Source organism: Lolium rigidum, chromosome 3 (genome assembly GCF_022539505.1).
Source record: "Lolium rigidum isolate FL_2022 chromosome 3, APGP_CSIRO_Lrig_0.1, whole genome shotgun sequence".
NCBI lineage: Eukaryota > Viridiplantae > Streptophyta > Magnoliopsida > Poales > Poaceae > Lolium > Lolium rigidum.
The window spans coordinates 170,706,510-170,821,276 of record NC_061510.1 but is presented as its reverse complement, the minus strand read 5'-3'; the positions used below and the strand labels follow the sequence as shown (position 1 = coordinate 170,821,276).

The 114,767-nt window shown below is 43.4% G+C and overlaps 1 long non-coding RNA gene across 1 annotated transcript; it reads left to right on the top strand.

The window, feature by feature from the left end:
* The first annotated feature begins 16,967 nt into the window (after positions 1–16,967).
* LOC124702695 lies at positions 16,968–86,853 on the top strand. The gene is made up of 3 exons (XR_007002596.1): positions 16,968–17,004; positions 86,585–86,639; positions 86,744–86,853. It is a non-coding gene; the product is annotated as an uncharacterized LOC124702695 (long non-coding RNA).
* The last annotated feature ends 27,914 nt before the right edge of the window (positions 86,854–114,767 follow it).

Here is a 114,767-nt window from a genome sequence, read left to right as displayed (position 1 = left end):
GGCGGTGCTTCCGGGCTCGCTTGTATCCTGCCTCCGGGTCGTTCTTGAGGTCGTTGACCCACTTGCAGTTGCGGTTGGTGTGTGTAGACTTCCCTGTAGCCGGATCCAAGTGGGCCAGGCAGGGCATGTCTCTGTACTCTTCATAGGTTTGCGGGGCGCGGGATCCGCCAGCAGTGACCTCAGTGCCATGCTGCTGACCCCTGCCGGCTCCGCCTCCGCGGCCGCGTCCTCTTCCGCCTCCTGAGCCTCCGCGTTGGAACGCCATGGCGACCATGTCGGATCCGCCGCTCTTCTGGTCATCAGGATTTTTGCGTTTGTGGCCGCTGTTGTTACCGTTATCGCGGTTTTTCTTTTGTTGGTGTAGGGGGATTGCTGTAGCTGCGAGATCACCGCCTGCGTCGTCATCGGCGGCAGTGTGATCACTGGCAATGGAGATCATTTCGTCCAAAGTCAGATTATTGGCGTTAGCTAAACATGTGAGCTTATGCCTCAGCAATCCTCCTCTCTGCAGTCCACCAATGAAGGCGTACATGGCAGTGGTGTGGTCGACGTTTTCGCACTCGTTCCTGCATGCCAACCATCGTGTGAGGAAGTTTCTTGAAGATTCTCCCTTCTTCTGGATACAAGCTTGTAAGTCGCTTGCCGTGGCAGGTCTTTTGTAGGTGCCCCTGAAGTGTTTCTCAAAAGCGGTCTTCAGGTCAAACCAGCAAAAGATGGAGTTTTTCTCGAGGTCACTGAGCCAGATCCGGGCTGGACCTACAAGGTACAACTGGAGCATGCGGCAGGCGATATTAGGGGTTCCTCCGGCAAAGGTTACTGCATTGTAGTAATCCTCAATCCAGGTATCCGGCCTTTCGGTGCCATCGTAATGCTTCAGGTTTCCTGGTAGCTTGAGGGAGCTCCTTGGCTTTGGTTCCTCTCGAATCATCCTGCCAAAGCACTTCGGTCCGATGTAGTCGGTTCTGTATTCGTTGAGGCGTTCCCGCGCATCGCGCGAACCGTGACGGGGGGACTGAGAGCGAGAGCGAGATCTCCGGCCACCGCCTCCGCCTCCACCTCCACCGCCACCGCTAGGTGGTGGTGAGGGAGACCTGCGAGGGGGCCGATCCGACCTCTTGCTTCCGCCCCCGGATTCTCCCCTGTGCTGGCTCCGGCTCCTGTGGCTGCCTTCGCCGTGGCGCTGGCTGCCCTGGTCGTTCCGGCTCCGGCGAGGTTCCGGGTCGCGCTCCTCATTCCGGCTCCTCCTGGGCTCGGGCTCATGATCGTTGTTCTGATTCCGGCGAGGTTCCGGCGTGCGCTCCCTGTTCCGGTTTCCGGAGGGCAGCACGTTGTCGCGGATAACGATTCCACCATGCCCTTGAGGCCTGGTGTTTCCGGCTGGACTACGGCGGCGAGGGGGACGCGGGTAACCATTAGGCGGAGGGGAGGGGTTGCGGTACTTGTCTCGTCCAGAGTACATTGGGTCCTTTCCCTTTCTCGGATCTGACGGTGGTGTCTTTGATGGCACGGGGATTGGATTTGGATGTTCCCTGGTTTTCCTTCTGCGTTCCGAGGATCCGGTTCGCGATTCGTCATCTCGATGGCGGTTCTCGCGGGCGTCCTTCTGCGCAGTGGAGACGCAATGCTCCGGGTTAGATTCCAACCTGCGCGAAGTGTCTGCCTTGCTTTGCTGTTGAACCGCTGAAGCGACGAGCGTGCGTAAGTAGTTGATGTCGATTTCCTCGTCTCGTTTCTTCAGGAGTTCTGCAGCTTTTGTCATATTGTCTTTTGGGGTTGCAAGCGGCTGTTGCTCTGTTGGAGTTGCGAAAGTGATCTTGCGGGGAGCTATCATCTCACGCCGGATCTTTTCGACCTCCCTGTTAGCTTCAACGACCTTGTCTTCCCAATGCTTTCGGAGTTCTTTGACTTGTGCCAATCCTGCGTCCACCTCCCGCTCACGCTGGATGAAGTCTTCCACAAAACTGCGGCGTGCTTCCTTTCCTCCAGCATGGCGGCTGCGGTGTCCTTAAACTTTTTGGCTGTGGCCAGCAGTTCCACTCTTTTAGCTTCTAAAGCTTCGACGTCTTCGGGAGTGATGGGTTTGTTAAGAATTTCCGAGCGATAAACCGCATCCATGCCCGCTTGCGCGACCATCTCTTCAGGCGACAGGAGGCTCTCCGAGGAAGAATCCTTACGGGGCCGTTCCCGCGACATCGGAGATCCGTGGTGGGATGGCCGGGGGTCGGATTGGGTGCCTGCGTCTTCGATCCGTTCTCTCCCAGCGCTGCTACAGTTGCAAGTACCTGCTTTGGCTGGATGGAATCGACTTCAGACTCTTCACCGTATCCGAGCTCCTTCACCTTGCGATCGAACTCTTCAGTGTTCATGGATTGAGTGTCTCCTGATATTGGGCTTAGATTTCCCAAAATCGACTCTTCGGCCGGAATTTTGCTTTCTCCGACAGACCTCCTGCTGATCCGGAGCAGCGTTGTTTTCCGGGGCTCCGACCTGCTCGGGACCAGCTCCGACTTCATGAGGGGCGGTTCCGGCGGTATGGGCCAAGAAGTGTACGAAGTGACACCTTTGCTTCTCTAACACCTGGGAGACCCAGGCGGATCTGCATTGGTCTTCCACCGATACTTCCTGCTCAGGGGCGGATTGGGTGGGTTTTGATTTTTTCAGATCTAAGGCGGAATCTTCGCTAGGAAATTCCTGCGTCTCAGATCGGATCTTCGCGACTGCGTCCAGCTCGGCGGCGGTCGCGTCAGCGTTACTTACCAGTGGGTTTCCGTCGGAGTCGACGGTTTCCCCGATGAAGATGTGTATGCCGCCAAGCGGGACGATGGAGAGCTTGACGGGGTCGGTTTTAGCCGGAATCCAACACTCATCCGGAGGGACGATTGGCGGACTTCCGGCGTAAAGGACACGCCCCACCGCGATGGTGTCGTCGTAGCTTCCCATGGCGGAACCCTCCCGGTTCCGGCCTCCGGACGCCGCAGGCCCCACGGTGGGCGCCAACTGTCGTTGCCTAATCGACGGTACCTCGGAGGAGGGATCCTCACGAGGGGGAGAAGAAGTAGGGGCCATAGGGCGGAGTGCACACGGGACGGTGGTACGCGAGTTACCCAGCTTCGGAACTCCTGCACGATGACAGGGCCTACCGCCGCTTGTCCGGAATTATCCGGGCGCTTTCGCGTTGTTACAATGAGTTGTGGTTGTGCCTCTAGGGCTCCCGAGATCCGGCTTATAAAGGCGCACGGATCTAGGGTTTACATGGAGAGTCCTAGCCGGATTACAGATAGCCTAACTACGGTACAATATCTTGCCGTGCACGTCACGGATCCGCCTTCCATATACGTCGTACTGGATCCGGGTCCCTCATGGGCCTCCATGGATCCGGGTTACTCCTATGTCGGTACGGATCCGGCTTACTGATCCTGGGCTGGACTTCTTCCTTCATGATCAACAGCAACTGGGCCGCCCGATGGGCCACATGCCTCATCACCGTCTGTGGGCCACCCGGGCTTGCCGGATCTAGGCACTGTCGATGGTACACCCATGAAGTATACCCACAACAGCCTCTATCCTCTTCCCCTCTTCTTGGTGCATATAGTGCCTGGCTGGTCGGACGCTTTTGATTGCTGGCCTACGGTTTGAGGTAAAAGTGTTTTGGGCAGATCGCAAATGGAAGAATCACAGTGCACATAAAACTAAGGGCACTATCATGTTTTGAGGTACAAGATTTCGTGATTTTTCTTCACATTTGATCTTTAATCTCTTTTATTCATTTTCGTAATATAAGATTGATTATATGAGATATTGCTGCATGCTTATATGCTTAAAAAAAGGTTCTTGAGGGGCTCTCCTGTGCATTATATGATTGTACCTCACTCTCCTTGTGTGCTCAATGAAGATGAAGATACCCTTTATTTCCTACAGTGGCTTGGGAAGGGGAGTAATACCGTTACTTGCTGGGTAAAAGGCTAGAGAAACGTTGTTGCGTGTGTAGAGGTCTTCCATGGCGGTGCAGGGCCAAGGTCCTCCATTTGGTGGTGGCAGTGGTGTTAGCATTTGGAGGTGCACCTATATTAGATTTATGTTTTCGATGCGTTGTGGCCTCTAAAGATCGAACTGCAACGAGATTATTTAGATGTTATAACTTTTGTACCTTCTATTATTGTCAAAAGGAAATACAGAATGTTAGTTATTGTAGTATATTTAGCTATTTTCTTGATTGTGTATAAACATTTCTGTTCTTTTCCAAATTTGTGTGTTTAGTTATAATATCACTCTATTAATTTTGTTTTCTAAATCCTCTAAAATGCATTTCTATTTAAATGTGGATCTGTTCAAACTTCACGGGATCGTGCGCCAAGGCGCACATTTAAATCTAGTAGTCCTTTAATAAGATAAGGATGCCCCGGGCTCGAGCCCACCCGAAACCAAACACATTGCCAACCTAGCCCTCCGAAGCTGGAGTAATAAGCGTGCGCCACCACGCCCGGCTGATGCTTCGGAGGAATGCTGCACATATATGCCGCTCCGTGCACTGCTCAGCTACCGGTATGGTACTATTAATCCTTTTTCTGAATAAGTGTGGCATGGAGCGAAAATGGTGAATGGAACCTGGGTTCGCGCGCACCCATTTACGAAAAGTTTTAAAAAATGCTATTTAAAAGTTTTTAAAAAATGTGAAGTAAATTTTTGCATGTAGATATTATGTTGATACTTACTCGTGTGTGTTTTCACGGAAAAATACCATTGTGTGTGACCTACACAAAAATGACAAAATGCAAATTCCTATTCCTGTGAATAGTACAAATTCCTGTTCACTATTATCATTTGGACATTTTATCATTTTTATGCAGGCCACACACAATGATATTTTTTCGTGAAAACTCACACGAGTAAGTATCAACATAATATGTACATGCAAAATTTTACTTCACATTTTTTGAAACTTTTAAATAGCATTTTTTTAAACTTTTCGTAAATGGGTGCGCGCGCACCCTGAAAGTGTGGCATGGAGTCGATACTATATATGAGTTACCTTTGCAGTCGCGGGCCGTCCCATTTTCAGGGGGGCTTACTGGGCTTAATGAGCCTCAGAAACTTTCAGGGTGTCTCGATTACCACAAGGCGGCCGTCAATTAACCCCGTAGAACAAGATACGGAAACACTCTTAATCTCTTTTTTCATAAAGGAAATATATTAATATCAATACATACCAATTACATCCAGCCTCTGCAACAAACATAGTACCCTAATGGTAATACGGATGCACACAGCTAAAAAAGAAAAAAGAAAACTAAGAAATAAAAGTTCCGATACGGTACTCTAATCATAGCCACAACAGTACAACCCCCACCAAGGCAACACCTGAGATCCAATCTCCCCACAAGCGACGCCTCCAAGGGAATAGTGCACAAGCGTCGTCGTCGCCCGATCAAAAGATCTTAGGTTTTCACCCTGGAGATAGTCCTCGCTCTTAAAACAATGCCTTCAACAAGACCATTGCCAGACACAACCAATTAAGGCCAGACCTTGGATTTTCACCCTAAAAGGTAAGACTCTGAAATTCACATGTGCTGCTGCCCCCACTTGCATATTGCTGTTATGAGACGCAAAATACCAAGCAAATCCCTCAACAACACCATGACTCGATCCTCCGCTGCTAGTTCTCCAATCCGACCTTCAAGAACTTCTCCGTCTCTGATACGCCATGGACTAGAATGTCATCTGCTGGCAACACAGGACAGAGTTTCGCGTCGCTCCCTCCAAAACCAAACGGTCGGAATAAAAGCATGTGCGCATACGACCGAATACCTCCCAAACCAGCAAACTCCAGGAACAAGCACAGTTACATTTGCTAGCGGAGCCTTCCGGAACATAACATCTAGCCAAATCCAGACAGACATACATAGGTAGATCTTCGTCTTGGCGCGAGAGAGATCCTAGGACCACCACCTTATTCATGCCGCGCGAGCAGCCCCCATGCCACCCGCCGGAAACCTGCGGCCGCCGCACCAAATCCTACCAGCAGCCCGGAGGGCAAGGCCGGCAGGGGGAGGGAGACGACAACGCAGGGTCGATCCCCACCGGAACCAGCCCAACACACAGCGGAGATCGAGCACGGGGGACGGTCTGGGAGACACCCAGATCGAGATCTAAGGTATCCTCAACCACCAACCACCGGCCATGCACCTTCACTGCAGCCATGGCGCTGCTGGGAGAAGACCTCCGCCACCACCCCGACCAGGGTCGCCGCCCTGGGCGCTGCATGAAGAAAGTCTGGCCAAAACCGCCCTAGCAGCCATGGCCAGCATTCCCGGCGACCTCCACCCCAACCTCCTTCGGCGGCTGGGTCCACCGCCACCGCGGCAAGGGTCGGCGGCAGCGGCGGCGGGAGAGGCAGGCGGAGCGGAAGTCCTTGCGACGGCGCGATCGGATCGCCCCCGGTGTCGCCCTAGGGAGCGACACACGGGGGAACGGTGTAGTCAATAGTCCCTTCAAATGCTTGAATCACACTCTTAATCTCTTATCTTATTTTTTTACAAATTCTTTTGAATGCACGTGTTTTGCTAAACAATTTAAGTGGTTGTACGTTAAAAATGGATTCGGTATGACAAAGATATGCTCCTCTTTAGTGAACACCGTGCAAAACAGATTTTGAACAGGAAACATGATTAGGTCTAGTCTAGTCGAAACCAACTCTTCCTCTTTATTACAATATATAATTCTCAATCAAACAAAATATGTCTTTAAGCAATGTTCTAGCTAATAATAATTGAGACAGATTGCTCTAATCCGATTGTGGCCGTACGTTGACCCGGCACAAGATCGTTCCTCGTTTCTGCATACTATTATTTCTGAAATTAAAGACTTGGTTAAGCAAGGTAGAATTATCTCCTTTGTAAAAGTAGATCGTCGGGAAGTTAGGCCAGGTCATGTCTTGCAAATTTTGCAAGAACAGAGCAACAATCTCTTGTACGGTTTGATTCGTGTCCTTAGTGTCTCATGCAGGACCTTGAAATTGAACTGAATGTAGCTCCAACTGGTTAATAAAGATCTAGTTTTACCCGCAAAAAAATGTTCTATCCCAAAGAAGATTATATTTTTTGCCTTTTTAGGCCCAATTTTTCTCCTCACTCTTCAGTGTTTTGGGCTAAACTGGGCAGACCATGGTCAAGTTTTGTTTCAACATAGGTCCGCCACAGCTTGAGGGTACTTTTATCACCTTATGGGTGTGGCTGAAACCACCTCTAGATATGCATGGATTATTTTTGTGGCTCTACTTTGGCTTTATATACTTTATTGATTTAAAATTATAGTTATATTAGTTTAATCAATGTTTTTGGTTAAGGATGTGAGTAAATGTTTGCTCAATTAGAGAATTGCTGAGAGTCCATGTTGGAATCTAAAGGTATAATTGATGCCACTCCATGGGGCTCTCAGGTAAATCAAATTTGACTAGCCATTGAATTTTACCTCAACCAATCTGAGCCGTTCGTTTTTTTACCACGGTGGTATAAAAAGGAAATCCCACCCAGAAAACCCTAGCCGCACTCATCTTTCTCATCTTCCTCGCGTGGTGCTCGCGAGAGGCGGATGGCGCCGCTCCGCCTTCCTGGCCGGCCGGCCGCACTTTTCCCCTCCTCCTCAGCTAGAAAAAGAAAAGGGATTGGAGAAGAGGAAAAAGGGGCAGCGACCAGCCTAACCCTCCTCTGGCCTTCTCCTCCCGTCCCCTTGCGTCTCCCTCACCCGGCGCCGCCGGTTCCTTCTCCGGCTCGTCATCTGCGCCGGCGACGGGCGTCCTTTTCTTCCCCATCGCGTCCACCTCAGCAGCAGCCGCAGCCGGCGGACAGTGTGGGGATGGCCGCCATCGCTGATAGGAGCGGCAAGTGGCCGCTGCTTCTCGGCTGCGCTCCGTCTCCTCCACCATTCTCTGCTGGTCCCTCTCCTCCCCATCAGCAAGCACGCATTGGGTATGATTTTCTCATCCTTACCTTAGCATCCCATACCCTTCCATGAACATCATCTATTTTGCTCTCATATTTTGAGGTTGCAAGTGTACACAAGGTGTTTGTGGAAATGCCTGAGTGGAATGATCGCTTCGGAAGATGACGATGTACGTGCATCCTCTTTTTGTTTGAAAGGGCATGCCTTTTACTATGGATCTTGCAATAGTGTGGTACTTCACACATTAGATATAGAGCAGTTACATAAATATTAGGTGCTTGAACCATTCTAATCCTATTTTCATGAACAAATGCATGTTGTGGTAAGCCGTATGTGTTCATTTTACTCCTATTTTTAGGCATTGCTTAATTAGATATTGTATGTCGTGTTCTACAGGAACTTGATTGGGTTAAACCCATGTGCCTCCAATTTGGTCTATTTTGTCATCGATCCAAATAGGCCTTTCTCTTTGCATTTTGGTTGCACATTTAATATGATCCCATTTTTTTGTTGCAGGTGTGTTCTAAAGGAAGACTATTGAAGTAGAAGAATAGACGTATATCTTGCTTTTTAAGTAGGTAATGGTTGGGACTGACTTTTGAACCATAACATTGTTTATTTTATCTCAATTAGATATGGTGTGTCATGTTTTATAGGAATTTGATGGGGTCAAAATCATGCGCCTCCCACTTTTGTATGTCATGAGACCAATTAGACACTTTTAAGAAGTCAGCGTCATTCTGTTCGCATCAATTATATATTGCATTCCTGCTTTTTGTTGCACATTTGATTTACCCTATGTTTTTTTCTGTTGTCGGTGTATTCTAAAGGAAGATGATGAAGTTTAATAGAAGAATGGGCCCATATCTTACTATTCCAGCGGGTAATTGTTGAACTTTTTGAATTTTGAACCGTAGTGCAAGTTGGGGATATTTTTGTTTTTCATGGAAAACTATTATTTCCGCTATATCCTCCCATGTTTCGTTGTTTTCATGCATCGCAGATTCATCAAGTACTAAAAACTTCTATTATGCAAAGCATGATTTGGTTATTCATTTAGAGGAAGCACACATTTAATTTGTCTCTGATTTAATTAACATGATATGTAAATGTAGGTTCATGGAGAGCATCTAATGGATTTGCTTGCACGAGCACGACCGGGGCGCTGGCCTTGGGCGTGAGCCCCGCATACGGTACGAGAGCAGCCGCCAGCCCTGCTTATGGTGAAGGAAGAAGAGCAAGAGGAGGGTTGCCGCCGCCATGGAGGCTCTCTGGTGTGCACACTGAGGAGAGGTCACCATTAATGAGCGGGATGAAGAGGCGCGCACATGGTGGAGAGGTTGTCATCAACGAGCGGGTGGTGGCGCAGAGCAGCGACGGAGGCGTGCGAATCAGGGGAGAAGAAGGCCCGAGCGTCCTCATCAAGAGAAGTTGTAGACCTCCCCGCTGAAGAGCTGATGGTGGCTAGCTCCACCTGCCTCATCGTGGCGACCCCGGAGTTTTGGCGGCTCATCACCGGACCTCGCCGTGGGCAGAGGCCTCTGCTGCAGCTCACGCCCTCCTCATTCATCTTGGACCAAGGTTTGTTGCTTCCAGATAACAGAGCCAGCCCCGTACTGACCCCTCGCTGCACCCTTCTGCTCCTCCTCTAGCATTCCTTGAAATTGAGGCATCCACATCACAACAGGTGGTGGGGTGAGCAACCTATTTCCTCAGCGACGGTGGAGGCTACGACCAAGTGACGTTCCTGGGACCTTGTTTTGCTTTGGACCTACCTGCACAATATGTCTGGTGAAATGGTAGCAGGTTCCAGGTACAAATATTCTGAATTATGCAGGTTGTATATTTTTGCTTGTTGGTATGGTGTTTGACAAAATGCGAAAACTAACGACCATTTTCTTCTTCATGGTAGGAAGGGTATGAAGCAGAAAAATTGACACATATTCTTTACATTTTTTATAGCCTCTGGTACATGTTTGTGGTATTCGACAAATTATGATGTGAACCAATTGATGGTTCACTTTGCCTTCTCTTTTTGAACAATAAATATACTAGCAGCTGATGTATTATCTACATTTTATTTGCAGATTCATTTGTCTCATCTGATACACAAACAGTTGTACATGGACATCTTCATTGGCAGCTGATTTATCTCCTGGCCATCTTCTTCGGTAGCAGCCCGCTCATCTCCACCGTTGCAGTGTCTCTTTGGTTGGATGGGAGATTTTTGGACAAGCAGATATAAATTTGCAGGAAACATCAGATAAGATGTCGTAGTAGTGGTACTCGTCATACAGTTAGTGTTCTTATGCAAAATAAGCTTATTGATGGTCGAAAACCTAGAGCCAGGGTTGAGGTTAGGATTTTAATTTTGTTTGTCAATTGAAAAATATATTGGCATGTGATTTTGTTGCTAGAGTTAATAATTTACCCTCTGCACCTTTTACAGATCACTGGGATATACAGGGCCATGAGTATCAGAACTGAACCAAGCTAGAGGTAGTGAAGTTAATACTCAAGGTAGAGGCGTTAAATCATGCTACGATATTGCCAACAATCTCCTTCTTCAAACAGACATACAAATCTAGGCTTGATATTGAGGACTCTATGGATACTGCCAGCGTCAGAAAGTCTTCTGAAGGCCACTTTGTCAGAGTTAAGGTCTGTTTCAATCTCCTCCTACCTCTTGGATGAGACTTTGTTGGAAATATTTTAAAATTATTTTCTTTTGTGATTGCAGATTGAGAAGTTAAAATAATAATTTATAATGTTGCCTGACATCTATGATAGTTTGACAATAACATTGGCTCTGAACATCTTGGAATTGTGTGTGCTAATATGGCCCTCCTCTGCCATGTATTTTCAAGCAATATATTTAGCTTTCACCTAAGAGGATCATCTCATAAGCTAATAGCTTAACAATAGCGTATAGATTTTTGGTGGCAATGCTTTGAGGCTTCCTTCTGGATGCTAACTTCAGAGGTGACATTGATTAAATCTCAGCTTCTCCAGTACAGACATAAACTATCTCCTCGTGGTATTTACACAAGCGGAAGAGGCAGTTCAACCGTTGGCCTCACCGATTATGTTGCTGCATCCGGTTGCTCGGCGAGGTGTGAGCGGCGGCCGCTGCATTTTCGACAGATTGGTCTTGAGGGAATGAGTAGAAAAAAAATCATTTGGTGAGTCATTGGATTGCCTCAGTTTATTTGAGAAGGCCGAAAATAACTCAATAAAATACATCTATTTGGTTATGGGAATATCCATTTGCGTTTTCTTGATGTAGTACTGATGTCCAGACAGTTTCCTTTACTTTTTCTACAAAGGTAATTGCCTTTGTCTATATTTTGTCTGCTGCTGTTGTCGTTCCTGAGATTGCACATTTCATGGATTTTTTTTGCAATGTGGGCTTAGTTTGCAGTCATAATGTTGAGCTGATTGTTTGAGAGATAATATCTATTATTTTAGTCCTATGAAGCAGCAAGTTGCTTCTCTGGATGTTCTCCACATGAATACTCTTCAGTTCTGCTATGGTTTGTCGTATAAGAAACAAAAGAATATTCTTCAGCCTTTAGTTTGTTCATGTGATTCACAACTGTTATTACCATGCGTGCATGCTATTTAATATGTGGCCTGAAAATATTTTTTTCTTCTGTTTCTAATGAAATTATGGTTCTATTAGCCAACACATGTTCACCCTTAACAAATCAGGGATAATCTAATGGTCTTCTATATGGTTGCCTTAAATACCAAGCCAAAAAGCTTTTCTTTATTCTCTTTCTGATTTCACTGAATTTCTTTCAGAAGTATTATACCATGATGTGCTCCGATGGATGGACATGGCAAAGAAAAAAGATAGCCTATTGTTGGTTGGTTCCTATTTGACCTGATTAATTAATTTGTGAATGATTGTGACCCCACCTCGAGTCTCCAAATGCTTGACATGTCTTTGTTTTGATTCAAGGATCCTGTGCCACCTATCGTCACCGAGCTCCTCTGCATCCACCATGTCCCTCCTCGTCGTGTGTGGTGGCCAGAAGGCCCGCTTTACTGGAAGCGAGACAGACAAAGAGGCCAAGCCGTATGCGCCGTTGTCACCCACGTCGAGCACTGCCATAGAGACAGACGAGGAGGGGCCATCGCCGGCATTCTTTCTCCTCAGTTTCCACAACAGGAGCCCCTCAAACGTCACTGAGCAATGGAAGCAACATCTGTTGAGAAGCTAGAGGACTTTTCACTTGATAGCATCCTTACAGGGAGTATCATACTTCTCATACATTGTAATTTTCATTAGATAGAAAACATTTAGATACGTCTCATACACAACCAATGTTCACGAATTCAACCTCATACTTTCTTAATGGCCATACTGTAGGCAGATATAGCTGAAACTTGATGAGATCCACACGACCGAAAACTGTAGGTGTACCAAAGTTTGCATGAGCATGCTTGATTAGTGGGAATTCCAAGTGGCTTTCTATGTGAAAATTGAGGTCAATTATAGTTTGCATTTGGCTGCCTGTATGTTCTGCTTGCAGCATGGGCAATTTGTCCTGCCTATTTTACTTGCTCTAAAACTCGTGCAACTATTCATGGTCTGAAAGGATTACTGCCATTCTTCTGAACTGTTATGGTAAGTAGAGTGGATCCTCATTAAATCTTGGTATGTGCAGGCTCTTGCATGGGCATGTGCTACGTCCAGTCGGCGACCTCATCGCCGACCACATCGAGACCATAATGGGAACCCATCAGTGCGACTCCAACATTCGATTTGCGTCGTCTATGCATTCTTGGTTAGCGCACTCTGTGACTAGGGATTAACTTATCAATGCCTACAAGTTGTAGGCTAGGGTTTTAGTCGGAAGTAGAGGACAAGTAGATCTCGAAGGTTTCAGCCGAAAAGTACTCGACGATATGAAAACTAGGGTTTGTGAGACAATGATTCGATGATTTCTTTGTCCTTCGACTCCCCTTATATAGGAGGCGGAGCCGAGGGATTCGTAATACACAAGTTACAGAGTCCGGGAGGGTTTTCAACTCATCCCGCAAGATTACAAGTATTGCTTCCAAATACAACTCTAACTTTCCTTAATAATAACTTGGGCTTCCGATTCTTCTTATTCTTCGGGTCATGGGTCTTCAGTAAACCCCGGGTACCATCTTCGGCAGGCCCATTGGGGATGCCTATGTCAGTAGCCCCCGAGATTTTGCTTGAATCGCAGAGTCAGGGAAAATCTCCAACTTTATATTCATTCAATAACTCTGAACTTTATCACATATCTTTGTATGCGAAATTATATATTGTGCAGGGATAATGGTAGTTGGGGCTAGTTCATCTGACGGATCAGGTACTAGTTAACTGCTCTAGTGGCAAGCCGCAAAAACCTACTTCAAGATCACGTCCCTGGACATGATCTCGGGATACTGGTGTAAACTTCGACAGGTGCCGCTTAAGGTCTTACCATTCTGTCGAGTCCCAGTCATATTTTATCGGATACCTAACGCGTCCGTTAGGATTTTTCTTCGTATCTGTTGATACGGAAAAAGTAGCCAACCGACGTCGAGAGACGGCGCCACGCCACACGTAACGGATCTGGGGTCTTACCTTCGCAAAGTTTTGCGGCATTCAGAAATTGTTCGCAACTTCGGCGTTCTGAGAATATATTGTCGAGTGCTTTTTCGGCTGCTGGAATAGCACATTTTATTGAGTCAACGGATGACTTATATTGCCTTCACGATGGGAGTATATGTAGAGTTTTGGCGGCTCATCACCGGACCTCGCCGTGGGCAGAGGCCTCTGCTGCAGCTCACGCCCTCCTCATTCATCTTGGACCAAGGTTTGTTGCTTCCAGATAACAGAGCCAGCCCCGTACTGACCCCTCGCTGCACCCTTCTGCTCCTCCTCTAGCATTCCTTGAAATTGAGGCATCCACATCACAACAGGTGGTGGGGTGAGCAACCTATTTCCTCAGCGACGGTGGACGCTACGACCAAGTGACGTTCCTAGGACCTTGTTTTGCTTTGGACCTACCTGCACAATATGTCTGGTGAAATGGCAGCAGGTTCCAGGTACAAATATTCTGAATTATGCAGGTTGTATATTTTTGCTTGTTGGTATGGTGTTTGACAAAATGCGAAAACTAACGACCATTTTCTTCTTCATGGTAGGAAGGGTATGAAGCAGAAAAATTGACACATATTCTTTACATTTTTTATAGCCTCTGGTACATGTTTGTGGTATTCGACAAATTATGATGTGAACCAATTGATGGTTCACTTTGCCTTCTCTTTTTGAACAATAAATATACTAGCAGCTGATGTATTATCTACATTTTATTTGCGAGATTCATTTGTCTCATCCGATACACAAACAGTTGTACATGGACATCTTCATTGGCAGCTGATTTATCTCCTGGCCATCTTCTTCGGTAGCAGCCCGCTCATCTCCACCGTTGCAGTGTCTCTTTGGTTGGATGGGAGATTTTTGGACAAGCGGATATAAATTTGCAGGAAACATCAGATAAGATGTCGTAGTAGTGGTACTCGTCATACAGTTAGTGTTCTTATGCAAAATAAGCTTATTGATGGTCGAAAACCTAGAGCCAGGGTTGAGGTTAGGATTTTAATTTTGTTTGTCAATTGAAAAATATATTGGCATGTGATTTTGTTGCTAGAGTTAATAATTTACCCTCTGCACCTTTTACGGATCATCTGGGATATACAGGGCCATGAGTATCGGAACTGAACCAAGCTAGAGGTAGTGAAGTTAATACTCAAGGTAGAGGCGTTAAATCATGCTACGATATTGCCAACAATCTCCTTCTTCAAACAGACATACAAATCTAGGCTTGATATTGAGGACTCTATGGATACTGCCAGCGCCAGAAAGTCTTCTGAAGGCCACTTTGTCAGAGTTAAGGTCTGTTTCAATCTCCTCCTACCTCTTGGATGAGACTTTGTTGGAAATATTTTAATATTATTTTCTTTTGTGATTGCAGATTGAGAAGTTAAAATAATAATTTATAATGTTGCCTGACATCTATGATAGTTTGACAATAACATTGGCTCTGAACATCTTGGAATTGTGTGTGCTAATATGGCCCTCCTCTGCCATGTATTTTCAAGCAATATATTTAGCTTTCACCTAAGAGGATCATCTCGTAAGCTAATAGCTTAACAATAGCGTATAGATTTTTGGTGGCAATGCTTTGAGGCTTCCTTCTGGATGCTAACTTCAGAGGTGACATCGATTAAATCTCAGCTTCTCCAGTACAGCATAAACTATCTCCTCGTGGTATTTACACAAGCGGAAGAGGCAGTTCAACCGTTGGCCTCACTGATTATGTTGCTGCATCTGGTTGCAGGCGAGGTGTGAGGGGTGGCCGCTGCATTTTTGACAGATTGGTCTTGAGGGAATGAGTAGAAAAAAATCATTTGGTGAGTCATTGGATTGCCTCAGTTTATTTGAGAAGGCCGAAAATAACTCAATAAAATACATCTATTTGGTTATGGGAATATCCATTTGCGTTTTCTTGATGTGGTACTGATGTCCAGACAGTTTCCTTTACTTTTTCTACAAAGGTAATTGCCTTTGTCTATATTTTGTCTGCTGCTATTGTCGTTCCTGAGATTGCGCATTTCATGGATTTTGTTTGAATGTGGGCTTAGTTTGCAGTCATAATGTTGAGCTGATTGTTTGAGAGATAATATCTATTATTTTAGTCCTATGAAGCAGCAAGTTGCTTCTCTGGATGTTCTCCACATGAATACTCTTCAGTTCTGCTATGGTTTGTCGTATAAGAAACAAAAGAATATTCTTCAGCCTTTAGTTTGTTCACGTGATTCACAACTGTTATTACCATGCGTGCATGCTATTTAATATGTGGTCTGAAAATATTTTTTTCTTCTGTTTCTAATGAAATTATGGTTCTATTAGCCAACACATGTTCACCCTTAACAAATCAGGGATAATCTAATGGTCTTCTATATGGTTGCCTTAAATACCAAGCCAAAAAGCTTTTCTTTATTCTCTTTCTGGTTTCACTGAATTTCTTTCAGAAGTATTATACCATGATGTGCTCTGATGGATGGACATGGCAAAGAAAAAAGATAGCCTACTGTTGGTTGGTTCCTATTTGACCTGATTAATTAATTTGTGAATGCGCAGTTAGGTTGTGAAATATTGTGACCCCACCTCGAGTCTCCAAATGCTTGACATGTCTTTGTTTTGATTCAAGGATCCTGTGCCACCTATCGTCACCGAGCTCCTCTGCATCCACCATGTCCCTCCTCGTCGTGTGTGGTGGCCAGAAGGCCCGCTTTACTGGAAGCGAGACAGACAAAGAGGCCAAGCCGTATGCGCAGTTGTCACTCATGTCGAGCACTGCCATAGAGACAGACGAGGAGGGGCCATCGCCGGCATTCTTTCTCCTCAGTTTCCACAACAGGAGCCCCTCAAACGTCACTGAGCAATGGAAGCAACATCTGTTGAGAAGCTAGAGGACTTTTCACTTGATAGCATCCTTACAGGAGTATCATACTTCTCATACATTGTAATTTTCATTAGATAGAAAACATTTAGATACGTCTCATACACAACCAATGTTCACGAATTCAACCTCATACTTTCTTAATGGCCATACTGTAGGCAGATATAGCTGAAACTTGATGAGATCCACACGACCGAAAACTGTAGGTGTACCAAAGTTTGCATGAGCATGCTTGATTAGTGGGAATTCCAAGTGGCTTTCTATGTGAAAATTGAGGTCAATTATAGTTTGCATTTGGCTGCCTGTATGTTCTGCTTGCAAGCATGGGCAATTTGTCCTGCCTATTTTACTTGCTCTAAAACTCGTGCAACTATTCATGGTCCGAAAGGATTACCGCCATTCTTCTGAACTGTTATGGTAAGTAGAGTGGATCCTCATTAAATCTTGGTATGTGCAGGCTCTTGCATGGGCATGTGCTACGTCCAGTCGGCGACCTCATCGCCGACCACATCGAGACCATAATGGGAACCCATCAGTGCAACTCCAACATTCGATTTGCGTCGTCTATGCATTCTTGGTTAGCGCACTCTGTGACTAGGGATTAACTTATCAATGCCTACAAGTTGTAGGCTAGGGTTTTAGTCGGAAGTAGAGGACAAGTAGATCTCGAAGGTTTCAGCCGAAAAGTACTCGACGATATGAAAACTAGGGTTTGTGAGACAATGATTCGATGATTTCTTTGTCCTTCGACTCCCCCTTATATAGGAGGCGGAGCCGAGGGATTCGTAATACGCAAGTTACAGAGTCCGGGAGGGTTTTCAACTCATCCCGCAAGATTACAAGTATTGCTTCCAAATACAACTCTAACTTTCCTTAATAATAACTTGGGCTTCTGATTCTTCTTACCCTTCGGGTCATGGGTCTTCAGTAAACCCCGGGTACCATCTTCGGCAGGCCCATTGGGGATGCCTATGTCAGTAGCCCCCGAGATTTTGCTTGAATCGCAGAGTCAGGGAAAATCTCCAACTTTATATTCATTCAATAACTTTGAACTTTATCACATATCTTTGTATGCGAAATTATATATTGTGCAGGGATAATGGTAGTTGGGGCTAGTTCATCTGACGGATCAGGTACTAGTTAACTGCTCTAGTGGCAATCCGCAAAAACCTACTTCAAGATCACGTCCCTGGACATGATCTCGGGATACTGGTGTAAACTTCGACAGGTGCCGCTTAAGGTCTTACCATTCTGTCGAGTCCCAGTCATATTTTATCGGATACACTACAAGAAAAGTTGCCATGGCCGACGAAGTTGAAGTCGCGCCGTGGTTGCTGGTGTACCATGGCCAATGATTTTGGGTCCCTCCGTGGTGCATGTCAAAACTTTTTTTTTCTCGTTTTTGAGGCCACCTAGCGCGACGAAAGCGGCCAAAACGTCGCGTATGGTGGCCCGGGACGTGGTGCATCTCGAAATCTCGGGTTCGCCGGCCGAGTCAACGCAAATCCGCACCGCCGAGGGATGTAGGGCCCAGATGGCAGCCTCTCTGGCATTGTTTTTTTTCTCGATCGCGCCATCTCGTTCAACGTTCTCCGATCGAGCCGTTTACGATGCAGGATCATGGGTCCCGCATGTCATTGATGCGTGTAGTTGACACGTCCGTTGGGAACCCCAAGAGGAAGGTGTGATGCGCACAGCGGCAAGTTTCCCTCAGTTAGAAACCAAGGTTTAATCGAACCAGTAGGAGTCAAGAAGCACGTTGAAGGTTGATGGCGGCGGGATGTAGTGCGGCGCAACACCAGAGATTCCGGCGCCAACGTGGAACCTGCACAACACAACCAAAGTACTTTGCCCCAACGAAACAATGAGGTTGTCAATCTCACCGGCTTGCTGTAACAAAGGATTAACCGTATTGTGTGGAAGATTATTGTTTGCAGAGAAAACAGTATAAACAAGTATTGCAGCAGATTTGTATTTCAGTATTAAAAGAATGGACCGGGGTCCACAGTTCACTAGAGGTGTCTCTCCCATAAGATAAAAGCATGTTGGGTGAACAAATTACAGTCGGGCAATTGACAAATAGAGAGGGCATACCAATGCACATACATGACATGATAAGTATAGTGAGATTTAATTGGGCATTACGACAAAGTACATAGACCGCCATCCAACTGCATCTATGCCTAAAAAGTCCACCTTCAGGTTATCATCCGAACCCCTCCAGCATTAAGTTGCAAAGCAACAGTACAATTGCATTAAGTATGGTGCGTAATGTAATCAATAACTACATCCTCGGACATAGCGCCAATGTTTTATCCCTAGTGGCAACAAAGACAACACAACCTTAGAACTTTCGTCACATCGTCCCGAGTGTCAATGCGGGCATGAACCCACTATCGAGCATAAGTACTCCCTCTTGGAGTTAAAAGTAAAAACTTGGCCGAGCCTCTACTAGTAACGGAGAGCATGCAAGATCATAAACAACACATATGTAATAACTTGATAATTAACATGACATGGTATTCTCTATCCATCGGATCCCGACAAACACAACATAGAGTATTACGGATAGATGATCTTGATCATGTTAGGCAGCTCACAAGATCCAACAATGAAGCACAATGAGGAGAAGACAACCATCTAGCTACTGCTATGGACCCATAGTCCAGGGGTGAACTACTCACTCATCACTCCGGAGGCGACCATGGCGGTGTAGAGTCCTCCGGGAGATGAATCCCTCTCCGGCAGGGTGCCGGAGGAGATCTCCGTAATCCCCCGAGATGGGATCGGCGGCGGCGGCGTCTCGCAAGGTTTTCCGTATCGTGGTTTTTCGCATCAGGGGTTTCGCGATGGAGGCTTTAAGTAGGCGGAAGGGCAGAGTCGGGGGCCAGACGAGGGGGCCACACCATAGGGCGGCGCGGGCCCCCCAGGACGCGCCGCCTTGTGGTGTCGCCACCTCGTGGCCCCACTTCGTATGTTCTTCGGTCTTCCGGAAGCTCCGTGGAAAAATAGGCCCCCGGGTCTTCGTTTCGTCCAATTCCGAGAATATTTCGTTACTAGGATTTCGAAACCAAAAACAGCAGAAAACGTGAACCGGCACTTCGGCATCTTGTTAATAGGTTAGTTCCGTAAAATGCACGAATATGACATAAAGTGTGCATAAAACATGTAGGTATCATCAATAATATGGCATAGAACATAAGAAATTATCGATACGTCGGAGACGTATCAGCATCCCCAAGCTTAGTTCTGCTCGTCCCGAAGTGATATGCCATCATAACCTTGATCATACTATTTGTAAACATATGTAGTGAATGCAGCGATCACAACAATGGTAATGACATGAGTAAACAAGTGAATCATAAAGCAAAGACTTTTCATGAATAGTACTTCAAGACAAGCATCAATAAGTCTTGCATAAGAGTTAACTCATAAAGCAATAAATCAAAGTAAAGATATTGAAGAAACACAAAGGAAGATTAAGTTTCAGCGGTTGCTTTCAACTTGTAACAAGTATATCTCATGGATAATTGTCAACATAGAGTAATATAACAAGTACAATATGCAAGTATGTAAGAATCAATGCACAGTTCACACAAGTGTTTGCTTCTTGAGGTGGAGAGAGATAGGTGAACTGACTCAACATAAAAGTAAAAAGAATGGTCCTTCAAAGAGGAAAGCATCGATTGCTATATTTGTGCTAGAGCTTTTATTTTGAAAACATGAAATAATTTTGTCAACGGTAGTAATAAAGCATATGAGTTATGTACATTATATCTTACAAGTTGCAAGTCTCATGCATAGTATACTAATAGTGCCCGCACCTTGTCCTAATTAACTTGGACTACCGGATCTTTGCAATGCACATGTTTTGACCAAGTGTCACAATGGGGCACCTCCATGTCGCCTGTACAAAGGTCTAAGGAGAAAGCTCGCATTTTGGATTTCTTGCTTTTGATTATTCTCAACTTAGACATCCATACCGGGACAACATGGACAACGGATAATGGACTCCTCTTTAATGCATAAGCATGTGGCAACAATTATTATTCTCATATGAGATTGAGGATATATGTCCAAACCGAAACTTCCACCATGAATCATGGCTTTAGTTAGCGGCCCAAAGTTCTTCTCTAACAATATGCATGCTCCAACCATGAAGGTGGTAGATCTCTCTTGCTTCGGACAAGACGGACATGCATAGCAACTCACATGATATCCAACAAAGAATAGTTGATGGCGTCCCCGTAAACATGGTTATCGCTCAACAAGCAACTTAATAAGAGATAAAGTGCATAAGTACATATTCAATACTACAATAGTTTTTAAGCTATTTGTCCCATGAGCTATATATTGCAAAGGTGAATGATGGAATTTTAAAGGTAGCACTCAAGCAATTTACTTTGGAATGGCGGATAAATACCATGTAGTAGGTAGGTATGGTGGACACAAATGGCATAGTGGTTGGCTCAAGTATTTGGGATGCATGAGAAGTATTCCCTCTCGATACAATGTTTAGGCTAGCAAGGTTATTTGAAACAAACACAAGGATGAACGGTACAGCAAAACTCACATAAAAGACATATGGTAAACATTATAAGACTCCATACCGTCTTCCTTGTTGTTCAAAACTCAATACTAGATATTATCTAGACTCTAGAGAAACTAAATATGCAAACCAAATTAACAAGCTCTAAGTGTTTCTTCATTAATGGGTGCAAAGTATATGATGCAAGAGCTTAAACATGAGCACAACAATTGCCAAGTATCAAATTATCCAAGACATTATAGCAATTTACTACATGTATCATTTTCCAATTCCAACCATATAACAATTTAACGAAGAAGAAACTTCGCCATGAATACTATGAGTAGAACCTAAGGACATATTTGTCCATATGCTACAGCGGAGCGTGTCTCTCTCCCATAAAGTGAATGCAAGGATCCATTTTATTCAAACAAAACAAAAACAAAAACAAACCGACGCTCCAAGCAAAGTACATAAGATGTGGCCGAATAAAAATATAGTTTCAGGGGAGGAACCTGATAATGTTGTCGATGAAGAAGGGGATGCCTTGGGCATCCCCAAGCTTAGACGCTTGAGTCTTCTTAATATATGCAGGGGTGAACCACCGGGGCATCCCCAAGCTTAGAGCTTTCACTCTCCTTGATCATATTGCATCATACTCCTCTCTTGATCCTTGAAAACTTCCTCCACACCAAACTCGAAACAACTCATTAGAGGGTTAGTGCATAATAAAAATTCACATGTTCAGAGGTGACACAATCATTCTTAACACTTCTGGACATTGAATAAAGCTACTGGACATTAGTGGATCAAAGAAATTCATCCAACATAGCAAAAGAGGCAATGCGAAATAAAAGACAGAATCTGTCAAAACAGAACAGTCCGTAAAGATGGATTTTATTAGGCCACCAGACCTGCTCAAACGAAAATGCTCAAATTGAATGAAAGTTGCGTACATATCTGAGGATCATGCTCGTAAATTGGCGTAATTTTCTGAACTACCTACAGGGAGATAGACCCAGATTCGTGACAGCAAAGAAATCTGGAACTGTGCAGTAATCCAAATCTAGTACTTACTTTTCTATCAAAGACTTTACTTGGCACAACAAGACATAAAACTAAGATAAGGAGAGGTTGCTACAGTAGTAAACAACTTCCAAGACACAAATATAAAACAAAAATACTGGAGTAAAAACATGGATTGTCTCCCATAAGCGCTTTTCTTTAACGCCTTTCAGCTAGGCGCAGAAAGTGTATCTCAAGTGTTATCAAAGGGGGGTGCACCTACAGGGGGGTTTGGAGTTTTCTCAACCATGCATAGTATATTGGATACATAAGTTTCAGCGTCTCCCTTTTCATTAGTCTTGGGCTTGCTACTCTCATCGAACAAATTTTCAGGAACAAGCCAAGCATAGTTATGTTCTAGTGCATCATTCATAGCTAGGAGTTTACATGGTATTGGTGCTTTGATCTCCCCACCATCATTAGCATTATTAGTGTACCTTATCCTATCCATATCCATTTTTTCAAGGAGGCTAACAAAATTAGTATGAGAACCAAGCATATTAAATTTAGAAAAGACCTTTCTAGCCTCTCTTGCTAGACCACCAAATTCTCTAAGAAGGGTTTCTAAAACAAAATCTTTCTTTTCCCCCTCTTCCAAATCACCAAGTGTAAGAAACATGTGTTGGATTATAGGATTGAGATTAACAAATTTAGTTTCCAACAGGCGAACTAAAGCAGCAAGCAGCAATTTCATAAGTAGGAGCAAGTTCTACCAAGTGTCTATCTTCAAAATCTTCAACGGTACTAACATGGGTGAAAAATTCTTCTATATTGTTCCTCCCAATTATAGACCCTTGTCCTACCGGTATGTTCTTTGTGGTAAAATTAAAAGGAAACATGATGAATCAAGTAAAGTAAATGCAAGTAAACTAATTTTTTTGTGTTTTTGATATAGCAAACAAGATAGCAAATAAAGTAAAGCTAGCAACTAATTTTTTTGTGTTTTGATATAATGCAGCAAACAAAGTAGTAAATAAAATAAAGCAAGACAAAAACAAAGTAAAGAGATTGAGAAGTGGAGACTCCCCTTGCAGGCGTGTCTTGATCTCCCCGCAACGGCGCCAGAAATTTGCTTGATGCGTGTAGTTGACACATCCGTTGGGAACCCCAAGAGGAAGGTGTGATGCGCACAGCGGCAAGTTTCCCTCGCTTAGAAACCAAGGTTTAATCGAACCAGCAGGGAGTCAAGAAGCACGTTGAAGGTTGATGGCGGCGGGATGTAGTGCGGCGCAACACCGGAGATTCCGGCGCCAACGTGGAACCTGCACAACACAACCAAAGTACTTTGCCCCAATGAAACAAGTGAGGTTGTCAATCTCACCGGCTTGCCGTAACAAAGGATTAACCGTATTGTGTGGAAGATGATTGTTTGCAGAGAAAACAAGTATAAACAAGTATTGCAACGAGATTTGTATTTCAGTATTAAAAGAATGGACCGGGATCCACAGTTCACTAGAGGTGTCTCTTCCATAAGATAAAAGCATGTTGGGTGAACAAATTACAGTCGGGCAATTGACAAATAGAGAGGGCATAACAATGCACATACATGACATGATAAGTATAGTGAGATTTAATTGGGCATTACGACAAAGTACATAGACCGCCATCCAACCGCATCTATGCCTAAAAAGTCCACCTTCAGGTTATCATCCGAACCCCTCCAGTATTAAGTTGCAAAGCAACAGACAATTGCATTAAGTATGGTGTGTAATGTAATCAACAACTACATCCTCGGACATAGCGCCAATGTTTTATCCCTAGTGGAAACAGACGACAACACAACCTTAGAACTTTCTCGTCACTCGTCCTGGTGTCAATGCGGCATGAACCCACTATCGAGCATAAGTACTCCCTCTTGGAGTTAAAAGTAAAAACTTGGCCGGAGCCTCTACTAGTAACTGGAGAGCATGCAAGATCATAAACAACACATATGTAATAACTTGATAATTAACATGACATGGTATTCTCTATCCATCGGATCCCGACAAACACAACATAGAGTATTACAGATAGATGATCTTGATCATGTTAGGCAGCTCACAAGATCCAACAATGAAGCACAATGAGGAGAAGACAACCATCTAGCTACCGCTATGGACCCATAGTCCAGGGGTGAACTACTCACTCATCACTCCGGAGGCGACCATGGCGGTGTAGAGTCCTCCGGGAGATGAATCCCCTCTCCGTCGTGGTGCCGGAGGAGATCTCCGGAATCCCCCGAGATGGGATCGGCGGCGGCGGCGTCTCGCAAGGTTTTCCGTATCGTGGTTTTTCGCACCGGGGGTTTCGCGATGGAGGCTTTAAGTAGGCGGAAGGGCAGCAGTCGGGGGCCGGACGAGGGGCCACACCATAGGGCGGCGCGGCCCCCCGGCCGCGCCGCCTTGTGGTGTCGCCACCTCGTGGCCCCACTTCGTGTGTTCTTCGGTCTTCCGGAAGCTCCATGGAAAAATAGGCCCCCGGGTCTTCGTTTCGTCCAATTCCGAGAATATTTCGTTACTAGGATTTCTGAAACCAAAAACAGCGAGAAAATAGGAACCGGCACTTCGGCATCTTGTTAATAGGTTAGTTCCAGAAAATGCACGAATATGACATAAAGTGTGCATAAAACATGTAGGTATCATCAATAATATGGCATAGAACATAAGAAATTATCGATACGTCGGAGACGTATCAGTCATCCTCTATGAACCAAAATTCTTTCTATTCTTGGATTTTTTTTGACCCCCTGATTTCTGGCTACTTCCTTTTTCTTTTGATCCCTTGCCGCCTTGGAAATGTTGAGACCGCTGCTGCTAAATGGGACCCGCATGTCATCCTCTATGTGCAATCAACTTTCTTTTCCTGGAGTTTTTTTTGGCACCTCAAATTTGGTCACTTGCCTTTTTCTTTCGATCCCCTGCCGCCTCTCAAACGGTGATACCGCTGCTGCTAAATGGGACCCGCATGTCATCCTCTATGTACTATATAACTTTCTTTTCTTGGAGTTTTTTTTGGCACCTCAAATTTGGTCACTTACCATTTTCTTTCGATCCCCTGCCGCCTCTCAAACGGTGATACCGCCGCTGCTAAATGGGACCCGCATGTCATCCTCTATGTACTATAAAACTTTCTTTTCTTGGAGTTTTTTTTGGCACCTCAAATTTGGTCACTTGCCTTTTTCTTTCGATCCCCTGCCGCCTCTCAAACGGTGATACCGCTGTCGCTAACCGGGACCCGCATGTCATCCTCTATGTACTATAAAACTTTCTTTTCTTGAATTATTTTTGGCACCTCAAATTTGGTCACTTACCTTTTTCTTTCGATCCCCGCCGCCTCTCAAACGGTGATACCGCCGCCGCTAAATGGGACCCGCATGTCATCCTCTATGTACTATAAAACTTTCTTTTCTTGAATTATTTTTGGCACCTCATATTTGGTCACTTACCTTTTTCTTTCGATCTCATGCCACGTTTGAAACGTTGAGGAACCTGCAGGCTCATGGGACCCGCATGTCATCCTCTATGTACTATAAAAGTTCATTTTCTTGATTTTTTTTCACCCTCTGATTTTTGGAAATTTCTTTTTGCTTTTGATCCCCTGCCGCCTCTCAAACGGTGATACCGCTGCTGCTAAATGGGACCCGCATGTCATCCTCTATGTACTATAAAACTTTCTTTTCTTGAATTATTTTTGGCTGCTCATATTTTTTCACTTGCCTTTTTCTTTCGATCCCCCGCCGCCTCTCAAACGGTGATACCGCCGTCGCTAAATGGGACCCGCATGTCATCCTCTATGTACTATAAAACTTTCTTTTCTTGAATTATTTTTGGCTCCCGATATTTTTTCACTTGCCTTTTTATTTCGATCTCATGCCACGTTTGAAACGTTGAGAGACCTGCCGGCTCATGGGACCCGCATGTCATCCTCTATGTGCTATAAAAGTTTCCTTTGTTGGATTTTTTTTCACCCTCTGATTTTTGGCTTGCCTTTTTCTTTTGATCCCCTGCCCCCTTTGAAACGTTGAGTAAGCTGTTGGCTCAAGGGACCCGCATTTCATCCTCTATGTCCATCAACTTTCTTTTCTTGGATTTTTTTTCACCCCCTAATTACTAGCTACTTTCTTTTTCTTTTGATCTCAAGCCGCATTACAAACATTGAGACCGCTGCTGCAAAATGGGACCCACATGTCATCCTCTATGTACAATAAATCTTGGATTATTTTTGGCTCCCGATATTTGGTCACTTGCCTTTTTCTTTCGATCTCATGCCACCTTTGAAACTTTGAGTAAGCCGCCGGCTCATGGGTCCCGCATGTCATCCTCTACGAACAATAAAAGTTTCCTTTCTTGGAGTTATTTTTGACCCCTAATTTCTAGCTATTTGCCTTTTTCTTTTGATCCCCTGCCCCCTTTGAAACGATGAGGACGCTGTTGGCGGTGTCGGTCCCACATGTCATCCTCTATGAACAATAAAAGTTTCCTTCGGTGGATTTATTTTTGACCCCTAATTAATTTCTCGGCTATTTCCTTTTTTTTCTTTTGATCCCCTCGCCGCCTTGGAATTATTGAGAATGCTGCTGCCTCATTTTTCTTTTGGTCCCGTGCCGCCTTGGAAACGTTGAGACCGTCTGCTACAAAATAGGACCCGCATGTCATCCTCTATGTACAATAAAGTTTCTTTTCTTGGATTATTTTTGGCTCCCGATATTATGTCACTTGGCTTTTTCTTTCGATCTCATGCCGACTTTGAAACGTTGAGGATGCCGCTGCCTCATGGGTCCCGCATGTCATCCTCTCGTAACTATAAATGTTTTCTTTTCTTGTATTTTTTTACCAACTGATTTTTGGATTTTTTTATTTTCGATCCCCTCGCCGCCTTTGAAACGTTGACGACGCTCGCCGGCTCATGCGTCCCCGATGTCGGCCTCCCCGTACAAGAAACATGTGATATTTTATTTTGCGTACAATAAACGTTGTATTTCGCTCCGAGCTATTGCAAACGGATAAATTAAATCTTTATATCTACATAAACAAACTTATATGTTGAATCTCCTTGTTTTTTGTTTTTGCGAAGCATATGACTTTCCCTGTTTTTTTTTGAGAAAAATTCGACCTTTCCTGTTTTGGAGTGGGCTGAAATTGTACGAGTCAAAAGGCCCAAGCAGGATAGTTCAAAGGCCCGTATGTCCGGATACGACCCCAATTGAAATCTTTCTTTTCTTGGATTTTTTTTCACACCCCGATTTCTCGGCTACTTCATTTTTCTTTCGGTCCCGTGCCGCCTTTGAAGCGTTGAGACCGCTGCTATAAAATGGGACCCGCATGTCATCCTCTATGTACAATAAAGTTTCTTTTCTTGGATTATTTTTGGCTCCCGATATTATGTCACTTGCCTTTTTATTTCAATCTCATGCCGACTTTGAAACGTTGAGGAAGCTGCTGGCTCATGGGTCCCGCATGTCATCCTCTATGAACAATAAAAGTTTCCTTTGTTGGATTTATTTTTTTTCCCTAATTTCTGGCTATTTGCCTTTTTCTTTTGATCCCCTGCCCCCTTTCAAACGATGACGACGCAACTGGCAAGTCGGTCCCACATGTCATCCTCTATGAACAATAAAAGTTTCCTTTGATGGATTTATTTTTGACCCTAATTAATTTCTTGCTATTTCCTTTTTTCTTTTGATCCCCCGCCGCCTTGAAATAGTTGAGGATGCCGCCGCCTCATGGGTCCCGCATGTCATCCTCTCGTAAAGGTAAATGTTTCTTTTCTTGAATTTGTTTACCAACTGATTTTTGGCTTATTTTTTCTTTCGATCTCCTCGCCACCTTTAAAACGTTGACGACGCTCGTCGGCTCATGGGTCCCCAATGTCAGCCTCCCCATACCGCAAATCCTCTTTCCGCAAAGGTTGTATTTCTAGATAGATAAGGTGGATTCGAATCCGCCATGGTTCAGGCAGCTCGGTAAGCCTTCTTGCACTCGATTAATGGAAGTAGTGTATAGCAAGGTCAAGACATGTGGCTCGGTGTAATGAATCTATTTGAATCATGTTGTGGGTTCAATCTCGATAGTTCTCTAACAGGTCAGCCAAAATAGAAATTAAGTTTTTTTCTAAAACGGAAATGCAAATTAAGATGAACACAAACATTAGTTATCATAATAGCTGATCATACATACATACTTGCTAAGAGCAAAAGCTTGCCGTAGTTTTACCACCCATACAATTAATTAGCAGCTCGTATAAGATAACCTTATATAAGTATAACTACAAATGCATTTGCTAAGGGCTCATGGGGCAACAGAACTAGACAACCGCGAACTTTATGACCAGCATGTCACAGCGGCATCGAAAGATCTTGACCTTCAACTTTGATCCAATGCGAAGTTTGGCACCGTCAATGAACTTTTTCCACTCGGAAGTAACAGCCAAGCGGCCATCTGTGGGACTGACGGAGTACCGTCCCTCCACGGTGAGACCTTCACTCTCCATGACGAGGGAAATCTTGCCCCTTCGGCCAACATTGAGATCCTTGGCGATACTTTTAGGCAATTTCTGATTCAAAGCAAGAGATACCACCAAAAATTAGTCAATGGAACCAATGCACTGAACCATGTGAGACTTTGAGCAGAGAAGACATCAAGATAAGAGCAGTTATGCTGTCATATACTCACGAACATAGCCTTCAGATGCGTCCTGGTCACCACACGGGTGGCCACAGCAATGAGCCGAGACCTCGGTGATCTGGCCTGCGCAGGTGCAGGAGCCCGGGCTGGTACACGAGCCGGTGCCGATGCAGAGACCGCCGGGCAGGTGGCAGAACGGTGCCTCTAGAGGAACCGGTGCCGATGCAGGAGACCGTTGGGCAGGTGTGCAGAAACGGTGCAGCTAGAGGAACCAGTGGCTGATGCAGGAGCCTCGCCGGGTAGGTGTAGTATATGGGGCCTCTACAGGAACCAATGCCGATGTAGGGGACTCGCCGGGTAGATGCAGTAAATGGAGCTGGTACAGAACCGGTGCCGATGCAGGAGAGTGAGAAGCCGGTGCCGGTGCTCGGTGTGGTTGCCCTTTGTGACATCCGCTCATGTTCCATCGTGGGATCCGCAGCTTTGATCATGTTAAACCCAGCAAGCTAGAACAGAGGGAATGGTTTAGAACAACTCGCCGTAACAGCTTATCAAAAGATATGAGTAGAAAAAAGTTACATATTATATATTTGGAAGTGTCTCCAACTCCGTAAGCGCTACGTATAACCGCCCGTTTGAGTTTCGATCCTCAGCTCGTCGCCCTTCTTCGGACCGTAGTCAAAAGCAAACTTTCTCCAATCATGTCCATACAAATATGTGATGGCCTCGCGTCTTGTAGACATACACCTCATAGACCGTGTAGGTGTTCATCAATTTGCCATTGCCATGCATAGTGAAAGACCCTTCATGCGGACACATCCGGTTAATCATAGGACGAAGTTCACAAGGTACAGATCCGCATGTGAAAATTGATACAAATGTAAGAAGCAGTGAAGACTAAAAACAAGACTTTACTATATGCCAATTCATGCTAAACCACTGAGAATACATACCTGTAACTCTGCGAAGGAGCTACTAGAAAGGTAGATAGAGCCATAGGAGGTGTTATATGCGGGGTATGTACATGGGCCCGCCATATTCCCGCAAGCTCGGCATCGGGATGGTGAAGGAAACATGGGAGGTACTACTAGTGCGTAGCGCTCGAATGTAAGTGGAAGAATTAGGTTGTGTAAAGTGCATAGTTCGGAGCAATGCAAATGTTGACAAGCGAGTGCATAACACTATGTTACAAACCGAACAAGTGAAAAATTAGTGTATGATGAATATAAGCATGCTAATTTGGTGTTTCCGAATTCCAAAAAGCATTAGACAGAGCCGGTGATAATATCGACATAAATCATGGCATGTATATGTGGCTTAAGAAAATATACCCGAACCCTTGGATGGTTACGGCACGGTCGGTCCTTGGACTTGAGCTTATATAAGCATCCGGAAGGTGGGGCCGACAAGAACTTGGTGGCAGCCTCTGCAGATGCCTCATCACAGCTAGCTTGCAATCCATTTGACCAATGAAGGGTTAGCAGCTTCAGCCGCATATGAAAATTGAAGAGCAACAGATATCGAGCAGTGATATATAAAATGAATCTATGAGACACCGATGCATATAGTGCCGGATGTAAGTGTAAGAATAGGTGTGTGTGTTTCGAACTATTGGTAAGCATTAGACAAAGCCGGCAATAAACAGACAAAAATCAAATCATGTATGAGGATTAAGAAAATATACCCGCTATCGAAAAGGGTACCACCCAGCTGGCCCGTGGCCTTGTGCTTGAGGAGGTTTTCGAAGATGGTGGCGGCACCATCGTCTTCACAAGCAGCCTCATCAGGATCATTTTTTATCCATTTGAGTAGAGGCACGTAAGTTTCATCCTCGCATATGAATAGCAACAGAACTCATCATTGATATTTAATAAATCTATGAGATAGACCGATGCAAATAGTGCGGGTGTAAGTGGAAGAATAGGGTTGTGCATAGAGAACAGCTTGACAACAATGCAAATGATTACAAAAGAAGCCAATGGAAATCAACATTTTATATACTCGGATGAGACAGATCGAAAAGTGAAAAATTAGTGCATGATGATTGTAAGCAAACGCAAGTGTTTCGAACTTTTGGTAAGCATTAGACAAAGCCAACAAGAATTAAACAGATAATAATGAAATCATGTATGTGGATTAAGAAAATATACCAGATTCATTAAAAGGTCACCACCCAGCTGGCCCATGGCCTCGTGCTTGTAGAGGTTTTCGAAGATGGTGCCGGCACCATCATCCTCACAAGCAGCCTCATTAGCCTCATTTTGCATCCACTTGAGTAAAGGCGCAGCAGCTTCAGCCTCGCATAAGAATGGGAACAGATCTCAGCGAAGTGATATTGAATGACTCTGAGATAGACTGATGCAAATAGTGCGGGTGTAAGTGGAAGGGTATGGCCGTGTATGGACAACAGTTCACAACAATGCAAGGGTGTGTTCGGTTCTGAAACAACGTGGAATGGAATGGAATGGTTCCATTTCGGAGGAATGGAATGGTTAAATTTTTGTTCGGTTGGGATAAATGGAGAGCATAAGAGATCGAGGTTAAACTAACCATTTGTCTCAAAATTGTAATTAACAATTGCAAATGACATTTTAATCTCAAAGTCGTAATTAACAGCGCCTAATGGTGCTCTTTTAATCTAAAAATCGTAATTAACATCATTTTTTGTTGGGTTAGGGGAACTGAAGTAGATGAACATTACTGTATGATGATTGTAAGCAAACGAATTTGTTGTTTCTAAACTTTTGGCTTCGAGATCTTATGGGTTTCAACTCTAGCCTAACCCAACTTGTTTGGGACTGAAAGGCTTGGTTGTTGTTGTTGTTGTTGTTGTAAACTTTTGGCAAGCATAGAAAAAACCGACAATAAACATAGAAAAATCAAGGCATGTTTTGTGGATTAAGAAAATATACCATATTCATTAAAAGATCACCACCCAGCTGGCGCGTGGCCTTGTGCTTGTAGAGGCATTTAGAAGATGGGGGCGGCATCAACATACTGGCAGCCTGATCAGCCGCAGTTTTGATCTTCCTTTTGAGTAAAGGCCCTAAAGTTTCGGTCTGCATATGAATAGCAAAACAAAAGGCAGACCTCAGTAGTGATATTGAATTACCGTATGAGATAGACCGATGCATATAGTGGATGCTCTTAGCCTTTTGCAGCGTGAACACTAGCTATGGACAGACAAAAAACTAGTTAACTCAGCTTTGTCTAGATATGAATGTACTACCACCATCCAAAAGCTTAAGCCTTATTTATTTTTGAGAAATCAAAACAAGCAAAGTTTAACCAAAATTTTAGAACATTCTATCAACAAATATAATACTGTGTAGATACCGTAGGAAAATATATTTTATTATCTATTTAATGATATTAATTTTGTATTTTGCATGTTACCGATTTTTGGTAAAAGCTTAGTCAAACATGGTATAGTTTGACTTTCTAAAAATAATATAAGCCCAAAGCTTTGGGATGGAGTGCGTAGTATCTAGAGCTAAAACACATCTAGATACATCCGTATCTACAGATAGTTGAGTCAATTAATTTGGATCTGAGGGAGTATCGGATTCGACTACATCATGGTAAGTTGGTTAAAAAAAATTACCTCGGGCGGTCCCCGCCCAGCTCGGCAAGTGGCATTTCGCTTCTTGTACCGCAGATCGGGCCATGCTCCCGCAAGCAGTGGGGCGCTATTCTCGTTCCCCATAGCCTCAAGCACGGAACCTGGAGGTACCAACCTGATACAGAGAATATAGAGCATGGTGTCACAGAGGCTTTACGCACAAACAGCTGAAGACATGTGCTACTTTAAGCATATTCCAGAACAGGAATAGATTGATGATGCAGAGAGACACTTAAAAGGTAAAGAGTGAATAAGTGATACGTCCAAAACGTATCTACTTTCCCGAACACTTTTGCTATTGTTTTGCCTCTAACTTGTGTATTTTGGATGCAACTAACGCGGACTAACGCTGTTTTCAGCAGAACTGTTATGGTGTCTCGTTTTTGTGCAGAAATCCAACTTTCAGGAAAAACCTCGGGATTTTGACGAAAGGGCCTATTTTCCCAGAATACTAACGGAGCCAGAAGGACAATTGAAGTGGAGGCCCGAGGGCCCCACACCACATGACGGCATGGCCCAGGGGGGGCCCGCGCGGCCATGTGGTGTGGCCCCCTCGGCTGGCCTCCGACGCCCCCCTTCGGACTACTTATTCGCCTCGACCTAAAAACGCACAAAGAGAAGTCGAAGTCGCCAGAAACCCTCCAGAACGCCGCCACATCGCGAAACTCCGTCGTGTGAGCCAGAAGTCTCCGTTCTGGCACTCCACCGGGACGGGGAATTGGAGGAGATCATCACCGCCATCACCGCCAACGCCTCTCCATCAACCAGCAATGTTTCCCCATCCATGTGTGAGTAATTCCCCGCTGTAGGCCGAAGGGGATGGTAGGGATTGGATGAGATTGGTCATGTAATAGCATAAGATTGTTAGGGCATAGTGCCTAGTGTCCGTAGATGGTACTTTTATGATATTGTTGCAACTTGTTATGCTTAATGCTTGTCACTAGGACCCGAGTGCCATGATCTCAGATCTGAACATGTTATTGATTCATCATGATATTCATTGTTTATGGTCTTACCTGCAAGTTGTATACACATGTCGCTGTCCGGAACCAATGGCCCCGAAGTGACAGAAATCGGAACAACCGGAGGGAATGGTAGCGATGTGAGGATCACATGTGTTCACGGAGTGTTAATGCTTTGCTCCGGTACTCTATTAAAAGGAGTACCTTAATATCCAGTAGTTTCCCTTGAGGCCCGGCTGCCACCGGCCGGTAGGACAAAAGATGTTGTGCAAGTTTCTCATTGCGAGCACGTACGACTATAATTGGAACACATGCCTATTGATTGATTAGTACTTGGACACCGTTTTATTATTATCCGCAAATGCCCTGCTATGATTGTTACATGAGTTTCTCTCATCCATGCAACGCCCATCATCCGTCCCCGTGCCTACAATATTTTAATCCTGCTGTTTACTAAAATCACTACTGCTGTCTTTGTTACTCGCTGCTGTTATTTCACTATCTATTATCGCTATAAAACTGTTACTATCGATAAACTCTTGCGAGCAAGTCCGTTTCCGTGTGCAGCTGAATTGACAACTCCGCTCGTTAAGGCTTTCAAGTGTTCTTTGTCTCCCCTTGTGTCGAATCAATAAATTGGGTAATACTTCCCTCGAAGACCGTTGCGATCCCCTATACTTGTGGGTCATCAAGACTATTTTCTCGGCGCCGTTGCCGGGGAGCATAGCTTTATTTGGAAGTTCACTTGGATTGATATTGTTCGCTGCAAATTCTCCATCATGGGTAAACCTCGCGATACTAAGGTCGCCATATTACCATCCACTACAAGAAAAGGTACAACTCTGAGTACCTCTGCTGCTCTTGATTCACCATCTGTGATTGATAAACTTGTTTCACCACCACAAGCTTCACGTGCGGGTACTTCTACTGAATCTGAAAACTCTCATAATATTGATGATGCTTCTGCTGTGCTTGATGATAGTGGTTCATTGGGAACTTTTCTAGATGCTACAATTGCTAGATCTAGACAAATTGAAAATACTGAAACTCCTGATGTTACTACACCTGTTAATTCACCTGAATTTGAATACTCTAGTGATGATCTTGATGAAGATTATGTGGAACTTGATGATGATTTTATTGAAAAATGCCATGCTACTACCGATGCAAGAAAAATTAAAAAGTTGCTTGCGGAACATACTCGTTAGATATAAACTGTCTCCTGATCCTAAATTTGCCACATCTCCTATAAACATTAAGGATAAAGATTACGATTTTTCTCTTGATCTATCTCATATAGCTATTGTTGATAAAACACCCTTTTGTGGTACTGAAAAATAAAGTGCTGTTGAACACATGACTGATTTATCTACTCTGAGTAGCTTGTTTTCTGATGATGTTAAGAAGCGTACTTACTTTGTTGCTAAATTCTTTCCATTCTCATTAAAGGATGACGCTAAAACTTGGTATAATAGTTTGCCACCTAGCTCTATTAAAAGTCCAAAAGAATTGCTTGCTGTTTTCTTTCGGAAATACTTTCCTGCTAGTGCTCAACACGCTGCTTTGCAGAGAGTTTATAATTTTGATCAGGGAGATGAAGAGAAATTGCCCGAGGCTTGGGCGAGATTTTGCTCTCTTATTAGAGCTTTGCCCGACCATGATCTAGAAAAGCATGATTTACTTAATATATTTTATAGTGGACTAACCATTGAGTCTAGGGCATACCCGGATAGTTGTGCTGGTTGTGTTTTCGTGAAAAGAACTCCAGATGACGCTGAAGAATTATTGGCTAAAATAGGCCGGAATTATGATGATTGGACTACGCCTGAACCAACTCCAACGCCAATAATGAAGAAGAGGGGTTTAATTAAATGGAATGATGAAGATATGAGGGAAGCCAAGAAGTCTCTCAAGGAGAAAGGTATTAAATCTGAAGATGTGAAGAATCTACCTCCCATAGAAGATATATGTGAGATAATTCCCCCTTCATCCATGATTGAGGTAAATTCCCTTCAGCGCTTTACTAGGGAAGATATTCCATATTCAAAACCTCCCGCGCAATGCTTAGATGAGTTTGATAATTATATTGTTAAGCAAGAAAATTTTAATATGAGAGTAGAGAATCATTTAATGGAAAATTCTCAAGCTATTAGTCAATTGCATGATATTGTGGAGAGAACCTCCAATGATGTTAAGATGCTTGTTAAACATTTTCATATGGTTCAAACTCAAATTGATCAACTCACTAAAGTGCAAAATGACTTGCTAGGAAATAATTCTAAAAAAAAACATGCTTATGAAGTAACAACTAGAGGTGGTGACTCTACCCAGGATCCTCTATATCCTGAAGGGCATCCCAAAAGAATTGAACAAGATTCTCAACGCATTGAACCTAGAGCTCCATCTAAGAAAAAGAAGAAGAAACATAAAAATGTTGTAGAATCCTCTCGAACCTCGCTAATGATCCTAATAGTATTTCTATTTCGGATGCTGAAACTGAAAGTGGTAAGGAACATGATAAAGATAATGATAAGAATGATACTCCTGATAAAGAAGAGGTTGAAGAAGAACCTGAAAAGCATGCTAAAAATAAAAAGTATACTAAAGAAGATTTTATTGCTGAGAAACATGGTAATGAAAGAGAACCGTGGGTGCAAAAGCAAATGCCTTTTCCCGCTAAGAAACTAAAATCAAAGGAAGAAGAACACTACAATAAATTTTGTGATTGGATGAAACCTTTATTCTTGCAAATCCCTTTGACTGATGCTATTAAATTGCCTCCTTATTCAAAGTATATGAAAGATATTGTTACTAACAAAAGGAAAATCCCCAATGAGGAAATTTCCACTATGCTTGCTAATTACTCTTTCAATGGCAGAGTTCCAAAGAAGTTGGGCGACCCAGGTATACCTACTATTCCTTGTTCTATTAAGAATAATTATGTTAAAACTGCTCTATGTGACTTGGGAGCCGGTGTTAGTGTTATGCCTTTTTCTCTTTATAAGAGACTTTACTTAGATAAGTTGATACCTACTGATATATCTTTGCAAATGGATGATAAATCTACTGCTATTCCTGTTGGTATATGTGAGGATGTTCCTGTTCAAGTTACTAATAACTGCTTGATATTAACTGATTTTGTTGTGTTGGAAATGCCTGAAGACGATAATATGTATTATTCTTGGGAGACCTTTTCTTAACACCGCAGGGGCTGTTATTGATTGCAATAAAGGAAAGGTTACTTTCAATGTTGATGATAAGGAACACACCGTCTATTTCCCCAAGAGGATTGAAAAAGCATGCGGAGTTAATACTATTTCTAATGTGAGAACTATCAAAGTGGGAACTATTGATTGTCCTATATATGAGCCTAAAGAAGAATATCAAACTCTTGTGATTGGATCCATATCAATACAATTCAAGAAAATGGAAGGAGGTAGGCACCAACTCAACCAACATGAGTTGGAGGTGCCACAGGTCATGAGAGTTCACCGAGAAGAAGGAGTATATCCCACTTACTATCCGTGTGCGGATTTCATGAGAAGTACAGGGATCTTGCGAGACGTCCGAAATTTAATCTCTCGTGCGGGATTGGATGATTTTGTTGATGGGGAACCATGCCAATATGTGAAACCGACTATGTCGGTAGTGCAAGATTTTAAATTCAATTGGTCACGATCTAACCCCATGGTTCAAGTACAAAATTTATAATAGAACCGTCAACTTGCCATTCGAGTGATTTTTGTGCAGCAATTAGAGTGCCGCAATGGGGATCATGCGAGAAGATAAAGGGATCGCCGCAAGAGCTTTTAGACCTCTTCAAGATGATTTGTCATGGAAGAAGCTTCTCGCAGGATGATGGTAAAATCAATAGTATTCATTTCCCAGCTATTCGTTACTTCGCTTATTTCATTACCAAGTGCGTTCTAGCGAGAAAGAATGGAGGTAAAGTAACTATCCCGGATCTAGCCTTTCTAGCTGCTGCATTACAAGGTAATAGGACTTATAACTTGGGAGCTTTGATAGCCAACAGACTTGCCATTAACCGTGAGAAGGGAGGAATTTGTGGGGGTCTCATCGCCTCTCGTTTATTAGCTATGCATAATGTGAGACCTCGCAGTCTTGATATTCCGCTCCCTATGGAGAAACTTGACATAGCTTCCATGATTAAGCATGAATTTCTTTCTAATTCGTCTAATTTAGGGAACCTGTCTTATAGAATAACATTTTACAAGAAATCTTGGACAAGGACTAAGAAAGTTGAAAAATTAGTAGGATTGCCTGCACCTTCTCTCGTTTAACTTTGATTCCGGGGAGGATTGGTCGAGCCACGGAAAGTGCGATTAACGCATACATCGAGGGAGGAAGCCATCGTGCACGAGACAACACGGATGAGGTTGAGGAACACCTCGACTCGTCATCCGATGCAGCAAGCTCTTCGCATCCACAAGCCTGGGTATGAGGAGCCCCCACGCTTCTCTTCTGCATCGGTACCTTATTATGACTACTCCAGGTATGATCCACCGGCGTGGAACCCAGACCCTCGATGGGGTTGAACTCCACTTAGGCCAAAAGCCTAAGCTTGGGGGGAGGTATACTGTAACCCCAAATCCTGGGTGTTAAAATAGAGGAAACAGATGTGTGCATTGCATTCATGCATAGAAAATCCGGGGAATTTTCGCGCTTTTGTTTAAAACTGTGAAAGGGATCGAGGTTTCTCTTACATCGGTGGAATTGAGTTAGTCTCCGATGTGGGTGCGATAAATTTCGACATGACCTTTCTGAACTCATGTGTTTTGGGGGAAATAATTTGAATTAAAATTCAAATATGGATAATAGAGATTCAAAAATGAATAATAAAAATTCAAATAAGAATTTGAATTTCCCAATAATCATATCACATAAAGTATATGAGATAAAATATAAAGTAAAAAAATTCAAAACAATTAAATGAATTAAATTTTATTACAACCTTTATCATCCAATATTTACAAGTCTATTAAAGAGAAATAAAAGTTTCAAGTTACAAAAAGAAAATTGTATTACAAAAGAATAAAGAAAAAAATTCCTAAACTAAATCTTGATCTTCCCAATGTTCCAATATTTTTCTTTTCCTGCAATAAGAGAAACAAAACAAAGACAAAAGGAAAATAAATTGTGTTATGGTTAAAATGTCGCCATTATCAAGGATGAGGCATTTTGATATTGGAACTCAACTACTAGACATTAGGAACTTGTCCTAATATCTAAATTGTGGATTAGAGGGATCAATTTCAATTTCTAGGCAGCTTTGGGAATCATGTATCATCTCTGGATCATAAGAGGGATCAATGGATCATTTTGTATCATTAGGCAACAATGAGCAAATAGGCACCAGGGACAAGTGACAACATCTGATCCATATCAAATAAGGGACAAGGGCAACAGTATTTGATCCACTTATCTTAGGCAACAAAGGCAACTAATTCATCCCTCTAATCTAGTCAAATTCCTTAAAGAGAAAGCCACTAGTCATTTCTACTGGATCAATTTTGACATGGAAAAGTCAATATGATCCTAATCAAATATTACTAAGCCACTAGTAATTAAGCAAAAGCCTAATTATTATTGAATCACACATTATCAGTTAATACAACTACATCTTAGTTGCTCGGCCATGCTCAGTAAGCAGTCACTAACCAGATCTCAACCATCAGATAAGGCTCACAGGTTTACACACATAGCAGTACCAGAAATAAAGGCTAATACAGGATAAGTACAAGCACCAGCCGTGCCTTGCACTAGGAGGCACAAAATATCTACTAGACCACATGCGATGTACCAGGAGCACACACAGGCAGCACAGTCACCACATGCATAGCATGTGTTGTCACCACCACAAGCACCGATCAGCAGTACTTGAGGAGCACCACAACAGTACTAGCAGTTTCCTAGCACACAAACACCCAGCCGCACAACCACCCTTTGCATACATCTGCCAAAGCCGCAGCTCATCTAGCAATCTTGAACCCAGCAATCCTTTAGAAAAGCATGAACACCTTATGATCCACAAGAACAACACCAGTCACTGTAGCAACCACTTGCACTAGTTTAACCAGCTAGAACACCAAGATGAGCAAGATCACCAGGAAGAATATGAAGAAGCAAGGAGGAGCAGGCTGTCAACCAGAAGGAGGTTTATTTCCAAGTCAAGAGGCCTAGCTACCAGGAGCAACAGGCAAAACAAAGGAGAGAATACAAAGCATCAGATCCATCCACCCTTCAACAAGGTTTTCACCTAGGAGGATTAGAAGGATTTTTCTCTCAGCCTTGCATAGAGGTGCTATGCAAAATCATCCTGGAGAATAAATAAATAAAGAAGGTACAAGTAGTATCTCGTTCCTATCCAAGATTTTTGCCTCAGCCTTTGCATCATAGACAGTGGTCAAGAAAATCAAACATATATCTGTTCTTATCAGTTGAAACTATCAAACAAGGGACAGCCAGATCCACCAACAAAAACCAACCTTGCAAAAACAAATCATCTCTAGTTGCTACTTTGCAACTAGATCATATACTAGAAACTCAAAGCTCACTTTGTGTTTTCCCACAACACTACTGTCCAAGATCATATATGCACATGCTTTAATCATCACCATAAGCAGCCATGATTAATCCACACACTACATTAATTTGCTTAGGGTCCAGGAATCATTCCCAGGCCAACCAAGTAAATTCCTGGAACACCACAACATTGACCAGCCTTAGAAAAGCATCACCAACAACCTGGACAAGCATGTATGTAGCTGTTTTTTTTTATCAAATACCAGCACTAGAACACTTTACCAACATGTAGATCACATAAAGGAGTGTCTAGAGGATCATAAGATCACAGTATATCCATACAAATGCCAAAGCACATCCCCATCAATTAATAATTATAAGCCAAGGCTGAAACTGAAACTGTCAAGGTTCAGTTTCATCGAAGATAATAGCCCAGACAAGCACATTATACTTGGATGAGTAAATCACCCAAACAGGGGCTAACACAGAGCCAACAGAAATAGCACAACTAGCACAACCAGATCAATGAATCATTATAGCTGCAGACTAGCAGTAACCAAATTGTAGTAGCTATGAGCCACAGAGAGAAAAGGAGAGGTTTAGCTCACAGTGCCGTACAGGTAGTAGCGAGGTAGGCAACGCCGGGGTTGCGTCCGCGGCACCGTCCAGCCGGCGTCGAGGATGAAGTAGCCACCAGCACAGCACCATTCCCACCAGACATCACCACCATGCCATTCATACTGCCACAAACCATCACGGATACCCGAGTACAACAATGCAATATCGGCGGGTAGATGACGCTGGGGTTGCAGAGGATGCCGTCCAGCCAGCGTCAAGTAGCAGTAGTAGGCAAGCCAAGAGGGATCGCCAATGGGGAGCAGCAGGAGGCGCGCGGCACCGCGCTGGCAACCAAGCCGATCCCACAGATAGGGTTGGCCGGGGGCGCGTCGATGCGAGTGGCGGCGCCGCAGGAATCCAGGAGGACGCGGCGGTCGGGCCAATGTCGCGTGGTCGCGCGGCGGCGCCAGAGGAGGCCGGCGATGGCCATGGCGGGGGAACCACGCCCTGGGAGTGCTGGACGTGAGCAGGAGCAGCGCGGCGCGCGAGCGTAGGGCGGCGTCGAGGCGGCGGGTGAGGGCGAAGCCTCACCGGACAGCAGCAGCGACAAGAGGCGGCGCGGGAGTTGGCCGGCGACGGCCAAACCGACCAGCGACCGCTAGGGTTTCCAGGTTTGGGGGCGGACGAGGAAGAGCTGGAAAATCAAATCGAGTGGGACAGAGAGGTAGAGGACGTCGAGGAGAGCCAGAAAAACACCTCGCCGGTGTCGGAGGCGGCCGGGCCGGGGCGAATAGCGAGCGGGGCAACGACAGAGACGACGGCACGGGCGCGTCGCGAGGAAGGGGATCGCGAGAGGCCGTGTGGGTGCGTGCTTGGTGCTGGTCTAGTCCACGGCGTGCGTGTGTTGGCTTCGTGCGTGCGTTTGGGTTAGACCCAAATCCGTTAGACTAGTACTACTAGTAAATCGTCTGTGTGCTGATTGTCCAATTAAATCTATCGATCAATTAAACCATTAGCTCTATCCAAATTAACTAGCCTATACAAACTTGTGTAGATTTAATATTTACATATTAAATAAAACTATTCATTAATCTAATTTTGCATAGATAAAATTACTCTAAGGTATTAGACAAACATTTTAAAAATACAAATTGTAGTTTGGAATCTTAAAAAAAAAATACATTTTATGCTTAAGCTGAATTTCTAAAATGTTCAAAATATTACTTCAACCTCAAACATGCTACATATATTGTCATAATTATTTAAACATTATTTAGTAAATAAAACTTAGGATGTGATTTTTGAGTAATAAAAATCAATTTCCATGAAAACTAATAAATAGGAACTAATTTTAAAGTATATTAGAGAACTTAGTTATATTTTAAATGAATATGTTTTTCTTAAACTTAAAAGTCGTTAATTAAAAACAAAATAGTTTAATACTTTAGAATTCCTAAAACCCTAAGTCAATTATGAACTAAAACCCTAATCCTATTATTTAATGTAAAACTCCATTTGTTAATAAACCTAAACCCTAGGTTAGAACATATGATCATGACACTTACTTTGCCTCCATAGATCCATAGTAGCAGCTAAATACTTGTCATGTCTTCATAAAATAATAGAGACCTGCCACTAATAAAATGGTATCCCATATGTCCATCTTCATTAGACCTAGATAATCAAATAGGGTTAACCAAGTGCAAACCCTAGATCCTATCTTTAGAGATATCAACCTTAATTATCCATAATTAGCATCACACCATTGTGATGAATCCTTATGGCAACTATGCTAGTGTTGACATCATATCCCATACACACTAAACCATATTAGTGTTAGATACTCATAAGCCATCCTATTTAGGAATCAACCATTCCTTATTTAGTAGATTCAATAAGAAACTTTAGACAACCTCAACCCTAATTGATATACTTCTTATTATTTAAGAAGTATGTTCTTCAAAAGTTATTCTTTTGAAGTAAATAAAGAATCATCATCAACCCTGCTTATAAGGACCTTTAAACCCTAGCTAGCTATCACCAATGAGATGAACCAATCTTGATAGCAACCTTGTATGAATAAGTGCTTAGGATGCCTAGGCTTAACTCAACCTTACAAAACCTAGATGTCAATGAATCCAACATTGTTATGATCCATCTATTACTTACTCCAGAAACTAGATGAAACCATAGTCAACCATATAACCCCACCAACCTAATTATCATACTTGTTCTTTATTAAAGAATATGTTCTTCAAAAGTTATTCTTTTGAAGTACATGATAATTAATCATTAACCATGCCATATAGTGCTAAAACCAACCACTATTCATTACATGTTAGGATTATACCAAATGTTATTGTTGTGTGCTATTAGTGTTATTATTATTATATATTACAGCACATGTTTATGATACAACGCAACCCAATCCTTACTAAGAACCTTGTTTGTGAATCACTCTAAAAGTGCAACACACCCCGAACCAATATTTACAACTCACCGATCCTAAATCATCGGGGTTAGGTCACGCTTAGAGCGATTGCATCTCATACTTATGCATTATTGCATCCTTGGCAATCTTTTAAACATCGTCCTTACCGGACGATGATGCTATTTCAGAATTTGGAGTTATTGTGCACCGAAGACCTTGTCTGCATAATCTTGCAGTCATGAAAGGCAAGTTCATCGCTTGCTCATGTCATTTGAGTATTTTTACCAAATTAATTGCAAAGTACTATGTTTATCACTCTTGCATAAAAAGCAAAAATACTATTTTCATAACTATGAATATGACTATGTGGTGGGCAATGGAACCATGGTATGTGTTGATATGGTGGAGGTTCCATTGCAAGGGTTTATATCCATCTAGGATTAAACAACAAATGTCGTCTAGTGATTCTTGTGCCGTAATACCCGTGTTAACCATAAGATCTGGAGTGGGACGGAGTAGTCAAAAGTGTTTCCACCTCTCGTTCATCAACGGATGCGCTTACCGTAGCAGTTGTATCTGGCGGAACAACCGGAGGGTGGGGATCCCATTCTAATTCCCCACGGTAATGCAGTGCTTACCGTAGCAGTTGTATCTTGCGGAACAACCGGAGGGTGGGGATCCCATTCTAATTCCCCACGGTAATGCGGTCTATGATGGGTTGCAGCTACCGGCGTAGGAGTGTATGGTAGAGCCCAGCACTGTTGTCGTGGTCGGGGCCCAGCCTTAATTGGCGTAAGTGAACCGGCGTGGACCCAGGGTCGGGGCATGCAACAACGGGTGGGTGTTCGAGGTAGCGGAGGAACATGATTGACTAGGACCTTATACCGGGCCTCACACCAAAGGAAGTGTGGACGGGGAAATTGCCCGGTTGGCACCAAGGTTAAGATCTCTTATGGGTAAAGCAACACACCTCCGCGAGTGTAACGAACCGTGACCGATCACTCCCTGTTCCGGGATATGGAACTCGCGAACGCTGCCGGAAAGGAACTCCATGAAGTTCTAGTCAACCGGTGAAGGCTGACGGACATAGCTCTTCGAATAAAAGCAACCTTTTGAAGAAATGATTACAAAAACTTGCATGCCTATGACTTTCTGGTCTATGGCTGTAGCTAGTGCATTAAACACCTCTTCCCTAAAATGAACTTGTTGAGTACGCTCGTACTCATCCCACTCTTAAATCCCCTGCTTAGGTATGGAGGCATCAAAGGAGGATCTACAGTGCAACTCGAAGGCCGAGGAGTCAACAACTACTTCAAGAGACAGGACCATGTCTGGAGAGTCAGATACCACATTCAACAAGGAGAAAACCTAGATTAGCAATAGAAAGGAACTAGCTTCCTAAACCTAGATCCTATTTAGCTAGAATCTATTCTTAGCTTCTATAGCTAGTTAAATACTCTACAAATAGAGTTCGTGATAGGATTAGACTACGAGTCGTTCTTCTGGAATTTATTTGCAGTTTTTACCTCATTGTAAAGTAGGAGGCTGTGCTGATCTTCTCGTAACGAGTCGGAGTTGTAATTCTATAGACATGCCTTGGACCCGCATATGTTTCCGTTGTACCACTCTGAGCGATATAATACTAGTGGAACGGTGTTTCATTGGTGTTATATCAGACTTGCATACTACACCATGCAGTGGTATGCCGGGTCACCACAGTTGGTATCAGAGCAAATGCTTAGACCTAGGATTAAAACCCTTTAAAGGAGTCCTATAGGATTGGTAGTGTCTATAGGAAGTCGTCTTAGGTAAACAAAATACTCTTATGACTTGAGATGGGTATTCACTTGAGAATAATCCTGACACACTTGAGTCAAACCTTCTTACCTACCTTTCTTAAGTGAAATTAGTTAGCTAATCCCATACATGTAGCACACCATTGAAGTCTTAAAACAATAGATGAGTAGACCACAGTTGGTATACAATACATGGTAGTCCAAAGAGAGGATACAACCATAAGGAAAATATCCTAGTGGAAGATGTGTACCAACATATGTTATGATTAAGTAAGAGTTATCCAGACTGGTAATAGGAGTTATATCAATTGATGAAGATAATTAAGATATCCTAATAGAAGGTGTAGACCAAGATAAGTAATGAGTAAGTAAAATTATCTAGACATGTGAAACAATTGATAGCAAGTGAAAACTATGAGTAATATGAAGTAGTATAGATCATGATGAGTCAATCATGGGAGGTAAAGAAGAGTGATATGAATAATATATGTCTACTTACATGGTAGAGTTGCTAATCATATAAGATTCACCTGAGAATCATTATGTGATGGAATAGAACATCATAAACATTTAGGAGGAGAACAATAAGAAACCAGACAATAGAACAAGAACTGTGTTCCAAAAGTATGGGAAGTGTGCCAAGCACATCATGACCATATGCTTATGGTAGAAACACTTAGAAGTATAGGAGCTATATCCTAATAAATATGTATTCCGAGTAACCATATTAGAACTAATTGTATCATAGGAAGTAATCCTCAATAGCACGTATATATGGTATACTATTATGTTAGTACTTCCAAAGAAAATTAGGTTAACCTTAACCATCCCAAACCACTTTGTTTCAAGTTTATCTCATTGCAAATGTGCAATTAAGGTAAATGTTGAGATAAATAGTAGAAATCCACATATTTGTGCTAAGTATCACGATACAGACCTATCTTATGTGGTGTTATATACTACACATCAGAGCCTGATGTTTAAAGATGTCCTACTCAACAATCATATTCAGGCTTATGATGGTGTGTACTATAAACACAAAGCTGAATCTTCTTGGATTTTATCGGATTTTCATTGATTGACTAGATCCATACATGAAGTTTGACTTTGATATGCAAATGCATGTTGCAATATCAAGTTCTTACTTGGTGCTATAGATCTAGAGGGTAATGGTATTCGTGTGAGGAAGTGACGAATTCTGAAGATTCTGAAGACAAGATGAAGGTTCATCAGAAAAAGGAAGCAAAGTTGTGGGAAGTAACCACAATACTCTGAAGGAAGTACAATCAGAAACTCATGCTTACCTCAATAGAGGAGTACTTTTGTACGAAAGAAGCATGAAGGTGAGAAAGATAATGATTATGGTGAAGCTCAAGCAGATCCATAATTAATATAGAAGAGGGAATGCATGGGAAATCACCTTGGATAATATATTCATAGTGGTTCTCTTGCAAAAATAAATCCTCGAAAAAGGAAGATGACCTATGAAACCATAGCAGATATAAGAAGACCACAGTTGGTATCCGAAAACCACAGTTGGTATAGGATTAATAATGGGAGTTAAAGTAGAAGATGTCCCGACCAATTGGTCAAAACCTAGAATAGAGTACACTTTTAGATAACAAATAGCCACAATTGATACCCAGTAGTCCATAATTGGATTCTTCATACCAAGAAGTTGTGAACAAATAAAATGTTGTCAGCCAAATAACAATGACCTATAATCATTTAGTCGAAGGATTCACATTGGATGTCCACAATTGAGTGGATGCACCACAGATAGTCTTCACAAGACCTAGAAGAGTACAAACCCTAAGCTATACTTAGACCAATATTCCAACCATCAATCTAATGGTTGGAAGAAAAGGAGTTGAAGACATAAGAAAACTCTAAGGGGTAGAGTAAAGATTGAGTTGGATGTACCACGATTCAATACTTTGAGTAAGATATAAGAAGAAGGTCTGAACTGAGAGGAAGTTCGATCTTATTTTCATAAGATTGTCGGACACTACTTTCAGAAGGATGTCAGACCAGAAGCCGAGGTTTATACCTCGAGGAAGTAAGAAGTGGGTAATAACTTGAGAAAGTGAGTAATATTTACTCAGAAGTACGATAGCTCAAGTAAACTAAGGTTAATGAAGTTGGATGAAGGAAATACCGAAGACCAAACAAAGCTTTAAAAAGGCCAAAGATCGAAGAAGTTTGACCATACCAGAATCAAGGACTAATAGAATAATTCCTTTCATGGAACCTAAAGAACCCAAAATAGTTATAGGTATCAACTATAAACCATGATTGGATGGACTAAATGAGTCTAATCTATTCTTAGAAAAATAAACCATCACGACCATTCCATGTTAAGTACTTACTTAGTACCATTATTGTAGTTTTGGTAGTAAGGGAAAACAAAGATCTATTTACCAATTAGGAGTTTATTATCAAATTAGCCTTCAAATAAGACTAGCAGCACCAGAAGAAGTCGCAATCATTGAATCTTCAATGAGAAAGGAAACAAGCTTATAGAATTGGAAGAAATCAAGGAATTAAAGTAAGAACCATGGTTCAGAGATAGACACTAATGGATTCCAGGAAGAATCTAGACAAGGGATATATTCAAATATATCCAACAAGATCAATACGGAGTTCGAGAAAAGATATAGTCTGCACAAGTCAGATCCACACTCCGGAAACGTATCAAACTTCGAGGACGAAGTTTAGTTTAAGGGGTAGAGACTGTAATATCCCAGGATTTGGGGTTACAAAAATAGAGGAAACAGATGTGTGCATTGCATTCATGCATAGAAAATCCGGGGAATTTTCGCGCTTTTGTTTAAAACTGTGAAAGGGATCGAGGTTTCTCTTACATCGGTGGAATTGAGTTAGTCTCCGATGTGGGTGCGATAAATTTCGACATGACCTTTCTGAACTCATGTGTTTTGGGGGAAATAATTTGAATTAAAATTCAAATATGGATAATAGAGATTCAAAAATGAATAATAAAAATTCAAATAAGAATTTGAATTTCCCAATAATCATATCACATAAAGTATATGAGATAAAATATAAAGTAAAAAAATTCAAAACAATTAAATGAATTAAATTTTATTACAACCTTTATCATCCAATATTTACAAGTCTATTAAAGAGAAATAAAAGTTTCAAGTTACAAAAAGAAAATTGTATTACAAAAGAATAAAGAAAAAAATTCCTAAACTAAATCTTGATCTTCCCAATGTTCCAATATTTTTCTTTTCCCGCAATAAGAGAAACAAAACAAAGACAAAAGGAAAATAAATTGTGTTATGGTTAAAATGTCGCCATTATCAAGGATGAGGCATTTTGATATTGGAACTCAACTACTAGACATTAGGAACTTGTCCTAATATCTAAATTGTGGATTAGAGGGATCAATTTCAATTTCTAGGCAGCTTTGGGAATCATGTATCATCTCTGGATCATAAGAGGGATCAATGGATCATTTTGTATCATTAGGCAACAATGAGCAAATAGGCACCAGGGACAAGTGACAACATCTGATCCATATCAAATAAGGGACAAGGGCAACAGTATTTGATCCACTTATCTTAGGCAACAAAGGCAACTAATTCATCCCTCTAATCTAGTCAAATTCCTTAAAGAGAAAGCCACTAGTCATTTCTACTTGGATCAATTTTGACATGGAAAAGTCAATATGATCCTAATCAAATATTACTAAGCCACTAGTAATTAAGCAAAAGCCTAATTATTATTGAATCACACATTATCGATTAATACAACTACATCTTAGTTGCTCGGCCATGCTCGATAGCAGTCACTAACCAGATCTCAACCATCGGATAAGGCTCACAGGTTTACACACATAGCAGTACCGAAATAAAGGCTAATACAGGATAAGTACAAGCACCAGCCGTGCCTTGCACTAGGAGGCACAAAATATCTACTAGACCACATGCGATGTACCGAGGAGCACACACGAGCGACACAGTCACCACATGCATAGCATGTGTTGTCACCACCACAAGCACCGATCAGCAGTACTTGAGGAGCACCACAACAGTACTAGCAGTTTCCTAGCACACAAACACCCAGCCGCACAACCACCCTTTGCATACATCTGCCAAAGCCGCAGCTCATCTAGCAATCTTGAACCCAGCAATCCTTTAGAAAAGCATGAACACCTTATGATCCACAAGAACAACACCAGTCACTGTAGCAACCACTTGCACTAGTTTAACCAGCTAGAACACCAAGATGAGCAAGATCACCAGGAAGAATATGAAGAAGCAAGGAGGAGCAGGCTGTCAACCAGAAGGAGGTTTATTTCCAAGTCAAGAGGCCTAGCTACCAGGAGCAACAGGCAAAACAAAGGAGAGAATACAAAGCATCAGATCCATCCACCCTTCAACAAGGTTTTCACCTAGGAGGATTAGAAGGATTTTTCTCTCAGCCTTGCATAGAGGTGCTATGCAAAATCATCCTGGAGAATAAATAAATAAAGAAGGTACAAGTAGTATCTGTTCCTATCCAAGATTTTTGCCTCAGCCTTTGCATCATAGACAGGGTCAAGAAAATCAAACATATATCTGTTCTTATCAGTTGAAACTATCAAACAAGGGACAGCCAGATCCACCAACAAAAACCAACCTTGCAAAAACAAATCATCTCTAGTTGCTACTTTGCAACTAGATCATATACTAGAAACTCAAAGCTCACTTTGTGTTTTCCCACAACACTACCGTCCAAGATCATATATGCACATGCTTTAATCATCACCATAAGCAGCCATGATTAATCCACACACTACATTAATTTGCTTAGGGTCCAGGAATCATTCCCAGGCCAACCAAGTAAATTCCTGGAACACCACAACATTGACCAGCCTTAGAAAAGCATCACCAACAACCTGGACAAGCATGTATGTAGCTGTTTTTTTTTATCAAATACCAGCACTAGAACACTTTACCAACATGTAGATCACATAAAGGAGTGTCTAGAGGATCATAAGATCACAGTATATCCATACAAATGCCAAAGCACATCCCCATCAATTAATAATTATAAGCCAAGGCTGAAACTGAAACTGTCAAGGTTCAGTTTCATCAGAGATAATAGCCCAGCAAGCACATTATACTTGGATGAGTAAATCACCCAAACAGGGGCTAACACAGGCCAACAGAAATAGCACAACTAGCACAACCAGATCAATGAATCATTATAGCTGCAGACTAGCAGTAACCAAATTGTAGTAGCTATGAGCCACAGAGAGAAAAGGAGAGGTTTAGCTCACAGTGCCGTACAGGTAGTAGCGAGGTAGGCAACGCCGGGGTTGCGTCCGCGGCACCGTCCAGCCGGCGTCGAGGATGAAGTAGCCACCAGCACAGCACCATTCCCACCAGACATCACCACCATGCCATTCATACTGCCACAAACCATCACAGATACCCAGTACAACAATGCAATATCAGCGGGTAGATGACGCTGGGGTTGCAGAGGATGCCGTCCAGCCAGCGTCAAGTAGCAGTAGTAGGCAAGCCAAGAGGGATCGCCAATGGGGAGCAGCAGGAGGCGCGCGGCACCGCGCTGGCAACCAAGCCGATCCCACAGATAGGGTTGGCCGGGGCGCGTCGATGCGAGTGGCGGCGCCGCGAGGAATCCGAGGAGGACGCGGCGGTCCGGCCAATGTCGCGTGGTCGCGCGGCGGCGCCGCGAGGAGGCCGGCGATGGCCATGGCGGGGGAACCACGCCCGGGAGTGCTGGACGTGAGCAGGAGCAGCGCGGCGCGCGAGCGTAGGGCGGCGTCGAGGCGGCGGGTGAGGGCGAAGCCTCACCGGACAGCAGCGAGCGACAAGAGGCGGCGCGGGAGTTGGCCGGCGACGGCCAAACCGACCAGCGACCGCTAGGGTTTCCGGGTTTGGGGGCGGACGAGGAAGAGCTGGAAAATCAAATCGAGTGGGACAGAGAGGTAGAGGACGTCGAGGAGAGCCAGAAAAACACCTCGCCGGTGTCGGAGGCGGCCGGGCCGGGGCGAATAGCGAGCGGGGCAACGACAGACGACGGCACAGGCGCGTCGCGAGGAAGGGGATCGCGAGAGGCCGTGTGGGTGCGTGCTTGGTGCTGGTCTAGTCCACAGCGTGCGTGTGTTGGCTTCGTGCGTGCGTTTGGGTTAGACCCAAATCCGTTAGACTAGTACTACTAGTAAATCGCTGTGTGCTGATTGTCCAATTAAATCTATCGATCAATTAAACCATTAGCTCTATCCAAATTAACTAGCCTATACAAACTTGTGTAGATTTAATATTTACATATTAAATAAAACTATTCATTAATCTAATTTTGCATAGATAAAATTACTCTAAGGTATTAGACAAACATTTTAAAAATACAAATTGTAGTTTGGAATCTTAAAAAAAAATACATTTTATGCTTAAGCTGAATTTCTAAAATGTTCAAAATATTACTTCAACCTCAAACATGCTACATATATTGTCATAATTATTTAAACATTATTTAGTAAATAAAACTTAGGATGTGATTTTTGAGTAATAAAAATCAATTTCCATGAAAACTAATAAATAGGAACTAATTTTAAAGTATATTAGAGAACTTAGTTATATTTTAAATGAATATGTTTTTCTTAAACTTAAAAGTCGTTAATTAAAAACAAAATAGTTTAATACTTTAGAATTCCTAAAACCCTAAGTCAATTATGAACTAAAACCCTAATCCTATTATTTAATGTAAAACTCCATTTGTTAATAAACCTAAACCCTAGGTTAGAACATATGATCATGACACTTACTTTGCCTCCATAGATCCATAGTAGCAGCTAAATACTTGTCATGTCTTCATAAAATAATAGAGACCTGCCACTAATAAAATGGTATCCCATATGTCCATCTTCATTAGACCTAGATAATCAAATAGGGTTAACCAAGTGCAAACCCTAGATCCTATCTTTAGAGATATCAACCTTAATTATCCATAATTAGCATCACACCATTGTGATGAATCCTTATGGCAACTATGCTAGTGTTGACATCATATCCCATACACACTAAACCATATTAGTGTTAGATACTCATAAGCCATCCTATTTAGGAATCAACCATTCCTTATTTAGTAGATTCAATAAGAAACTTTAGACAACCTCAACCCTAATTGATATACTTCTTATTATTTAAGAAGTATGTTCTTCAAAAGTTATTCTTTTGAAGTAAATAAAGAATCATCATCAACCCTGCTTATAAGGACCTTTAAACCCTAGCTAGCTATCACCAATGAGATGAACCAATCTTGATAGCAACCTTGTATGAATAAGTGCTTAGGATGCCTAGGCTTAACTCAACCTTACAAAACCTAGATGTCAATGAATCCAACATTGTTATGATCCATCTATTACTTACTCCGTAAACTAGATGAAACCATAGTCAACCATATAACCCCACCAACCTAATTATCATACTTGTTCTTTATTAAAGAATATGTTCTTCAAAAGTTATTCTTTTGAAGTACATGATAATTAATCATTAACCATGCCATATAGTGCTAAAACCAACCACTATTCATTACATGTTAGGATTATACCAAATGTTATTGTTGTGTGCTATTAGTGTTATTATTATTATATATTACAGCACATGTTTATGATACAACGCAACCCAATCCTTACTAAGAACCTTGTTTGTGAATCACTCTAAAAGTGCAACACACCCTGAACCAATATTTACAACTCACTGATCCTAAATCATCGGGGTTAGGTCACGCTTAGAGCGATTGCATCTCATACTTATGCATTATTGCATCCTTGGCAATCTTTTAAACATCGTCCTTACCGGACGATGATGCTATTTCAGAATTTGGAGTTATTGTGCACCGAAGACCTTGTCCGCATAATCTTGCAGATCATGAAAGGCAAGTTCATCGCTTGCTCATGTCATTTGAGTATTTTTACCAAATTAATTGCAAAGTACTATGTTTATCACTCTTGCATAAAAAGCAAAAATACTATTTTCATAACTATGAATATGACTATGTGGTGGGCAATGGAACCATGGTATGTGTTGATATGGTGGAGGTTCCATTGCAAGGGTTTATATCCATCTAGGATTAAACAACAAATGTCGTCTAGTGATTCTTGTGCCGTAATACCCGTGTTAACCATAAGATCCGGAGTGGGACGGAGTAGTCAAAAGTGTTTCCACCTCTCGTTCATCAACGGATGCGCTTACCGTAGCGGTTGTATCCGGCGGAACAACCGGAGGGTGGGGATCCCATTCTAATTCCCCACGGTAATGCAGTGCTTACCGTAGCGGTTGTATCTTGCGGAACAACCGGAGGGTGGGGATCCCATTCTAATTCCCCACGGTAATGCGGTCTATGATGGGTTGCAGCCTACCGGCGTAGGAGTGTATGGTAGAGCCCAAGCATCGTTGTGCGTGGTCGGGGCCCAGCCTTAGTTGGCGTAAGTGAACCGGCGTGGACCCAGGGTCGGGGCATGCAACAACGGGTGGGTGTTCGAGGTAGCGGAGGAACATGATTGACTAGGACCTTATACCGGGCCTCACACCAAAGGAAGTGTGGACGGGGAAATTGCCCGGTTGGCACCAAGGTTAAGATCTCTTATGGGTAAAGCAACACACCTCTGCGAGTGTAACGAATCGTGACCGATCACTCCCTGTTCCGGATATGGAAGCTGCGAACGCTGCTGGAAAGGAACTCCATGAAGTTCTAGTCAACCGGTGAAGGCTGACGGACATAGCTCTTCAGAATAAAAGCAACCTTTTGAAGAAATGATTACAAAAACTTGCATGCCTATGACTTTCTGGTCTATGGCTGTAGCTAGTGCATTAAACACCTCTTCCCTAAAATGAACTTGTTGAGTACGCTCGTACTCATCCCACTCTTAAATCCCCTGCTTAGGTATGGAGGCATCAAAGGAGGATCTACAGTGCAACTCGAAGGCCGAGGAGTCAACAACTACTTCAAGAGACAGGACCATGTCCGGAGAGTCGGATACCACATTCAACAAGGAGAAAAACCTAGATTAGCAATAGAAAGGAACTAGCTTCCTAAACCTAGATCCTATTTAGCTAGAATCTATTCTTAGCCTCTATAGCTAGTTAAATACTCTACAAATAGAGTTCGTGATAGGATTAGACTACGAGTCGTTCTTCTGGAATTTATTTGCAGTTTTACCTCATTGTAAAGTAGGAGGCTGTGCTGATCTTCTGTAACAGAGTCGGAGTTGTAATTCTATAGACATGCCTTGGACCCGCATATGTTTCTGTTGTACCACTCTGAGCGATATAATACTAGTGGAACGGTGTTTCATTGGTGTTATATCAGACTTGCATACTACACCATGCAGTGGTATGCCGGGTCACCACATATACCAGCATCACTCATTCTTTGCATATTATGGTTGCTGGATACTTGTATATACTTGTTTAGTTTCTTTGAGTGGTTTTCTAATGAGAGGAAGATGATATTTGGGGAAGTGCTGCCTGAAAACAGATTCTGGGCTGTTACCGTAAAAATTCGTGCGCACAGCCAGAACGTTATTTTGAGTTGAACATTTTTGTGCAGGTTCCCCAGGTTGTTATCTAACTTTCATTAGTTGAACACTTTTTGAACTGAGCAACGTAAGATTTTTGTAAAAATCGATTTCTGTACTGCTGTCAAGTTTTGGCAGATTTCTGCCATTTCGCTTTCTCGTGTTTCTTTTAGTTTGCTATTTCTTGTTCTTGCTTTGTTTCCTTCCCAAAACACAAAAAGACCAAAAATATTTCTGTTGTTTCTCTTCATCATTTGTTTATCTTGGTTTCTTGCATTTGTTTCGCTTTATTTGCTATTGCTAGTTTGCTATAAGAAAACCCAAAAAGATTTTGCTTTGTTTACTTGTTTCCTTTTGTTCTTGTTCTCAAATTCGAAAACACCAAAAATATTTGCTGTTCTTCTTTGGTTTGTAAAGTTCTTTATGAGTTCAATGGTCTTCGGTGGCTGGAGCGTGGTTTTCATTTCATATTATCCAAGCTACACAAGTGAAAAGGCAATAATGACGATCTACGACAATCCGATTGTGGTGAGAGGCTGGTATGAACTCTATTTGTTTTCATTTTTGTACATATACTCATCCATGTGAGCATGCTTAGTTGGTTAATGTGAGGTATATGTCATTTAAGAAAGTCTTGTAGTTCATGATCTTTCATGATTAGCTCCAATTTATTAATATGAGTAGCATGTCATGGATATTTGCTTGCATTGTTTTATTCATAAGTAAGTATGGCATTGTGGTATCCTCCTCTGAATAATTCATTTATATCGACTTGGCACATGCTCACGCATGCATATGATTGAACAAGAGTCAATTAAGCCTCCATGATTTACAATTGCTTCAGAGTTCTTGTATCACTTTTATGCCTCGGTTAATTTATTTTGCCGCAAGCATGATTATGACGATTCATCGCTCTCTTGATTTGTCGCTCCCTAGTCTTTTGCTAGCCTTCACTTGTACTGAGCGGGAACGCTGCTCGTGCCTCCAAGCACATGAAAACCAAGTTATTCCAGAGTGTCCACCATAAATACCTATGCATGGCATTTCAAACCATTCCAAGTAAATTCTCATGCGTTACCTTTAAAATCTTCAAAATGCTTCTTAATTTGTGTTTATGTTTCATAGCTCATGAGGAAGTATGTGGTGTTTAGCTTTCAACCTTGTCATTTACTTTTGACGGACTCTCATATGGAATAGTGGCACATCCGCTTATCCAATAATTTTGCAAAAAGAGTTGGCAATGGGATTCCCAGTCCCGAATTAATTAACTTAAATAGACACTCCTCCATGGTTTGTGATTGTTGGACGGCACCCGAAGGATTCGGTTAGCCATGGCTTGTGTAAGCAAAGGTTGGGGGGAGTGTCATCATCATAATAAAACTAAATTGAAAGGGCACTCCTTCATGGTATGCGATTGTTGGCAGGCACCCGAGGATTCGGTTAGCCATGGTTTGTGTAAGAAAGGTTGGAAGGAGTGTCACATAAAAATGCAAATAATTCATGGGAGCCGCTCTTGAAAGTCCGGTTGGCGAGGTAGTTGGTGTACCCATTACCATTCGTTGACAACAACAAACACCTCTCAAAATAATTTTATTCCTGCTTTACAAATAAAAAGCTCTAGCGCATGTTAATCTGCTTCCTCCTGCGAAGGGTCAATCTTTTACTTTTATGTTGTGTCTCCATCCTTTCTTTGAGCACTTTCTTGAGAGCACAACTATCATTCTTAGTATAATATGCTTGTCTCAAAATATGATTGATTGTGGTATAACTTTGATGCTTTTATCTTTGACAATCACTACTTCTAGTCTTTCTATGAACTCCAGAGGTGCCCGGGCATTTATGTTTTGCCAATCAAATACGGGCAAGCGAGATACCACTTTATCATATTCTCTTATGAACATTGCAATCCTCGCTTATATACATGATTCATGATGCTTATTATTAATTGTTGGTACCTCTTCATGATTGACATAGCTGTTAGATGATCTTATTTGCATGTACCTTATTATGAACTGCTCAAGTATTAGCCATATCATAAGAATATATACATCATATGAGCAAATGTGTTCGTGAAAGTTCTTTTATCGCTCATTTGTTAACTGAATTGCTTGAGGACAAGCAATAAGCTAAGCTTGGGGGGAGTTGATACGTCCAAAACGTATCTACTTTCCCGAACACTTTTGCTATTGTTTTGCCTCTAACTTGTGTATTTTGGATGCAACTAACGCGGACTAACGCTGTTTTCAGCAGAACTGTTCGTGTGTCTCGTTTTTGTGCAGAAATCCAACTTTCAGGAAAAACCTCGGGATTTTGACGAAAGGGCCTATTTTCCCAGAATATCGACGGAGCCAGAAGGACAATTGAAGTGGAGGCCCGAGGGCCCCACACCACATGGCGGCGCGGCCCAGGGGGGCCCGCGCGGCCATGTGGTGTGGCCCCCTCGGCTGGCCTCCGACGCCCCCCTTCGGACTACTTATTCGCCTCGACCTAAAAACGCACAAAGAGAAGTCGAAGTCGCCAGAAACCCTCCAGAACGCCGCCACATCGATAAACTCCGTCGCGGGAGCCAGAAGTCTCCGTTCTGGCACTCCGCCGGGACGGGGAATTGGAGGAGATCATCACCGCCATCACCGCCAACGCCTCTCCATCAACCAGCAATGTTTCCCCATCCATGTGTGAGTAATTCCCCCGCTGTAGGCCGAAGGGGATGGTAGGGATTGGATGAGATTGGTCATGTAATAGCATAAGATTGTTAGGGCATAGTGCCTAGTGTCACGTAGATGGTACTTTTATGATATTGTTGCAACTTGTTATGCTTAATGCTTGTCACTAGGGCCCGAGTGCCATGATCTCAGATCTGAACATGTTATTGATTCATCATGATATTCATTGTTTATGGTCTTACCCGCAAGTTGTATACACATGTCGCTGTCCGGAACCAATGGCCCCGAAGTGACGTAATCGGAACAACCGGAGGGAATGGTAGCGATGTGAGGATCACATGTGTTCACGGAGTGTTAATGCTTTGCTCCAGTACTCTATTAAAAGGAGTACCTTAATATCCAGTAGTTTCCCTTGAGGCTCCGGCTGCCACCGTGCGGTAGGACAAAAGATGTTGTGCAAGTTTCTCATTGCGAGCACGTACGACTATAATTGGAACACATGCCTATTGATTGATTAGTACTTGGACACCGTTTTATTATTATCCACAAATGCCCTGCTATGATTGTTACATGAGTTTCTCTCATCCATGCAACGCCCGTCATCCGTCCCCGTGCCTACAGTATTTTAATCCTCGTTGTTTACTAAAATCACTACCGCTGTCTTTGTTACTCGATGCCGTTATTTCACTACTCGTATCGCTAGAAAACTCGTTACTATCGGTAAACTCTTGCGAGCAAGTCTCGTTTCCAGTGCAGCTGAATTGACAACTCCGCTGTTAAGGCTTTCAAGTGTTCTTTGTCTCCCCTTGTGTCGAATCAATAAATTGGGTAATACTTCCCTCGAAGACTGTTGTGATCCCCTATACTTGTGGGTCATCAATAAGCAAACGGAGTACCTGCTTCGCGGGGCTGGGGACGCAGCTCAGGCTCAGCCAACTGCCCACATGCGTGGTGGCCTTACGCTCCATTGCCCCCACCGCCGAGGTCTTACCTTTCCTGTACAAGCTGACAAAAGATACAGTGAGGATCAGCAGCACAAGCCCCCAACTACAAGGTTGCAAATGTCGACAAATAAAGGAAGAACACCTCAATCCAAGCAAAGGTAGCCCCCGCCCCCCACCCCCATCAATCACTCCCAGCTCGAGGGTGACCAGAAAGACGCCCCTTCGCCCAGAATAGGAAAGAGATGCGCAAGATATCGAGGAGAGGAAAAAAGAACCGATCTCGAGAAAGGAAAGAACATTACTAGTCCTACCTAATCCGCTTGGTCTAGATGCAGCTTGCCCCTCCAAGCTGGATGCCTGGACGGTGGAGGCGAAAGGAGGGGATCGAGCTAGCGGCTTGCATCCATCGGCAATCGGCACTCGATCGGGAGAGAAGGGGTGCTACATAAAGGGGAGGGGTAACATATTTTATTACACAGTGAACTTACTGATGTGACTAGTCATTACATGTCTCACTGAAACTAGGGCCCATAGCGTGGCACCCCAAATTCACTTGAAGCTGCCCGGCGGGACGCATTGGCGCGTCAAGAAACCCCCGAATTGTAGCGGGGAAATGAAACATTTAAAAAAAATTCGAAATTCAAGCACACCGCCACGCGCCAAGCACGCGGCTGTTCCTTCCTCTTCCTCGGTTCCTCCTCCCCTATCCGAAAAAACCCCAAATCCCAAGCTCAAACAAAAAAAAACAAATCCCCTGGCCGCCATGCATGTCCTCGTTAACCCGCTGGAGATCGTTCCCGGACGATGCGGACCCCCCGCCCTGAGATCCAGAATTCCGTCCACCTCGAGGCACTGCGTGCTGTCTCGCAGCACGGCGGCTTGAGGGCGCTCGAAGAGGAAGTTCCGCCGGAAAGTGCTCATGGCAACCGTGCAAGCTCACCGGCGTGCTGCATCCCGAGAGGAACTGGTCAAAGCTTTGCTATTCGCCACACACAAAAAATTGCGGGCCAAGATCTGGTCAAAGCTTCGTCGATGGCTTGCCGCGAGAGGCTTGGAGTCCAGAGTCAATAAACTAGTTTGCTCGAGGATCGGGCGAGTTTACACGGATTCATATTAACCGACTCAAGTTTGTTAGTCTAGTTAACAAATGCATCTAGATACATCCATATCTAGACAGAATTGAGTCAATTAATATGAATCAGAGGGGAGTACCTGAAAGTGTTTCATGCTACCAACTAATGCGCTGGCAGGAATCGCTATAGAAGTAATTGTGCTACTACTCATACGATGAACTGATTGTGTGTGGGTGTCGAATTTGCAACGCGATCATCCACTGAATGCTTAATCTAGCGCCAAAGGCGTACAAATCATAACAAACTACAGCACCAGAACATAAGAGTACGAATCATAAAGTAGCTCAACATTTTGCATCAGGGCTGGGTGGTCCTGAGACTACCGGGACGCCCCTGATGATCTCCGGTTGTGCATCCTCTTCAACGCAAAGCTGTGTACTCGGTCCACGGCCTCCTTCTGTAGGCTGGATAATCTCAGGTGCAGGACCTTCGTCTATGAGAGGCTCGTCATCAGTACCATCCACAGGTGCATCAGGGCTGGCTGGTCTTGAGACTACCCGGACGCCCCGATGATCTCCGGGCGTGCATCCACTTCAACGCAAAGCTGTGTACTCGGTCCACGGCCTCCTTCTGTAGGCTGGATAATCTCAGGTGCAGGACCTTCGTCTATGAAAGGCTCGTCATCAGTACCATCCACAGGTGCATCAAACTGAGATTCATCTTCAAATCTCCCATCAAACCGAGAGACCTCTTCAACTCTATGCTTCTGCAATTAGTACATCAACCGATTAGACAAACATCTAAGGGATGCAACCTGAACAAATGCCGTTTTACATATTTACCTTCTCATCCGGCACAAGACATGTCCCAGTAGCTGAAACCCGTTTCCTGAAGCAAGCGCTTTTTCTCTCCTTCCCGTCCATCCATCCGCAACAAGTTAAATTTGAGTACGTAACCTTGCACAAGCAATGCAAACTATTGATTGAAAACAACGGCAGACATCAATATAAATAATTAACTACATATGCCAAGCACACATACAGTGTGAGCAAGATCTGCTTCTCCTGCTAAAGGATCATTATATGGTTCACCATGCTAAACCCGCCTAACATATGTGCGGTCCATCCCAAAAATGTGTAAATGATCTGCCACTATAGGGTGAGGCCTCTTCTCACCATTCATACATGTGCAGCGCGGGCAATACACGTCCAGGTTGTGACCTTCATGAGCTCTAATAAACCCCATAAAGGGTTGAACACCATTTATATATGAAGGGGAACATAAGGGCATCCACAATGTTGCTATTGCCAAATCTGATACGATGGTGAATTTGGCTTTGGTGTGAAATATAGCAATAGCTCCACAATGTAGTGGTTCCAAATATTTATAACATGGGTCCCGCCATCAAGCTAAAACAACACATAAAGCCAATATGGAACTACTCTCACAATGTAGAGAACTAGTTCCAAATGCCAAAAGTGAAATTTGGCATCGGAGCACCTACTTGCTCCGGTTCCTTGTTTTTCTGGTTTTGGAACTACCTCTACAATGTATGGAACTAGTTCCAAAAGCCAAAAATCAAATATGGAACCACTTTTGGCTACACGTTGTGGATGCTCTAAGTGTCCATGCAGTATCCAAGTTCTGTCCATCTGTTTAATTATGAGATACAGTGGTTGGTGATTAATTTAAGGCGAAGTAGGAAATGTATATCAATCGAGTACAAAACTATACTACATGATTATGCATTTCAGCAATCATGTCGAGTACAAAACAAAAAATGCCCATCGACATTTTAGCAAACGAGATCGTGTACAAAACTCGCCATGGCATTTCAGCAAATTAACGGATCGAGTGCAGAACTGACTCTATATGCCCACGCAAATGAACAAATTGATCGATGACAAATCGAGCGGAAAACTATAAAGTGCCAATTAGTTCGAGCATACCGACGAATTTTTTAGCAGCATCAAGAAAATATAAATCGTTAGGCCGTCTTGCCCGATACATGATTGAGCTAGAGATAGCAGCCCTACCGTGGATCAATTTGACCGCCGGTGCGTCTCGAGAAGAACGACGGGGAGGGGAAGCTTCTTCTTCGCACGGACGGGAGGGGGGGGGGAAGCTCTTCGCACGGACGGGGATAAGTTGTGTAGGGGTGGGTGGGGGTCATGCGGCCGGGCCGCCGGGGTGATAATTAAATGGCATTTAATGGAGTTGCGTGTGTAATTTGCCGTGCACAAGGTTGAGGAATAGGCGGTTCCCTTTGCCGCGCGCACAATTCAAACTATCCCGCCCATGTAGTTGAAATTCGCCATATTTTCGTTAAATCGACATAAAGTCATGTGAGTGGGGGAAAATTAGCAAAGTTGCTTGAAAAATAGTAAAACTCTGGAATTATCCTTTAAATATGCTCTACTTCGTGTGGAAATCGGGGTGTGGAAGCATGTTGAGCTGTTTTATTTGTACTTTCTTCATTAAAACTCCCATTTTATGCACTTTGGATGGAAAGAAATCATTTGTACATAAATTTTGACAACGCCATTTGCAAACACTAATTGTTTTACATGCCAAGATGCACCCATCCACCAAATATATATGGGGCAAAAGTTTATCACAATCTAGCAGATATGCACAATTAGTGAGGGACCCCTTTTGATTTTGTGCAATTTCCACTAATTAGGTAGAGAGAAGGGGTTAATTAATTAGGCCATGTTAGGGGTTATGTGTTTTAGATTAGGTTGTGTGGATTCAAATACAACTTCTTTATTTGTGTGCTATGATTAATCAAAACTAGATTGATCGACTGCGCGCACACATTATTAGAGGCGCATGCCTTTGCGCACAAAGTGCATGTGTGTGTTGTTGGCCACCAATTAACGAGAGAGAGAGAGAGAGAGACGAGAGAGAGAGGTAGAGAGAGATCTACATACGAGAGAGCGATTGAAATCCCCAAATTAAACACATATATATACATGCATGGCACATTTAATTTAATTAGAGGACCGCGAGCTAAGGCACCACGGGCCTGCTTGATGCACAATTAAGTGTCATTGGCCTATATATATATAGGGTTTAATTAGGGTTTAGGGTTTAGGGTTAGGAGGTTAGGGTTTAGGGTCTAGGGTCTAGGGTTTAATGTTTATGGTGTTTAGGGGTTTAGGGATTAGGGATTAGGGTTTATTTAGGGTTTAAGGTTTATGGATCATCGATCGAGTGCGCACACACACATTATTAGAGGCACACGCGCCTTTGCGCATAAAGTGCATGTGTATATGTGTGTGTTTTTTTGGGCAACAACGATATATAGATGATCGAGAGAGAGAGAGAGAGAGATTGAAATTCCCAAGAATATGTTCAAATATATATTAAAATATATGCACTAATGCATGCATGGTAGGCCATGCATGCACACTAATTATATATATATTATGAGGAAACTTAATCAAATGTGTTTTCATTCGAGAGAACTTGTCAAAATTCAAGTTAATTAATTTATCATCGATAATTATATAATTAATTAATGAATCTCAAGGAGATGTTATACAACATATGATCGATATAGGCCATGTCGTATATATTAATTGGTGTTAATCTACCGTTTAATTTGCTAGCTAGCTGCTATATATATAGATCGAGCATGTTTTTATTAGATCGGGTTATAGCTAGCTAGTATAGTTTAGGGTTATGTGTTTTAATGAACTAGGGTTTGATTAGCTAGCTAGGGGTTAGTTATATATATGGTTTAGGGTTAATGCATGGCACATTTAATTTAACTAGAGGACCGCGAGCTAGGCACCCCTGGCCTGCTTGATGCACAATTAAGTGTCGTTGGCCTATATATAGGGTTTAATTAGGGTTTAGGGTTAGCTAGGGTTTAGGGTTTAGGGTTTAGTGTTTAGGGTGTTTAGCTAGCTAGGGTCTAGGGTTTAGTTTAGGGTGTTTAGGGTCTAGGGTTTAGGGTTTAATTAATTAGTGTTTAGGGTGTTTAGGGTTTAGGGTTTAGTGTTTACTGTGTTTAGGGTCTAGGATTTAGGGTTTAGTGTTTAGGGTGTTTAGGGTCTAGGGTTTAGTGTTTAGGGTGTTTAGGGTTTAGGGGAGTTTTAGGGTTGTTTAAGGTTATTTAGGGATCATCGATCGAGTGCGCACACACATTATTAGAGGCACCCCGCGCCTTTGCGCATAAAGTGCATGCGTATATATGTATGTGTGTGTTTTTTGCCACCAACAACGATATATAGATGATCGAGAGAGAGAGATTGAAATCCCCTAGAATATGTTCAAATATATATTAAAATTGATATAGGCCATGTATATTTTAATTGGTGTTAATCTACGGTTTGTTAGCTAGCTAGCTGCTATATATAGAGCATGTTTTTATTAGATCGGGTTATAGCTAGCTAGTACAGTTTAGGGTTATGTGTTTTAATTAAGTAGGGTTGATTATCTAGGGTTAGTTACATATATATGGTTTAGGGTTAATGCGCGCATGGCACATTTAATTTAATTAGAGGACCGCGAGGCACCGGCCCCCTGGCCTGCTCGATGCACAATTAAGTGTCGTTGGCCTATACATAGGGTTTAATTAGGGTTTTAGGGTTAGCTAGGGTTTAGGGTTAGGGTTAGGGTTAGGGTTTAGGGTCTAGGGTTTAGGGTCTAGGGTTTAGGGTTTAGGGTTAGCTAGGGTTTAGGGTTAGGGTTAGGGTTAGGGTTAGGGTTAGGGTTTAGGGTTTAGTGTTTAGGGTGTTTAGGGTTTAGGGATTATGGATTAGGGATTATTAGGGATTAGGGATTTAAGGTTTTAGGGGTTGTTTAAGGTTTAGGGATCATCGATCGAGTGCGCACACACATTATTAGAGGCACCCGCGCGCGCCTTTAATTACGCATAAAGTGCATGCGTATATATGTGTGTTTTTTGGGCCACCAATAACGATATATAGATGATCGAGAGAGAGATCGAGATTGAAATCCCCAAGAATATATATGTTCAAATATACGTACATTAAAATATATGCACGAATGTATTGTAGGCCATGCATGCACACTAATTATATATATATTATGAGGCAACTTAATCAAATGTGTTTTCATTCGAGAGAACTTGTCAAAATTCAAGTTAATTAATTTATCACGATAATTATATAATTAATTAATGAATCTCGTGGATATGTTATACAACATGATCGATATAGGCCATGTATATTTTAATTGGTGTTAATCTACGGTTTGCTAGCTAGTCGCTACATATAGAGCATGTTTTTATTAGATCGGGTTATAGCTAGCTAGTATAGTTTAGGGTTATGTGTTTTAATTAAGTAGGGTTGATTAGCTAGCTAGGGTTAGTTACATATATATGGTTTAGGGTTAATGCATGGCACATTTAATTTAATTAGAGGACCGCGAGGCACCCCCTGGCATGCTCGATGCACAATTAAGTGTCGTTGGCCTATACATAGGGTTTAATTAGGGTTTTAGGGTTAGCTAGGGTTTAGGGTTAGGGTTAGGGTTAGGGTTTAGGGTCTAGGGTTTAGGGTTTAGGGTTAGCTAGGGTTTAGGGTTAGGGTTAGGGTTAGGGGTTAGGGTTAGGGTTTAGGGTTTATGGTTTAGTGTTTAGGGTGTTTAGGGTTTAGGGATTAGGGATTAGGGACTATTAGGGATTAGGGATTTAAGGTTTTAGGGGTTGTTTAAGGTTTAGGGATCATCGATCGAGTGCGCGCACACATTATTAGAGGCACCCGCGCGCGCCTTTACGCATAAAGTGCATGCGTATATATGTGTGTTTTTTGGGCCACCAACGATATATAGATGATCGAGAGAGAGAGATCGAGATTGAAATCCCCAAGAATATATATGTTCAAATATACATTAAAATATATGCACGAATGCATTGTAGGCCATGCATGCACACTAATTATATATATATTATGAGGCAACTTAATCAAATGTGTTTTCATTCGAGAGAACTTGTCAAAATTCAAGTTAATTAATTTATCACGATAATTACATAATTAATTAATGAATCTCATGGATATGTTATACAACATGATCGATATAGGCCATGTATATTTTAATTGGTGTTAATCTACGGTTTGCTAGCTAGTTGTTATATATAGAGCATGTTTTTATTAGATCGGGTTATATCTAGTATAGTTTAGGGTTATGTGTTTTAATTAAGTAGGGTTGATTAGCTAGGGTTAGTTACATATATATGGTTTAGGGTTAATGCATGGCGCATTTAATTAATTTAATTAGAGGACCGCGAGGTACCCCAGGGTTTCTCGATGCACAATTAAGTGTCGTTGGCCTATACATAGGGTTTAATTAGGGTTTAGGGTTAGCTAGGGCAGAGGGTTAGGGTTAGGGTTAGGGTTTAGGGTCTAGGGTATAGGGTTTAGTGTTTAGGGTGTTCAGGGTTTAAGGTTTAGGGATTAGGGATTTAGGATTTTAGGGTTGTTTAAGGTTTAGGGATCATCGATCGAGTGCGCACACACATTATTAGATCGAGGCAACCGCGCCTTTACGCATAAAGTGCATGCGTATATATGTGTGTTTTTTGGGCCACCAACGATATATAGATGATCGAGAGAGAGATTGAAATCCCCAAGAATATGTTCAAATATACAATAAAATATATGCACGAATGCATTGTAGGCCATGCATGCACACTAATTATATATATATTATGAGGCAACTTAATCAAATGTGTTTTCATTCGAGAGAACTTGTCAAAATTCAAGTTAATTAATTTATCACGATAATTATATAATTAATTAATGAATCTTAGGGATATGTTATACAACATGATCGATATAGGCCATGTATATTTTAATTGGTGTTAATCTACGGTTTGCTATAGCTAGCTGTTATATATAGAGCATGTTTTTATTAGATCGAGTTATATCTAGTATAGTTTAGGGTTATGTGTTTTAATTAAGTAGGGTTGATTAGCTAGGGTTAGTTACATATATATGGTTTAGGGTTAATGCATGGCGCATTTAATTAATTTAATTAGAGGACCGCGAGGCACCCCTGGGCTGCTCGATGCACAATTAAGTGTCGTTGGCCTATACATAGGGTTTAATTAGGGTTTAGGGTTAGCTAGGGCAGAGGGTTAGGGTTAGGGTTTAGGGTCGTCTAGGGTATAGGGTTTAGTGTTTAGGGTGTTTAGGGTTTAAGGTTTAGGGATTAGGGATTTAGGGTTTTAGGGTTGTTTAAGGTTTAGGGATCATCGATCGAGTGCGCACACACATTATTAGATCGAGGCACCCGCGCCTTTACGCATAAAGTGCATGCGTATATATGTGTGTTTTTTGGGCCACCAACGATATATAGATGATCGAGAGAGAGATTGAAATCCCCAAGAATATGTTCAAATATACAATAAAATATATGCACGAATGCATTGTAGGCCATGCATGCACACTAATTATATATATATTATGAGGCAACTTAATCAAATGTGTTTTCATTCGAGAGAACTTGTCAAAATTCAAGTTAATTAATTTATCACGATAATTATATAATTAATTAATGAATCTCAGTGGATATGTTATACAACATGATCGATATAGGCCATGTATATTTTAATTGGTGTTAATCTACGGTTTGCTAGCTAGTCGCTACATATAGAGCATGTTTTTATTAGATCGGGTTATAGCTAGCTAGTATAGTTTAGGGTTATGTGTTTTAATTGAGTAGGGTTGATTAGCTAGCTAGGGTTAGTTACATATATATGGTTTAGGGTTAATGCATGGCACATTTAATTTAATTAGAGGACCGCGAGGCACCCCCTCGCCTGCTCGATGCACAATTAAGTGTCATTGGCCATATACATAGGGTTTAATTAGGGTTTTAGGGTTAGCTAGGGTTTAGGGTTAGGGTTAGGGTTAGGGTTAGGGTTTAGGGTCTAGGGTTTAGGGTTTAGGGTTAGCTAGGGTTTAGGGTTAGGGTCAGGGTTAGGGGTAGGGTTAGGGTTAGGGTTAGGGTTAGGGTTGGGGTTAGGGTTAGGGTTAGGGTTAGGGTTTAGGGTTTAGGGTTTAGTGTTTAGGGTGTTTAGGGTTTAGGGATTAGGGACTATTAGCTAGGGATTAGGGATTTAAGGTTTTAGGGGTTGTTTAAGGTTTAGGGATCATCGATCGAGTGCGCACACACATTATTATAGAGGCACTCGCGCGCGCCTTTACGCATAAAGTGCATGCGTATATATGTGTGTTTTTTGGGCCACCAACGATATATAGATGATCGAGAGAGAGAGAGATCGAGATTGAAATCCCCAAGAATATATATGTTCATATATACATTAAAATATATGCACGAATGCATTGTAGGCCATGCATGCACACTAATTATATATATATTATGAGGCAACTTAATCAAATGTGTTTTCATTCGAGAGAACTTGTCAAAATTCAAGTTAAATAATTTATCACGATAATTATATAATTAATTAATGAATCTCAGGGATATGTTATACAACATGATCGGTATAGGCCATGTATATTTTAATTGGTGTTAATCTACGGTTTGCTAGCTAGCTGTTATATATAGAGCATGTTTTTATTAGATTGGGTTATATCTAGTATAGTTTAGGGTTATGTGTTTTAATTAAGTAGGGTTGATTAGCTAGGGTTAGTTACATATATATGGTTTAGGGTTAATGCATGGCGCATTTAATTAATTTAATTAGAGGACCGCGAGGCACCCCTGGGCTGCTCGATGCACAATTAAGTGTCGTTGGCCTATACATAGGGTTTAATTAGGGTTTAGGGTTAGCTAGGGCAGAGGGTTAGGGTTAGGGTTAGGGTTTAGGGTCTAGGGTATAGGGTTTAGTGTTTAGGGTGTTTAGGGTTTAGGGTTTAGGGATTAGGGATTTAGGGTTTTAGGGTTGTTTAAGGTTTAGGGATCATCGACCGAGTGCGCACACACATTATTAGATCGAGGCACTCGCGCCTTTACGCATAAAGTGCATGCGTATATATGTGTGTTTTTTGGGCCACCAACGATATATAGATGATCGAGAGAGAGATTGAAATCCCCAAGAATATGTTCAAATATACAATAAAATATATGCACGAATGCATTGTAGGCCATGCATGCACACTAATTATATATATATATTATGAGGCAACTTAATCAAATGTGTTTTCATTCGAGAGAACTTGTCAAAATTCAAGTTAATTAATTTATCACGATAATTATATAATTAATTAATGAATCTCGTGGATATGTTATACAACATGATCGATATAGGCCATGTATATTTTAATTGGTGTTAATCTACGGTTTGCTAGCTAGCTGCAATATATAGAGCATGTTTTTATTAGATCGGATTATAGCTAGCTAGTATAGTTTAGGGTTATGTGTTTTAATTAAGTAGGGTTGATTAGCTAGGGTTAGTTACATATATATGGTTTAGGGTTAATGCATGGCACATTTAATTTAACTAGAGGACCGCGAGAGGCACCCCTGGCCTGCTCGATGCACAATTAAGTGTCGTTGGCCTATACATAGGGTTTAATTAGGTTTTAGGGTTAGCTAGGGTTTAGGGTTAGGGTTAGGGTTAGGGTCTAGGCCGGATTTAGGGTTTAGTGTTTAGGGTGTTTAGGTTTAGGGATTAGGGATTATATATTTAAGGTTTTAGGGTTGTTTAAGGTTTAGGGATCATCGATCGAGTGCGCACACACATTATTAGAGGCACCCGCGCCTTTACGCATAAATTGCATGCATATATAAGTGTGTTTTTTGGCCACCAACGATATATAGATGATCGAGAGAGAGAGATTGAAATCCCCAAGAATATGTTCAAATATACATTAAAACATATGCACGAATGCATGGTAGGACATGCATGCACACTAATTATATATATATATATTATGAGGCAACTTAATCAAATGTGTTTTCATTCGAGAGAACTTGTCAAAATTAGAGTTAATTAATTTATCACGATAATTATATAATTAATTAATAAATCTCAGGGATATGTTATACAACATGATCGATATAGGCCATGTATATATTAATTGGTGTTAATCTAAGGTTTGCTAGCTAGCTGCTATATATAGAGCATATTTTTATTAGATCGGGTTATAGCTAGTATACTTTAGGGTTATGTGTTTTCATTAAGTAGGGTTGATTAGCTATGGTTAGTTACATATATATGGTTTAGGGTTAATGCATGGCACATTTAATTTAATTAGAGGACCGCGAGGCACCCCGGCCTCGCTTGATGCACAATTAAGTGTCGTTGGCCTATATATAGGGTTTAATTAGGGTTTAGGGTTAGGGTTAGGGTTTAGGGTATAGGGTTTAGTGTTTAGGGTGTTTAGGGTTTAGGGATTAGGGTTTCAGGGTTGTATATGGTTTAGGGATCATCGATCGAGTGCGCACACACATTATTAGAGGCACCCGCGCCTTTGCGCATAAAGTGCATGTGTATAGTTTAGGGTTATTTGTTTTAATTAAGTAGGGTTTGATCAGCTAGGGTTAGTTACATATATATGGTTTAGGGTTAATGCATGGCACATTACATATAGTTTAAATCTCAAGAATGTTTATATATGATAGGCCATATGTGCAAAGGAATTTTTTTCCCTGTGAACTTGTCAAAATTCAAGTTTATCGATGCCAATGGAAACTAGTCCAAAAAATTACATAGAGGACCAAAAGTACTAGACAATAACTAATAGAACCCGCAACTTTACAAAAAGGACCCCAAAACATATAGAAGAAAATCAATCGAGTCCTTCTCGACCGCACATTAGATCTCTACTCCGCATCCTTTCCAGCAACTCCGTCGCCGGGGACGCACCACTTGGGACGGTGTCGCCGGTAGTCGCCAGGACGAAGGAGAAGAAGGGCCTCAGCAACGGCATATTGGCTCTGAGAAGGGCCGCTGAAAGGCCAAGATGTGCACGGGCAAGACGGATGACGCCGTCTTATGCCCCGAGCTTGTGAACTTTAGCAGCTTGACTTCCCCATTGGCCAGATCTGAAGCACTGACCAAAGCAAGTCTCACCATTAGCGCCATCACATTGATGGCACCAGATCGGGGTTTGGCCGGCAAGATCCGCCAGATTCACCACAGGCCAGATCTGAAGTCGATGACGAGATCCCCGACTCCATTGCGCCATTCTCGCTCATGGGAAACACCGGATCTAAGCTTACAACAACACTAACTCCCTCGGATCCAAATTAGCTGACTCAACTTTGCTTATCTAAATATGGATGTATCCACACATGTTTTTACTCTAGATACATACACGTCTAAGGAAAGTTGAATCAATTAATTTAGTTCGGAGGGTGTACAATATACAGAGAGAAGTCGGCCTCGTCTCCGCCGGCGAGGCCGCCGGAGAGAAGGGGGAGAGGAGCCGGGGAGTGGGAAAGACTCGAGAGAGAAAGAGAAGAGGAAGAAATGAGAGCTCCCTGGGGAAGAACATTATTTTTGTCGTTCGCTCGTAGCTTGAAACTCGAAAATTTCGGCCGCGCGCCAAATCATCCCGCCGCATCCATTCGAAAATCCCGTGACCAGTTTTACCCTTTTAACCCTGGTCCGGAAGCTACAACCCACCAACCATGGAGGGCTCATTCGGTAACAATGAAATATCTTGCCTAGATCCCGAACCCTCCCCACGGGCCCACACCCACCCACCAACCATTCGCCCCATTAGCTCAAAAATACTCTCACACGCCAAAGCTCGACTCTCTACGGCACTAGATCTGCTTCGCCGCCGGCATACTCCTCCACAGCGTAGCCTTGATCGTGTTGGCTGTCCACCCACCCGATCCGCCCCCCGCCGCCCTCGTCACCGACGGATCTGCTTCACCGCCGACCTCGCCACCGACGGATCTGCTTCACCGCCGACCTCGCCACCGACGGATCTGCTTCACCGCCGACCTCGCCACCGACTACCTCGGCGCAGCGGCTGTATCAACTTCACCGAATCCCTTGCCAGCCAACCAGATCTGCTTCACTAACGCCCGCTTCTACCGAAACAGGGTCGATTCATCGTCTCCCGCGTTCGCCGCCGCTGGAATGCAAGTTGCCGCCCCGTCCACCCCGCCGCAGCTTGGTTAGTACGCGGCCCGTTAGATCGCGTGTGTTTCTTTAGCCATGTTTTTTGTAGTTATTTGCAGATCTCATATGCCGTTAACTTTCTTGATGTGTTGCTTCGCATGAAGTTTGTTTAAATATTGTACAAGTACAAAAGCATTATCCGGTCGCTACCATCCTGTTCATTCTACCGACACTGTGTGCATCCACATATTTATAGCCTTATACCCATTCATTTCCTGCCAACTGTTTTTGTACTGCATGCTATTGTCGCACTGCTTTTATAGTCATGCTATGGGCATTTCCAATGTGCTTGTTCTTATACCACGTGATTAGCTCACCGCTAGCTGCTAGCTGTTTTCTCGTGTCTGCTATTCTCACACTGCTTTTATAATCATGCTATGTGCATTTCCAATCTGCTTTCTATTATACCTCGTCTTTAGCTTATATAGTTATTGCTGCGTGCATGTCTGGTCTTTGTATTATCATAGACCGACTTGTCAATGTTATTTTTCCTAGGGATTGATCATGCGAACCACTTATTAGAACATCCAACATTAACAGCGGGGACGCTAGGGAAGGTTGGAATCTGAGTTCTTGGTTGGTAATTTTGTCGGTTACTTCGTTATTATCTATAACCTATATGCATTGTTCCTTATGCAAGAGATTAACACTTGGAACCCCTGCCATAGCAATGCCATTCATGCTTTACTATGTTTCTCGCCTATTTGATATGCTTGTCTTGGAGAAACTGCGAAGGTGATTTGAACCCGACATTTGGTCATTCTTAATGCCGGTTTACTTTATGTGGAAAACCTTGGCATTACCCTACTCCGAATCTGAATGTCCGAAATTCGTATCTCATGCAAAGCAACATCTAGTTGGTTTTAATCTGATATCTGGTAAATATTGGCTTATTCATTTGGCAGCTCAAGTTTTTTGTTATTTGAAACCGGCTGACTTGGTCTTAAATGTGATATCTAAACACAGATAAGGACAATGGAGCAGGAGGATTAGCATTTCACTTGATGGCTGAACCTAAAATGATAGTCATGTTGACCACGACTAGTGCACGCAAGAGAAGGACTCGCAGCGAGCCGATATGTGCTTAGTACATGCATCTTATCTTATCTTGTGCTTATTTCTGCTACATGCTGTTATCTGATCTCTACATTGCGTAATACATGTTTGAAGAGTTAATTGTTGTAACTATGTTTGCAATGTTACCGGTAATGCAGCTTTAATGAAGCGATCATCATTAGAAGATAGTCGCCAAAAAGGATCCGTAGCGACCCCGTGCAACATTATGATGTAAGTTTGTGCTTAGTACAAGTTCCATACATTGTCTTATTTATGCAACTTGTTATTATCTTATATCTACATTGCATAATAAATGTTTGCATAGTTCATCGTTTAACTCTTTTTGCATTATTATCGAATGCGGTTGTGATGAAGCAATCTTCATTAGAAGTGAGGCCCACAAAAACTTCCGATATTTCTTCCGATGCATCTTCTCATAGCCGTCAACCTAGACCATTGCTTTCATCAAACAGTAGAATATCTCAAGGTTGTACTTTATAAAAGACATGGTATTGCCTGCTTTAAGATCTCGTAGCTGATATGTTGACAAAGAGTACACAAGATTCAATCAAGGCGATTGCCAAATGTCAACGTGTTATTGATGATGCTAATAGAAGTCCTCAATGATTCTATGTAATTTTTTTATTTGGGCACATGAATTGCCTTGTAATTTTCCTACTTGTTTTATTTGTGTATGTAATTGTGTGTATCATTGATATCAGATTTTAGGCTCATGAAATTTAATGCATGTTGACTAGTCAAACAAGTAGGGCACTACAACAGATTGGGCCGGCCCACTTACGGTAGTGTGGGACCCACTTTCATTTTGGGCCGGCCCACTTCTTTAGTAGGCCGGCCCGGTTACACGATAGTGGGATCCACATGCTTATTGGGCCGGCCCACTATCTTGTTGGGCCAGCCCATTTGCTATATGGTGGTCCCACATGGTAAATGGGTCGGCCCTTTAACAGGAAGGTGGGACCCACATGTGTTTTTGGCCCGGCCCACTATCTTGTTGGGCCGGCCCACTTGCTATATGGTGGACCCCACATACTAAATGGGCCGGCCCTTTAATAGGAAGGTGGGACCCACATGTGTTTTTGGCCCGGCCCACTATCTTGTTGGGCCGGCCCACTTGCTATATGGTGGACCCCACATACTAAATGGGCCGGCCTTTTAACAGGAAGGTGGGACCCACATGTGCTTTTGGCCCGGCCCACTATCTTGTTGGGCCGGCCCACTTGCTATATGGTGGACCCCACACACCAAATGGGCCGGCCCTTTAACAGGAAAGTGGGACCCACCTGTGTTTTGGCCCGGCCCACTATCTTGTTGGGCCGGCCCACTTGCTATATGGTGGACCCCACATACTAAATGGGCCGACCCTTTAACTGGAAAGTGGGACCCACCTGTGTTTTTGGCCCGGCCCACTTGCTACACGGTGGACCCCGCACACTAAATGGGTTGGCCCTTTAACGGGAAAGTGGGACCCACTGTGTTTCGGCCCGGCCCACTTGCTTCTTGGGCCGGCCCGATAGCCGTAAGGTGGACCCCACATGTTAAATGGGCCGACCCATTTAAGTTTTGACCGATCAACCTTAGAGGTTAGGCCCGACCCACGTAACTAATGGACCAGCCCGGCTATATAGTTGACCGGTCAAACTATGTCGCGCTGGCCCGGCCCGCTTAAGACGTGGCGGGCCTCGTGTGGGCCTACCATCTACCACGGGGTTTCGGCCGGTTAACGCCGTTAGCTGCCGGTTAACGGCGTACGCCACGTGTCGGTTGCATGACGTCAGCAGTCAACGGGCTCCCGGAAACACTTGCGCAACGGTCCGATTTTCCGTGGAGGAAGGGCGCCCAAGCGCGACGGACCGAAAAAAACGTCGTTGGACTTTGCCTGACGCAGTTTCCACAACAGAACCCATATCGTCGGGTTAGGCCCATAGGCGACGAAAAATACCCCTTAGCGGACGATTTTGAGACGTTGTCTATCAGAACTTTTCTTGTAGTGATACCTAACGCGTCCGTTAGGATTTTTCTTCGTATCTGTTGATACGGAAAAAAGTAGCCAACCGACGTCAGAGACGGCGCCACGCCACACAGAACGGATCTAGGGTCTTACCTTTGCAAAGTTTTGCGACATTCAGAAATTGTTCGCAACTTCGGAGTTCTGAGAATATATTGTCGAGTGCTTTTTCGGCTGCTGGAATAGCACATTTTATTGAGTCAACGGATGACTTATATTGGCTTCACAATGGGAGTATATGTAGAGTTATTTATATAACTCGAAATATGCTCCCTTGTTCTTCCTTCTCTCTTTTTTGTATTATAATTTCATCGGGCACGTGAACAGCGTTCCCGATGGGAGTAGCCCCCGAGGCTACATCCAAGAACTTGTGCTTGGGTGTAGGCTCAACGCCTTATGCTGCTATATTTTCCTTTTTTCTCGAAGTTTTCATATCTATCGGGTGCGCGACCAGCGCTCCCGATGGGAGTAGCCCCCGAGGCTATGAACAAATGCTTGTATTTGATCATAGGCTCTCGCCATTTTTATTTTTGTCTCTCTCGAGGTTTACATTGTTTCAAAGAAGCCCCCGAGCATTTGATCAAAAACTTGTAATTGACCAAAAGCTCTCGAAATAATCAACAATCTTCTGCTATCGCCATTATTACGAAGCTGTTTAGCCGAATTTTTCTTTTACCAAGGTGACATCATTGCTGACGATAGCCACGACCGCTGTATCGGGAAACGCGAGAACTGCTCTCTCTCTGCCTTGCGGGCCCAAATTGCTCATCAAGTTGACACGTCGTGCAAGTGGGGGACACATGTCCTCCACTTTTCCTGGCGCACATACTGTAGCTCCTGTTCTTTCTCGTCTGAATGAAATTACTTTTTACCCCTTGGCCACGTGTACACCATCTATCCGCAATCTCTTCATCCGACGGTGCATCGTTTCACCGCACCTCTATTTAAAGCCATCATCTTCCTCCGTCAATACTTTCGCTCGCGCCGCACCTCTGTTCTTCCTCTGCAAAAATCCTCCACTGCTCCCATTTCCTCTTGCGCTCAACCTCGCTCGCACCTTTCTCTTCCACGCTCATTGATGCCACCTCGCGCGCGTCTGACCAGGCACAACACTCCGGAATCCAAGATGGCCGCCGAAGATCTGGAGTGGGAGAGATCTAAGATCTCCAACCAGGATATGAACCTGCTGAAGAAGCTAGGGTTCACCAAGAAGGAGAACGCGCTGCGCTTCCCCAAGGAGGAGAGCTATCCATCGCCTCCAATGGAGTACCGGGTCAGTTTCGTTGATCGTCTCATCCGTGGTCTTTCTCCCCCTATACACGAGTTTCTTCGAGGTCTTCTTTTTGTCTATGGGCTTCAACTGCATCAGCTGACGCCCAATTCCATCCTCCACATATCTATTTTCATCACCCTCTGTGAGTGCTTCCTCGGAGTCCATCCTAATTGGGCTCTGTGGAAGCGCATCTTCTACTACCGCCGCAATGGCTCTCACAATGTCGCCTACAACATAGGCGGCGTTGTCATTTGCGTTCGCCCTGATGTCGAGTACTTCGACGTCAAATTCCCCGACTCCGTCCAGGGGTGGCGCAAAAGGTGGCTCTACGTGCATGAAGAAAGCTCTGACTTAGTGGAGTACAAAATTGCTCCTTTTGATGGAGGAGCCAAGATTCTTCGCCGCCGATCCTGGGACGCTGAAGCTACCGAAGAAGAGAAATCGATGACAGAGGCGCTGATGACTCGCATCCGTGAGCTTCAAAACACCCGTGGCAAGGAATTGTCAGGTATCCAAATCACAGCCTACTTCCTTAGGATTAGAGTGCAGCCTCTGCAAGCTCGCAAAAATCCCCTTTGGATGTATGCTGGTGAGGAAGATGTCGAGAGGCTCTCCAAGGACCTTCCTGTGAAGGACTTGGCGAAGCTGATCCGAAGAATTTCAAAGCTTAGCAAGAAGGATACTATTCCATCTTCTTTCCGCGTTAAGCCATATAGTAGCATCAATCCCCTTCCCGAGGTACTTTTTCCTCTTGACTACTATATTGTCTTCTCGAGTTTTTGGTATATGTCGATTACTATCTTGCTAGCTTCTTTTTGCATAAATTTTTGTCAACACTATTTGTTTTTCGCAGAACCACCCTGTTCTGGCTTCTCTTCCTCCTCTTCTTGAAGGTGGAGAAGTCGAAGAACGTACTGTTGTCGACGATGACAACCAAGGTACTTCTCGCCCTGAGAATGAAGTTGCGGGTTCTCAAAAATCCGCGGCTTCCTCTGAAAAAGAAGCCGAGTCTGAGGCCACTGCCTCGACACACTCCCCTCCTTCCGCTGTTTCTCCAAGGAACAAGAGGAAAAGAGATGAAGGTGCCGATTCTGGCACCTCCAAGGCCGGCACACCTCCTGCCGAAGAAGTTGGTCCTTCTGAAAAGAAGACAACTTTCAATCCTTACGAGGATGCCCTTGTCAGCTCGTAAGTTCTCTATTGCTTGTTGTTGTTTGCTCTCGATGTTTTTGTCTATGTTTATTCTTATATTGTCGTCTTGTGCTGTAGCAGTGATGAGGATGAAGATCAACCTATTGACGCTACTGCTCGAACGAGTACGTCGCGTACTTTAGTTGTTTCTGAAGCTCAGCCTGATGGAGATGAAACTTCGCCTCCTCAGCAAAATATCGATCATCCTACTCCACCTGCAAGCCCCCGTGCCTCTTCGCCAGAGAGGGCAAGGGTTGAGCCAGCCGAGGAGCCTACCTTTAGTAGCTCCACGACTTCTTCCTTGGACGATGTAAGTTGTTCATTTCTTCTCATCTATGTCGAATATTTCAATGCTGTTGACTCTTTTTTTTCGCTTGTCCTTTACCTTTTGCTGCCGAATTTTGTACCTTATTGATGCTTCCTTTTTCTATCTTTCTTTGTTAGCCTTTGATGAAGGAATTCATCCGTTTCGGTACCCAATTCGTCGGGTACCGCGATTATGCTAAAAAAGCCGAAGGTAATACTCTGCTATTTCTTCTGGTAAATGACCTCTTCCTCCTTTCCTGTCACGATTTTGATTGCTGTCGACTATTTTGTCAGAAAATCTTGTGGAAGCCCAACAAGCATGCTGACGCACTTGCTCGTAAACTGGAGCAAAGTGAAAAATCTCGTAAGAAGGCTGAAGGAGATGCCAAGAAAGCTAAGGCAGATGCCGCCACTGTCGAAGATCTTCGAAAAAGACTTCATGAGGCGGAAACTGCCTTGAGCGACAACATATCCGAGCAAGCTGTTCGTGAAGCTGAAATCCTTAGTCGCTTGCAATCGCAAAGTCGACGCTTTGTCAGTAAGCCCTTAAACCTTTGCTACTTCTTCGGGTTGTCAAATTTATCCTTGCGCAGTCTTTGACGATCTTCCTTTTGCTTTTTTGTAGGGAAAACACATCAGGATTTTGACTTGGAGTGTCCTGAAGGCGATCAGCTGCTTGACGAGCTTTCCCTTCTTGAATATCATGGAGAAGCACGCGAAGGCCTTGCTGAAGCTAGAGCAGGTCTGTCGCGTCTTTTTCCTTATTTCTTCCCGAAGACACAAGAGCCCAAGATTTTCACAAATCTCGCTAAGCACTTCAACTCCCAAGAAGATCTTGGACTGAAACTTTGCCAAGAAGGCCTGAAGATTGGTGTCGAGGGCACCATTGCTCTGGTTGCTGACAGCCAACAAGACGTCAACTGGGCTAAGGTTGGCGAAATAAAGGAGATGGAAACGAAGAAGTGGCAATCCTTAATTAAGGCTGCCAAGCCACCCTCAAAGCCGATCCTTGCCTTCCTCGGTTGCAAACCCACTCCTGCTCCAAGCTCATCCAAGCCGGAGGTCAAGTAGACCACCCTGTCTTTCTTACTTTTTTCTTTTTCTTTCTTCCTTTTGATGCTGTCGCCAAAGTAGCTTTTGGCGACACTTACCCTACTAGCTCGTTAGGGCGTCCTCACTTGTAATGCCTTGTAAATATTATGAAAATCAATGGAATTCTATTTTGCTCGATGATTGATGTCGAACCTTTTGTTTTCAGTTGATATTTGATAACTACACTTCGACTCCTCGTCCCTCCGATGTTTTTCCTGCTTCATCTCGCTCGAAGAAAACGCCTATTGATAGTGAATTTGGTGAAGATTCCTCGAGTAAGGGTTCAGCGCAGGATTTGGAGGAACTTCATCAACAGCTTCAGTATGCGAAGAAGCAAACACTTATAATGATGGAACAGTCTCGCAAGTCATCCGAAAAAGAGAAAGTTGCGCTGCAGCAGGCTCAGGAAGCCATAGCTGCCAAGGAGGCCGCCATTTCTGAAGCTGCGAAGGCTACCACCCGAGAGAATTTTATGCTTGAGTTGATGAATGAAGCCAGTGTGGATATGTCAGGTATACTTTTGCAAACAAAAATTTCTTCTATTTTTTCGCTGTTTCCTCCTTTTGAAACTCTTGTGCTGTCGCCAAATAGGTTCATTTCTAGACACTGCTGCCGAAGACCAAAGGGTAGACACGAGGACTAATCTCCTGGTTAACCTTTCACTTGACCATGGTTCTCTGTTCTGGGCCACTCCAGAACGCACCCGGCAGATTGTTAGATTTCAAGACCGCGCTTGTCAGGTTCGTGAGTTCCTTGATTTCTGTACAAGAACCTTGTCTTTGGTTTATAGCGCCTTGTTCCCGCAAAACAAGATGCCAGAAACTCTGCCTGCTCTGATGGATAAATTCCAGAATGCCCCTCGAATCCATGGATTTGTACGGGTTCAAATGTTTGCTAGCGCGAAATTTGCTATGATCATGATACAAATCTGCTATCCGAAGTTAGACATGAGTCGAATTGTCGCCAAGTGCCTAGCCAAAATGGCGAAGAGGAAGAGGAATATTGACAAAATTGATGATGTGGTAAAGCCTGTAGCGGAAGATATGATGGATGAATTGCTTCGGATGGATGCTGAATTCTTCGTGAAGGGTAGCTATCCTGAACATAGTACTCGTACTTCCAATAGCGAACGACTGACCATAGATAACATACTAGGCGGCCATTAATAATTTTTCCTTTGTCTTGCCGATTTTTCTTAATGATCGCACCTTGTATATTGTAAACATAATCTATATTGTAAGAGCCACTAGATATGTTTTCCTTTATTTTTGTCAAGCCCCCGAGTGTTTCGGTGGTGAATTTCTTTATTGTGTATGCGAGGTTTAAACCAAGGCAACTAAATTATATTGAATATACTATATTTGCGGGTACGAGCCCCCGGGCCTTGTTTGTTGATCGCTATTTTGTATCTTCGCTTATTTTGCGATGTGTTTTGCACCATCGCGAAATATTTTCGGTAATATATATTGTAACTCTTGGGCACAAGTCCCCCGAGCCTGTCGAAGAAAAAGATGTATATATCCACTATCTTTATTATATTGCAGCACCGCGAGCCCGCCTCATTAAAAACTTTTTCCGGCCCCACTCGGTGCCCCGAAAAAGGAAAAGAGTGCGTCTGAAAACTCGCGGGCATTTCAGTACATTGTATTTTTACAAGGAGGACTATATTTCGACTCTAGGCGTAAAAACACCTTAGCCGTGCCACGTTCCAGGGGTTTTTCTCGAGAGCCCCCGTCTTCTTGTCCTTTATCCTGTACGCTCCTCCTTCGATTACTTCTGTGACGATGTAGGGGCCAAGCCATGGCGACTCGAGTTTTTCAGTATTATTTTGGTTAAGTCGCAGAACTAAGTCTCCAACCTGAAAGGAACTTGGTCGCAAACATCGACTGTGGTAATTTTTCAAGTCTTGCTGGTACTTGGTGACCCGTGACAATACTTCATCTCTAGCTTCGTCCAATGCGTCGACATCGTCTTCCAGTGCTTTTCTACAAGCTTCTTCATCATACTCCGTGACTCTTGGAGAATCATGCTCTATCTCTATTGGCAATACTGCCTCAGCTCCATGAACCAGAAAAAACGGAGTCTCCTGTGTCGCCGTGTTTGGTGTTGTTCGGATACTCCATAACACACTTGGCAGCTCCTCTGGCCAAGTATGTCGAGCTTTTTCTAGTGGTCCTAACAAGCGTTTCTTGATACCATTGCAGATGATACCATTGGCTTTCTCGACTTGGCCGTTGGTTTGCAGATGCGCAACTGACGCGAAGTGCAATTTGATGCCCACCTCTGCACAGTATGCCTTGAATTCCTTGGATGTGAAGTTACTGCCATTGTCCGTGACGATGCTATGAGGTACTCCAAATCGAAAAAAAATGCTTTTCACGAACTTTATTGCTCGATGCTTGCGTCCGGTGAATTTATCGGCTTTGCTTCTATCCACTTGGTGAATTTTTCGACAGCGACGAGCATATACTCGTATCCTCCTGGCGAGGCCTTGTGTAACTTTCCCACCATATCGAGGCCCCATTGAGCAAAGGGCCAAGACAATGGTATCGGCATCAACTCCGCCACCGGAGAGTGGGGCTTCCCGGCAAATGTCTGGCATGCATCACAAGTTCGTACTATCTCCTTCGCGTCCTCGATTGCTGTCAACCAGTAAAATCCAGCTCGAAAAACCTTGGCTGCAATAGCTCGGCTGCTCGCGTGATGACCACATATTCCTTCGTGCACGTCCTTCAGGATTATCCTTCCTTCTTCGGGTGTAACGCATCTTTGTAACACACCCGAAATACTTCGCTTGTACAGCTCCCTTTTGACCACTATAAAAGCTTTGGATCGTCTAATAACTCGCCTTGCTTCAACTGGATCGTCAGGTATCTCTTTCCTTAAGATGTATGATATGTAAGCTTGCATCCATGGAACCTGCACCATCATTACTAGCTCCTGTTCCTCTTCTTCTTCTAGTGTTTCTTAAGGAGTTGCCGGGGTTTTATCATCCTTCTGCTTCTTTTGTGCTTTCTTCGGCTTTGTAGATCTCTCGGTTATCTCTTCCCAGAAAACACCTGGTGGAATCGCGAGGCACTGCGAACCGATATTTGCAAGAACATCGGCTTCATCATTGCTCAGCCTGCTTATGTGATTTACCTCGCATCCATCAAATAACTTCTCGAGCTCATTGTACACTTCTTTGTATGCCACCATGCTATCATTGACTGCATCACATTGGTTCATGACTTGTTGAGCCACCAATTGTGAGTCGCCAAAGATTTTTAGTCGAGTTGCGCCACAAGCCTTTGCCATCTTCATCCCGTGTATAAGAGCTTCGTATTCTGCCTCATTGTTAGACGCGTTTGAGAACGTCATTCGTAAGACATACTTTAATTTGTCGCCTTCAGGTGATATGACTATCACGCCTGCTCCAGCTCCCTCTAATCTCTTGGATCCATCAAAGTTCATAGTCCAGGTTCTCGATAAATCCGGGGGTCCTGTATTTTGCAGCTCCATCCACTCTGCGATGAAATCTGGCAGAATTTGCGACTTTATTGCTTTTCTTTTTTCGTACGTGATGCCCCGAGGAGAAAATTCTATTCCCCAAAGGGAGACACAGCCTGTAGCTTCTGGATTGTTTAGTATATTGGATAGAGGCGCCTCGTTGACCACTATTATCGGATGCGCCGAAAAATAGTGCCGTAATTTTCTTGCGGTTGTAAACACTCCGTATGCTAGTTTCTGGTACTGCGGGTACCGCTATTTTGAAGGCGATAAAACTTCACTGATGAAATATACCGGTCTCTGCACTCCATGGAATTTTCCTTCTTCTTCTCTTTCGACAACTAGCGCCGTGCTGACCACCTGGGGTGTAGCCGCAATGTATAACAGGAGGGGTTCCTTCTCTTTTGGCGCCACCAAGATTGGTGGTGTCGAAATTGTGCGTTTAAGATCCTCGAAGGCTCTATCTGCCTCTTCGTTCCACTGGAACTTCTCTCCTTGTTTGATTAAGGCGTAGAACGGTAACGCCTTTTCTCCTAGCCTGGCGACGAATCTGCTTAAAGCTGCGACTCGCCCAGTTAACTGCTGTATTTCTTTCAACTTTGTTGGCTTCCTCATTGTTATGATAGCTTGGATTTTTTCGGGATTGGCTTCAATCCCTCTTGCTGAGACTAGGAACCCGAGAAGTTCTCCTGCAGGGACGCCGAAAGAACACTTCGTCGGATTCAGCTTGAGACAAAACTTGTCGAGGTTGTCGAAGGTTTCCTTCAAGTCCTCGATTAACGTTGCCCCCTTTCTTGATGTTATGATGACATCGTCAATGTATACTTGTACGTTTTTCCCAATCTGTGTTGCTAAAAACTTCTGCATCATCTGCTGATATGTTGCTCCCGCGTTTTTCAGACCAAAAGGCATTGTTCTATAGCAAAACACGCCGTAAGGTGTAATGAACGCTGTTTTAACCTCATCATCTTCTTTCAATCAGATCTGGTTATAACCAGAGTATGCATCCAGGAAGGAAAGATGTTCACATCCTGTCGTGGAGTCGATAATTTGATCGATCCTTGGGAGGGGAAAGTGATCCTTTGGACAGTGTTTGTTTAGACACGTAAAGTCAACACACATGCGAAGAACTTTAGTGTTCTTCTTCGGGACCAGCACTGGGTTTGCTACCCATGTGGCCTCTGTATGCAGCTCCTTAATAAAACCAGCTTCTCTTAGTCGATCAATCTCTGATAGCATAGCTTTGCGGTTTGGTTCCGAAAAACGCCTCAGAGGTTGCTTGATTGGTCTCGCTATTGGATCCAAGTTTAGGTGGTGCTCGGCAAGTTCCCTGGGTACTCCTGGCATGTCAGCTGGACATCATGCGAAGATTTTCCAGTGCTTACGGAGGAACTCGATGAGCGCGCTTTCCAATGTGAGGTCCATGTCTGTCGCGATGGACGTCGTTTTCTTTGGATCTGTCGGGTGAATCTGCACCTCCTTGGAATCTTTTGCAGTGTTGAAGGTTGGTTCCTTGTTATGCCTCCCTGCATCTGGCAGCACATCATAATCAGTCGTAAGCCTTGACGCCATGTATTCTGCTTGCATCCCGAAAGTTTCCGACAGTCGATGAAATTCCTTGTCACATTTATCGGATAGCGCGAAGCTTCCCTTGACTGTGATTGGTCCCTTAGGTCCAGGTAGCCTCCATAATAAGTACGTGTAATGTGGTACTGCCATAAACCTGGCATATGCTGGTCGTCCCAACAAAGCGTGATATTGCGATGGAAAATCCACGACCTCAAACTCAAGCCTTTCTATTCTGTAATTTTCTCGGGTCCCAAACTGAACGTCGAGATTGATCCTCCCCAATGGGTAACTTGGCTTCTCTGGTGTGATGCCATGGAAACGTGTGTCGGTTGGTTTCAAATTTGCTAGGGAGATGTTCATCTTCCTTAGCGTATCTGCATACATAAGGTTTAAACTGCTGCCGCCATCTATAAACACTCGAGATACGTCGAATCCTGCAATTACTGCTGGTAAGATAAGTGCCGATTGCCCTGGTCGAGGAACTTGCTGCGGGTGATCCACAATTGTGCAGTGAATGTCCTGTCCTGACCAATTTAAGTACTCGATCGTTGGTGAAGGCATCTTCTCTGCCATGAACACTTTCTGAGCTCTATTGGATGGCCTACCCTTCTGAATCATCGAGACCGCGCCGTTGGAGTTAGGATCAACATATGGAGGTGGGTGTGGTGCTGCCGCGATTACGAGCGCGGTGCCGATTTTCGTCCGTAATTGCGGGAGGAGGTGGCGAGTGAATCTCACTCCCGGGCCCTTGAGGGTTTCTATTTGTCGCTCGAGCATTGGCTTGCCACTGCAAACCTTAGCATTGCCTGAAAATTTCGACGGTCCTTCGCGGGTGTCCGATTGTCTCTTCCCATTGCTGTCGAGATAAAAGTGCATCTGACATGGCCCGTTCATCATATCCTCGGGAGACACAAAAGGTCTCTGAAACCTTGGCCCACTATTTTGTCTGTTATTTCGGGAATCATCTCTATTGTCGCCTCGCTGCTCGTTGCTCCTTTGATAGTCATCCCTATTGCTTCCTCCAGCATTTCCTCGGAAGCCAGCCGAAATTTGGCCAGGAGCATCATAGCTCAAGTACCGCCGAGGAAATCATCGTCTATTTTGAAAATTCCGACCTCGCTCCTCCTCTGGTGACCTGTGTCGTTTGTTGTGAACGGTATCTTCTCCATCTACCCACATGTTTGCTATCTCCATCAACGCTGATACTGTCTTTGGGTTGGTCCTCCCCAAGTCTTCGACAAAATCTCGTCGTCGAATTCCAGCTACGAACGCATCTATTGCTCTCTCGTCGGATATGTTCTCTGCCGAGTTTTTAATGATGTTCCACCTTTGGATGTACTTTCTCATTGATTCATCATGCTTTTGTCGACACGCTCTCAACTCTTCTAACGATGCAGGTTTTTTGCAAGTGGATCGAAAGTTCTTGACGAACACCTCCTCGAAAGCTGTCCCGGCTGTCGATGGATCCCGGAGGAAGCTTCTTTATCCAAGATCTCGCAGCTCCACTCAGATGTACCTGGATGCTCTGCATGGCTGTTGCTCTGGTTCCTCCTATCAGCTTCACCGTCTCGAGATAATCAACTAGCCAATCCTCTGGATCTTGCAGGCCGTCGAATTTTTTGAAGTTATCGGGTAATTTAAACCCCGAAGGAACTCGAGTTTTTCGGACCCTCCTTGTAAAGCATGGCAGCCCACACATATCCTCATCATCTATCTCTGGGGAGTGCCAATGTTCCCTTCTATTTTGTCGTGCTCTATCCAGCCGTGCTTGTGCTGCTGTGTCTCTTGCTCCACTTGTTCTCTCGGGAACTGGTGCTGCTGCTGCAGGTCGTGGACTATTTTGCCTTGCTGAACCTTCGGGAGGCGTTGTTACAAACTCCGTTCCCATGGCCCCGACTCCTGCCATAGCCATATTGTACAGTGCTTCTCGTGGATCTCCGGGAGGTGGCTTGGATGCAAGGATGAATGCTTGTGTCGCCATGTACCCAGCTTCTGGTGTCTTAGGAATAATGTTCCCTCTCGTATCTATCGACATAAAGGACATATCGAGGTTTTGAACCAAGTTCTCCCTATCAGCCTCAGGTATGTTTTGCAGTCTAGATCTTGCTCTGTTCCGAGCTTCTCTGTGGCTATCTCTCGAAGTTCCTGAATGTCGACTTAACTCCGCTCTTCGCCTGCTTGATACGGAAGTTTCCTCCCTTCTTCTGTTCAGAGCAGCTGTCTGTTTTTCCAATTCTCTTCCAGCTCGGGCGAGCCTATATTGGTATGCTTGCAATTCTTCCGTCGTAGCGGTTGTCGCCATTGGTTCTGAACCATCCATAGCTCTTGCGGCTCTATCCCATGCTGCTTGTGGAAGTTGAACCCTAACACGTGTTGTAGGCCCGACATATTTATTGCCCAAACCTCGCCTTAGGTCAGAGGGATCGATATATGGATTTCCTAGTTCGTCGAAAGCCTCTGATGTCTCCTCTTGATCGCGACTTGCTTCTTCAATGGCATAAATTTGATGATATTTTAAATTCTGAACCTTGTTGGGTTTGGTGACACCATCGTAGAGATTGGTGAAGACTTTGCCAACGGTAGTAGATCTGTCGATGAAGTTGAAGCTATCGATGCTACTCGAGTCATCGCTTATATCGGAGTCCGCAGATGACTCGAAGGACATGTCGCTGAAGATCTTGGCGAGTTTTTCACTTGCTCTGTTGCTGATGAAGCGTGGTGATGAAGTTTCCTCGTTGCCTGACTCGATTGACGATGTTGAACTTGAGAAATCAGAATCGACCGCTGATAACCCCGACGAGATCGGAATTTCGAGACGATACGCTCCTTCTTTCTCGACGCGGAAGTGGAACTTTGCAAACATCATCTCCATGGGCTCCTCCAGATACGCATATGCGTCCAAACGGGAGGGCGGGTGAGGAACAAAATCGACTAGATCAGTTTCGATCTGTTTACCTCTGTCCAAAGTGTTTCTTGCAATTGACGAAGTCGACAATCTTGAACGTGCCATCGAGATCAGCTCCTTGACACCTCTAATTCCCACATACGGCGCCAATTGACAAGGGATTAACTTATCAATGCCTACAAGTTGTAGGCTAGGGTTTTAGTCGGAAGTAGAGGGCAAGTAGATCTCGAAGGTTTCAGCCGAAAAGTACTCGACGATATGAAAACTAGGGTTTGTGAGACAATGATTCGATGATTTCTTTGTCCCTCGACTCCCCCTTATATAGGAGGCGGAGCCGAGGGATTCGTAATACACAAGTTACAGAGTCCGGGAGGGTTTCCAACTCATCCTGCAAGATTACAAGTATTGCTTCCTAATACAACTCTAACTTTCCTTAATAATAACTTGGGCTTCCGATTCTTCTTATCCTTCGGGTCATGGGCCTTCAGTAAACCCCGGGTACCATCTTCGGCAGGCCCATTGGGGATGCCTATGTCACTCTGTAAATCAATTTCTCTTTCATATTTCTGGACTGTAAAATTATCGGTGGTTGCCTCTTTGTCACTGCCTGAATGCAATACGATTTTAGCTATTGCAAAAAGGATTTGCCTTGTTTCCGCATTCTTGGTTGTTTTCATGATTTCTGTTTATTGTATTCTGTGTCTCAATCAGACAATGCTCTCAAATGCCACTCGTGCTATATATATTAGGTTGTAGTGCTTGTCATATGTACGAATGTCCAAGCCAGGTTAATGACTCAATTATTGAATTTAAACTTTTATTTTGTAGGCCAATTTCAAACCTCTAAAAGCGTTCCATGGTGATACCGATTTGCTTTCCCCAAGTATGCAACCTTTACCCATAATTGCTTTGTCAAGCTAAAAATATTTTCTTCTGATCACTTAGAACTAGCCTGTTAATGCATTTTGGACAACATTGATTTGCAAGGAATTGTTGTTGGACAGTTGATGATAATCCTCCCCCTTCACCACTAAATTCTGCAATTAAAGCTTTTGTTGATCTTATTCTGAAGCCCATTGAAAATGGTTTAAAGATGTGGCCACACCTGTTTGTGAGATTAAACCTTGGATAGGCGCATTTATACCTTTTAAGCACTAGCTTATTGTTCGGGGGTCACTAGGAATCGGAAGCCGATCCTTGCTTCCCATCGGACCAACAGTGCACCGTACGATTGGTTGCTTCTGATCCGTGGGATGACCCTGCCGAATGAGCGCTTTGATGGCTGGTTTGTACGTTGATTTGTACTCCACTTATTTCCAATGGTACCGGATTTTGCTTCGACGCAACTCAAGTCTGTTTCTATGAACTACTACCTCCGGTTTCTTTTAATTGACTCAGATTTAGTACAACTTTGTACTAAATTTGAGTCAATTAAAAAAGAACGGAGGGAGTAGTACATATTGAACGAAATTTGCTTCCATTTTGACATAAATATTCATACAGTTTGCTTCCTTACAACCCACAACTTATTTCCTATGGTACCGGACTTTGCTTCTCTGTTTCTATGAACTAGTACGTATTGTTTACATTGTTCTTGATAGCTAATCTCTCTCCCTACACGGGGGAATAGAGTTTCCTATTCATATTTTTACATTGCAAACTGCTGCATCCTCAAACTAAGCTGCAGAAGCCGGTCGACGTTGTCCTTGTTGTTTGTTTTACCGTAGCCATCAAAAGTTTAGGATGCACCACACATGTCTCTTGACGGCCGTTTGCCGAAGAATGCGCCATGACCACATGGTACCGCAACCTTAAACAAAACATAGACGCATGAAGAAGTTGCATGAACCAAAACTTATATACACTAGTGAAACATTTGCAAAGAAATAAGCAATCTGTGTGTAGAAGGAAATATGCTATTATGACTTATGCGAAGCACGTATCTACGTGGTAGGAAATATCTATTATGAAAGGAGGAAGCATGTTTCATACCGTGCTTCCATATAACAAAAATTAATCGAAACTGGATTGTTGTTTGCTTCCATTGCAACTGATTTTATTCAGTGCAGCCACGGGAGCACCAGGACGAGTAGAGGGAGGCGAGCAGCCAAGCTGATCAGGGTGGGGGATTGACTTTGGTGGCACACCCGCGTCGTCATGGTGGCCCTGGTCGGTGATGCCCTGAGTGTTGCAGCCTGCACATAGCGGGGAGCCGTCGCCATGGGGCTCGACATTGATCCAGTGATGCAGCGATTTGAGATTATCGATTGACATGTTCCACTATATACAAACTCGATCTCGACTGACCTAGAAGCACCACGATACTGGACCCTAAAATAATACAAGTAGACACATTTTATTTCTATCTCTCTTCCTTACCTCCCATGACTGACTCATCATGGTCTATACTAACTTATATTCATCCCTTACTATCAGTTGTTTTACAAGTTTGGATAATTTACTTGCCCATTACTTGTATTGGTTTACACCTTCTAACAGGATATTTTTCTTATACACCTATCTTCATTATTCGGTATTACTCTTATTACAGGTCTGGATAACTCTTACTTAATCATAACATGTGTTGGTACACATCTTCCAATAGAATATCTTCCTTATGGTTGTATCCTCTCTTTGGACTACCATGTATTGTATACCAACTGTGGTCTATTCATAATTATTTTAGGGTCTTAAGAGTATCCTACATAATTTGAGATTAGCTAGCTAACATTACTTAGGAAATATAGGTAAGAAATGTTGACTCAAGTGTGTCAGGATTATTCCCAAGTGAATATCCATCTCAAGTCATAAGAAGATTTGCAGTGGGGATTTTCCCCACTGTTTCACCCTCAAAAAAAAAGATTTGGTTCAACTAAGACAACTTCCTATAGACACTACCAATCCTATAGGTCTCCTTTAAAGGGTTTTAATCCTAGGGTCAAAGCATTTGCTCTGATACCAACTGTGGTGACCCGGCATACCACTGCATGGTGTAGTATGCAAGTCTGATATAACACCAATGAAACACCGTTCCACTAGTATTATATCGCTCAGAGTGGTACAACAGAAACATATGCGGGTCCAAGGCATGTCTATAGAATTACATACAGACTCTGTTACAGAAGATCAGCACAGCCTCCTACTTTACAATGAGGTAAAACTGCAAATAAACTCCAGGAGAACGACTCGTAGTCTAATCCTAACACGAACTCTATTTGTAGAGTATTTAACTAGCTACAGAGGCTATGAATAGATTCTAGCTAAATATGAGCTAAGTTTAGGAAGCTAGTTCCTTTCTATTGCTAATCTAGGTTTCTCTTTGTTGGATGTGGTATCTGACTCTTCTGACAGGTTCCTGTCCCTTGAAGTAGTTGTTGACTCCTCGGCCTTCGAGTTGCACCGTAGATCCTCCTTCGATGCCTCCATATCTAAGCAGGGGATTTAAGAGTGGATGAGTACGAGCGTACTCAACAAGTTCATTATAGGAAAGAGGTGTTTAATGCACTAGCTACAGCATTAGACCAGAAATTCTAATACCAATGCAAGTTTTCATAACCATTTCTTCAAAAGGTTGTTTTTATTCAGAAGAACTATGTCCGTCAGCCTTCACCGGTTTACTAGAACTTCATGGAGCTCCTTTCCGGCCGCGTTCGCAGTTCCATATCCCGGAACAGGGAGTGACAGGTCACGGTTCTTTACACTCCGCAGAGGTGTGTTGCTTTACCCATAAGAGATCTTAACCTTGTTGCCAACCGAGCACGTTACCCGTCCACACTTCCTTTGGTGTGAGGCCCGGTATAAGGTCTAGCCAATCATGTTCCTCCGCTACCTCGAACACCCACCCTTTGTTGCATGCCCCGACCCTGGGTCCACGCCGGTCCCATTATTCCCGTAATTTCAGGGTGGACCCCGACCACGACGACGAGTGCTTGGGCTCTACCATACACTCCTACGCCGGTAGCTGCAACCCATCATAGACCGCATTACCGTGGGGAATTAGAATGGGATCCCCACCCTCCGGTTGTTCCGCAAGACACAGCTGCTACGGCAAGCAATGCTTTACCGTGGGGAATTAGAATGGGATCCCCACCCTCCGGTTGTTCCGCCGAGATACAAGCTGCTACGGTAAGCGCATCCGTTGATGAACGAGAGGTGGAAACACTTTTGACTACTCCGTCCCACTCCGGATCTTATGGTTAACACGGGTATTACGGCACAAGAATCACTGGCGACATTTGTTGTTTAATCCTAGATGGATATAAACCCGTGCAATGGAACCTCCACCATATCAACACAATCCATGGTTCCATTGCCCACCACATAGTCATATTCATAGTTATGAAAGTAGTGGTTTTGGTTTTTATGCAATAGTGATAACCATAGTACTTTGCAAGTAATTTGATAGAAATAATCAAATGACACGAGCAAGTGATGAACTTGCCTTTCTTGGCTGCAAGATTATGCAGACAAGGTCTTCGATGCGTAATAACTCCAAATTCTGAAATAGCATCATCGTCCGATAAGGACGATGTTTAAAAGATTGGCAAGGATGCAATAATGCATAAGAATGAGATGCAATCGCTCTAAGCGTGACCTAACCCCGATGATTTAGGATCAGTGAGTTGTAATGATCGGTTTAGGGTGTGTTGCACTTTTAGAGTGATTCACATACAAGGTTCTTATTCAGGTGTGATTTACTTGGTATTAGAAACAGGTAGATAATAAAGCATAATAATCAATTGAGCACACAAAGAATGATAATTGGCATAATGTTAACAAGTAAAGAATAGTGGTCAGTTTTAGGACTATATGGCATGGTTATTGATTACTTGTTATATTCTTCAAAAGAATAACTTTTGAAGAACATGTTCTTTAATAAAGAATAAGTATGGAAATTGGGTTTGTGGGTTGCTATAGTTTATTCTGGTTTCAAGTAGTTTCTGGAGTAAATATGAGATGGATCACAACCTAGTTGAATTCATCAACACCAAGGACTTGTATGGTATTAGTGAAGCATGAGTATCTTAGGAATTTAATTACATATGGGTGCTATCAAGGTTGGTATACCTTGCTTGGGGATAGCTAGTTAGGGTTTATAGGTCCTGTTAAGTAGGGTTGAGGATACTCTCTATTTTCTTCAAAAGAATAACTTTTGAAGAACATACTTCTTAAATACTAAGGAGTATAATCATTAGGTTGAGGTTGTTTAGGTTTTCTATTTAATTCCCTAAGTAAAGATTGGTTGGTTCCTAAATAGGATGTTTGATAGTTATCTAACACTAGTAAAGTTTAGTGTGTATGGGATATGATGTCAATATTAGCATGGTTGCTAATGTAGTTCATCACAATGGTGTGATGCTATATAGGTATGAGTAAGGTTGATACTTTTGATGATAGGAATTATGGTTTAGACTTAGGTGTTCCTATTTGACCATCTAGGTTTGAGGGGATGAACACATGGAATGCTAAAGTCTTAGTGATAGACTCCTATATTTTATGTGGACCTGGATATGCACTTAGTGGCTAATTATGGATCTAGATATGAATACAATGTCTCTTGATCACATGCCTTAACCTAGGTTTTAGGTTTAGAAGTAAATTAAGTTTCAATTTGATTAATGGAGCTTTGGTTCCTAGTTGAATTAGGGTTTTAGGTTTCACATGAAATGGTAAGGTTGTTACATCATTTCATAATGAATTAGGGTTTGCTATTTACCCTATGGTTCTATGATTAATAACTTCATGGTAAAGTTGAAGTTATTAGTAACTTGGAAATAAAAATAATATTGAATTTGGCATTTTATTATTTTTAATGGATTTAATAATTAAGGTAATTGTTAATTAGGGTTTAAATCCTTCTAATAAGGATTTTACAAATTAACAAATAAAGAAAATTAGTTTTAATGTTTTCTTTATTTATTTACTGGTTTTTGTTTATTTTTGGAAATTTTTACTAAGTATTGAATTTTAATTGAATTTAGAATTAAAATTAAAGGCTTAATTAACAAGTATTAAATAATTGAATTTTTATTAAAAATAAAAATTTCATATTATATTTTTATTGGATAGATTTTATTTTTAGGATCATTTTGATATCTCATATGTATTTTTCCGAATTATGATACATTTTCCTAATTATTTGCAAAGTTTCAGCAATTATTGGATTTGAAATAAAGCAAAAGAAATACTAAATGTACCCGGCCAGACTACCCGCAGGGACACTGACTTGTGGGCCTGAGCCACGTCAGCTGCCACGTTGCAGTTGACTGGGGTCAAAATTGACCATGTGGCCAGGGAGCTCCTGGCCGGCGGTCAAACGGCGACGGCGCCGGAGCTAGGCTGCCCCCCAGGACGCGCAACTACGCTCAATAGAACCGCAGCACGATGGGGAACCAAATGATGGCGGCGCCGCGCCCTAATGGTCGCCGGAGTAGCTCCGGCGAGCTCAAACAACGGCGGCGGACGTCGGCTCACGACGACGGGATGCTACCGAGGGAATTAGGATGGGAAACTAGCACCGTTCGACGGGAAATCTTACCGTGAGGCTTCCCAGAGGGTCGGCGACGTTGATTAGGGACGAAGGCGTCGCGGCGGTCGCCATTTCTTCCGCAGTACTGGGAAAGGGGCGGTCGAATTCTCCATTCCCCGAGCTCCCCTCGACCTGATACTTCACCGGGCGAACAAGGACACCGAGGCGCTCCTCCTGAGCCCAACGGCGGGCTCAGGGGTGGTCGGAATCGGTGGTTTGCTAGGGCTACCGTCGGCTAGGGTTTCGGCCATGGCGACAAAAATTGAGCAGAGAGAGAGAAATGGAGGGCTCTTGCGCGCTTTATAGTTTCACCGCTGTGCGCTGGCGGTCAACAACGGCGGCAATCGCGGACGTGGCTGGCGCCCTCGCGTGCGTCGATGGTGGCCAAGACGAAGACGAAGGCTTCGTCTCCAGTCTTATCCCCACGAAGGGGTACATGGGCTGGGTTGGGCTGTGGTACTGGGTTGCCTCGTGGGCCACTGCTGGGCTGCTCGAGTGGACTCCTGCTGGGCTTCTTCGGCTAACAGGGTCCAGGTAAGTCCTTCTCCTCTCCTTTTCTATTTTCTTTTTATTTTCTGTTTTCAATTTGCTCATTTGAATTCATATTTGAATTCTGTTTTGAATCGAATTTGTTTTCAAAATTTTCTTGCAGGTTTCTTATTATGTGAATTCAATTAAGAGGTAGTGTGATGTATTGCACCACACTCCAATATGAAGCAAGTATTTTACATTTGTTTACATGTCATGCTTGTTGGCTTATTAAAAATAAATAGGCATGAGCTTATATTCTTATTTTTAATTTTCTTTTTCCTTGTGGATTCAATTATTTGGATCATTATTGTTGATACTTTCAACTCAAAGTATTTTAAAGGTTGTGTTAAGACTTGGTTTCAATTTTAGGGAATTGGTCACATGCACATAATTTTATGTGAGCACCAATGTATTAGGGTTTCATAGTATCTATGATAAACCACTTGTTAAGGTTAATACTTATCCTTATCTTTGAAAGTATATATGTATGTATTGTTTCAATCATGGTTGATCTTGGTTACCAAGATAAATAGTTGATCACTTCACATATGGTCTTGACCATATATTGTAGCACAAGGTTTTTCTTATGTTCAAACATTGAGGCATAAGGTTTATCAGATGTGCAATTCTAGGGTTCAAATGCTATTTACCTAATGACACATGGTTTGAATCTTAATTATGACTTAGGTTTGAGTTGTGATCACCCAAGTGATGCACAAATTTAGGTTTGAGTTCTATTTCTGGGTTATAGAGATGAAATGACACCATATTGCATGTGCTAGGTTATTCTCCCCTAACCATGATAATATGGTTACTTGCTTTATATCTTATGTGCTTCTTTAATCACTAAGGATTTTAGAATTGGTTTTATATTCTACCAATTGGCTTCTATTGTTAACCTCAATTTATCATTTAAATAACTACATTGGTTATAGTTCTTTTTATAGTTAACTTTGGTCATATGGATATATGGCTTCTCACCATATAAAGTATAGAGTTTAACTCTAAGGTTTTCTTAGGTTTTTTAATTTACGAAATATAGATATGGTAGGATTCTGATTGTGAGCACCAAGTGGTTCACAAGTAAGGGTTGGGATATAAGTCTAGGGTTGCTTACTAGTGATCTCCCAGTAATTTCATGTGGGAATGAGATCTGCTTATCCTATTAGGGTTTATTCTCAATACCTCAAGTTCTTAGGGTTTATGATCATCACTGAATTAATAATGATCAAGGTTTGGCTTCCTAAGGATCTCTCATTAAATGGGGTTCTCACTTCCATGATCAAGTATTGTCTTGATCAGCTAAGGTATAGTACTTATACTTTACTTTCATGGATGGGACTACTATGGTTGCCTCTAAAGTTTGTATCCCGGGAGAATGCCCGAGATATTATGTTAGGGTTCTACTCAACAATGATGATATGATCATCTGGTCATAAGAATAGTTCTCTCTCTCAAATCCAGGTATTGCCTCATCTATTTTTAGTGTAACTCCATAGCTTGAGTTCTCTCATATAGGAATGGTTTATTCTAGGGTTTATGGTGTACCCCTATTATTTATTTAGGTTGCTGAGCTACATATTCAATGGTCTAACTTAGTTGGATTAGTCCAACCCATTATTTCATTAATTCATGGATATAGTCTTATTCCACTTGGTATTTGGTTATCTCACCACTCCAAGATGAAATGGTTTACAACCCAATACTTTAGTTCAAAGATTGTCCTCTATTCATTAATAGGTAAAGCTAGAATTGATATGAATGGGCTCTCTCACTTGGGAAGGACTTTGAATAATATCCTAGGGTTTCTCTTTAATATGATGATCTGAATACTTGGATGCATATCCAAGGTTTAGCTCAAGATTTGTTGCTTCTCTAATAATTATTGTAGAACTCTCATCTCTCTTGGTTTGATGTATACTAATATGGAATAGAGAAGGATATATATTTCTTAGTTGGATCTCTTTGTCTTGTTTCCAAGATTAAAGTAGGATGAATACCATGAGGTTCATGGTAGGATCAAGGATTAGTTTAAGACATGGAAAAGATAAGTCTAGAATGGTTTCTCCCTTTTATTGTTACTTGATTTGCAATTGAATAGGTGTTCATATGTTATGACAAGGATACCATATTATGATCTTTAATGGGATCAAGTAATTGATCCATGATTAATAAGTTATTATGTTGGTTTTAATTCCATTTGATCTAACCTTATAGATCAGATCATCTCTACCCAAAACAAGGTTTTAGCAAAGTCACATTGAGGTTTATAACACTTGACTTGATGATCTACTTCAATTCCACCAAGGTCGAGTGAAACTTCGATTCATCGTGATCGTTTTACTTTAAAGCGCGAAAATTCCCCGGATTTTCTATGCATGAATGCAATGCACACATCTGTTTCCTCTATTTTTGTAACCCCATTACCTGGGATATTACAGTCTCTACCCCTTAAACTAAACTTCGTCCTCGAAGTTTGAACTCTCTCACGTTTTGGAGTGTGGATCTGACTTGTGCAGACTAAATCTTTTCTTGAACTCCATGGTGATCTTATTGGATATAATTGAATACATCCCTTGTCCAGATTCTTCCTGGAATCCATTAGTGTTTGACATCAAACAACTATTACTTCCTTTATTTTCATGATTTCCTCCAATATTATAAGCTTGTTTCCTTTCTCATTGAATATTCAATGATTGGGACTTCTTCTTGTCCTGACATTCTAAATTGAGGACTAATTGGATAACAATCTCCTATTTGATAAAATAGGTCTTTGTTTTTCCCTTACTACCAAAACTGCAATAATGGTACTTGGTAAGGTACTGACCATGAAAATGGTCGTGATGGTTCATTTTCCTAAGAATGGATTACTCATTTAGTCCCTTCAATCATGGTTTATAGTTCCATGGAAGGAATCATTCTATTAGTATTTAGTTTTGATATGGTCAATCTCCTTCGGTCTTTGGCCTTCTAGAGCGATATTTGGTCTACGGTACTTTCTTCGTCCACTTCATTTACCTAAATTTACTTGGGTTGTCGTACCTGTGAGTAAATATTACTCATGTTGCTCAAGTAATAGTCCACTTCTTACTTCCTCGAGGTATAAACCTCGGCTTCTGGTCTGACATCCTTCTGAAAGTAGTGTTCAACAATCTTATGAAAATAAGATTGAACTTCCTCTCAGTTCAGACCTTCTTCATCTTTCATGCTCAAAGTATTGAGTTATTGTACATCCAACTCAATCTTTACTCTACCCCTTAGAGTTTTCTTATGTCTTCAACTCCTTTTCTTCAAACTATTGGACTTATGATTAGAATATTGGTATAGGTCTTGTTTATAATTTATATTCCTCTAAGGTTTTGCGAAGAAACTTTGTGGTGTATCCACTCAATTGTGGACATCCAATGTGAATCCTTTGACTAAATGATTATAGATCTAGCTATTTGGCTGACAAGATTTTTATTTGTTCACAAACTTTTGTTACAACTAATTAAATCATGGACTATTTGTAATACCAACTGATACCAGCTGTGGTTATTATACCAACTGTGGCTATTTGATATCTAAAAATGGATTCTATTATAAGTTCTGATCAACTGGATGAGACATCTTCTATTTTACCTCGCAGTATTAATATTATACCAATTGTGGTCTTCTGATATCGACTATGGTCTTCTTATGTCTGCTATGTTTTCATATATCACCTTCCTTCATTCAGGGTTTATTTTGCAAGAAAACCACTGGCTGACACTATGATTATAGTATCCTAAGTGATTTCCCATGCATTCCCTCTTCTATGTTGACTATGGATCTGCTTCAGCTTCACCATAATCACCATATTTCTTACCTTCATGCTTCTCATGTACTAAAGTACTCCTCTGTTGAGGTAAAGCATGAATGTTGATTGGCACTTCCTTCAGAGTATTGTGGTTGCTTCCCACAACTTTGTTTCCTTTATCTGATGAACCTTCATCTTGTCTTCAAAATATACAGAATTCGTCACTTCCTCAAACGAATACCATTACCCTCTAGATCTATAGCATCAAGTAAGGACTTGATATTGCAACATGCATTTGCATATCAAAGTCTAACTTCATGTATGGATCTAGTCAAACAATGAAGATCCAATAAAATCCAAGAAGATTCAGCTTTGTGCATATAATACACACCATCATAAGCCTGAATATGATTGTTGAGTAAGACATCTCTAAACATCGGGCTCGATGTGTAGTATATAACACCACATAAGATAGGTTTATATTGTGATACTTAGCACGAGTATATGGGATTCTACTATTTGTCTCAACATTTACCTTAAGTGCACAATTGCAATGAGATAAACTTGACACAAAGTGGTCTGGAATAGTTCAAGTTAACCTAGTTTTCTTTGGAAGTACTACTTAACTTCCTTTTTTGTTGAGGACTAACTCACATAATATGTCTAAGTTCTAGTATGGCTACTCTAAACACATATCTATTGGAATATAGCTTCTATCCTTTCAAGTGTTTCTATCATAAACCTATGGTCATGATGTGCTTGGCGTACTTCCCATATTTTTGGAACACAGTTCTTGCACTAATATCTGGCTTCTTATTTTTCTCCTCCTAAATATTTATGAGTTTCTATTTCATCACATAGTGATTCTCAGGTGAATCTTATATGATTGACAACTCTACCATGTAAGTAGACACATTTTATTTCTATCTCTCTTCCTTACCTCCCATGACTGACTCATCATGGTCTATACTAACTTATATTCATCCCTTACTATCAGTTGTTTTACAAGTTTGGATAATTTACTTGCCCATTACTTGTATTGGTTTACACCTTCTAACAGGATATTTTTCTTATACACCTATCTTCATTATTCGGTATTACTCTTATTACAGGTCTGGATAACTCTTACTTAATCATAACATGTGTTGGTACACATCTTCCAATAGGATATCTTCCTTATGGTTGTATCCTCTCTTTGGACTACCATGTATTGTATACCAACTGTGGTCTATTCATAATTATTTTAGGGTCTTTAGAGTATCCTACATAATTTGAGATTAGCTAGCTAACATTACTTAGGAAATATAGGTAAGAAATGTTGACTCAAGTGTGTCAGGATTATTCCCAAGTGAATATCCATCTCAAGTCATAAGAAGATTTGCAGTGGGGATTTTCCCCACTGTTTCACCCTCAAAAAAAAGATTTGGTTCAACTAAGACAACTTCCTATAGACACTACCAATCCTATAGGTCTCCTTTAAAGGGTTTTAATCCTAGGGTCAAAGCATTTGCTCTGATACCAACTGTGGTGACCCGGCATACCACTGCATGGTGTAGTATGCAAGTCTGATATAACACCAATGAAACACCGTTCCACTAGTATTATATCGCTCGAGTGGTACAACGTGAAACATATGCGGGTCCAAGGCATGTCTATAGAATTACATACAGACTCTGTTACAGAAGATCAGCACAGCCTCCTACTTTACAATGAGGTAAAACTGCAAATAAACTCCAGGAGAACGACTCGTAGTCTAATCCTAACACGAACTCTATTTGTAGAGTATTTAACTAGCTACAGAGGCTATGAATAGATTCTAGCTAAATATGAGCTAAGTTTAGGAAGCTAGTTCCTTTCTATTGCTAATCTAGGTTTCTCTTTGTTGGATGTGGTATCCGACTCTTCCGACAGGTTCCTGTCCCTTGAAGTAGTTGTTGACTCCTCGGCCTTCGAGTTGCACCGTAGATCCTCCTTCGATGCCTCCATATCTAAGCGGGGATTTAAGAGTGGGATGAGTACGAGCGTACTCAACAAGTTCATTATAGGAAAGAGGTGTTTAATGCACTAGCTACGGCATTAGACCGGAAAGTGTAATACCAATGCAAGTTTGCATAACCATTTCTTCAAAAGGTTGCTTTTATTCGGAAGAACTATGTCCGTCGGCCTTCACCGGTTTACTAGAACTTCATGGAGCTCCTTTCCGGCCGCGTTCGCAGTTCCATATCTCGGAACAGGGAGTGACAGGTCACGGTTCTTTACACTCTGCAGAGGTGTGTTGCTATACCCATAAGAGATCTTAACCTTGTTGCCAACCGAGCACGTTACCCGTCCACACTTCCTTTGGTGTGAGGCCCGGTATAAGTTCTAGCCAATCATGTTCCTCCGCTACCTCGAACACCCACCCTTTGTTGCATGCCCCGACCCTGGGTCCACGCCGGTCCCATTATTCCCGTAATTTCAGGGTGGACCTCGACCACGACGATAGTGCTGGGCTCTACCATACACTCCTACGCCGGTAGCTGCAACCCATCATAGACCGCATTACCGTGGGGAATTAGAATGGGATCCCCACCCTCCGGTTGTTCCGCAAGACACAACTGCTACGGCAAGCAATGCTTTACCGTGGGGAATTAGAATGGGATCCCCACCCTCCGGTTGTTCCGCCGGATACAAGCTGCTACGGTAAGCGCATCCGTTGATGAACGAGAGGTGGAAACACTTTTGACTACTCCGTCCCACTCCGGATCTTATGGTTAACACGGGTATTACGGCACAAGAATCATCGGCGACATTTGTTGTTTAATCCTAGATGGATATAAACCTGTGCAATGGAACCTCCACCATATCAACACAATCCATGGTTCCATTGCCCACCACATAGTCATATTCATAGTTATCAAAGTAGTGGTTTTGGTTTTTATGCAATAGTGATAACCATAGTACTTTGCAAGTAATTTGATAGAAATAATCAAATGACATGAGCAAGTGATGAACTTGCCTTTCTTGGCTGCAAGATTATGCAGACAAGGTCTTCGATGCGTAATAACTCCAAATTCTGAAATAGCATCATCGTCCGGTAAGGACGATGTATAAAAGATTGGCAAGGATGCAATAATGCATAAGAATCCGATGATTTAGGATCAGTGAGTTGTAATGATCGGTTTAGGGTGTGTTGCACTTTTAGAGTGATTCACATACAAGGTTCTTATTCAGGTGTGATTTACTTGGTATTAGAAACAGGTAGATAATAAAGCATAATAATCAATTGAGCACACAAAGAATGATAATTGGCATAATGTTAACAAGTAAAGAATAGTGGTCAGTTTTAGGACTATATGGCATGGTTATTGATTACTTGTTATATTCTTCAAAAGAATAACTTTTGAAGAACATGTTCTTTAATAAAGAATAAGTATGGAAATTGGGTTTGTGGGTTGCTATAGTTTATTCTGGTTTCAAGTAGTTTACGGAGTAAATATGAGATGGATCACAACCTAGTTGAATTCATCAACACCAAGGACTTGTATGGTATTAGTGAAGCATGAGTATCTTAGGAATTTAATTACATATGGGTGCTATCAAGGTTGGTATACCTTGCTGGGGATAGCTAGTTAGGGTTTATAGGTCCTGTTAAGTAGGGTTGAGGATACTCTCTATTTTCTTCAAAAGAATAACTTTTGAAGAACATACTTCTTAAATACTAAGGAGTATAATCATTAGGTTGAGGTTGTTTAGGTTTTCTATTTAATTCCCTAAGTAAAGATTGGTTGGTTCCTAAATAGGATGTTTGATAGTTATCTAACACTAGTAAAGTTTAGTGTGTATGGGATATGATGTCAATATTAGCATGGTTGCTAATGTAGTTCATCACAATGGTGTGATTCTATATAGGTATGAGTAAGGTTGATACTTTTGATGATAGGAATTAGGGTTTAGACTTAGGTGTTCCTATTTGATCATCTAGGTTTGAGGGGATGAACACATGGAATGCTAAAGTCTTAGTGATAGACTCCTATATTTTATGTGGACCTGGATATGCACTTAGTGGCTAATTATGGATCTAGATATGAATACAATGTCTCTTGATCACATGCCTTAACCTAGGTTTTAGGTTTAGAAGTAAATTAAGTTTCAATTTGATTAATGGAGCTTTGGTTCCTAGTTGAATTAGGGTTTTAGGTTTCACATGAAATGGTAAGGTTGTCACATCATTTCATAATGAATTAGGGTTTGCTATTTACCCTATGGTTCTATGATTAATAACTTCATGGTAAAGTTGAAGTTATTAGTAACTTGGAAATAAAAATAATATTGAATTTGGCATTTTATTATTTTTAATGGATTTAATAATTAAGGTAATTGTTAATTAGGGTTTAAATCCTTCTAATAAGGATTTAACAAATTAACAAATAAAGAAAATTAGTTTTAATGTTTTCTTTATTTATTTACTGGTTTTTGTTAATTTTTGGAAATTTTTACTAAGTATTGAATTTTAATTGAATTTAGAATTAAAATTAAAGGCTTAATTAACAAGTATTAAATAATTGAATTTTTATTAAAAATAAAAATTTCATATTATATTTTTATTGGATAGATTTTATTTTTAGGATCATTTTGATATCTCATATGTATTTTTCCGAATTATGATACATTTTCCTAATTATTTGCAAAGTTTCAGCAATTATTGGATTTGAAATAAAGCAAAAGAAATACTAAATGTACCCGGCCAGACTACCGCGGGGACACTAACTTGTGGGCCCGAGCCACGTCGGCTGCCACGTTGCGGTTGGTCGGGGTCAAAATTGACCATGTGGCCGGGGAGCTCCGGCCGGCGGTCAAACGGCGACGGCGCCGGAGCTAGGCTGCCCCCAGGACGCGCAACTACGCTCAATAGAACCGCAGCACGATGGGGAACCAAATGATGGCGGCGCCGCGCCCTAATGGTCGCCGGAGTAGCTCCGGCGAGCTCAAACAACGGTGGCGGACGTCGGCTCACGACGACGGGATGCTACCGAGGGAATTAGGATGGGAAACTAGCACCGTTCGACGGGAAATCTTACCGTGAGGCTTCCTAGAGGGTCAGCGACGTTGATTAGGGACGAAGGCGTCGCGGCGGTCGCCATTTCTTCCGCAGTACTGGGAAAGGGGCGGTCGAATTCTCCATTCCCCGAGCTCCCCTCGACCTGAGACTTCACCGGGCGAACAAGGACACAGAGGCGCTCCTCCTGAGCCCAACGGCGGGCTCAGGGGTGGTCGGAATCGGTGGTTTGCTAGGGCTGCCGTCGGCTAGGGTTTCGGCCATGGCGACAAAAATTGAACAGAGAGAGAAATGGAGGGCTCTTGCGCGCTTTATAGTTTCACCGCTGTGCGCTGGCGGTAAACAACGGCGGCAATCGCGGACGTGGAGCTCGCCGTCGTGCTGGCGCCCTCGCGTGCGTCGACGGTGGCCAAGACGAAGACGAAGGCTTCGTCTCCAGTCTTATCCCCACGAAGGGGTACATGGGCTGGGTTGGGCTGTGGTACTCGGGTTGCCTCGTGGGCCACTCGCTGGGCTGCTCGAGTGGACTCCTCGCTGGGCTTCTTCGGCTGACGGGGTCCAGGTAAGTCCTTCTCCTCTCCTTTTCTATTTTCTTTTTATTTTCTGTTTTCAATTTGCTCATTTGAATTCATATTTGAATTCTGTTTTGAATCGAATTTGTTTTCAAAATTTTCTTGCAGGTTTCTTATTATGTGAATTCAATTAAGAGGTAGTGTGATGTATTGCACCACACTCCAATATGAAGCAAGTATTTTACATTTGTTTACATGTCATGCTTGTTGGCTTATTAAAAATAAATAGGCATGAGCTTATATTCTTATTTTTAATTTTCTTTTTCCTTGTGGATTCAATTATTTGGATCATTATTGTTGATACTTTCAACTCAAAGTATTTTAAAGGTTGTGTTAAGACTTGGTTTCAATTTTAGGGAATTGGTCACATGCACATAATTTTATGTGAGCACCAATGTATTAGGGTTTCATAGTATCTATGATAAACCACTTGTTAAGGTTAATACTTATCCTTATCTTTGAAAGTATATATGTAGGTATTGTTTCAATCATGGTTGATCTTGGTTACCAAGATAAATAGTTGATCACTTCACATATGGTCTTGACCATATATTGTAGCACAAGGTTTTTCTTATGTTCAAACATTGAGGCATAAGGTTTATCAGATGTGCAATTCTAGGGTTCAAATGCTATTTACCTAATGACACATGGTTTGAATCTTAATTATGACTTAGGTTTGAGTTGTGATCACCCAAGTGATGCACAAATTTAGGTTTGAGTTCTATTTCTGGGTTATAGAGATGAAATGACACCATATTGCATGTGCTAGGTTATTCTCCCCTAACCATGATAATATGGTTACTTGCTTTATATCTTATGTGCTTCTTTAATCACTAAGGATTTTAGAATTGGTTTTATATTCTACCAATTGGCTTCTATTGTTAACCTCAATTTATCATTTAAATAACTACATTGGTTATAGTTCTTTTTATAGTTAACTTTGGTCATATTGATATATGGCTTCTCACCATATAAAGTATAGAGTTTAACTCTAAGGTTTTCTTAGGTTTTTTAATTTAGGAAATATAGATATGGTAGGATTCTGATTGTGAGCACCAAGTGGTTCACAAGTAAGGGTTGGGATATAAGTCTAGGGTTGCTTACTAGTGATCTCCCAGTAATTTCATGTGGGAATGAGATCTGCTTATCCTATTAGGGTTTATTCTCAATACCTCAAGTTCTTAGGGTTTATGATCATCACTGAATTAATAATGATCAAGGTTTGGCTTCCTAAGGATCTCTCATTAAATGGGGTTCTCACTTCCATGATCAAGTATTGTCTTGATCAGCTAAGGTATAGTACTTATACTTTACTTTCATGGATGGGACTACTATGGTTGCCTCTAAAGTTTGTATCCCAGGAGAATGCCTGAGATATTATGTTAGGGTTCTACTCAACAATGATGATATGATCATCTGGTCATAAGAATAGTTCTCTCTCTCAAATCCAGGTATTGCCTCATCTATTTTTAGTGTAACTCCATAGCTTGAGTTCTCTCATATAGGAATGGTTTATTCTAGGGTTTATGGTGTACCCCTATTATTTATTTAGGTTGCTGAGCTACAGATTCAATGGTCTAACTTAGTTGGATTAGTCCAACCCATTATTTCATTAATTCATGGATATAGTCTTATTCCACTTGGTATTTGGTTATCTCACCACTCCAAGATGAAATGGTTTACAACCCAATACTTTAGTTCAAAGATTGTCCTCTATTCATTAATAGGTAAAGCTAGAATTGATATGAATGGGCTCTCTCACTTGGGAAGGACTTTGAATAATATCCTAGGGTTTCTCTTTAATATGATGATCTGAATACTTGGATGCATATCCAAGGTTTAGCTCAAGATTTGTTGCTTCTCTAATAATTATTGTAGAACTCTCATCTCTCTTGGTTTGATGTATACTAATATGGAATAGAGAAGGATATATATTTCTTAGTTGGATCTCTTTGTCTTGTTTCCAAGATTAAAGTAGGATGAATACCATGAGGTTCATGGTAGGATCAAGGATTAGTTTAAGACATGGAAAAGATAAGTCTAGAATGGTTTCTCCCTTTTATTGTTACTTGATTTGCAATTGAATAGGTGTTCATATGTTATGACAAGGATACCATATTATGATCTTTAATGGGATCAAGTAATTGATCCATGATTAATAAGTTATTATGTTGGTTTTAATTCCATTTGATCTAACCTTATAGATCAGATCATCTCTACCCAAAACAAGGTTTTAGCAAAGTCACATTGAGGTTTATAACACTTGACTTGATGATCTACTTCAATTCCACCAAGGTCGAGTGAAACTTCGATTCACTGTGACTGTTTTACTTTAAAGCGCGAAAATTCCCCGGATTTTCTATGCATGAATGCAATGCACACATCTGTTTCCTCTATTTTTGTAACCCCATTACCTGGGATATTACAAGCGTGCCCGTGTATCTGTAAATAATAGTAGTGTACGTGTCGGTTAGGATTAAGAAACAGAGTCTAGCTCGTACACGGTTGGGTTTATGCCCACGTTAAACAGTCTACGGACTATAAATATGTATCTAGGGTTTCTGAAATAGACAACAATCACGTTCATCACAAACCAATCTAGGCGCATCGCCAGCCCCTTGTTTCGAGGGTTTCTTCCGGGTAAGCATCATGCTGCCTAGATCGCATCTTGCGATCTAGGCAGTACACGTTTATTCGTTGTTCATGCGTTGCTCGTGCTGAAGCCTTGTTGATGGCGAGCAACGTAGTTATCATAGATGTGTTAGGGTTAGCATTGTTTCGTCGTGTTACATGCTTTCGTCCATGCAACCCTTAGACGTCTAGCCGCCCTTACGCCTATCTTAGGTGTAAGGGCGGCACCTCGCTTGATCATTATTTAGTAGATCCGATCCGTTATGATTGCTCCTTGTTATTCAAGGATTAGTTTAATATCTGCATAGTTAGGCCTTGCAAACGGGTTGAAGGATCCAGATAGCACGTAGGGTGTAGTTTGCTAGCCCTAGATGAGATGTTCCGGGATCAACTTCACGTTGGTTTTTAGGCCTTATCTAGGGTCGGTTTATTATCACCGTGCGTGGCTGCCGGGCTCAATCACGCGTAGGATGTTCCGATTATGTGGTGAAAACCCTAAATCGTCGTAGGTCGTTTTAGCTTTATATTGATCAAGCAGGACCACCATGTGATCGTATACCTCATACGGATCATGGGTGGATCGGCTCCTTGAGCCGATTCACATGACAACCTGAGAGCCGATCGAGGCTCGTATTTAATGTTTACGTGTATGCCATGCAGGAAACTAAGCGAAGCAAATCCATCACCTTCCTGACCAGGTATAGGTCAGGTGGCACGCCCTTGCACCAGCATCGGACGTGCGTGCCGAGGCTTTGCGGGCCGTCGCTCGAGGGACCAGGGCCAGCCGCAGTCCTGGGAGCCTCCCGGCTCTACTGTGTTGCCCGTCGCTGCTCGCCGGTGGGTTTCTGACCGCAACACGGTCTCACATACCGCATCACACCCGCTCCGCCGCCTCTCCCCCTCCACCTTCTCCGGCGCCCTCTCCATCGCCATGCCACGCACCCTGCAGGCCACGTGGGCCAAGCTCTCCCTCGCCGCCCAGGCCAGGTTCCCGCGGACGGAGGAGGAGGAGCGCGCGGACTCGCGGTGGGTCGCCAACGACGAGGCGCTCCGCGTCGCTGCCGAGGCGGCGGCGAAGAAGGGAGGGGACGCGGAGATGGTGGAGGCGGCCGCGAACGGCTGGCACGAGACCGCGAACGGCTGGTACGAGGCCGCGGAGGAGGGGGCGGTCGCCGCGGAGGAGGAGCCCGTCGACGAGGAGGACCTCGCGCTGGCGAACATCAACGCCGCCATCGAGGAGCATCTCGCCGACCTCACGCGCGTGACGAAGGAGCACGAGGCCACCTGCCGGGCCGGCCGCCGCCGATTAGGCGACCTCCTCGGCCAGAAGAACGAGCTGCTCGCTGTGCGAGCAGCCCGCCACCTCATCCAGATGCCCTCGCCCGAGCGGCGCGCCCGGGAGGCTGCGGCGTCGGCGGAGCGCGGCCAACAAGAACGCATGCGCCAACGGAACGAGAACCACGAGGCCCAGGCCGCCAGCCGCGTTTGCCTGGAGGCGCGCACCGCTGTGGAATGCGCCGCCCTACAGGAGCTGGAGCTATGCGGGAAGCGGATGGTGCCACCGCAGGAGGCGGAGCGCGAGCGCGCCCGAGGCGCGCGGGCGGAAAGGAGGAGGATGAAGGCCTCCGCCGCGCCACCCAGCTCATAAGCTGGAGTGGAATCCTCACGCGTACAGGCCGCCCGTGTCGAGTGAAATCGACGGCCCCAACGGCGAGCCGGCGAGGGAGTCGCCGGCGAGGCCGCCGGCCCGTACGTATTAGGATAGAAGTAGTAGGCTAAAAAAATGTAATGGTTCCTTTGAATGAAAAAAGTTTCTATTTCTATGTGTTGCGGTCAGAAACCCACCGGTGAGCAGCGACGGGCAACACAGTAGAGCCGGGAGGCTCCCAGGACTGCGGCTGGTCCTGGTCCCTCGAGCGACGGCCCGCAAAGCCTCGGCACGCACGCCCGATGTTGGTGCAAGGGCGTGCCACCTGACCTATACCTGGTCAGGAAGGTGATGGATTTGCTTCGCTTAGTTTCCTGCATGGCATACACGTAAACATTAAATACGAGCCTCGATCGGCTCTCGGGTTGTCCTGTGAATCGGCTCAAGGAGCCGATCCACCCATGATCCGTATGAGGTATACGATCACATGGTGGTCCTGCTTGATCAATATAAAGCTAAAACGACCTACGACGATTTAGGGTTTTCACCACATAATCGGAACATCCTACGCGTGATTGAGCCTGGCAGCCACGCACGGTGATAGTAAACCGACCCTAGATAAGGCCTAAAAACCAACGTGAAGTTGATCCCCGGAACATCTCATCTAGGGCTAGCAAACTACACCCTACGTGCTACTGGATCCTTCAACCCGTTTGCAAGGCCTAACTATGTAGATATTAAACTAATCCTTGAATAACAAGGAGCAATCATAACGGATCGGATCTACTAAATAATGATCAAGCGATGTGCCGCCCTTACACCTAAGATAGGCGTAAGGGCGGCTAGACGTCTAAGGGTTGCATGGACGAAAGCATGTAACAGGACGAAACAATGCTAACCCTAACACATCTATGATAACTACGTTGCTCGCCATCAACAAGGCTTCAGACACGAGCAACGCATGAACAACGAATAATCGTGTACTGCCTAGATCGCAAGATGCGATCTAGGCAAGCATGATGCTTACCCGAAGAAACCCTCGAAACAAGGGGCTGGCGATGCGCCTAGATTGGTTTGTGATGAACGTGATTGTTGTCTATTTCAGAAACCCTAGATACATATTTATAGTCCGTAGACTGTTTAACGTGGGCATAAACCCAACCGTGTACGAGCTAGACTCTGTTTCTTAATCCTAACCGACACGTACACTACTATTATTTACAGATACACGGGCACGCTGGCCCAAATTCTAGCCCCAAGGCCGATTCGAAACTCCTCTTAGATATAAATCTTCCAAGCCCATCTTCACCTCGGCCCAACTCCAATGCGGTCAAATTCCGGCGATAACACATGCCCCCTGGTTTTGGCAATAGTAATTCCAAAACCACTCGTTTTTCCCTTTCTTCGTCGTGTCAAATCGGGGCAGCAGTAACCGCCACGGTATCCCTTCATCATGATACCTTGCCTTCTCAACTTCTCCGCATGATTTGACGGTTTTGGCACCACATCCTCGGGAACCACTGCAGCATTGAATCATCTCCACTATATCGCCTCTATTTTAACCGCATCCTGCAGTTCACTTCTTCATCCCCTTCGCATTAGCACTCCAAAAGCCCTCCTCTGCCTCGTCGGGTCTTTCCTCCCAGTCCTCCCCCTCCCGCGAGCCGACGCCGGAGTGGGACCCGGAGGAGGCCCACGAGGCCTACATTCGCCGCGCCATAGAAGACGGAGACGAGTCCAGTCACGACTTCTCCGTCTGGTCTGAGGACGACAAGTCCTCGACCGACGGGGAAAGTGACCTCCGCTTCCTTGCCGACGGGGAAACGGAGGAGGAGAGCGATGACGATCGCTTCTCCTGGGACGACTTCACCTCCTTCAAGGAGGAGGAGGAGGAGGAGGACGACGACACCTCCTCCGATGAGCCGCCGGCCAAGCGCTTCTACCCCTGGCCAGGGAACCTCAGCGACTTTGATAGTGACGACTACGCTGACGAAGAGGACGAGAACAACGAGGGCCCTGCCGGCGGCCGCGGCAGCAGCGACGACGAGCCAGTCAGGAGTAGCGCCGATAGCGGCGACGATGGCGACGACGAGGGCAGCGACGGCCCATAGATAGGACCCTTAGCATAGGATCAGTAGTAGTAGATGGGGCAATGTATCCCCTGGTACTTCCTTTTGAGAGCAATCAGCTCTTTATGTAAGGAATCCTGTTATCAATGAAGAGTTTCCTTTAATTTGATTTTGCCGATTTCCTTTATGCTAATTTAGCCGATTTCCCCTCATACTGACTTTGCCGATTGTCAACGTGGTCAATGCTCAATGAGCCGATGGCAACGCATCGGTCCCTCACGATAAATTACGAGATAGGTCAATTTAGTCACCCCCTCAAACGGTAACCTGCAAACCTTGCTCAAATTCAGATCCCCAAATTTCTAATCGAACAGGTCCAGACCGCAGTCGCGCGAACCCTAGATCTTGGACACGCAAATCCAAACTCCGCAGCGAACCCAATGGCGGAATCATCCAGCGCCAACGCCACGGTCTCTGGCCTGAAGGTAATCCTTAACCGCCCCAAGTCACCTGAGCGTAATGTTAGATTTAACGGCAAAACTCCTGAATTAATGCCTGGTCTCATCATTAATTTTAGGTTTCAGACATTCTTCTGCCGCATCCTTCTCTTCCAAATTCCCTTTGCCTTGGTCCCCGTTCCACCAAAAATCCATCCAATTTGATTTCCTACGAGGCCAATAGGATTCCCTTCGTGAACCAAAACCTGGATCTAACCTCCTGGGCCGACTGCTTACGAGCCTGGCCTAACCCTCCTGAGGACTGGGTTTCTTGGTACAATAGAGTAGCCAAAACTCACCAAGCCAAATGGGAAACCACAGGAATAGCCGATGCTCTGTCTTTGTCATTATGTCCCTTTGAGAAACATGAAAATCTCCTGAAAACCATCGGCTACTTTTGGTCTGACGCGCTAAACTGCTTCATGTTTGGCCATGGCCCCATGACGCCAACCTTGCTGGACGTGGCCATGATTACTGGCCTAGACATTTCATCCCCCAGCCCCTCTGCTTTCATGCTGCCAAAGGTGCCATTCAAACTCTCCTCTAAGGAAGAGTGCACTAACTGGGGTGCCTATCTTAGACTCCACATGAAAACCAAGGGCCCTGTAACCGAGAAAGAACACACGGCCTTCTTGAACTTCTGGTTGGAGCATTTCATATTCTGTGGTCCTTCCCTCGCTGCCACCAAGAACTATCTCTCTTTGGCCTATGAACTTGCCAAAGGCACCCAACTTGGCATTGGCAAGCTGTTTCTGGGAGAAGTCTATCGATACCTCCAACTGATGTCTGTCAAACTATTCTCCCAAAAGACTGTTAAAACGGGAGGCCCCTGGTGGTTTATTCAGTTATGGGCTCAACTGTACTTCCGGAACCACATCCCTAACTTTCCACCTTTGGCTACCCGCACCTTTCCAAACACCAACGGAAGCCAATCCGTCTGTACCAGCCTACGGCCAAGCCTTGTACAAGTCTTCCGAGCAAGCAACCGAACCTTAAGGAAGCATCAGGATGGTTCAGAACATTTTACCAGGGCCTGGATGACCCTCTCTTCTTTCCTTATCAGGAGTCTGAAAATTTTGAAAACCCAGTCTCCTTCAGGTTAGACAGCTTTGCCGATGACGACAAGCACTCGGCGAGTTATATTCCATCATGATCCGTCCCTCGCTTCCTCCCGGTTGGCATGAGCACCTCAAACAGGATCATAAAACCTCGGTTATGAATCTTACCAGCTCGGTCGTAGTAGGCCGGCAATTCGGTCTTGGGCAGGTGTCTCCTCACCTCTTTCTCCACCATCTAACTAAGAGCAGGGCTGACTTGCCTGATGTTATCACCAGTCAAAGATGTTACTCCTTTTTTGATGCTCTAGTCATCCCAATCCCTCACAATCTATCCTTCATCTCTTCGACCGATGACTTTGAGATCCGGTGGACAATGTGGAAGACCCATGCCTTCAGAGAGCCCTAGGACCGTTGCTGAAACAACTTGACGCCGAAGCCGATACTTCGCGAACAGGTACCACTTGCTCGCAAATTTCCTTGCGATAGTTTCCGATGATGCTTTATAACCCTCGCTCTGTTTCTTTGCAGCAAGAAGATGGCCCAGAGCCTGTCAATGATGATGGATCCCCCTTCAAATTCCTCCCACCAGCTCCAGTGGTCCTCTTCTGCAAGAACTCACCACCTTTTAAAAAGGTTGTGATGCAGAGCCAGACGATTCCAATAAAATCGGCTCCCAAGAGTAAAGACTCTTCAGGGCCAGCTGCCCCCCGAGCCTCAGTCAGGGCGAGAACAGCAGGGAGAAAAGTAGCTGCCAGGAAAACTTTGAAGGGCAAAAACCCTGCGCCAGCTCCAGAAAGTTTATATGTAAGCTGTTCTATACCCCATCTTGTTCCATTCATCCTTCTAGGCTTTTATAGCATGTCAGTGTCCATTAATCCTGCTCTTGCAGACCTCTACTGAAAACAATACCAGCGAGGAGACGCAGTCCAGCCGACGAGGCTCAAACTCGGGCACCTCTGAGGACACCACCACGCAAAAACAGCCAGATGTGCCACCATCGGCTTCTAAGAAAAGGTCAGCCCCTGAACCTGCTGCCCTTCAAGCTCCCATCAAAACAGGGCAAGGAAGCTTACGCACAAAGAGTCAATGCACCAAGAGGGCTCGGAAGGATCAGCAAACCCCTTCCTCCAACCAAGAAGCTTCAAATGTAACGGCTCTCCAACTCCTCCTAGCTTAGTTCTTGTGCTTTGCTGCCCAGATCGGCTCACCATCTTTTTTGCAGACTGATGAAACTTCCAGTGGGGATGTCGAGGAAGTTCTGATGCCCTCCACAACTCTGGAGGTAACAACCTCTAAAGGTGACATCGACCAAGTTGCCACCTTGGCCAAACCCCAGGCAGAGACGCCACAGCCGATTGCTTCGTCATCGGCTATTCCCATGGTCATAGGAGAGGTATGCTCCCTTTGTTGGGCTTGCCCTTACCCTGATCTGCAGACTTATGCTGCTTTCTGTTGTTTGTCAGGGCTGTGATCTCTCAGGCTTGCTTTCGTTCGACCCTGAATCTATCGAGCCGGCCCACTCCACAGCACGTGATGAACCGAGCCCCAGCATAATCGCTGACCAACTCCAACGCCTCAAAGCTCTGCTTTCTTCACCCATTGAGACATTAGTCGAAAACTCTGAGGATGTGAAGAAAATTCTTGAAGAAATCCAGCCTCACGTCCCAGTGACGCTGCAGTTGAAGCTCTGGCCAGTCGTGACGTTGTCCGCCTTCAGAGTCAAGGGTGCAGCTTGGCTCGTCGGAGAATCGACTTACGCCACACCCAACTCCCGCTGAAAGCCGATATTGCGGACAAATGTCAACGGCTTAACGAGAAAAAGGCAGCTTTGGATGCCAAAATCGACCCCTCCGTCAAGACCGCTGAGCTTGAGATCTTGCGAAAGGAGCTGAAGGATCTTGAAGAAAAGGTGCGGGTCACCAAAGAGCTCATCTCGTGACAAGGAAGCTTCCATTGCTCGCTCCCAACGGGAAGCGTGAAGGCCTCAAGGCTGAACTGAAAACTGACTTGGCAGAGATACGTGCCTTGAACAAGCAACTGGTGACAGGCAAGGATGATGACGACAAGGCCGAGATCGCAGAGGTGGATCACGTCCGTGCTGGTGCACTCCGCGCCTTAGAAACTTTCCTTCAGTAGGGCCTGCGCATGTGGCAGTTTGTGCTTGTAATTCTAGAGTCGATGGTTGTGCATCAACTTTTTATTCTAGAGTCGATGGCTGTACATCGGCTGTGCTTAAAAAAATTATATTTTTTCCGGCCGATCTACTTATGCATCGGCCCCGGTATTCCAATGTCCATCATCTTCGAGGAATATATCTTGAGCTGCTGGCCATTGACAGCCACTTCATACTTCGTAACCTCGTATCTTATCCGTTTAAGTGCCCCCCGAGCCGATTTTTCAAAGGGATTGAAGATATCGGCTCTTCAGGCATCCTTTCTTAGATCAATGCTGAACACAGGCAAAATGCATGTCGAGGATATTTTTTTACTGGCCAATTTTTCTATCGGCCCCCAATATTTTACTTCACATGTACCGCACATGTTCATCTGATTAGGTGCCCCCCCGAGCCGAATCTGTCAGGTAACTGCAGATATCGGCTCTGTAGTTAGCCAAAGCACTGTATTTGAACATCGGCTCTGTCAAGACCAATGTTGACCTCTTCCAGCTCATCAGCCGACGTAAACCTGTATCCCCGCTTTCTGCCGCCCGTTAGATCGACGTTGAACACGGGCAGAACGTATGGTGAGGATAATTTTGGTCAATTGCTGGAATCGGCCTCCATGTTGATTGAATTGCTCAATGAAGGTTTACATCTTGGTCTTGCTTCAGTATAACTACGTGACATTCTTGAGACGAGATTATCCCTTTTTATTTCTTGGGGCCGATCACAAGGATCGGCCTTGCCATGTTCGTCCACAGATTTTGCTCTTGTTACACGGATAGGCCGGTGGATAAGACCAGCCTCACCCCGTTTTTCGTCACGTCGATGCGCTCGCAGTCGTCCGAAGTGATGCCTGAGAGTGGCTCTTGGCCAGCCGTCTCCCAAACGTTCATGCTAGCCGTTGAAATCTCGGCTGAGTCATCTGCGTGGACGACCTCTACTTCATCTCCATCCCACTGTATTAAACATTGGTGCATCGTGGATGGAATGCAACAGTTGGCGTGGATCCAATCTCTCCCTAGCAGGACAGCATAGGTGCTCTTGCTGTCGACAATGAAGAACGTCGTAGGGATGGTTTTTCTTCCTACGGTCGGATCCACGTTCAGTAACACCTTGCGCTTCGGATGCTTGGCCGTTGAAATCGCTCGATGTAACGTTGGTCTTGATCAGATCCGAGCTAGAGCATCCCAACCGTCGTAGCATGGAGTATGGCATAATGTTGACTGCCGCTCCGGTGTCCACCAGCATCTTGTTGACAGGCTGCCCATTGATATAACCTCGTAGGTACAGGGCCTTCAGGTGTCTGTAGCTTCTTTCTCGTGGCTTCTCAAAGACAACTGGCCGTGGGCCGCAGTCAAGTTGTGCCACAGGTGCTTCGTCTAATCCTGGAGCACTAAACTCCGCTGGAAGGATGAACACCATGTTCGTGCCAGCCGATGTCTCATCATCGGCTTTCCTTTGTTTGGGGCGCCACTCTTTCTTTTGTGGCCGACCTTCTTCGTCCAGAGTTCGCTGAATTTTCGCGGCCAAATCAGGTCGCGCTTTCCTTAACGTGTGCAGGTATAACCTTTCGGCTTCCTCCAAACCACGTAGTCGCTGAACCCTACGCTTTTGGGAACGGCTGAGTCCATCAGGGCACCACCTTGGCCGGTGGTACTTATCTTCTTCTTCATCGTCGTCTTCTAACTCCTCGAGATCTTCCACCCGAGAGGACTCGACGTACTTGTTCCGAGATGGGAGCGGCCCTAGACGTTTGAATACTGACACGTTGATGGCGTGTAACTCACACGTTCGTTGGGAACCCCAAGAGGAAGGTATGATGCGCACAGCAGCAAGTTTTCCCTCAGAAAGAAACCAAGGTTTATCGAACCAGGAGGAGCCAAGAAGCACGCTGAAGGTTGATGGCGGCGGGATGTAGTGCGGCGCAACACCGGAGATTCCGGCGCCAACATGGAACCTGCACAACACAACCAAAGTACTTTGCCCCAACGAAACAGATGAGGTTGTCAATCTCACCGGCTTGCTCGTAACAAAGGATTAACCGTATTGTGTGGAAGATGATTGTTTGCAAGAAAACAAGTAAAGAACAAGTATTGCAGCAGATTTGTATTTCAAGTATAAAAGAATGGACCGGGGTCCACAGCTCACTAGAGGTGTCTCTCCCATAAGATAAAAGCATGTTGGGTGAACAAATTACAATCGGGCAATTGACAAATAGAGAGAGCGTAACAATGCACATACATGTCATGATAAGTATAGTGAGATTTAATTGGGCATTACGACAAAGTACATAGACCGCCATCCAACCGCATCTATGCCTAAAAAGTCCACCTTCGAGGTTATCATCCGAACCCCTTCCAGTATTAAGTTGCAAAGCAACGAGACAATTGCATTAAGTATGGTGCGTAATGTAATCAACAACTACATCCTTAGACATAGCATCAATGTTTTATCCCTAGTGGCAACAGCACAACACAACCTTAGAACTTTCTCGTCATC